The sequence below is a fragment of the Thalia democratica genome, chromosome 4 (assembly GCF_965202585.1).
Source record: "Thalia democratica chromosome 4, ktThaDemo2.hap1.1, whole genome shotgun sequence".
NCBI lineage: Eukaryota > Metazoa > Chordata > Thaliacea > Salpida > Salpidae > Thalia > Thalia democratica.
This window is the reverse complement of record NC_139168.1, coordinates 34,053,674-34,197,852: the sequence shown is the minus strand read 5'-3', so window position 1 is coordinate 34,197,852 and position 144,179 is coordinate 34,053,674. Positions and strand designations below refer to the sequence as shown.

The 144,179-nt window shown below is 26.2% G+C and overlaps 8 protein-coding genes across 10 annotated transcripts in view; 2 read left to right on the top strand and 6 right to left on the bottom strand.

Annotated features, from left to right (window-relative positions):
- LOC145834497 (nucleolar protein 14-like) overlaps nucleotides 1-9,712 on the bottom strand; it is a 16,547-nt gene extending 6,835 nt beyond the window's left edge. The window contains exons 1-8 of the mRNA XM_082941939.1: nucleotides 9,452-9,712; nucleotides 6,485-6,645; nucleotides 5,855-5,961; nucleotides 4,157-4,251; nucleotides 2,565-2,661; nucleotides 1,675-1,771; nucleotides 1,183-1,323; nucleotides 317-437 (exon numbers count right to left, since the gene is read on the bottom strand). Of these exons, the coding sequence (XP_082798065.1) occupies nucleotides 317-437; nucleotides 1,183-1,323; nucleotides 1,675-1,771; nucleotides 2,565-2,661; nucleotides 4,157-4,251; nucleotides 5,855-5,961; nucleotides 6,485-6,645; nucleotides 9,452-9,661 (1,029 nt within the window). The 5' untranslated portion in view covers nucleotides 9,662-9,712. The remainder of the gene's footprint in view (nucleotides 1-316; nucleotides 438-1,182; nucleotides 1,324-1,674; nucleotides 1,772-2,564; nucleotides 2,662-4,156; nucleotides 4,252-5,854; nucleotides 5,962-6,484; nucleotides 6,646-9,451) is intronic.
- Nucleotides 9,713-29,727: 20,015 nt separating this feature from the next.
- Nucleotides 29,728-43,367, top strand: LOC145834314 (pumilio homolog 3-like). Of its 2 annotated transcripts, none has more exons than XM_082941713.1 (13): nucleotides 29,728-29,789; nucleotides 30,777-30,915; nucleotides 32,427-32,574; nucleotides 35,144-35,313; nucleotides 36,674-36,854; nucleotides 37,792-37,980; nucleotides 38,187-38,294; nucleotides 38,607-38,732; nucleotides 38,849-38,991; nucleotides 39,483-39,723; nucleotides 41,769-41,871; nucleotides 42,049-42,151; nucleotides 43,074-43,367. In XM_082941713.1, the coding sequence occupies exons 1-13, from the start codon at nucleotides 29,741-29,743 to the stop codon at nucleotides 43,204-43,206; spliced, it is 1,833 nt and encodes a 610-aa protein (XP_082797839.1). In that variant the 5' UTR covers nucleotides 29,728-29,740; the 3' UTR covers nucleotides 43,207-43,367. The 2 variants fall into 2 exon arrangements, with proteins under 2 accessions (XP_082797839.1, XP_082797838.1); XM_082941712.1 differs by having other exon boundaries at nucleotides 29,734-29,789; nucleotides 30,774-30,915.
- A 9,371-nt stretch (nucleotides 43,368-52,738) lies between these two features.
- LOC145834159 (beta-hexosaminidase B-like) lies at nucleotides 52,739-66,241 on the bottom strand. Of its 2 annotated transcripts, none has more exons than XM_082941522.1 (19): nucleotides 66,061-66,241; nucleotides 65,542-65,583; nucleotides 64,085-64,215; nucleotides 63,250-63,400; nucleotides 62,664-62,838; nucleotides 62,311-62,462; nucleotides 61,935-62,055; nucleotides 61,707-61,827; nucleotides 61,460-61,546; nucleotides 61,206-61,315; nucleotides 58,803-59,006; nucleotides 58,188-58,328; nucleotides 57,554-57,709; nucleotides 56,904-57,008; nucleotides 56,304-56,400; nucleotides 55,622-55,763; nucleotides 55,304-55,443; nucleotides 54,129-54,325; nucleotides 52,739-53,769 (listed from the first exon to the last, which is right to left on the bottom strand). In XM_082941522.1, the coding sequence occupies exons 1-19, from the start codon at nucleotides 66,179-66,181 to the stop codon at nucleotides 53,496-53,498; spliced, it is 2,667 nt and encodes an 888-aa protein (XP_082797648.1). In that variant the 5' UTR covers nucleotides 66,182-66,241; the 3' UTR covers nucleotides 52,739-53,495. The 2 variants fall into 2 exon arrangements, with proteins under 2 accessions (XP_082797648.1, XP_082797649.1); XM_082941523.1 differs by having other exon boundaries at nucleotides 54,129-54,280.
- Nucleotides 66,242-72,546: 6,305 nt separating this feature from the next.
- LOC145834420 (uncharacterized) lies at nucleotides 72,547-74,170 on the bottom strand. The gene is made up of 3 exons (XM_082941845.1): nucleotides 74,117-74,170; nucleotides 73,043-73,341; nucleotides 72,547-72,745 (listed from the first exon to the last, which is right to left on the bottom strand). The coding sequence occupies exons 2-3, from the start codon at nucleotides 73,312-73,314 to the stop codon at nucleotides 72,634-72,636; spliced, it is 384 nt and encodes a 127-aa protein (XP_082797971.1). The 5' UTR covers nucleotides 73,315-73,341; nucleotides 74,117-74,170; the 3' UTR covers nucleotides 72,547-72,633.
- Nucleotides 74,171-74,889: 719 nt separating this feature from the next.
- On the bottom strand, nucleotides 74,890-77,205 carry LOC145833297 (homeobox protein Hox-D8-like). The gene is made up of 2 exons (XM_082940482.1): nucleotides 76,707-77,205; nucleotides 74,890-75,053 (listed from the first exon to the last, which is right to left on the bottom strand). Exons 1-2 carry the CDS (start codon nucleotides 77,203-77,205, stop codon nucleotides 74,890-74,892), a joined length of 663 nt encoding a protein of 220 aa, XP_082796608.1.
- An 8,649-nt stretch (nucleotides 77,206-85,854) lies between these two features.
- LOC145834280 (WD repeat-containing protein 17-like) lies at nucleotides 85,855-114,852 on the top strand. The gene is made up of 27 exons (XM_082941671.1): nucleotides 85,855-85,946; nucleotides 87,311-87,457; nucleotides 89,699-89,882; nucleotides 90,071-90,298; nucleotides 92,231-92,350; nucleotides 95,723-95,845; nucleotides 96,820-96,960; nucleotides 97,132-97,268; nucleotides 98,292-98,463; nucleotides 100,047-100,144; nucleotides 100,312-100,397; nucleotides 100,562-100,648; nucleotides 104,462-104,626; nucleotides 104,899-105,101; nucleotides 105,497-105,649; nucleotides 109,861-109,982; nucleotides 110,063-110,191; nucleotides 110,487-110,695; nucleotides 110,852-110,963; nucleotides 111,194-111,366; nucleotides 111,608-111,731; nucleotides 111,944-112,044; nucleotides 112,390-112,520; nucleotides 113,369-113,545; nucleotides 113,795-113,999; nucleotides 114,267-114,495; nucleotides 114,563-114,852. Exons 2-27 carry the CDS (start codon nucleotides 87,326-87,328, stop codon nucleotides 114,680-114,682), a joined length of 3,861 nt encoding a protein of 1,286 aa, XP_082797797.1. The 5' UTR covers nucleotides 85,855-85,946; nucleotides 87,311-87,325; the 3' UTR covers nucleotides 114,683-114,852.
- Nucleotides 114,853-115,231: 379 nt separating this feature from the next.
- LOC145833295 (organic cation/carnitine transporter 2-like) lies at nucleotides 115,232-120,834 on the bottom strand. Its single transcript, XM_082940479.1, has 12 exons — nucleotides 120,695-120,834; nucleotides 120,035-120,122; nucleotides 119,543-119,704; nucleotides 119,277-119,380; nucleotides 118,901-119,055; nucleotides 118,458-118,647; nucleotides 117,761-117,884; nucleotides 117,253-117,409; nucleotides 116,800-117,094; nucleotides 116,351-116,450; nucleotides 115,571-115,743; nucleotides 115,232-115,304 (listed from the first exon to the last, which is right to left on the bottom strand). The coding sequence occupies exons 1-12, from the start codon at nucleotides 120,832-120,834 to the stop codon at nucleotides 115,232-115,234; spliced, it is 1,761 nt and encodes a 586-aa protein (XP_082796605.1).
- A 19,807-nt stretch (nucleotides 120,835-140,641) lies between these two features.
- On the bottom strand, nucleotides 140,642-142,213 carry LOC145834518 (9,11-endoperoxide prostaglandin H2 reductase-like). The gene is made up of 2 exons (XM_082941964.1): nucleotides 141,785-142,213; nucleotides 140,642-141,654 (listed from the first exon to the last, which is right to left on the bottom strand). Exons 1-2 carry the CDS (start codon nucleotides 141,793-141,795, stop codon nucleotides 140,817-140,819), a joined length of 849 nt encoding a protein of 282 aa, XP_082798090.1. The 5' UTR covers nucleotides 141,796-142,213; the 3' UTR covers nucleotides 140,642-140,816.
- Nucleotides 142,214-144,179: the final 1,966 nt, after the last annotated feature.

Sequence of the window (144,179 nt, the reverse complement as noted above, 5' to 3'; positions counted from 1 at the left end):
TTTGTTACTTAAAATTGTTTTTAAAATCAGTGTTATCTTTTAAAACTGTTGTATCACTTACTGTTTTTCAAAAAACAGATTGTTTAAGGCATATTTTATTGTTCTCTAATAATATACTTGTTTAAAATATTATTATTTAAAATGGATTCATTAAATCAACAGTTATTTAATATGGCAGTACGAAACACAAGAAACGCTTTAATTTTTTTTATAATTCAACACTTTATACTCAAACATGTAACACTTTTTAGCCATGAGGCAAGCAGTGCGTCACGGCCGATTCGTCACAAACTACGAAGAAAAAATCGAGACAAACTTCGAAATCGTCTCCGTCGACTTCGGCGTCGTATTCCGATTTGTACTTGCTCTCGTCTCCCGGCTGCATCGGGAAGCTCAACACCTGGCCCTCGTCTTCCAAGTTGATGCTCGAACTCATCCTGCGATCATTCGAACTTTTAAAACAACCCGAACATTTTAATTGTTACATAGAGTTTTAAAAAGAAACCGATGAACATTTAATTTTTTTTTAATAATTTACACAGCAATAGTAAAAGCATTTATGAAGGGAAACATATCATTAATATTCATGGCATTTAAAAAGTTTTTCAAGATAACATGTTCAAGAACTTTTGTTTTTTTGTTTTAAATTTACTAACACAACCAAGTGTTAACAGTAATACTAGTCAAAAATGGAAACATACTATAAGTTGTGCGACCATTTAAAATGTTTAAAAAACAAAATACTTTTATAATATTTTCAATGCATTTGTAACACATACTTCTTTGAAAAATTTTGTCTTGGTACTAATTTTTAGTACAAAATAATCTTAAATTTTTAAACATCTATAACAAACTAATATTATTTTTTAGTAACGATTGTCTAAACGAAAAAACTAATGAACTTTTCAAATTTCCTTAATGAGTGATTAACGTATAAATTTTTTTATAAATATAAAATAGCATAAAAACTGTTGATCTGAGAAAAAATATTAATAACAACATTCAAGCTAGTAAACAAATTTAGCTTAAACTTAAGCACAAAATACAAATTTTAAAGGTTTAAACATCAATTTAAACACACATCTTTCGACAAAACATAGTTTATATATAAACAATTTTTTTTTTACTTAACTTAAACTAAAATTTTACTTTTGTTTTTCAAACGACAAAAAGACAACAAACTTGTAAGACAGAGAGTCGACGTTGAAATTTTTTTCTTCAACTTTTTTTTCCGGTCCCTTCATTCTCCTTATTCTTTCTTCTTCTTGCTTTTTCAGCTTTTTGGCGTCTTCCACAGCTTGCTGCTGCTTTGAAAGCTGAGTTCTATAACAAATTTACTTGATATCTATTTTTTCATTACTCGTCTGATTTAACAACAAGTTGCATTAACAACATTTACGTTTGTTTCAAACAAACTGCTGGTGCATTGTAAAAGTATTACGAGAAACCAGTTTGTTATTTTTGTTTTTGAATTTAAGTTGAGTGACGCATTGAGAATTTGAAACAAATTGGCCAAAAAAAAAACTGCAGTTCTTAATTTAGATCTTACGAAGGACGTTAATGCCTTATGTACAATACTTTTAGTTAACAAAAAAAAATTTACACAATAAAAGTTTTAGAGGTGTAATATAAAAAATAAAAATCTCAATAACTATTAATTACTAATTAACTTACCTGCCGGTAACTCTAACCGGTTCTTTAAAATTTTTTAAAAGCACGGTAAATCGTTCTTGGTACATGCTTTTGTAAATATCTTCTTCTTTCTTTTTTTCTGTTGAATGTAAACTTAGTAAATTTTCTTATTGTTGATGAATAAATTTTGTCTATAACTATTTATATTACATTTCTTTATGTACCGACAATTACACATATGTTAAAAATATTTAAGTCTTTTTAATAAATTAATAAAATAATATTTTTTTTCTTTCTTTTTAATTGTTATAACTTTTTTATTGCTTTATAAATTTATTAATATTTTTTTTTTTTTAAGTTTTTAAGTTCGTAACTATATTTTATTTTAACAAACTTTACTAAAAATAAACTAAGAACCAAACTTTGTGTTGATCATTGCTTGAATCTAGGTCTAATTATAATTGTTTAGCTGAATAACACTTGTCTTTGTACAAATCATTCAATTTTTTTTTCTTTTTAATTTTTAACAAATTGTTTTAAAACACCATGGCAAAAGTAGACTTTTTTTTGTTTTTAGTGTAAACAAACAAATTTAATTGATTTTGTACTGAGACTTTTGGGAATAATTGTATCGTTTACTGTTTTTCGATATAAGCCGCCGATCTCATGATTTTATTAAAAATGAGGCTGTAACTAAAACATTAGAGCTACTAAAAAATGAGAACAAGTTTTACCAAGGAAATTTCAGCTATAAAAAGTATCAACTCTGGTGATAAAACTAGTAACTAATGTAAGCCAAATAAGAAATTATTTTAGTGATGTTAGATAAATAATAACAACAAATCAGTATTAAAAAAATACTAATAAAAAAACAAATTTTAAACAATGCGACGCCAAGGAACTTTCTTAGCTTTAAAACAAATAAAACTTACCATTTTCATTCATTCTCGGTATGAAAATATTTTTTCTTTCATTTTGAAGTTTTGTGTAGAGATCTTCATTTTTTTCTTTGTTCAAAAATTTCTGACGCTGAAATTTGTTTAAACTTACAGACAAAACTATGATCATTTTATCTTATTTATAAAAATATATCATGTAAAATGTTTACCAGTTAAATATTGAAAAAATTTAAGGTTATTTTACAACATTAAAAAAAGTAGAAATATCAAATAAGGTTAAAATAACAATAGTTTGTAAACTTGTTTTATTACAATTAATCTAAAAATATAAGACGTTGAATATTTTTTAATGATTGTATCTAAATCAAACTCTTTTAACATTAATTTCTTATTTTAATGAATAAACTCTTTAAATTATTTGTATAGTAAAGAACTTTAGGGTATGTACAAAGTATTTTTTCATATGAATTATGCTAAACTATGTCAAAGTATTCCTTTTTAAAAACCTATACAAAATTAAAAGCCTAAAAACAGGGTATCTAAAACAAATATTGTTGTCCTAAAAACTTATACATACTTAAAATAATTATAATTCCGATTACATACAACAATGTAGCTTTACAAATTGAACTCGTTGCTTATCATTAGATTAAACCAAGAAGACAAACATGATTTTAGTATGTATACATTTTTGGAATAACCTGCATGTTTTTAAATATTCTTTTTTTAGTTTTTTTTTTTGTTTTATTTTAAAACAGGAATACTAGGTACTATAATATAAACTATAAATAAAAAAATATTAAACAAGTCGAAATATATATTTTTTTAATATAAATATTCTAAAAATTGATTTAATATTTAATTTTATAATTAGAAAAAGTGAACACCAACATAGTTAAAAAGTAAAATTTTTGTTGATCTTTTTTTCAGAGTTGCCAAATAGTTTTGAGATTTTTTTCAGGTTTTCTGAATTTCTTCCAGGTTTTAAAAAGTACACTTTTTTGGGTTTATTTTTAGTTTAAACTAAGTTTAAGGTTAAAACTGTGCTAAGTAGTATAACAATATTAAAAGATACTGTAAAGCGACTTTAAATAAGTTTTTTAGTATATTTTTTATGATGGCATAAAAAATTGGTCAATATATTAATTTTTTGTGTCGAATTAATATTTTTCTACTTAACATTTAAAAATTGTTTAAAAATCCAGGTTTTATAGGGTTTTTTAGTGATTTTGTTCAAAATTCTAGTTTTTTCAAAATTTCTCAAAATCCAGCTTTTTCCAGGTTTTGGCAACCCTGGTATTTATTTATTTGTTATTTTTGACAAACAATAGAGATAAGTTATTAGCTTTACTAAAAAACAAAAGTCTTTTAGTAAATATAAATTATTTTTCTATTTAAATGCTTTAGTTTTAGATCAAAAAATATTAACAACTTATATAAAACATAAGACTAATTCTTCACAACCAAAAAACTTTTTTAAAACACTTTTTTCATATAAAGCTTTTCATGGAAAACATGCTGTTCACGTACATGCCAACAACAAACTGTCAAACGTTTTCAACATTTCATTTTCCGCCGAGAAACAATAAAACTTTACAACAAAACACTCAACAAACAAAACAAACTTCTTCTTCCTTCCTGTTGGCAATGACTTCGGCCAGCTTGCTCTCGTGGTTCACCTTCATCCAACCGTCGTCCCCGCCGCCGAAATTTTCCATGGCTGCAAAAAACGAGGTTGCAGTTTATTGAAGTGTGGCAAATAAGGCGTAAGTAAAAAATGCGGTAACAGTTGTTAGCTTACAAGTACTTGCTTACTAGATATGCACCGAAGTTTAAATTTCTTGTGTAAGCATGGTGGGCGAAAAAACGAATTTAAAATGCTTGTGGCCTGGTTGTTGTTGCATAAGAAAAACAAATATATGCTTCGTAAGTACTGTTTATTGAATAAGAAATATTTTTGTGTTACATAAACACGACATGTTTATTGAAGTAAAGCTTATTTTATCTATTCAGGACACCTGAGATTTGCAAGTTATATAGGAAAATTTATGTAACTCAAATCGGTACATGGACTTTTATTTTCTTAAGACTAATATCATAAAATAAAATTCAAAAATATTTTTTTTTTTAAACATACTGAAATATAATAATCTAATCTAAAGGTTGGTTGAATTTTTTGCACACTTAACTTGTTGACTTTTAGTTTAGTTTTAGGCAAACAGTGATGTATTTATTATTATTATCATTATTATTAATGCAAGTTTATTGTCCATATGATGGACCTACTTTAGGCATCAAAACCTAGGCCACTTAAACAGAAAGACTCATAACAAAAAAATTAAAAATAAAAATAACACAAAAAGTTCATTTAAAACAAAGATAAAAAAATGCTTTAATAAATTAAGGTAAAAAATTCAGGCGTTAGCAAAATTAAACTTTTTTTGTTCTTAAGGCGACTTTAATATTTGGTATTGATATTCAAGTAGCCTTAAGAACAACAAAAATTGCAAAGAATTTATCATTGAAAGATAAAATTAATAAATTATTAGGTACTTTAAATATTTGTTTTTTTTTAAAAAGTAGTTCGATAGCAGTTGAGGCAATTATGATTAAAAGTTCTTAACCAAAACTAAGCTATCAACTCGGTCCTGATAAAAGATCTAGAATTACACTTAAAGTTTTAAAATAGCCAATTTTTATCTTTATTATCTTGTTTAGTTTTTATTCTTAATTTGATTATTTTTCTATTGGTTGTTTCTTAAATTACTCGTATTTTGCTTGATCACTTAGTTTAGTGAGTACTTATTTTGTTTTGAAAAGTAAATTATATAATTTTGAAAGCATTGCTTAAAAAGTTTGTTATGGAAAAAGCGATTTAATTGCAAGTAAGTTATTAGTATTCATCACTCACTTATTACGTGATTATCTTTCAAAGGAAAGAATATTTAAAGGTCAGTCTGATTTGCATATCTGCTGAATAAGAAAAAAAATTTAAAGTTTTTTTTTAATACCCTTATCTTCAACCCACCTTACCCAAACATATTAAAAGTAAATCAAAAATAAAGTATTAACAATTAAAATTAAAAAATAACATGAAAAAAATATATTTTTTGCAGACTCTGCAAATATTTATTACAGACTGACTTTTAAGTAAACTAACCCCTTTATGTCATTTAAAATGACATAAAAACAGTAAAATTCAAACTATACTTAATTTGTAACCATTTTATACTTTTACAAGCCACTAAAAACAGCACTACTTTAGTTCTGGTCCATTTTAGATTAACTCTTAAAATAATCAAATGTCAGCTTATAAAACTAACGGTTTGTGTCATCATCATCTTCACCAAACCCTCCATCGTAATCAACATGAACATCGCTTAACAGTTTTCCATTGTGCGTCAGCTGAATGTTGTCAGACTCTGATAAGCTGAATGAATTTTTATTTTGTTACAACCCTTACATGTGCTAATCAAGTTTTTCATCATAAACTTTAGTTTTTGATACAACTTAACTTCATGTAAAAAGGTTATTTTGCGTTTTTTATTTAAACAAAAGATAAAATTTTCTGCAAAAGTATTTTTTTCCTGATACTTACAAATAACCAACTAGACAATCAGAATAAAGTAATTATTCTGATTTATAAGCATCAAGTTTTTAGTTATCCAAATAAATTTTTATTATGATGTTATATAGTTTGTTTAAATACTATAACTCATTGTTTAAACCTCCACATATTTTAAAGTTTTTGTTTTTATTAAAGTAACCTATATTTAATTTCTAATACAAAGGTAATTTAAATTATAATATTATCAATTATGTAGCTGTTGTGTTTTAATTTTATTCAAATTCTATTACAAATAATACTGTTACTCTATAAAACTTAGGCTAATTCCTAAGCATTAAACTATAAAACTTTAAGCAAAATAAAAACCACAAAAAACTAAACCAACTTGAAAATGCTCTTTTTATCTTTGTACTTGTAGTGTTGCTTGAGCCTTTCGAGATCTTTTTCTTCAGGCGTCATGTTAATGTTGCCAGCACCGATCCTTCTGTCTTGCAAAAGAGTCAAGTTGTTTGAAGACTTCATCTCCGCCAACAGTGTGTCTTGACGCTGTTGAAGTTTATTTGATACAAAAAATAAAATACATAGCAAGAACAATCTAAAGTGATTAAATTCTAATGTTTGTTTTCTTTTAAAAAACTTAAAGTTTATTATACTAAAAATTTAAATTTTAAATAGTATGATTACTACTATCTAAAAGAAATCTTCAAGGTAAAAGTGCAGCTTTTTGAATGAAAAATCATACTTGTTTTTATTTTTACTTAATTTTTTTTTTCTAAATTTTTATACGTACAATGAAATTGTATTTAAATATATGAATTATGAAGATAAAACTTAGGTTTAGAAGAAAATCATGTATTTAAAAACAGAAATATTTAGATAAGTAATTTTTAAAATACAACAAGCAGAATAAAAAATTACGACAAAAAGATTCTAAACTATGAATAACAACTTTTGTAAAATTAAAAACAATTAGCAAAAAAGAATACCAATATAGATAATACAGTTACATTGAGTATTTTTTGTTTATACTTATTTTTAAAGCCAAAAGGGTGTGACATTATTTTTAAGAAAAATAACATCGACCTTTAATTTAAAGCTAAAGATATATACTACAAGATACTTTTTATAAAACGTAAAAATCTTAATTTGATTTTAAGATATAGTAAGTTTTGTGAAAATCTCCCATACAATTTGTATTACAAACGTATGGAGAAAAATCTTCTCATTGTTGGTTCAATGATAGCTTTGAAAAAATTACTTAAGTCCTACAAAAATTATATAAAAAAAGTTTTTTTGTTGATTATCTAGGATATAAAACTTTTAAATTATGACTTAAGAACAACAAGATTATTAATCCGTTTGCAATAAATACTTTAATATCCCTATATAAAAAACTCTTTAAACAAAAAACAGCTTCTAATGACCTAAAAGTTATACTCAAACTCAACAATGTTTTGTATTAACCTAAAGAAGTTTTATGCTATTGCTTTTTTGTTCTAGAAATATAAGTATCAGAAAAAATATCTTTCTTCTTTGTTTAATAGTCTTAAATTTAATTGACCTAAAATTTTACATAAATATAGAAAAATATATTACAAAACTGTATGAGAGTCAGAATGTATAAATTTTATAAAAATGTCAGAAAAATTTAGAAAATATTTTTTTATAAAATAGTTTTATTAATGTATGAGTATTTTAAACAATTGAACTACCTTAAATCTTAAAAGAATACATAAAATATATAAGGTATATAGTAGTTAAGAGTGATTTTATTTTTTAATTAATTCAAATAATTTAATCTTCCATAATAAACTTATTGAGCTTTATTCAAAACTTAAAACATCTACTTCAAAATATTACTTTAGAATTAAAATAATAAAACTTTTTTGGTAAAGGTATCTAAATTCTTTTAACAAAATCAACTAAAGTGGATCTTTGAAAAAACTAGTAAAACTTATGTTGTTAAGTTATTACTTAAATTCATTAAGGCATAGGGGAGTAAACATTTTGTTACAAAAACTTTCATTAGGTCTTTTTCAAAAGCTTGAGTGTCAAATATTATATACATTTTATAGAATAAGAAAACATATTTTAATTTTTGAGATACAAAAAGTTTTGTAAAAAAAACTATACAAACATATGTAATAAATATTTTCAAGAGCCATTTTTTTTTAATTTAAAAATATTCACTAAAAATCTGTCTTCTCTTTTATTTTCAAAGTAAATTATCTAAAAAAATTTTTATTTTATTTTATAAACAATTTGTACAAAGCCGGTTTTTAAAAATATATTTTTAATATATATTTAAGAGCATAAAGGGGTTACACATTTTTTACAATTTGATCTTATTTTATGCAGTTTTTACTAAGCTACAATATGCTTTTTAAAGATTTTAAAAATTCAAAATATTTTTTGAGATATAGCCAGTCAAAGTTGGAGGCAACAATAGGTTCCTTGTGGGAGGCACAAACTAAAATGGCAAATAACTAGAAATCACTAAAAATTTATCTCCTCCTACCTTTTTTGAGTTAACTACCTCAAATTTTCAAGAAGTGATCCTTGATATATTTAGAAAGTTCTGTCAAAAGAATTTTTTTTTAATTAAAAAATAAAAATTTTATAACAAAAAAACAAGGAAAAAAACTTTTTTTATTTTTTATATAAATTTTTTATTTTGTAGTTTTTTTTTTAATTTTTTTAAGCAAAATTTTCCAAATATATCAAGAAACACTTTCTGAAATTTTGAGGTGGTTATCTCAAAAATAGTAGGAGAAAATAGATTTTTAGTAAAATAGTCTTTTTTTGCCATTAATCAAAAAAATTAGAAATCTGTTCCTTACAAGTTGTTTAATATTTATCAAAGATTAATCTAAGAAAGTTTTAAAACAGTTGTAAAAAACTGAAGGAGGAGATAGATTTTTATGGAAAAGTCTAGTTTTGCCTTTTAAGCTGGTGCCTCTCATAAAGAACCTATTGAACCCTTCAACTTTAATTTTCATATTTTATATAATTATATATTATATTATACAATTTATATATATTATATCTCAAAAATTACTTTAGATTTTTAAAAACAGTAAAAACAAATGGTTTTAAGTATTTTTGATTATGTAAAAAATATTCCAAACTTTAAAAAAAGATGATCACTTAAGGCCCTATGCCCTTAAAGAAATTGTTTAAGGAAAAAACAAATTTGTCTAATTTAAATACTTAAACACTTAAATATGTGTAGTAAAAACATTTTTACTAAAATTATTAAAAACCATTTTGCTAAAATATAACCTTTAAAATTAACAATTAATAATAATCAAGGTAGTATATCAAAATTTTAACAGAAATAATTTAAACAAACTTTTTTTCTAGCAGCAGATCTTGCAACACCTGGAAGTCCTTTATGATTTTTTAGTTTTTTGTTGAGTACATTGTGCTTCATTCTATTCATCTTTATTTCAAAAGGATTTTCTCTGACTCCAGCTAATGAACTCATCTTTTTCTTCCTGATTGAACTTAAGCGGGAGGCATCAGAATTTATTTTACCTCTATTTATCTTGCTTTTTCCCATTTTATATGTGTGAAATATTAATATTACTTATATCAAGTCAAAAATAGTCTGGTCTCTAAAAACAAAATTTATTTATGTTAAATTTACACTTATTTCTAGTGTAAGGTATGGATGTTGGACCCTTTAATATATTAGTACTACTAATCATAATTAAATCCTACCTTATTTAATTACTATATCATAAATACTATATTCTATTCAAGACTACTTTATATAAATCATACAAGACAGTTCGAATAATGTACCTATTATAAAAAAGAACCACAAAACAATATTAAAAAACTATACTTCAGAAATATAAGTCACTTTTATAAACCAAATGTAAACAAACAAAACTTCAGAACAATTTAAGTTTAAGTGAAAAATATTTCAAAAACTATAACTAATGTGACAACTATAAAATATTAAAAGAAATCTAAAACAACTAAATATTGTTTAAATAATTTTACTTGAACCATAAAAGTACACTAATTAATTTTTATGCAGTTTTTACTCAATAATAAAAATCTAATTCTCAGTATCTAGGTCTTATAAACATCCATCCAATAATAATGATAACATTGTCTGAAATACTTGCGTTCTGGTTGACTGATTTTGTGACACTTAACGCTCAAACAATAGTAAAGTTTTGATATTATAAGGGTGGCAATGGTTTACTTAAAAAAAAAGGAATTTAAAATAATTTACTTTTGCAAATTTTTAAACAGCAAGATTTTTTTCTTGATGTTAAAACAATATAAAAGAATATAATTTTTTAGAATTAAAATAAAGAAAATTAAACAAAGTATATAAATAAAAAGGTCTTAGAAGGAACTATTCTAAAATGCTTAAAACAAATTATTTCATACTAGGTAAAAAAGGGAATATAAGATATCAATAAAAACTTGAATAATAATTATCATTATTCAAAAGCAAATTCATATTAAACTATTCAAAAAGTATTTATTGTGGCTCACTAGCTGTAGTTTTCTGACTCCTAACTTAAACTTAAGAATAACCCAATGCTTAAGTAAAAGTTGTAGAAATTATTTAATAAATCAGAATAGAATTGAAAACAAAATTTTAAGAACTAAAAAAAAACTATTAAAATTAAATCAAAGCTCTTATTGTCTATGGTCCATATTATGGAAACAGTCATTTTTGATTAAATTAAATTAAAAGAAGTAGTAAAACTTAAATTTGGTTTTTAACAAACTATTAAAATATATTAGATATATATTAAACTAATGAAAGTTTTATCAATAGCAACTGTTAAAATAATATTATAAAGCTACATGAATTTAAAATTGTTTTTATTCTTTTTACAAACAATTTTTTCTAATAAAAACTAATCATTGAAATTTCAGTCAATTTATGCTAAAAAACATCAAAACTTCAACAAAATAAAATAATTGTGTTTAGAAATAAAAACACTTTGTTTTCAAGTTTAATGAAGTTTACTATCTATTTTAGTGGTCTTCAAAGTGTGAACAAAACTTTTAGTGTGCACAAATTCTGTTTTAGTGTGATGAAAATAATTCTAACATTTGAACCTTAAACTAAATATTCTGGAGTTCTTGATAAAATGCAAAAAAAAAAGTCTAAGGCATTTTTAATTGTAGTTTTTTAACTTGTACTAGATATTGAGGAAAAATTTCAGGGAACTTAAACTTAAGGGGTGCACATATTTTTTATTTTGCAATTACGTTGCAGATTTTGTTTAGGTTGACAACCACTGATGTATTTGTTAGAAGGAGCTGTTACACACTGCAAGCTGATGTAATTAATTAATATATAATTTTCCAATTAAAGTTTTCAGTCATTTTTAGTTTTATGGCTTAAGAAGTATATTTTTACCACTTATAAGCTGTTTTACCACAAACTTTGAAGGCTTCATTGCTAAGGATTAAAAAGAAAGGAAGAAATATTTTAAAAAAAAAGTAATAAAAATGTGAACGCTCACAACTATGGTCAATGGATTAGTGTGGAGAAAGTTATTTCGATCATCAATCTTCACACCATATACTTTGAAAACAATTATGATAAGCTTTAATCAAAACAGTAATAAAATGTAACTTTAAGATTAATAAAGATTAACTTTGTTTTTAATTTAACTTAAACTAATAAAAAATAATTCTAAAAGAAAAAAATTATTGTTGATTTTTATGATCATGTATATTTAGTGTTCACAATTTTCTTGATGCCCTTTCTACAAGAGCAACCCTGAAAATGCAATAAAAAAGTCAACAATAAAACAAAAAGGGTAAAGTGGTGAAACTTCTATAAACAACTTTTTTTAGATATATATAAACAAACATGATATTACCAAAAAACGTAGAGCATAAAATATTTTAACAAAGTCTATAGATCTAAGTGTTTATAAATATTAAAAAAATAAACTACTTAATATTTTTTACACTTTTTAAACATGTAAATTACTTAGTTACAATAACTAGTTCTCATACTAATTACTACCATTTACATGTAAGGAAAAAAAAAAACAAAAAAAAATAATTGAATAAAAAGAAATCACTTTTATAAATGTACAACTAAATGTTTTAAAAGAGAAAAAAAAAGCCAAACTCAAGTACTTTAGTAAATAAATAAAAAAAATGGTTATAAATCTCACTTGAAAGTAAAAAATTAATTAATAAATTTAAACTATTTATGTCCAAAAACTGTAATTACTTAAAATTAAATATAAGAATTATTTAAGGAAAAATTAATACCAATCATACTAAGTTACAACTCACATTGAAAACTAATAAATAAATATACAAATTAAATCAATAAAAAAACTGTACATGATCAAAAACTATAACCATGACCAAACCATTTCCACTCAAACCCAGTCAACATCACAAACATTGATTAGTCTTTAAAAAAAGATAATTAACATTATAGGCTAAAAAATCATTTTATTTCTTATAATGATAAAAATAAACTGAAACTGACATATATCTGATTGATTTTAAAGTAAAATAATTTTAGTTCAGATTTAAATGTTGTTAGACAGTTTTTTAATTTTAGCTTTTTGGAATTTTCCCCCATATTTTACATCCAAGATAGGATTTAGAATCACAAAGTCTATTTACTCTAGGAAAATAGTAATTTGTCTCTGAAAATTTAGTAGAATGATTGTGAATTTTGTTTATACTTGTATAGTAAGGTTTAAAATTAACTGGCAATATACCTCTTATAACTTTAAAATAAGTTTTAGTTTGGAAAAAATATGAAAAAGTATGATTAATTTAATGATTAAACTAAGTAAATTTAACTTTGAATGTACTTTACAAAATTTTGAAAATAAATAGTTTTTTTTTAGTTTTTCTATTGATCTTATTTTTAGAGCTGATATTTAGTTATTTACAACAGATTATAAGGTAAATTTCAGTATATTATTTTAAGAAACATTTTTTATTTTGAAAGTTTTAAGTTCACTTTGTTATATCTTAGTCTGAACAAAAAATGGTTCATGACCACAACATTTCTGTAGTGATATTTTTTTTTCAACCAAATTTTTTTTTTTTGATGAGGAAGCTTTTTAGATATAAAAGCTGAAATTAAAACACCATGAAATTTGACAACTTCATTTCTTGTTGCTTTTGAAAATCTTATAAAATCTAATTAAATATTTCTGGTTTTAAACTAAAATGATATCTTTTAAGAAAAAAATATCACAAGAGTAAAAGTTGATTATTTGAAGTTAAAGTAGTATCAAACTATCTTTAAAAGTATATTCAACATTTTTTTCATGACAAGTTTTTTTTAATGTGTGGGCATGATAGCATAGGAAAATAATATAATACAAAACTAGAAACTTGCAGGTTGTAAAATCAAAACCAGCACCCAATATAATTATTTTTAAGTTAAAATCAACTCTGTCTAGTTATAACATGGTTCACAAAAAAGTTAAAATAACCTTTTGTATTGAATGTGTAAAACTTGAGGGTATGAAATACAAAAACCAATTGATGTTAAGATGAAAACATTCATGCTAAACTCAAGTATAAATCATTAGTATAGCCTGATTTTTTGAATTTAAAATCAACCAAATTTGATTTTAGCAAAAATCTTAAGATCTAGAATCAACTAACATTACTTCAATTGTAGATGGAATTAAATTTGGTTTGAAGTTTTAAGATTAATAAAACTTTGGTACTTAAACAATTAATTTTGATATAAATACTTTTTTTATTTTCCAGTTACATGAGCATTGTGGTAGTATTTTAAAAATAAGGATAGCATACATACCAATATTAAATGTAATAATATTTTGGTAATTACTTAGCATCATGTTGTACCAATATCAAACTGAAATTATATTTTATTCTTGGTCTATTATAACTATAATTTTAGGCTAAAAATTACATTTTATAAATACATAATTAATAAAACAAACTTATTTATCATAAACTTATAAAAGTTAATTATTTAATCGCTTTTATTTTACAGTATTGTACTCAGTAAAAAATATTGTATCGATATAATACACTTATATTGTATAATTTAGTGATTAAATATTCGAAATTATTAGTTAATATATATATAAATATATTTAACTTAAATTATGTATTTATAAAACTTGTTTAAAACAAATTATATTTTAGACTAAACATCTTAAGCTTTAAACATATATTTTTAGCTTAAAATTATGGTTATAATAGACCAAAAACAAAATATTATTTCAGTTTAATATTGGTGCTATATCATGCTAGGTAATTACCAATATATTTTTCTGTTGCTTGAAACTGAAAAAAAAAGTATTTGATGAACTTTATTGAAGACAATTTTTTTTTAACATTGAAAGCCATTTAAAGGGACTTCTTGCCAAATAAGCAAACATTTTCTTTAAAGCCTAACCAAAACATGTGTTTAATAAAAGCGTACTTTTCCTCTAAACAGAGAATCAACATTCAAAACAGACAATATTTAGTTGCTAACTTGAACATATAAATAATAGAACAAGTTCAATAGACAATGGTACTTTTCAAAGCTAAAAATATAAAAATGTGTTTTTCTATTCTAAAAAATAAAATAGAAAATTAAAAGTAAGTTTTTGAAAAAATTATTATATAGCCATACCACAGGTGCCAAAAAATTTTTGAGTATGCTATGTCAAGTAAAAACAAATAGACGTTTGTTCAGTAATCAGAATTTTTTATTACTTGCTCCTTAGAACTTACTATTTAGTTAGAAACTTTTATACAAGCTTAGTTCGTGTTGGTAACTCGACCTAAAAACAAGGAGAAACTGGAGCTTAAAACTGTTTTAATTTGAAAATATTATTGTGATTGAAAAACTATTTCTAAAATAATAAAATTCAGATTAGATGAGAAATAACAGTTGCTTAGTGTTTACATAAGAAATTAGTTATTATCCAATTTCATTTATATTAAAACTTGTTAAAAAAGCACTACTGACCGTATATTTTTAGTAATTTTATTAAGGTAACAAAGGTATACTTTAAGCTTCATTTTATTTTAAGAAAGTACAAAAAAACAATTACACTTTATAAAACCTGTTAGAAAAATAGAAAACCAGAAAAAATTTTAAAAAACCTATTTCTTTTTCTAAATACCTGTGGTAGCCTAGCTACTTTTCCCTGCTAGTAAGTATATTGCATTTGCAATGCAACTATTATACTTATCAATGAGCAGAGCAGAGTTATCATTGTTAATCCATTTGATTATTAAAAACGGAAAGTATACTTAAAGAATCAGTCTGAGCTAAAAAAAAAGCTGAGTCAACAAAAAAAATTAAAGCTTTTTTTTGAAACCCTTATTCCTAACTCTTCTTATCTAAGGATATTAAAAGTTTATCAGAAAATAAATAATCAAAATTAAAAATAACATGAAAAGTACTTCTTTTTTGCTGACTCAGCTTTTTTTCAGCTCAGACCTCAGACAGACCTGTAAGAAAACAGGCCATTAAAAACTCATCAAGTTTGAGTCCATTTCTTAAGACAAACATTTTTTATTAACTTGTCAGTATTCAGAAATCTTTTTAGCACACCTGCTATTTAATATTGTCACTAAGTTTGTTTAAAATTATATTGTTTAGTATTATGGTAAAAAACTATATTAAGCTTCTTCCTATTCATCAAAAAATTAGTTCTCTACTCTATTTAAACAAGTTATATACATTGTATTCAAAATATTTAACTTTCAATAAAATGTTATACTGGGTCTGGTAGGCTCATTACTATAGAAACTCTTTTTAAAAATATATCAAATATATGACAAATGTTTTCAATATACTTAATTTCTAAAAACTAATGATACTTAGTTATATTAGCACAGTTTTATTTAATAGCTCAAGTTTGTACTATAAATTAAAAAAAAAATCGTTGTTTTGTTCAACCAATCTAGTTTTGTTCGGATATTTAACTAAAAACATCTTAAACAAATTATACTTTAAATTTCTATATAAAAAAACGGTTGATCTGTTTAGTTTGTTGGGTAAAACTATTTTAACTCGTTCTGGTATTTTGTCTGACTCCTGATTTAAAGCTTAGTCGTTGTAATGAAGTTGTATTAAGTCTTGCTTTTTTAATACTTTTTTGATTTAACTCGACCAGACCAGATACTTGATGACCAAAGTTTAAAAATCTGCAATATGTACAATCGCTAGGTTTTACACATAATTAAGTTCTGAGAATTATGCCCGTTACCAGAGTTTCCATAAAAAATAAGCACTTGTTTTTGTTTTTAACTTAAAGCTCAGTGCTTAGTAACCCCTAGTTATACGCTTTTAGTTATAATTTCAAAAATGTTGTCAAGCAGAATTGACATAATTTAATGTTTTTGTAAATCTAGTGTTTATAGTTACCTTGACTTTTTACACTCAGATTGTGATAGACCTATTGTTAATAAATAAAGCGAAAAATTTACTTTTAAAACAGCTAGATTTAAAATAGTTTAATGAATCAAAAAAAAGTACTTCATTGAAAACAAACTTAGTTGTTTTAGTATGCTCACCAAAAATTTGAAACTATGCTAAAGTTTAATGATTTTTATGAAGTCTCAAGTATTAAAAAAAAATTTCGTATTTAAATTACTATTAACGCATTTAAGCACATTTAAGACTAATTTTAAGTGTAGCGTTAGTGTGCAATTTTAGTAATGATTTACTTTTAACAGATTTTGATTGGCTTTGGAAGAATTTTTTAATTCTACTCTAACACTATAATTTATGAAGATTACTTAAGAAATAAAGCCTTCTATTAAGAAAAAAAATTATGAATTTACTAAACAGTGTTTCTTCTATTTTTACACAAGTCTTATAAATTTCAGCATTTTAAATGTATAAACAGTTATTAATATAAGCAAGGAATAAAACTTAGATGTGTTTTTGTTGATTATTTGTTTACTTAAATTCGATCATATAAAACTAAAAAGTAATAGTATCGATAATTTATAACTAATTTGTATAAAAATTGATCAATTTTAACTCGATCATTTTAAACTTTTATCGTTGTATATATAGTAATACACGAAGCAAAAGCATCGAATTCTCTCGAAAAATGTATCTACTTATTTTAAGTAAACAAACTTTTTGGCTACTTAATGACGGCAGTTCTAAAATATTGCATTTGAAAATAAGTTATTCAGTATACTATGGGTCAACTAGTTTGTTTATTTATTAAATACTGTATGTGTTAATAAACACAAAAGAATAGTTTAAAAAATATTTTTTCACACCTTTGGTTTTTAACTTTTTGATCATTTTTAAAATAGTAAATTAGCCTTCTGAAAACTGAAGTCAAAGCTTTAAATAAACAAAAAGTATATATACAGGTAAATACTTAAATTGCCATTTAAATACTTACTTTGTTATTTTTATAAATATTTTTTTATCAGTATAAAAACCTTATGATGTTATTTTTTAGTTTTTATCTTTTTCAATTTATTTTAATATCAACAAATATACACATGATTTTCAAAACAATGGCTTTTTATTAAATAGTTATTAACTATGCTCGTTATAAAAAATATATTTTCTTAGTTTACATTAATTAAGTAAATATTTTATTTAAAAAAAATATTCTTTATAGTTTCGTCATAAATTAAAGTTTAAAGACAACAAAATAAATATATTGTACAGTAGTGTTATAAAACTACGAGAAAATATTATTAAACTTAAATATAAATAACAATTCAAAAGTTGTTTAAAAAATCAAATCAAAGTTATTATTTCATAAAAGTATATAATTACATTTCTTAACTTAAAAAGTGTTTGTTTTATAAATTTTCTGACAATTATATTATTTTAACAAGTATTAACGTATTTTATTAGTTTAAATTAGTATAACGTTTCTTTTTAAAGTTTCATACTTTTTTACTATGGTGTAATATATGTTAGGTGTTATATGCTTTGATACATGGGAACAGGTCAGAGAAGCACGGGTGACACTTTAGCACAGAGTGACACTTTAGCACGGCGTCACTTTAGCACGGAGTGACACTTTAGCACGAAGTGTCATTATAGCACAGAATTGATTTTCCTTTTTTTTCTTTGCTTAAATCACATTAGGTACTGTATTGTTTAAAAATCTAAAAACGAACTATACAACTTGTAAACTAAACTTAACAAGCTTTAAATAAGTTACATGTTTAAGCTTTATTTAAAACTAAGACACAAGTAAATTTAAAAGCTTTATTAACTTGTTTTACTATTTAATTTTAGATGAAAATATTTTCATACTTTTACTTTAAAGTTTTTGACATAAAAATATCTTAATAAAGCTAGCAATAATACAAGCTCTAAGATTATTTAAACTTTTTTTAAATGCTTTAACTAATTTTAAAAGACTAAACTTTAAGCTTAAGTTTTAAATAAAAAGTGAGAAATTTAAAGATTAAAATTTTTCTTATTTCATTTAAGCCCTCAGTAAAAACTTTATTTATAATTTTTTAAACGATATTTTCAAAAGTGTTGGAACTAATTTTAACAATTGTTTGTTTGTTAAGTTAATTATTTGGATAATTAAACATTATTTAAATAAACATTTTAAAAAAATTAAAATTACTACGTGCAAAAATGTCACCCCGTGCTAAAGTGACGCCGTGCTAAAGCGACACTCCGTGCTAAAGAGTCACTCTGTGCTAAAGTGACGCCGTGCTAAAGTGACGCCGTGCTAAAGTGTCACTCTGTGCTAAAGTGACGCCGTGCTAAAGTGTCACTCCGTGCTAAAGTGTCACACCGTGCTAAAGTGACGCTGTGCTTTTCTGACAGCTACCCTTGATACATATATCAGTGATGTGCAATAAGACTAAATATCAGATATCTTTACTTAAACATAAAATAAGTAGTCTTTATAATTAATTAGAATCATTTAGCTATGTTCTTTAATTTATTTATATGTGATGATTTTCGATTTCTGTTTAAATTATTTTGAATACAACGACAAAAAGTTTAAAACGATCGAGTTTAATGTGAAAGAGTTTAAAGTTATCAAGTTAGAAAAGAAAAAAATTCAATCGATCAAGTTTGAATTGATCGTGAGCTAAAAATAATCAACTCCCGGGAAATGTGAGTCTCGCGGGCCGAATCTGGTCGATTAACAACAATTTTTTGCTTTAAAAATATTTGTCATGGCAAACAAAAATAGACTTTTTATTAATAAACAATAAACAATGAACTTTACCGCAAGATCAACAACAGCATCCGAGACAAGACGCTTTTTTTATTAACAAATACTTTAAAATTTAATCTTAATTAATGTATAATATTGTTTATTGAACGATAAAAAAAAAGCGTTAAAAAAGTTTGGTCTAAGGACCTGGTGTACAAAGGAACCTTTCGGTCATCGAGTCGTACACCACATGCTTATAAAGTTTCTTACGAGCTATTACACAGAGTTCTTTTAATATCCTTTAAATATTTAAATCTTTAGTAATGAACAATCAATTAAACGAAAATAAAAATGAAAGAAAATAAAACTAAACGAAGATTAACTGAATTTTGTGTTTAATAATGTACTATGAATCTTGTTTAGTAACATATGAACTAAAAAACATATATACAACTTTTAATTAACATTTTAAAAGTAGATAAACAACACTAGTTACAAACGTGCTAACACTTGAATTATAGAAAAAAAAATCTTTAAAAAAAGTAAAATGTAATACACTGAAATTTTTTATAATTATTTTTTTTTTATAAGTATTTTTGTTAAAAAGGTAATTTTTATTTTATTTAATAATTTAACTTGATCAGTAAAAACAATTTTAAATTTAAATAGTTAAATAAACTATTATAATTTTTTATTAAGAATTTTAAAGAAGTGATTTTTATAATAACTGAACTTAACTTTTATAAAATATGAAGATAAATACTGTAAATTTATGCTTAAAATAAGAAAAAAGATAAAAAACTATAACAATTTCAACAATAATGATATTAACAACAACAAATTTCTTTTTATTTTAAAATATTCTTTTTATTTTCTTTTTTTTTTTTTTGAATACTTGTCCAAGTCTAAAACTGTAATAATAGAAAGCAAGCAAAATTTTCAAACATAAAAAGAAGAATTTTTTTCTTTAATATCCTCAAAAAAACCAAAAACATTTTTTTTAACTTAAGTTTACTTGGAACAGTTATCTTAGCTTACTATCTAAATACTTAGTTTTCTGCTAAAGTAAAAATATCTATAACTATTTTTTTCATTTGTATATTAAAAAAGAAAAAAAAAATTGTAAGCATCACAAAAATAAGTTTTTAAGTATCCTGAGCTTAATTCAAAACATTAATCTTTAAGAATAATCTTTAATATGGTCAGATGGAAAATGCTAAAACCTAGACTAAATCAATGTTAATGTAACAAAACAAATCAACTTCTGAACAAAAAAAAGTTTAAGAAAATAAATAAACTTTAATAGGAAATGACAAGTACTATTAACTCCTCAAACAAAGTAAACAGACGAGTAGGAATGATCACTAATGACTTTGAGAATCACTACTTAAAAAATAACTTTTAAGTTCATTCTGGAACTTTCCAAAATTACTTATACTTTTTAGATATAATGGTAGCATTATCCATAACTTATTTCCTTGGTAGGATAGCGATTTTGCTGTTGAATCTAGGTAGGAAAAAAATTGTTTCTGAAGACCTCGTATGATAAATATTGACATTTTTCACACTTTTATAGCAATTTTTAAAGTTAAAAAACACTTTTTGTAAACAAGAATAACATTGATAAATCGTTGTGTTTATTTGCTCAATTTAGTTTTGAACAAACAAACAAATTGGTATAAGTAAATATGTGTGTTTATAGCAGCTTATGTTTTTGCTTAACTTTTATTTTTACGAAATGTCTTTGAATTTTATGAAGCTCATTTTTTAAAAAATTATCTATTTAAGTCTGTTCGCTAAATTTATTCAGTTTTACTATTTTTTATTAGTACTATATGATAACATAAAGGTTTGATCATACAACCTCGGTCATTAGACCACAAGTTCTCATAGATTTACAAACTTAAAACACTTAAATACTTGTATTTGAAGTTAACACTTGTATTTACTTGTATTTGAAGTTATCTTGTCTGTATTATATAATAAAAAATATTAAAAAGTTTTGTGTTTGATTTTAAACAATTAAGTTTTTTCAAGTTTTTAATTATGTTACAACGACTTTATAACATAACTAACTATTTATTCCAAAAGAAAAAACTAACAAAAATTTCAGTCAGTTGCAACCATAAAACTTGCAGTTGTCAATCTACATACTACTATAACTAACTATTTTTTACGTCTACAGATCGAGAAAAATTCATAACCATCACCCAAGGGCAGGGGTATTTTACTCGACCCTACTTAAACGAAAATTCTTCTGGTAAAAGACACTTACGAAGGCAAGTACAACATACCAAAAGGAAAAGTGGACAAAGGAGAAAACACATTCGAAGCAGCGAAAAGGCAAATCATGGAGAACACAGGTTTTGACCCCGAAGATAATATAGAGCAAGAAAACCCAGTTGAAATTTATCCTCACAAGACAGACCTTCACACTTTGTATTTTGTCAACAAAGTTCCGATTAATGACATAAGTTTGTTCACATATTCGCGAGATACTGAAATTGATGACATTGAGTTTCTTATTATTGACGAAATCAAAACAAATGGTTATTATGGTGGTACTGGCAAAAAAGTAACTTGTACGGTTAAAAAATCTATGAGTCAAATTAGACAGTTTTGTACTTTGAAAAGAATAGAAAATATTGGAATATAAAAAAAGCAGTTCTAACTGCAAGACTTTAATTCATCATAGTCTTCTGATTTCTATAAAAACAGTTAATTTTTAAGTAATCAAATTTAAAATACTTGTATTTGTAAGTTAGTGCTTAATAAGGCTGAATTTCTTTGTATTGTCCTATATTAACGATTTAAAGATGTTGTATTTCTCTTTAAATTATTTACCTTTTGTAACTTGAAGCGTACGTTTTTTTTCAACAAACTTATAATAACATGATTTACTTTATAATTTAAAACTAAAAACTAAGTGATAAGTACAAGCTTTTTGTTATATACTGGCTAAGAACTATTAGTAAAAAAGGAGTTTTGAATAATTTAACAAAATTCTGTATAAATAGTTTTGATGTGCAAATTAATATTTTTTTTTCTTAATTTATTTAATGTTTACCACGGTAATTTTTTATATAGAATTTCTGTTTAATTATTAGTAAAGTCATCATTAAAATAGTTTTATAGTTTTAAGTCCACAATAAAATACTTTATATATCAACTTACCTTTAACCTAAAAGGGTTTACTGCAATTTTAAATTTTTGATTTATTTAGGTTTATCATGCATCAGTATCTGTTATTTTTTAGCTTTGTAGCTTATACTTTATAACTTTGTGCGTTTCTAATTTGATTTATTAACCTGTTTCGTTTATTAATTAGTGTAATTGAACTCAAAACTTTTAATTCTTTATTTTTTAACACTTATAAATCAATAATATTATTTTGATAGAGGTAAATTTTTAGGATTCTGTAAATAAAATATAGAATTTAACTAGTAAATTTTAAATAGGTACATATAAGTTAAAAACAATTGAGCGTACATTACATACTAACAACAAATATCAAATTAAAAAGCATATATTTTTGCTTAATAGCGAGAAAAATTGAAATTGATTATACTTAGTTATATATTAAATGTTTTGTAACTTGTTAATTACAAGTTTTTAAATCAGGATTGATATGTTTTTAAGTATATTTAATAGTGTACATAATTATGATAAATTTGAATGTAAAAGTAAATTAAAAATTATCTTTAATATTATTTTGTAAAAAAAATTAATAAAAGTGTAGGGATTTCTATATCTTATATAAAGTAATTCATTTTTATTAATAAATCTAATTAAAATTAAAAAAACAAAGAAACTATCTTTAAGAATTACTAACTTAAGTTTTATTTCTAAGAATATTTTAATATTAAATGTAATAAAAAACTTTTTTTTAGTTACTTGTATCGATAAAATGTAGCATTTAATGGTTTCTTTGCAGATATGCAATATTTAAAAGATCTTTAATGAGCATTATGATAACGTGATCAAGAATAGAAACTTTTTTGATAACTAATATTAAATAAAAACTAAGGATAGGTGCTAGATTTTACTCATTACAATAAAGAGTTAAATGAAATTCTAGTATTAAAAGCTAAAATGATGAGTTATTTTACCGTCTTAAATAAACAAACTCAAAGCTATATTTAACTCAATAAAACAAAAGCAATCCGTATTTTACATCAATACACATATAAAAAAAAATAAAGAGTAGTTGTTTGATTTAAATCAAGGTCCATTTAAAACTTGAAAGCGACTAAACCATTTTACATATTTGTTTTTAAAACAAGCAAATATAGTTTTTAACTTAAATAAATTAAAGAGATAATGTTTATGGTAGTTTTTATTTTAGAAATAATGTATGCTAACAACAAAATATACCACATGGCTCATCAATTACAAAAACTCGTGTTTGAACAGAGCTATTTGCAACTATTTTAAGTTACTCCACTTTTTATAAAAAAAAATTAATTGTCTGTGTGTTGCTAAGTTGATAGACTGTTTTCAGAATGTAATTCATATTAGACTAGAGTTTAATTCTAAACATCTAGATATTAATTGTTTTACCTAAAAAAAAAAAATACTTATTTTATCTTTTTGTTAATTAGTAAAAAATAAATCCTTTTTGTTTTATTGTATTCTACAAATTACTACAAAGTAATTATATGTAGTATGTAAATTACTACAAATAGACCTTATTAGCATTAAGCTTTATTATTTGTTTAAATTGTTGAGACTTTTTTAAATTTAGTTTAAAATTTTTGAATTTGCTGAAATATTTTTGGTATAACTATTGTTATGAATACTGAGCTTAAAAAAAATCTGTGATTTTAATAAAAGTATGATTAAACTCTTGTAAATTAACGACCTTTTCAATTTTCAAGCTCGTTTATAAAACAATCTTAGCTAATAAAAACAAAGAATAAATTAAAGTCAAAAAAATTTGTTGTTTACTAACTTTAAATAGTAAATAAAATATATACTCTTTATTGTTTTCTGTAACAAATGTTTTTAAGCTGAAATTTAAGCTCTGATTTCCTTTTAATTAGGCTAATGTTTTGAATGCAAAATACTTTTTAGTTTAGAATTGTATTGAAGCTAACATTATTTTCAAAGTCTATTTATTTATATTTAGATATAACTTAAGTAAAATTTTAGATAAGTATAAATACAATTGAAGGTGTTTGACTTGAAACTTTAAAAAATGTATTGAATGTTATTTTAAACTTTAGGTTACTATAAAAAATATACTCTACACCTTAATGTTTTTTTTTATAACAGTTTCAAGCTCTCATATTTTATTTATAGTTTACATAATAGTTTTAAACTAACATTGTCTCATAAAAGTACTGTCAGGTCCAAACTAAAAAAAGTATCATAAATAAACATCAAATTTTCTTTAATAAATTATTACTTAGTTGTAAAAAAATATTAGTTGTGGGTGCAAAATCTTAAAGGTGTTAGCCAAATAATAAGTCACCATGGGTTGTAGGTAATCAGCAAGGAAAGGTCTGCTAGCTTTTTAGTGTTCTTTTCAGACTAACAATAAATTGTTTTAAAACAATACATCATTTGAAAATTAATTGTTAATTTTTGATGAACTTGCTTGATAAAACAGATATATTTTGCATAAAGTGACAAAGGGTAAGTATCAAAATTTTTTACTAAAAGTAAAATTATTATTCTACATATATTAAAATGTCTTAAAATTTTTAATTCCAAGTTTATTAAAAATAAAATAAATGTCACAGTGTAATTAAATTACAAAAATAAAATGTCTAAATTATATTGTGATCAATAACCACACACTTTAACTAGTTAGGCTAATTTGAATTTTAAAAGAATATTAGAATTTTTTAAACTAATTCAGTTGAGTTACTGTTTTGGAAACTCAAACTTGATTTTAAGATTTCCTAAAAACTCTGGCTAATTTTTGGAATCAATTATTTTGAGTCAATTTTGTTATCCCTAACATAGAGCATGAAAAGACCTGGAATTTGACAGTTTAAAATGATAAAACCTGTAAAAACCTTCAATTTGATAGAAAAAAAGAATTTTGATCAAAAATCACTAAAAAACCAGTAACTTTAAACAATTTTTACATTTAAAGTAAAAAAAATTTCAATTTGGTTCATAAATGCACAGAATTTTTTCACAATTTCATCTTATTTTATAGAGCATTAACTAAGCTACAAGATGCATTTTACAGATTTTGAAAATTCAAAATAATTTTTGAGATATAGCAGGTCAAAGTTATTGGCAACAATAGGTTCCTTATAGGAAGCTCAAACTAAAACTGCCAAAAAAGACTATTTCACTAAAAATCTATCTTCTCCTATTTTTTTTAAGATAAATACCTTTAACTTCTAGGAAATGTTCCTTGCAATTTAAAAAAATTCTGTTGCAAACTGTTTAAAAATTATTAAAAGAATTAATTTAAAAAAAAATAAATTATTAAAAAAATAAATTATTATAAAAAAAAAAAAAGTTTTTTTTTGTTATAAATTTTTTACTTTTTAATATTTTTAAATTTTGTTCCGAGAGAGTATTCTAAATATTCCAAGGAGTATTTCATAAAAGTTTGAGGTATCTATCTCAAAAAGGTACAATATATATATATATAGTGATTTCATTTTATTTGCTGTTATAGTTTGAGCCTCCCAAAAGGATCCTATTGTTGGCTCTGACTTTGACCGGCTACATCTCAAAAATTAGTTTGAATTTTTTAAATGGTAAAAAGCATTTTGTAGTTTAGCTAAAACTATAAAATAAAATTGTAAAAAAGGTGGTTAACTCCCCTATGCCCATAAATTCTATCACAAAGATAATAAGAATTTGGTTTTATTATTTATTTTTCCATATAAAAACTCATTTAAAGTAGCTTAATAGTATCTTGCCCTAAGACAGTATCTAAACCCTGGAAGAAATTTACAAATGGCCTTTGGTAACCTTGCTTAACATTTTATTATTACTTTATATTCTTTTAATTTCTTTTTTGTTAATGTTACTTTTGAAATAGTAAAACATTACCCATTGTTGCTAGCTCTACTTAGTTATAACAAAGATATTTTCTTAGCATATTGATTAAGTATGAAAGCATACATTTACTGTCCTGCTCTTAGTAGTGAATAAAAGTATCAGCATATATTGAAATCAATGGTTTCAGCATCTTTTTAAAATGTGCTTAGCAAATTACTGAAAAATAATTGTCTTATTAAACAATTGTAGAATTAAAAAAAAATAACGAGTTGCTTTTAAACCTTGAATTCTTGATAAAACCTAGATTTTGAAAAATTAGGCTAAAAAATCTGGAATTAAAAGCAATTTTTACATGTTAAGTAGTGGAATTTTGATTTGACGCAAAAAATTTATTGTATAGATAATTTATTTTTTCTTTATCAAAATTTTTTATTATCAAAAAACACATTTAAATTAATTTACCTTGTATTTTCTATGTTGTAATATTATTTAAGACTTTTTTTTATCTTAAAATTAATTTAAACTATAAATTGACTTAAAAACATGTACTTTTGAAAACGTGGAAGAAATTCAGAAAACCTGGAAGAAATTTCCTAAAAAACAATTGGCAACCCACCAATAATAGATCATTGAATCAAAATTTTTTTTAACACAAAAGTACATTAAATGTTAAGTTGTATATGTATTTGCATGACATAATAAGTATGAGAAGTAGCTTTTTTATGCATGTATTAAAACATTTTCTACTTCTAAAACTAACCTGTCTACACTAAAATATGTTATATGCATGCTACTGTGTACACTAGCTTATACATATTTGTGATATTATATCACGGTTGTAACACATTCAGGCTACTTATAATTCAGGCTAGTTTATTTGAAAAAAACTTATGCTAACTCCGGCTACTTAAAGATATTTGAAAAATTTAGGTTAACTTAAGCTATTTTTAATATTTGTTATATTCCTCAGATAGTTTTTATGAATTTAAATTATTTTTAAAAATTGATATTTTTAGTAAGTTAATTTTTTACTATTTTATTATTTTTAGGTGTTACTTATTTATTTTTTTTAATATCCCTGAAAAAAAAGGTTAATTTTTTACTTTGAGTAGTGTCAACCCTTAAAATTTCCACCTTTTTTATATTTTTTTTTGTAGTTGTAATTACAGTTAAAGTTAATTAAACTTTTTAAACTACTTAAAAAATTTATTAATGAATCCCGATAAAAAAAAATTCTTCAAATAAAAGAAGTTTTATAGTTTAAATGGGCTGCGATATTTTCAATGTCAATTTTATTAGAAATTAATAATTTTTTTAGCTTTACTTTTTTTTGATTAGAGACCTTAAAGTTTTAGAAAACACCTTCTAAATACATTGTATAAGTTTTCTAGTGTAGAAGTTTAAAATAATCTTTAAAATCAGAGTTTAAAAGTGATTTTCCAAAAAAAGAATTAGAATTAAAAAAAAAATTCTAGACCAGAAAAATTGATTGCAAATTGTAAATAATTAAATATACGTATAAATTTTCAGTGAAATAAAACTATCTTTTAAAATTGCATCCATCATGAACCTATTAAAATACTAACTTTGATGTCTTTTTATAACTGGAAAATCACTTTCAGTTTTAAAAAGTGTTAAACAGTGTTTAATACCTAAAATTAAAATACAAAATAAAATCAACTTGTCAAAATAAGGTGGGTCCTTTAGGGCAGGGTTTCCCAAAGTGGGCCAAGTGGACCCTTGAATGCAATTACAGAAATTTAGGGCCAAAGAGGGGGCATGAGCATCATAAGGGCCACAGGGGGCCATAAGGTAATAAATTTAAAACTTACACTAGATATTCTGGAGATGATGAGTAAGAGCAAAAAAAGGTCTTAAGCATTTTTAATAGTAGTTTTTCAGAAATCTTCTTGGAGGGGGCCATAGCTTTTTTAATTTCTTTAAAGGGCGCCTTTTGAAAAAAAGTTTAGGATACCCTGCTTTAAGGCCTTATTACCAAATTAAAAACTTATTCCTTTAAAAAGCTTTCTTACAAATAAATTTTATTTCAATAAAAAAAAAACTATACTGGTATTTTCTTAACATTTAAACTTTATTTTGTAATTCCTGTGGAAATTTATAAATGGGTAACATCATCAAAAATTTACAAATACATTCACTTTTTATATAAATATTTTTTAAACTAATGTTATATATGAATATTATAAAGTCGAAAAAAAAAAACATAGCCTTAGCCTATAATTAAAAAGTATTAGAAAAAATCAATTTACGTATTATATACATTTATTGAACTATGCTACTTGAAGTAAATACTAATTTATTAACAACGTGTATGTGCACTATGCTAATAAGTTAAACTAATTTTAGTAATAATATTGCTTTGAGTCTTTTTTAATTTAGCCTATAAGTATCACTCAATAATTGGTTAAAGATTTTATCGAAGTCCTTAGAATTTTTTCAGAATAAAGTTGTTTTTTTAAACAATTTAATATATTCATGATGTCAAAGTTAGCTTTTAAAGTTTAGAAATTTTAGTAAAAAACCATTTTAGTTCATTTGTTTACCTGTCAATATTTAAATAAAACTTAAGAAAAGTGTTAAGAAATTTTTTTTTAATTAAAAAAATTTTACTACTAAAAAAGTATAGTTATCAAAACTGTTTAAGTTGGCAATGTAAATGTAAAAAAATTGCAGAAAAAAAACAGTGTAATTAAATCTATATAAAGTAGATTACTAAGTTCTCCTGCAACAAAAAAAGTATATTTGTAAATCTGTATTAGAAGAAAGCTTAAATTACTTATTAAAAAATTATTTAATTTATTGTATAAATTTAATTTACTCTAAGTTTTTCTTTTTTAGTTTATTGTATTAATTGAAATAGTTTTGAAATATGTTTTTACCAAATTTTTAACAATATAAAACCTTGTTTTTCATAAAACCATTAATTACTTATACCTTCTGAGTTTCTGAAAATTAATCTTCATTATCATATCTTCTACAACTATTTTTTTATTTTTTCTAGAAAAATAAACTGTTTTACTTGTTAGCAATTATTGATAGTTATTTCTTGATTTGATCAAAAAACTAATTATTGTTTTTAACAGATGTAAATTTAATTTTATTTATTTTAAATTCATTTAATTTTATTATTAAGAAACTAAATAGCTATTCTTAACATATAAATATTTTTAAGGATCAATTTAACATCCTCAATATTCCTTACAACTAATCAAATAATTACAAAATAGTTTTAACTTTTTAAATAAAAATAAGTTTCAGTGGTTGTTGCTCAACTAAACTATTTAAAACTATCTTCTTCTTTAATAGAATTTTCTGCATTTGTTTAGTGTATCTAAAAAATAATGTTACTTTATTGAATGATTAGTGTGTATATTTTTGATTAGTTACAAATAATATATATTTTTATATACTTAATAAATAAATATTCTTTAAGTATTTTATGTTTGAAGTTTAAACTAAAATTAAGTTTATCTGTAAATTAAAAATTTAAAAATTTAATTGATTTTTATACAGGTAAGATTTATTTAAATATGGGTATAAAAAGAAAACAATCTTTAGATGGAGGATCTGAAGTAAAAGGTTTTTATTTTTTATTTTTTTAAAGTTTTAGAACAATTATATAGTTAGAATAACAATTAAGAGGGTGGCCACAAAGTCTGGAAAATCTGGAATTGAAATTTTAGGCTAAAGAAAACATGGAATTTAAGAAATAATAATAAAAAAACTAGAAAAACCATGAATTTTGAACAAAAATCACTAAAAAACCTGTAGCAACCAAGAATTTTAAACAATTTTTATATGTAGTGGTAAAATTTTGATTTAAGACTTAACATTTTTTTGTCATCATCAAAATTATTTTATTAAAAAACTCATCCAAGTAGCTTTACAGTACATTTTCAATGTTGTTATACTATATACACTGTTGAAAACCTTCAACTTAATTTTCAACTAAAAATACACCCAAAAACATGTACTTTCAAAAACCTGAAAGAAGTTCAAAAAACCTGGAAGAAATTTTTCCAAAACAATTGGCCACCCTTAATTAAGTATATTAAGGAGAAACTAGAAAATAAATAAATGATTTACTAAAAGAAAAGCTTTGAAATTAGCATTCATTTTATATAAAAAATATTTGTAGACTTACTATTAGAATAATAAAATCATGAAAGCTAAAGAGCTATGACTAGTTAGTTAGTATGTTTTTTGGGAAAACTCAAGTTATTTCAAATTTTTTTAGGAATTAAAGTAAGACCATTTATGTGTAAAAAAAAATAAATGCTTTAATAGTTTTATTTTTCTTGATTGAGTTATAATAAATCTTAATGTAAATTAGATTATTTGCTTACATGGGCATTATTTTGATAGTAGAGGAATTGATTCAAATTTATTATTGTTTAAGTTCTAGTGAAAAATTTATGTATAATAATAAATAAAAAACTTTAAAAAGCTTCTACATGTACTATTTATTCTTTTGTTCAAATGTCACATATTTAGCTCTTTTATTTTTAGTTTGACTTTAATTGTGTAGAATAAAGTTTATTATTTTATAACTTACACAAACAGCAGCAAAAGCAAGTAAAACTGAATCACCTGCTGGGAAAAAGAAGTTTGTTAACAAACTAAATGATAAGAAGAAAGGAAAAAATTCTTCCAAGCCACTTGAGAAAGATACAGCTAAGTCTAGGCGTGAAAGAAAGCAAGCAAGGTAAAAGCAATGATTTATATTTTATTTAGTTTTAAGCACACTTGACATTCTTAAAATTTAAATTTGTTTGTATATTTTTTGTAGCTTCTTTTATTGTTACATACAAAAGTTATTATAATACACTTTTTTTAACACAGAAAATTTTATAATACTTTTTTTAATAGATATATGTTTTGTATAATTTAGAGTATTGTAAATTATAAAATACATGTAAAGTAGCATCAAAGTATTTTTTCAATACTTTCATACTTTTTAAAACAACTTTATACCTTAAACTTTATTCTAAAACTAAAAAAAACTTCCTGAAAAAAAACTTAACCCTGAAAGATTTTATTTATTTAATGCACTGATGAGCTCTATTACTTTCTATTTTAAACTTAACTTTAAACTGATGTATAATGAACCTCAATTTTATTTAAATGCAACATTTTTACTCTTAACAAACAAAACAAACTTTTGTTTCTTTTAGACATATACATTTGATAAAATTCAAATATTTCTTTTACTTAAGCTTTTTGCAAATTTTATCCTAAAATAAGAAACCAAAATATTGATAACCTTTTTAAATGCTTCAAAATGAATGATATGCGAAAAGTTTTGTTAATGCTTTATTTTTTGATGTAATATTTAAAAAAAATTTGTTTTTTTTTGAATCTAGATTAATACTAAAATACAAATATTAGTTTTTAGTTTATAACAATCAGGTTTCAGTATTTTTAGTAGTAACTCAAACACTTGTTGATTTATTTCCATGTTTCAAACTAATTTCTAAATGCAGCAAAAAAAGTTAGTAAAAAAGTTACAACTACAAAATAATTTATAATCAGTATCTTTTTTAAAAAATACATCAAAAGTTAAACTTTAGTATGTGCATCTTCTTGAGTCAATAAAATACTGTTTTTTTTATCATAACATTTATAATATTTAGGTAATTGAGATTTTTAAAAGTTTTTATAAAAAATGTTTGATGTTTATAAGCTGCTAATAGTTTATGAAATACACTTAGTTTTTTACTTTTTATTTATTTTAGATTTATCTTATGTCTAATAACAATACATACTTCTAAACCTTGAAAGTTATCACTTTATTATGTTCGAATTAAATAGACTAGTTTAAGATTTATTTGTATGATATTGCCTCAATAAAATTTTAAATAATTAGTAATTTATAACTTGTAAGTTTTAAAGTGCGACTCATTATTCTAAAATAATTTGCAAACAACTTGATTAAACTTGTGTTCGAATAAAATTTAAAGATTGAATTTTTTGTCCTTTACAGTAAACAATTTATTGCGTAGTTTATGATTAAAAAAAATATCTTTAATTTATGTTACTTAATAGTTTTCATAGAAAAAGTAGTTTTTATTATGAAAATTCATAATATTATTTAAATGGAGGAAAAATCTGAAATATAACGATTTCAAACTCTGTTATCATAGATCAGTATAGTATGTGATTACAGCAAAGACAATAACTTAAAAAAGCTTGATTAGTTTTTTTACACTTTTATAGACAAATGAAAAAGCCCAAATATGAATTGACACAAGCTTGCAAAAAGATTTGGGAAAAATTAAGAATTCACAAAAATGAAAACTCTAAGGAAAAGAATCATGGGCTAATTGATCAGCTATTGAAATTAATTAAAGAGAAAGATATGAATGTAAGTTTAGTTTTTTAGTTCTGAATGTTATAAGACAAGCTTTAGATTAGTACTATTGCTTAATCAATTAAAAAATCCATAGTTGATTAGAAAATATCCTGTTTTCATTAAAAATATATTGAACAAATTTTACTCATAGATAAATTATTTAATTGCTGCTAACTATAGTTAAATCTCTCTCATGTATATTAAATATATTTAATTTTGAAATATATTTGAATATATTACTTAAAATAACAATACAAAAATATGTTACTAATATTCAACACGTGTACACAAAAATTAAATTAGTACTATCAGCAGTATTAAAGTGCTCAAATTGTTAATTGTGTTGTATTTAATTGATTTTTTCTTTCGATTTCTATTCTTTAAACTTATAATAATTTAGTTTGATTTAAAGAACTATAAAAGGGTTTAACAAAAGTACAACACACAAAAACTTGTTTGTTTTTACTAATTTCTTAAAATATGATACAATTTTATAAACATGGAAGTAAATAGTTGTCTCTACTTTAAACTGGGTGAAAGTATTTAATCAAATCTATTTATAATTAAAAGTATTTTTACTACATATTTCTAATTTCTAAACCATGAGGAACTTAACCCTAATAAGTTATAGTTTAATTCAAGTTGATATGGTATTTTACTTTGAGTCATAGAGGAAAAAATAAATATTTTTGTATTCAACATATTAGTTTATAGTATTCTGCTACTAAAATCATATATAATTACTTATTTTTTGACTTTGTCAAAAATTTCGTTTAATTGCACACTGCTTTTTGTATTGATACTAAAAGCATTAGTTTACTGAATAAAGGTCTAACAAGGGGAAGTCAATAGAATAGCTAGATATTTTTTTTAAAGATTTAACATCAAATGGTTTACTATGTGTTACTTATTTAGTTAAAGTTGTCAAGGAATATATCATATGGATAAGTTATTTTTGTCATCATCAAAACTTTTTTTAATTTAAAAACACATTTAAAGTAGCTTAACAGTATCTTTTTAATGTTATTATACTACTTAAAATAATTTTTAACCTTAAACTTAACTTAATGCTAAATTATAACTTAATGCTTTATATTTACGATCTTCAGAATGTTCTATCAGCTTTGAACTAAGCAACAATTTCTAAAGAAAATATGATTCTTGGTGGTATAAATCACTTAATTATATTGCGGCATTTTGAACAATTTACTATGATAAATTTTAGCTGTTCTTGGTAAACAAGATAGAAACTCACAACAATGACACTGTTCTACTGTCTTATTTCTAAAAGGCTGGTCAGAGCAAAGAAGGTGTAATTTGGAAATCTGCAAAAAGTTTTAGCTTATTGAAACTGATACTTATCAGATTATTTGTAGAAGAATTGATGCCTAATACTTTTGTTCAAAAATATCAATACTGCTTAAGTGAATATACTGACCCAAGTTTAAACAGCACTTTAAGGAAACTCCATTTAACATTACAATTAACTTTTTCATTTTGGTATTACAACTGCTAATGATATTTTACAATTTGAGTAATTATTTATATATTTAAAAGTAATTTATTGTATTTCAATATTATTGTAGTTAAAATTGTGTAAGTGTAGCTCACTATTAATTTAAAACATTTGCAAAAGAACAAGGAAGACAAATAAAATGATTGAGTATTGTATTTTTTGTACAATTTCCACCATAAATTTCTGACCACTTTTCTCTCCAAATTGCTTTAGGCAACAAGCTCTAGATTTAGGGGAAAGACAAGCCCACATTTTTTTTAAAAGCTTAAAACACAATTTGTAATCTTTTAGGAGATACTCAATTCTAAAGTAAAAGATAAAAAATTAGCTTGTGCACTACTAATATATGATTTCACTATCCAGTACAACTTAATACTATTGCAGGGTGGTCACTAAACCTTAAATCCTGGAAAAACCTGGAATTTGACAATTTTGACTAAAAAACCTAGAAAAACCAGGAATTTGAAAAAAAATTGAAAAAACCTGGAGAAGCCTGAAATAATAAACAATTTTTACTTGTCACGTAGTAAAACTTTGATTTGACACTTAAAATCTATCATATAGATTAAATTTTTTTGTCATCATCATAATTTTTTTTATTAGATAACACATTTAAAGCAGCTTAAGAGTTTCTTTAAAATTTTTTCACCCTACTTGACACAGTTTTTAACCTTTAACTTAACTTTAAACTAAATATAGACTAAAAAACTTGTATTTTCAAAAACCTGAAAGAAATTTATAAAAAATTGAAGGCCACCCTGTACTTTTGTACTTATGAAGTTTTAACCAATTTATAGCACCTTTTTTGCCTCTAATTTATTTTAAATAATAAATCAGTTAAAAGAAGCCTTAAGCATAGTTTACTTAACTTTAGTACCACAAATAACTGATATTGTTTTCAAGTTCAAACAATTGTCTTTTTTATAAAAACATACTTGATAGTTAAATTAAAACTTTTAAGTATGGAAATAATTAATTTGTTTTACTATACTGTTTTAAAATTTTCTTAATTTATTTATCACGTTTTTCAAGCCTGCAGTTTTATTAATATTAGAAATGTAACAGCTCTTGAAAGTAGCATATGCTCATGACACCAGCCGAATCCTGCAGTGTTGCCTCAAAGACGGCAGTAAAGCTCAGAGGGAGAGCATTTACGAAGAGCTAAAAGAAGAAATTGTTTCTTTGAGTAAGAACAAGTATGCCAAAAACATCGTTATGAACCTTATCAGATACGGGTTAGTTGATTAGTACAAATACCAAGTTTCAGTGTAACTGTATTGTGAAACATACTTAACTTTAAATAGATTATGATAATTTAAAAGGTTGCTGAACCCTCTGTATCACTCAGTCTATTTTTAAAGTTTATAAAACTCCAAATCATAGTTACTAGATTTGAAATCTGATTTTTATAATTTAAGTATAACGTGTATTTAGAGTGTGATGTGTTTAAAATTGCTTAAGAAGATAACTTAGCAATTAAAATTTTTATTATCAGTTTAATTTTATTAGCTTATCGCCAGCATTATTTGAACTAATATAAGCGATCATTTTAATTTTTAACAGTTTGTTAGTTTTTATGTATTGTTTTTAACGTCAAAAGTCAAAATATCTTTATTATTGGTTTCTCTTTATAAAAGACCTTATCAGTTTTTTGCTATTGTACATTTTAGCAACATAGCAATGCTTTTCGGTTAGCTATTAGGTAAATCGTAAACTTAAAAAACCTAAACGTTTATAAATAAAATAACTAAACTGATATAGATGTTTATCAGGTAAGCAATTTTAAGCTGGAAAATTGTTAAAACTGTTTCTTAAGTTGTTTTCTATGTTCAAATATGTTTTATAGTTTTATCAACTTTATCTTAATATTTGCAAAGTTCATGGTATTTTTTGTATATAGTCAGTTTTATTAAGAAAATTGAACTGATAATACATGTCTTAAAATAGATAGTGGTTTTGTGAATGTGTAATTAAGTTTTGTTAAATTTTTATATTTTCTGATATTATTAGCTTAAAAATTGAAAGGTATTACCAAATTTTTCTCAAGAGTAAATCACTTAAGTTACAGAAGTGTAAAATAAAACTAACATTACTTAAAATTGCCCTCCTTTTTGCACAATTGCTGGTTATTGCCCTTTTGCTTAGTTAATCACCCACGTGGGATGATTTTTTCTATGGGAAATAATGGCCAAGAATATTTATCAAAGAGTTGCAACTTTCTAGGTTAAGTAATTTGTATTAAAAAAAGACTTGTTATTGCTGTTAAATGATAGTGTAATATGCATTATATTTTAAAACCTATTTAACTAACCATCGTTGATCATTTACTTCTTAAAAGTTAATTTTAATTTTGATAACGTGTAACAAGTTTCTAACAAAATTCTGAAAATAAGATTAACTTTAAAAAACAAGGTGTACTTACTTCCTAAGACTTAAATTACCCATTCAGGCCCTATTTGTTTTTTTTTGGCGACTTAAATGGTTATTTTTGATGTATTTAGACAGAAAAAATGCGGCACACCAAAACAAACAATCAATTACCCACATTTCTGTTTATTCTACCAACTTCACAATTTTTTTTAATTTCTCACGCAGCACGAAAGAGCGCAGAGGGGAGATAGTGAAGCGGTTCAAGGGCCAGGTGTACAACATGATGCGCAAGAACAACGAGCTGGGTTCGAGCGTCATCGAGTTCCTGTACAACGACTACTGCAACAAGGAGCAGAGACACCAGCTGCTCAGGGAGATGCTCGGAAAAGTCTACATGATGCATCCGGTTAGTTTTGATGTAGATTTGATTATCAAAAAAAATGTGGAAAGTTGTATGTTGTTATAGATGGAACTAAGTTTTATTTTTATGTATTTTAGATTAGATATCTTCAAAAATATATTGTATATCTAGATAAGTAACTGTCTAAAGTTTTTGTATGCTACCAACTATCTATAGGTTTTTTATGGTACCTCCGGCTCGTTTTGATTTGGTTTGAGTGTGTTAAAAAATTGTTCTGGAAATTATATTTAGTCTTACTTAGGAATTTATTTCTTCTTTATTTGATAATATGTGTTCAAGAACATATTGTATATCTCGAAAAATAACTTCTTCAAGGATTTGTATGTTACTGACTTGATTTTCAATTAAACACTGAAATTATTAAACTGGTAAATTACTAAATTATCTGATCTAGATTAGTATTTGAACTATTTTATGAAATACTTTGCTTCTAACACGCTTGTCTATGTTGTTAAATATTTTACGGAAACATCTCTAACTTGTTTTGGTTTTTCTGTACAACTTGTAACTTATAGATAAAAAATTTTGAAATTTTATTTTACATTATATTTTGAAATATACTTTAAATCAGTTAGTAAATATAAATTGAATTTCCTTTTATAGTTTTTTATTATATAATGAAAAATTTTACTTCACATAAATTTATTGATCAACAAAGTCTAGAGAATTAAAAATTAAAATACTTTTCAAATAAAATTTCAGCTTTAAAAACAAATAGATAGTTGTATTATGGTTATTTATAGTAATTTCTCACTATTATAAACTGTTTTTGTTCACTTTTATAAATTTAAAAAAATTAATTTATCTTAAAAGTTGAAAATGAAGCCATAGTTTTGTTAATTTATATAGTATAAATATTATTATAATAAACTTAATATTTTAACACAGTAAGTTTTTATTAAAAAAAATCTATATACAACAGAAATCAGACAATTGTAGTTTTGAGGAAGTTTTAAGCTCTTTAGAAAAAGAAGAAGATAAAAAATCTATGCTATCTTCATTTCAGCAAGCCATCATGCCTTTTATTGGCAAAAAAGTAGTGAAAATGTCCATTATACACAAAGTATTCTACGAGTTCTTTAAAAACTGCAGTTTTCCCGAGATTAGAAGGGTAAGTTGCAATTTTATAACTGTTTGAGTTTATTTCAGACTCAAAATAATTAGAGTAATATTTAGTCTTGGTATATAAGCTTATAAAGACGTGGTATGCCTACTGAGCAGCACACAATTTTCAATGATTGCCTTAGCTAATCGAAGACATTGAATAGTTAAAAAAAAATTGTTTAAAGTTTTTAATTTTCACTTTACAAACAACAGGAAGTGATAGAGCCGGTGCGAGACTCGTTGATCCACATGATCCACACTCACGACGGAGCCCACGCCACCATGAACTGCCTGTGGCACGGAACGAAAAAGGACAGAAAGGTAAGAAGTACGCTCGTTTACAAGAAAATATAGTTTTTCTACTGCTTATTGCTTCAAAAGTTCACGACGGGGTTTCCAAAACTTGTTTTCATAATCTTCATTTATTGGGCATTGACCCTTTACTAGTTAAATACCCGTTTTTTTTTTCGTCGTATTAACAATTGCCCCTATTAGCCAAAATTGGCTCCAAGAGGGCGATGTTGCCAAATTCGGAAAGCCCTGGTTTTCGATGCAATATGACGTTCAAATGTATTTTGTTTTATTCATTTGGCATTTTATAGAACAAAAACAAAATTTAAACTTATTTCTCAGGTTATACTGAAAACAATGAAGGATCTTGCGTGCAAGATCGCCCAAGAAGAGCAAGGTTACCTCACGATCTTGGCCGCTTTCGACTGCGTTGATGACACTGTCTTCCTGAAAAAAGCTCTCATTAACGTTAGTGCCTAACTTTTATCAAAAAATATACAGTTTCGTAAAAAGTGTTACATTATATTTAAACTTAAAATTTCTGTAAAAGTGCTTAAATTTAAAAAGTATTAATAAATTAACAGCCGCTGTTGAAGTCGATACCAGAGCTGATGAGCTCTCCGCGCGGGTTAAAGGTCATTCACTACCTGATGTCGCCGCGCGACACATCCTACTTTCTGACGCAAGTCATCGACGACCTGAAGCAAGGAGACGACAACGAAATCAGGTTGGCTTGTGTTTTAATTTGTGAAAATGTTTTCAGATATTTGTTTTTATAAGATTATATGTGTTGATTATACAAAAATTTTCCAGTTCACTGGGTAAAGAGCTTGTTTAAATAATTATACAAGTGCGAGTTAACTAATTCTAATTATCACCAGAATTACTATTTTATTTTATACGAAATTTTTCCCATTAAAACCTGGATGTAAACGTATAGTCAATTCGCACTTGTATTATTATTTAGATTTTTGTTTTCAAAACATTTTAAAAATAGAAATCTTTTAACATATCTTAAATGAAAGAAAAGGGTTTAGAAGTTTTTAAAAGGTCTGAATGGAGTATTTTTTATAATACCTGTGGCTAACATTAATAACGTCAATGTTTATAAAATGTTGCTTTTTCGTTTCTAAATTTCAAACAATATTGCCATAAACGAGCTGAAAAATTCCTGTAATTTTAACATCGCTCATAAAAAAACAACAAAACCCAACACAGCAAGAAGGACATGGCGACGAGGCACTCGGAGATCCAGCAGTCGGCAGCCCAACCGCTCGTCGCGTGGATGAAGGAGAACTGCAGGGAGCTGGTGTTCGACAGGACGCGGTTCGGGGCGCTGGAGGTGGCCGTGCTGAGGTTCCAGCGGAAGAACAGGGAGCTGGTCGGGGAGCTGGCAAACGAGCTGGCGTCGGTGGCGGTGCAGGAGTTCGTCGCCGGCGAGAAGGACAAGAAGGGCAACGTGAGTTTTGAAAATCAATCATATACAATAATTTTTTTTGTGTATGTTTTTGTAGAACCGATATCGCAAGCGGTTTGTTGTTTTGTTGGACTGTGGTTTGAATGGTGCTTTATAAAGGGTTGCCAAAAAACCTGGAATATGGCAATTAAGGCAGAAAAAACCTGGAATTTGTGAACTATTGATAAAAATATAATAGTTATGTCTTCAGTTAAAGGCAAACCTTGAATTTCAAACAGTTTTCACATTTTAAATAACGAAAATTAGACTAGAGATGAAAAAACAATCAAAAGCCAATTTATTTTTCTGTATCTTAGATTTTTTTGTAACTTAGGCTAGAAACGAAAAATCAATCATATACAATAATTTTTTGTATGATAAAGATTTTTTTCGTTATAGAACACATTAAAAGAAGCATTACGGCAGTATTAATCTTTTAATACTTTTATGCCATTTAGGACCTAAAATTTAATTTAAAACAATAAATAGACTAAAAATCTTGTACTTTCAAAAAATAAAAGAAATTTATAAAACCAAAAATAGATAAATCAAAAAAATTAAAATTTTACAAACAATTTTTAATTTGACAACTACGTTATAAACAAAGCTGAGCAACAATAGTTCGCCATTATATAGATATAAATAAAATAAGCTTATGCATCAGCCAAAGCAAGTTATCTGTGCTAATTTTATATATATATTACATATAGATATATCGATAAAATTTTTTTTATAAATGGTTTTTTTTACATAAGTAATCAGTTTTGATATGTAATATGCCAATAAGGTTATGCAAGTTTTCGTTGACGTAAATTTGTTATTAAGAATTTAATATCTACCGTTATTGCAAAATTGTAAAAGTTTCTTAACGTATTGGTGTAAAGTTTACACAAATCAAATTATTTTGTTGTTTTTCTCAAGGTTAACATGTATAATTTATTAATTTTAAACTTATTTCAACAGTAATTTTCGAGAAGGTGTTTAGCGCTTTTAAAATACACTATAAGTTTACACATTGTAATTAAAGATATTTTATTTATGAAGTCTTAAAATTTAGCTCTCCCCGAGATATTTTTAATTAATTAAATAATGAATTTATACTTGTATTTATAATGTAGTTCTAAAGTTTAAATATATATTTTATTAAATTTTAAGTAACTAGTTTAATACAATGTTATGCTAGTTAATTATTTGTTGTTACTAAGATAGAAGCAAAATTAACGTTATTTTTATTGTGAATCTTTTATGAAAACTCTTTTTACTCAAAAGTGTGAGTAATAATTAATCTTTGTGAAAGTTTTTGTAAATCATCTAAAATCTAAATATTACTGATATTTTTATTTTTCGATAGCAATTTCTATAAAATGAAAAGCTTAGCAAGTAAGAGTCAAAACTAATAACTTGAATTAAATTAATATTAAAAGTATGGTAACTTACTCAAGAATCAGAAACTGAAGATTTTTTACTTCCAAAATGTTAAAACAATATTTGACTCTTTAAACAGAAAGCCCTTTAAACAGAAATTTTCTGCTATTATTTTAGTTTAAAAAAATGTGCAAAACAACTTGTAAATATTTTTTCTATATAAGTTATTATGAGTTTATGAATCAAATGATTTGGGTTTAATTTTGAGTTGCGATAGTGCTAAATAAATAATAATCTTCCTAAAATAGTTTGTTTAAGCAGTTTTTTTTTTCTTTTTCCTTATTCAACAAAAAAAAAGACCGCCTGCAAAAACTTGGCTATAAAACTTACTGTTACTTATAAAATTCTACCAATCATTGCTCTATCGTTTTTGATATTTTTTTTAAACGCACTCAAGTTTTGAAACCAGTATTATTGTCGTAAAGAGTTTAAAAAACAGATATAGACCTTCTAAGTTGATAAGAAGTAGCATTTAGTACTACATCATACACAATAAAAGTTAAAAGCATTTGGAATATTAAGTTAAATATAAATATTTATTTGAACAATGGACATATAGTGTTATAGAACAGTTTTTTAAATGCCCGAAAATATAAAACAAAAATTCAAATTATTTCAAACAGCTTCACATTGCTGAGCATCCATCCGGGCATCTTTTGATGAGGAAAATCATAAAAGGAGAGTCCAAGTTGAACAAAACAGGTGACAATTCAGAAGACAATGAAGGTTGATTTAATTATTTGAAATGAAACTTTATTTTTCTTCGTAATGTTCTTTTCAAACTTTTGATTAGTTTTTCATTTTTTTGCATTTTACAAAAGAAAAAAAAACTACTATAAAGACTAGTTGAGTTTTTTACAGCTTTTTATTTTCAACCAAATTAAAATAATGTTGTGCATGCAGAAGCGGAGGACTCGGTTTTTTCTCAAATTCTTATGGACAAAGTCGGTGGTGAAAAGCTAGCCAGTTGGGCCTCCTGCAATCGCGGATCGCTTGTGCTTCTCGAGTAAGATTGATAATAAAATTAAAAACATTACGTCTAAATATTTATAAAGACATTTTGATGAGCAACTTGTAAACTTTTTTATTTTTTTTTACAGTATTAAAGTTTTACTTTCAAAACTGATTTAAATCTTATGTGTAAAACTGTAATAGGGATCCTTGATTTCTAATCAAATTAAAAAAATGTTTATAATAATGAGTATTTAATTAAAGTTATACAGTAACGAGTATATTGGTGTATACAATAAAATTGAACTCCCAGTATTTAACCAAAAGCAATTTTATACTTAAATAGTTATCAAAATTTTTAATCGAATAAAACAAACTAACTCTTATACAATAGTAATACTTTATTTTATTTGTAAATATAAATACGTTCACTTATACTAATGTTTTTTTTAAGTATGAATTAAAATTATACAACATTTATATTACTGTTAGAGATATAATTTATGTTTTTAGTTCAATGAAACCAAAAAAAAGCCGTAATGTCATAGACAGGGTTGCCACTTTACCAAGAAACTTGGAATTTGACAATTTAGGCAAAAAAAAAACCTGAAATACGAGAAATTTTGAAAAAATCTGGAGAATCCTGGAATTTTTACAATTTTCACATGTTCAGTAGTAAAATTTCGATTTGACTCAAAAATCTATCATATAAAAAAATTATTGTCATCATCAATTTTTATATTTATTAAATAATATATTCAAAGTAGCTTTACAGTATCTTTTTGATGTTTTTATACTATTAAAAACATTTTTTTACCTAAACTTAACTTTAAATAGACCCGATAATGTGTAGTTTTAAAAACCTCGATGAAATTTTGAAAACCTGGAAAAAATTTTGAAAAAACGAGCGGCAACCCTGCATAGAATATCACATTATTAAATCAGATGTTTCTTATCCTAATAAAACATTTTTTTAGCTTGCTCAACAGCGAAGACTTGAAAGTTGCTTCAAAGTGCAAAATGTTGCTTCAGCCTCACGCCACCACTATTAGCAGCTTCGAACAAGTCAAAAGCGCCAAGCTGGTTGCTGAAAAATTGACAGAAAAATAATATGTTTAAGATGCAATTGTGCTGTTTGCTAGTTGATAATTTAGTTATTGTTGAAAGCTTAACATTTTAGTTTTTAGTATGTTCTAGTTAGTGTATCTTATCTAGGAAATATTATATAAAGTATTTTTTTATAACTATTTTATTGTCGCATTGGTATAAGAATAAACTTGCATATAGAAAAATTAAATATTCATAAATTGATAAAAAATATTTATCATTTACTTACTTCGTTGAAAATAATTATTCTGATAGATATTATAATAGTTTGAAGTTGATTATTTTTAAATTTGTTAATATTATAAATCAGTAAATTTACACATAGTTTTAACGAATAAACATCGGTCTATCAATTGACACAATTTATTAAAATTAAATAAAAAATAGTTTAAGTGAGCTTATTGCATCTAAATCTTGAAGTCAAACAATAAAAAATTTAAAACAAGTTTTAACGGAGCTATGAAATTCAAGAAATACTCTTCTATGACTATCACACTATCTATTATCTGATATTTTATCAAGATGTATCTATTAGAAGTACACTTCTAAGAGTATTTCTTGAGCTTCATAGCCCCATTGAAGTGTGTAAACCCAAAAACACACAGAAACATGTTTTTGTTTAAGAAAGAAAGAATACTGTTTAAATTTGTCGTTGTTATATATTCCAGTGAACTTGTTTCGTGGGAGCTTTATTAGTCAACGTTTAAATTTATATTTTAAATGGTTGAAATCTATTTATCTAAAATTAAAAGTTTACAAATATATATATTTTTTAATTAATAACATGGCGTAACCAAAATTTTCAGGTTTTTTTTTCGGTTCTCTCAAGGCTTCTTACAGAAAAGATTTTAGCTTTAAGAAAAATTTATTTACAACTACTTTACTAATATGTATAAATTCTCAAACGACGTCAGCAGGGTTAAATTTAATACCACTAAATATAAAATTTCATGGGGCAGATAACTTCGATTGAAAAGCTAACATTTTACACCATGTTAAACTAAATAATAATATTATTTAAATTTCATTAGTGGCGGCTAAACTGTTTTATAAGCTTATGAAACAAGCACTTTATTAGTAAATAGAACGTATAAACCGTTTTCAGTTGATTTTAAAGTTCTCATATTCTTGAACAAAATTAACAGATAACATATCAAGTTAAAACCATCAGCGTGAGGTTTAAATGCAACTATCTCAAGCCAGGTATAAAGTTTAATTGATAAAAAGAAAATTATACTTATTCTGAAGACTTTACCCACCATTTTTTGAATTTCAAAATCATCTTAAACTTAACACATATTTCACATAGAGTCTAAAATTTGTGTAAGTAATGTTTTTTGAAGCTTAATCGTATATGCTTGAAAAGTACAATTTCTTTTAAAACGTCTACATACCTTTGAAGTTATCTCTGAAAAATTGAGTAAATAGATTCTAGGCGATTTTTTCTTGAACTTCATTAGCATATTGATCACAGCCTAACCAATAGACTCAACAGGTAAGGCGTATCTAAAGCGTACCAGTCTGAATGGAGAAATGTATTTTAAACAAAGTTTTGTCCTTAAAAAATATATTTTATAGAAAGAACGCGATCAAAATAAAAACTACTACGTAGCTAATCTTAATAGATTAACTTTTGTGATTTCAAAAAAAAATACACAAAAAAAAAATTCTTCGTTGTACAGACGTGCAAACGAAACGCTATTTTGAAAAATAATGTTTTTAGTTTCTAAATTTTTTTTGCCTATTAAATATAAAATTTCTTGAGAACATACATGTTGTTTTTAGTTTAACTATTAAGTACTAATCGTTGCATAATGTTTAAATAAAAAGAAAACTAAAAAATCAATTTTGCACAACTTAAATTTTTGCAAAATGTATCATACATTGTTATTCAATTTAAACAAAAACCGTCTTTAAAAGTTTTCTCGATTTTAGATATGAATTTTGTGTTTAGATTAAATAAAATATAGTGTCTAACTAAATATCACGTCTTATTCTTTCTAAAAGATAAATTGCTTCCATCTGTTTATTAAAGCTTACAAACCTTAATACCAGTTTAATCAAAATCATCTTTTAGGGTTCGATAAAATCACACTTTTGTTTGAAAACAATAAAAAAATACGACCTTAGTCTAGGTAAATTTCACGTACTTATTCTTTAAAAAAGAAGAAAATGCTTCCACCACATTTAATAGAGCTTACAACAAATATTCTATTAAAAAAAAAAACAATTTAGAGATTAACCGTGTTTTGTAGATTACTTTCATATTTACCTTATAATTAAAAAAAAACAATAAAAATTTTGCAGACGACTTTAAAACCTAACTAAATTTTAAGTGTTTACTTCAAAAAAATAAACACGTTTCAAATAAATTTAATCAGGCTAAAAATTCTTAAATATTTGTACAAAAAACACTTAAAATTTTTCATTTTGCTTTGTAGAAATCACATTATTAATTTACGATAAGGTTAAGTTTTTATCACATCAGTAATTCATATGATTCATTAAGAAAATAATTTTAACTAAGAATCTCATTAACCTCTTCAATTAACTGAGTAAATATAGTTTTATATAAAAACCAGAAATTACTAAAATAGTTTTAATTTGTATTAAATAAGCACAAAAATATATTTTTTACGATCTAGGTCGAGCTAAAGTTCTACGTTTTTTGTTTATTTTGTGTTATTTCATGTGAAAGTCATTAATTTTTTTTTCAACTACCTTAAAAAAGGTATTTTAAATTAAATGTAAACACTGTAAGCGTTTGTAGAGTTTTCAAAGTTAAGAATTGGCGATCTTAATGTTTAATTCAGTGCAATCTTGTTCTAAAATGCCTGGGTTCTTGAAATTTAAATACTTTTTTGTCTTTTATCTAAAATGTTTAAATTATATAAATATTTAATTTAATAATAATAACTTTATAATAATTTAATTTGTAAAATTAAACTTTTTTTTAATCTAAAAAAGATTGTTTAATCTAAATAAAAAGTTTGATGCATTTTTTGGTGTACGGTTCGATAACCGAAAGGCTCTTCGTAAAACAGGTACCTAAACCAATTTATTGAGCTCTTTTCTTTTATCGTTCAAAAAAGAGTACAAAATATATATACAATACAAGGAAAATTTTTAAGTTCCGTTTAAAACGTTTATACTTTTATAAACAATAAACAGATAAAACTTAGTTGAGTTTTTAGGTCGTAAAAATATTTTTTTAAATCAAAATGTGGTATCTGCAGTACATAACAGGTTGTTTAAGATGTTTTTTGTTTAAATTAAATAAAAATTGTAAGCTGTATTAGTTTTGTTGGAAGTATTTTTACATTTATAAAAAATAAACTCGTAAAAGTTTTGATGGGATTTCAGAACGTAAAAACTTTTTTAATTTTTTATTCTAAAAAAGCAAAGTGAGTGGTTCTAGATAATTTTATTTTAGGTAAATTAGAATTGTACTCGTGATTTACTAAATAGAAACTGAGCAAAAGATTTTTAAATGTACGAATATCGGATTTTGAATATTTGCAAAACTTGACCTTCTTTTTGTATGCTTACGACTTAAAAGTTTTAATATAATTGGTTATCTTTCAAAGTATAAACAGGTAACGTAAGTTCTAAAAAAGATGCTTATAAACTTGATACTTTTTTTTTTATAAATTAATATCAAAATTACGTTATAGTAAATAAAAAAAAAAAAGTAAAAGTTTAGATTTTTTTTTTGCTTCTTTTTCAGTATATTTTACATAGCTCATATAGTTATAGTTTATTGAACGACAAAAACAACGCTTCAATTATTTGGTTTTTTGACCTGGTGCACAAGGAAGAACCTTGTTTTTATAGTGGTATTAATAAAGTTAAATAATAGTTAATGTTGTTAAGTTAAGAACTTATTATATTAAAAAATTTTTCGTTAGTAAAACGACTTGGGTTAAAAAAATCTAAAAAGTTTATTAAGTGCGTTTTTGTATGCTATTTAAGCTTAAAAACTGAATTTTGCTATAAAAATAAGAAGTTTTCAGATTAATTGGGATTTTTTAAAACTTTTCCTAACAACAGTAGCTCCAAGTAAACTTACTTTCTTTATAACTTACGTCTTATAAAAATTTTGTGTAAACTACTGCATTTTTTTTTAACTGAATTGATCTTCTAAATATAAAAATGAAAATTAGTTTATAGAACTAAACGTGTAACTTTGTTTTTATTTTTATGTTTTATCTGTCAAACAAAGGCGAGGCATAGTATATTTCTTAGAGGGTTCGGAAAGTCTATCTCCTCCTTCATTTTTAAAGTAATTTATTTCAGATTTAAAGGTAATATTTCTTTTGACATAACAAAAGATTTTCAAAAAGGAAAGTTTTGAAAACTACATTTATTAAATTTATGACAACAATGTTTTATTATTTTAGATTTTAGTAAAAACTATTTTAAAATAAAAAAACCAACAACCTGTTTCCTACAAGTTGTTTAAAATTTACTAATAATTACACTTAAAATCTGAAAAAGAACATTTAGTAAACTACTCAATTTTTGCCTTTAAATCTAATAAGTTACATAGAGTTTAAAAAAATGTTTTTGTTAAATAGTAGCTTAAATCTTAAAATAAAATTAATTCTTGATAAAAGTGAGTTACCCCCACACCTATGGCCTTAACAGGTTGAAACTTTAATTCTTTAAATAATAATTGTTTTAAGCATAAGTAATAGCAAAGACCACTTATGGCCTAGAAACTTATATTATAGAAGGAAACAAAACTTAATTGCTATTTTTCTAAATAATTTTATTTTTAGTAAGTAGATGTAGCTTAAATGTTCTCAAATTAATATAACTTTGAGTTTGATATATTACTTGCAATATTATAGCAACTAGAACATCTAGAAAATTTAAAAACTGCTAAAGAGAAAGTTAATTATAAACATTTTTTTCTCCTGGACAGTTCGTTATAAGGTATCCTTAGTGAACTACTCGATAACCGAAAGGTTCCTTTGTACACTAGATCCTTGGACCAAATATTTTGAGCGCTTTTTTTGTTGTTCAACAAACAATACTTTTAAATATAATTATTTAAGCTAAGACAATTTTTTATAAAAATAGATATAACAATTAAATATTTACATAGTTGTTGATTTTTTTTTAAATTATAGTTCAAACTTATATGAAATTTTGGTCCTTTAGCAACTAATAAAACGTTATAACTTTACTCAAACTGTTTTTAACAAACAAAAAGTAACGGTTAGAAAAAATAGTCTTAGAGAATAGTTCAAAAATATATAATATAATAGTTTGCTTTGAACTCTACTGTTTGGTATAATAACACACTTTGATTTGTTCATTTTTTAGATTAATTAAAGCTATTTATACTAAGACTTTTAAGTTTACTCGGATTTTAACTAGTCTTAATGTATCGTTAGGCCAAGACTTTATTAAAAGTATGCACTGTATCATATTTAGCACTTTTTTTAATCTTGAACCATTTTCGTAAGATAAGTTTAGCTTGATGGTTTGTTTACTGTTTTTTTTTTTTAAATTATAAAATATATCAATAGTAATAGTTTTAGCACCAAAGAGCAGTAACCTCTCTCAGCTTCTTTTTTTATTAATTCTTATATAATCTTATGGAATGTTTATGCGTTGAAAAGTTATTTAGAAAATCAAGTACCACTTTCAATGTGCCTCAGAAGGAAATTTTTTGAGTATTAAACATACACAGTTGAAAAAAAAATATATATAGGAAAATTGAAAGCTTAAATGAAATAACATATATATTTTCTATTAATTTTTATTCGTTCTACTTTTGTTTTTCTAAGAGGAAAGTGTTGCTCCGCACGCGTCTATTTAAAGTTTATAAGTTTTTAAAAATACCTTTAATTTTATATCTAAATAACCTTTTTTAAGTAAGAAAGATGTCTACAGTTACAACAAATCGTTTGGTAGCAAAAATTTGTTTTCAATATAATAACTTAAATACTTTTATAATATAGTAATATTTTTTAAATAATAATTTTAGTAATAATTTTTAGGTTGAGCATTGTACGACTTTATAAACCGAAAGGTCCGTATTCTTTCGTATTCCACTTCCTTAGCGCTTTTATTTTATCATCTAGTAAACAACGCTCAAATATTTCGGTCTACGCGACGCCTCTGTTATTTATAAAAGGTAATTATTGAAATTAGAAAATTTATGTCAATAATAAATTGCCTTTAGTAATTGCAAATAGTTTTCTAAACTTACTTGCTCGTTTGTGGTTTAATTTTTTTAAATGTTTTTAAATGTATTATAAATCTTAATAACTAAAATCGTATATTTGATTTTTTATATTTAAAACTTTTGCAGCGAATTATCAATAGGCATAACAAGGAAAGTACACCATGGAAAAACTTTGATTTATTCAATATTTTTATGTTAACCTGTCACTCGAGTACGCAGTACCAGTTAAGTACGTATTTATTAATCTAAAGCTCAATGATATAAATGTATTTTTCGTTTTATTTAGAAATTAGGAAACAAAACCTGAAAGTAATTAAAAAAAAATACCTTAAGTTTTCTTGTATTAGATTTAGAAAAAAACTAAATGAGTAATAAAAAAGCTATAAAACCACAAACTATATGTCAAATCTAGTATTTAATACAAACATATTATTATTTGACGTAACAAAATAAAAAATCCAATTGACATTTACATACCCTGTGAATGAATTCTAAATTTAAAAAGCGTACAAAAAAGCTAAATTAAAGTTTAGATACTTTAGAAAAATAATAAGCAATGCAACTGAAAACTATTTAGAATTTCTGCTCTTAAAAATATGTTAGCTAGTGTAGCTTGACGTTTGGCCTAGCAGACACTTTTTGTTGTTCGCAGGCGTAATTCTGAAGCAACATTTTGCACTTTGTAGCAACTTTCAAGAATTCGGTGTTGAGTAAACTGATAAAGAGAGTTTAGTTTGGTATTAAGCAGTGTTGTCTGATTTTATATTAAAAATATAATTTTAATTTATAACGTTACGGATTTATTTAATGATTTAATTAATATATATAACAGAAAATAAATTTTTGGAGTAAATATTTAAAAACAATACCATAAGTGCATGTATTTATACCACAAAATAAAAAAAAGTAATACAAGCTTCAATTGCTTTTTAGATTTACTTAGTTTTATTCGAAAAAAAACTTACTTTTGATAATTATTAAAGTGTAACATTACTTTTGGATAAACACTCGGAGTCCAACTTTTTGCTTTGTAACTACCAAAATATTTGTTTGTGTCAACCCTTTAGTTTAATACTTAAAAATATTTATTCAAAGAATTTAAATAAAAATCAAGGATACCTATTACAGATTTAAATGTAAGACTTAAGCTATTAGTTTTTTGACCAACGATAGTTGGAATAAAAAAAAATTAAAAAATTAAAATCAGAACCATAAGTTATTTTGTTTAAATGAATTTATTGGTCAAATAGAAAAATTAATTAAGCAGTGTTGCAAATAAAATTTAAAAACAAAGCATTAGCTAACATCAACGCAACAATTGCAAATTTGCAAGTAATGGCAGCACTAACATCACATGTCATATTTTAAACTAAACACTGATTCATTGAGCAAACAAGCTGATGTATGTTTGCACGTCTAACGCGTATATAAGCCTTGAAAATAATTCCAGCTGACATTGAAGTAAATCATGAGAGCAGCACTAATTGTCTTAGCCGTTTTAACCGTCTTTGCCCTGTCTACCGTAGACGCCCGTCGTGGCGGTAGGCACCACGCTGGAAAATTAAAGGCCATGAAAGAATGTGGTGCACAATGCCCTAGCTGCCCGAGCAAAAAACCTGAAGGAGCCAGGAGCTGCAAGGCTTCGTGCAAAAGTTAGTAGTGAAAAAAGCTTCAATATATAAAATTTGTACAAGTATAGTGTTGTGTAATATTTAAATAGTGTTTTTGAAAGTAATATGGTACTGAATTTTTTAAATTTAATTTAGTTTTACTAGAAACATAACAAAACAATGTATCTTCATATTTAAAACTCTGAACTTCAAATTAACTAAAAACAAAAGCTATTAGTAAAAATTTTAAAGCTTTTAACTAACTTACTTACTCCTAAAAAATAAATTTCAATTAAATTTAAATTCGTACTTTAACTTATTAGTATTTTTAGAAAAAAAAAGTGAAAAGTTATAAAGGATAAATAATTTGAAATTTCATCATATAAATACATACACGTAAAACCAAAAAGAGATTAAAGTAGTAGTATGATCCGCTTACAGACTTAAAACTTTGCTGATTTTGGTAAATTTTTAGTAAAACTTAGTTTGCATAATTTTTTTGAAGTAAGTACATACAATATTTAAATCAAAATATTATTATAAGGCAGGGGTCGGCAGCTTTTGGCTACTGGCGTGCAAATTTTTTCAGAAAAAAATGCTCGCTTGCCTCAGTATGTAGAAAAAAGTCTTCGAGGACCGCATACATTTTATGATAACTTTGTTAATCAATAGAAAAATATTAATTTCAACCAAAAATATGATAAAATAAGCAACAATATAGCACTAAGAAAGAATATTTATTAAAATAGGAGCTTAGTTTTTATTAAAATTTTTTTTTAAACCATGATTTTATTTATATATAATTTTTACAGAAAAATGTTTTTTATCATTTATTAATCTTTTAGTTGTATTTATTATTCTATATGGTATTATACTTTTATAGTTTTAAAATAATTCGATATGAGCTAAAAAGGTACTCGCGGGCCTCAGTTTGCTTACTTCTATTTTAAGGTATAGTTATTAAACTATTAAACGAAGGACAGCTTATGTTTGAAAAGTTCGTTATCAAAATGAAGAAAAAAAAATTAGTTGAATATCATCTTAAAAAATTGAAGGCCAAATACTTTTGGTGAAGTTTTTTCTAAAGTAAAGAACTTTACTGAACTTTTATTGATAGAACATATTTTTGTAGCAAACTTTAACAAGCAAAAAATAAGTCTAATAAGTTTTTTTATTTTGAAAATAACTAATGAACTTTTGTAAGCTGGTTTATCGCTAAAACAAATAATTTTAACACCAGGACAGAGATTCTCAGACGGCTGCAGAACCTGTCTCGTTGATCTAGGACTGCCGGGAGAATGTTTCGATTGTATAAAAGACTGTATTGGTGAAAAAATAAAAAATTTCAAGAAGCAAAACTAAAATCGATGTAGAGTTTTTATGCCTAATGCTGAAAAAGTTTAATCTAATAAAAAATACTTGAAATGTTCGTGTTTATTTAAATTGTTACAAGTTGTTATATAAATTATAAAACTAGTTTTTTTTTAATATTTTTGTGAAGTTTATTATTTCTAGTTTTAATTTTTTTAATGTTCTAAAAACAGAATAGATAAAATTAGTTAAAATATACTTTAATAGCAAACATAGTAAATTAATTGACTAAATTCAATTATTTAAAAACGTCATTTAGTACTTGGTAGTTTTATTTCGGATTGTTAGCTATTTTGTTTTAACAAAACAGTTGTATTTGAAAAATTCTATAAAAAGTTAAATTTACAAAGTTTATTTGAATTATTCATTAAAAATTCAATAGTAAAATATACATACAACATGACAAAAAACTAGTTTAAAGTATAAATATCAATAAAAAAGCACGATCTAATTGCTTTTGGTGCTAAATTGTTCTTGAGGAACAAATTAAAATGTTTTAAGATTTACTAATTTTGAAACACCTAAAATCTAAGGTTAATGGTCATAATTTGAGATTCTGTTACTAGCTTTACAAGAACACTTGTGCTTTTGATCATGATTAAATAAAAGTTGATACAATATACAACTTTAGAAGTTTTAAGACTAAACTAATACAAAACACTGTTAAATTTTCAAACATATAACAGGATTAGGTCATTGGAACAGGGAATAGGTCATATATATACTAAACTAAAAATTAACATACATAACTCTAGAATACTATCAAAAGGACATAAAAGCAATAAAAGCAGCACTGATCAAATTATTTGTTTAAGGAACAAATTTAAAATCTTTTAGTGAATTTTATTTTTATAACTAAAAAAAAATATTATGCCAAAAAATAAAATTTCATGTTTATAAGTTGTTGAATTGCAACTAACTTGTTTAAAGGGAGCACTCAAAAATAAGTCAACAAAAGTAAACCAGAAGACATTTGTAAACCTAAAACGGTTTGTAAATCTTATTTACAAAATTAAGCAAAGTTGAAAATGTTAAAAGACGCAGCACAGCGTATAAAACTTATTGCACACATAGGTTGATTAAACACAAAGTAGTTTCACAATTCTGAGCTGCTACGTCATTCCTTCTCCTTCTTCTTCGTAATTGAATTCTTCCGCTTTGAACGTCACCTCCCGGCTCCTCCTTCCTCCCGAAGAGCCCTCCACCGTCACCAGCCTGATCTTTTCCCCGAACTCGTAGTCCCGACCTCTCGTCGGCGGGTCCTTGGCGTCGAACAGGTTCCAACCAATCAGGTTGCAGTTCGCGGCTCTCAGGTCGCCGCAATTCTTCCACATGACGGCCAGGCCCGGGTAGAGGGTCTGCACGTACAACCTTTTTTCTATTTCCCTAGAAAAAAAACAGTTAGTTTTAACAGTTTAAGTTAAAAATAGGTTTAGCTGACAGAAGTTGTTGTTTTGAGTTTCGTTTGGCTAATTTGCATTTCCATTACTATTTAAAGATTCACACCTTTGTTTTTTTTAAATGTCATTTGAAAACATTAAACTTACTAAAAGAGATCCAGACTCGTTTGTTAAAGCCAGTTTATTACTACTTATTGTTAAATTGTTAGATCTAGTCAAAACAAAACTAGGTTTAATACTGCATATCTGTCCTAATAGTATACGTTATGTTAGTGATAAAAAAAAATATAAAAAATAACTGAAGCTACTTACAAAATATGAAATATTTAAGAACTAAAATAAAACCTTGCCCCTGGTGGAGGTATTCTGTATTGTACTTTTCGTTTTTTGAGCCTTTTAAGTTCTTTGTGAGCTACTACGTTGACGAAGCTTTCCCAGTCTACCACATGCGCCTTCTTGCTTTTTGCTGACTGCATTTCCTCCATCTCCCACGAAGCCTTGTCAAAAAAAGCTTGAATGAGTTTGTGTGTCAAAAGACGGTACTGTCGATAAAATAGTTAAACAAAGTACTTTGTTAGCATCGTTGCTGTTGTTAAGATAAAAAAAGTGAAAATTTTGACCGATTCAACATATAAATAAAATCACAGATGTTCTTGTGCTAAAACTTTATTCCGACTAACGGCGTTTCACTGCTCTCAAATAAATTTAAGAACAGATCTACGGAGTCTATAAAATGTTAACACACATTAGAAAAAAAGCAGAAAAAAGCATGTATAATTATGTATAGTGTTTATCTAGGTAGTAACTATAAATGGACTTTATGGTTTAAAAACAAAGTCACTATACATAATTATACATGCTTTTTTCTGCTTTTTTTCTAATGTGTGTTAACATTTTATAGACTCCGTAGATCTGTTCTTAAATTTATTTGAGAGCAGTGAAACGCCGTTAGTCGGAATAAAGTTTTAGCACAAGAACATCTGTGATATACATTCCGATAAGCTTAGCTTATCAGGATCTCCAGGATTTAACGCCTTATAACGTTACATCTTATAAATAAAATCATTAAGTTTCATTTCGGTTTCAATGAAACAAAACTACCAAAATAATAAAATCTAAATTCAATCATTTTATACTAACTTAATGTTATAATTTTAGTTTATACAGAAAGTTCTCAATAAATAAGTATACTTGTTTTTATTAAACATCTTAAGGTTTTTAAAAACTTATTTTTTAATTAAAAAAAAAAGAGTTTACAGTTTCCATAGCACTCTCAGCTGGTTTTAATTCGTTTTAAGTATTTTCAATTTAATGCTCTTTAAAAGTGCTTTGAAAATTATGAGAATAAGAAAAGTCAATTCAAGTTAAGTTAACAAGAAAATTTTCGTTGGTGTATAAATAAAAAAATACATCTTTTTATAAAAACAAAAGCGGAACAACTTGACAGCTAATATTTCACGCGCTACTGAACTACTAGAACAAATTTAAAAGCTTATGAAACTGATATAATCTAATCAAACTTTTCTCCAGCTTCTCTCCGCAAACGAGAGCAATCTTGGGAAGAGCTGATGGTGCATGATCTTGCTGCTTGTTACGAGCTCGCCCCACAAGCACGCTTGCATTCCAACTATGTTGCTGCTCAGCTCATTTCTGCCGGAACCTTAAATTTTCCAAGAGCTTTTATTAAAATAATCTTACAAAAGCAGAATAATATGTTTGCAAAGTTTTGTTTTTTGTTTTATCTATAAACTTTAAACTTAAATTAAGATTATCTATTGTTTAAAAAAAATCTGTGTAAAACAAAAACATCACTCTTATATTTTGAAACAAAAACTAACTGGACCAATAATACTGGTGAGGTATAAAGTCGAATATTTTTTGCTCATTCACGTACTTAGCTGCCCAATCAAATCCTATTTCTTCGGAATCTGGCTCGTGTCTCATATCGAGGTAGAAATATTTTCCTAACGCTAGAATTACCTAAAACACAGACAATCTAAAATCTAATCGTACATTTTATAAATACTTATTCTTTATAAACTAGACCAGGGTTTCCCAAGATAGTCAGATGTAATAGCTTAGTAGGGGGGCAAGTACAAAATTATGGGCAGTGGTAGAACGTCTACTTTTAGTTTACCGTTTCAAAAATTTTAGCTTGTTATACATTATTTGACCCTGAGGTAAACTTAAACAGAAAAACTCTTTTTTAAAATAAGAAATGTATTCAAAAAAGTAACTTCTTAGGACAGGATTTCCCAATAAATAGAAAGGCGGCAAATAATTAAATGGGCGAAATCTAACAAAAGGAGGGAGATAGTTTTGGAATTTATTCTAGGGGCAATAATAAAAAAAGTTTTGGAAATCTTGAATTATACTATAAATGTTTTATATTTCTTTTTTAAACTTTATTTTAATTTTAAAAGCAAAAACTTTAACCGGACACTATATAATGTGTTTTTTTACTTATATTAAACAGTTTGAACAAAAGAAGAAAATCATTGTAGATATCAAACTACATACCTTCAAACCTCGGTCAGCCATGTTAGTTATAAGCTCAACATCGTTTGTTTTCCACATACCGACGTATATATCTTTGTCATTGTCAGCCGGCTTAAATCTGCTTGTAAAAATGACTAAGTATTATAAAAACTATGTTCCTTTTGTACTGAGTCTGCACGAAGTCAGAAACTTTTATTGCAGGATTTAAACTAGCTTTGACTACTTAAGTTTCCTTATTGCAAAGCTGATTTTGTATTTGTACTTAAATTTTTTTTTTTTAACGAATAAAGCTTTATCTCTTATTACAAAATGCAATTCAAATGAATATTTTCTAGTAAAATATACTTTCTATTTTTTGTTAAGCATACTTGTTTAAAAAATAAATTACAGTTTTATATTTAAGAATTCTGTACCGACGTCTTAGGTGATAATACTCAAGTAATAAAAAAAAATTATCTAATAAATAAAACATTTTTTTTTAGTTTTAAACTCGGTAGACTTTTATATAGTCTGTAAATTAATGAAAATTGAAAAACAAATTCCTATGAAAAATGTATAATAAAAAACAGTTCATTACACATTTATATCAAAAGCAGCCAAAAAATTATAAACAAAACTGACAGTTCAGCGGCCTCTTCCCACATAATAACAGATATATTATGACGTAACTGTGTCTCTTCCACAACGGTTTGAGTAAAGTACTTGTTAATAATTGTGCTGTTGAATCTGAAACGCAATTATTTAAATTTCGTACTTATAAAAATGAAACAATACGAAGAAAGTTTTAACAAAAGAGTAGAAAAACTTCAAAGCACTTTAAAAAAAAATCACTTTTGATTTCTTTTGTTAACGTTATTTATCAGTTTGTAAATCACTTTTGCGTGTTTTAGAAAACCTAGTTCTTTTTTTAATCTTTTTCTAGGTTTAATCTACAGTCGACAGTAACTACAATACAATAAACCAAACTAAACTCTATTAAGGAAAACTTAAATAGAAACATTCTTTACACATATATACATCACTGCACTTTTGAAAATGTTGTAACGCAGCTTTTTATATATTGTACAAAAAAAAAAAAAAAAAAAAACTAAATTTAATTATTTTGTGTTTTTGAATTTAAAAACAGTTGTTATACAGCTCTATTTATTATTATATATTAAAAAAAATAATGAGCTTTTAAATTTGAGCCATATTATTTCTATTAAACACTTCTGCATTTACGGTTTAAAGTTTTACAAAAAAAAGCAATTTAAAAAATAAACAAAACAAACTCGTCAACTCCAATCACATTTTTAGCCAGCTTCCGGCAACTGGCCATGTCTTCGTACAAAACATCCGGGACCTCATCTCCCCCAATATGCAGCTTTTTGATTGGCTGAATTTTTTTGTGAACCTCCACTATAGAGTTAATGACATGGTCTATAAATCTGTATTGTTGTGAAGAACAATTTTATTAGTTCCACGTAAATTTATTTAGTTTTTAAATCAATAAACACAGTTAGGGCAACATTTAAATTCAAAGCTTCAAAAATAGCTATTCTCATTTTATAGTATAAACTATATGTACTTTAAATTGTACATCTTTGACTCTTTCTGCTGTTTTAGTAATATCTTTTGACTAGTTATTTAGGTAAATTTAAAAAAAGAACAAAGTTTATGTTTAAAGGTGTTTAAAACAAACATGTATATTCACAACTATTAAATCACATAAAGTATAAAAATCTTTTTTAAATATAACGAAGCGTCATAAATACAGCACGGTAGCACTGAAAAAGGAGGTGAATCAAATTGTGCCACACATTTAGCCTCTATCATCATAATACTAAGTTTCTGAACAGCATGTTACCCACCACTGAAGCAAAATTCATGCTATTAAACCAGTTTGAAACAAGCTTGTGTACTAACTTGTATGTAGATTGTATGCACGGGTTGAGCACATTGTCACGGTAAAACTGTGCTGAGGACATAGTTGTCTCCATATCGTTTCCTCGAAGATCAAATTCTCGCGACTTGTTTAAATCACCTTTCATCTCGAAGTGCTTCTTTCTGAGAATATTTTCCTTGTACATGATGCGTTAAGAAAAAAAAAACTAATGCCAACTTTGCAAACTATTACAAGAAGCTTGATTGATAGCATCCCTTAATATTTTATGATAAGATACTCGTAGGTCAATGATAAAAAATTATGTCCTAAACAGTTATTACTTTATTGTTAAATTTTATCGTTTTTTTGGTTTCTAGATTAATAGTAAGCTGCTTTTTTATTAAAGGTGGCTTATTTTTTATCAAATAAAAAAATCGTTTAAACATTTTTAAACTTAAATTTACAGAAACTTTAAAGATTTATTATTTTACTTGTTTTTTTACTGATTTTAAAAAGCACAGTTAACAATTTTAATAACACCATTGTGCACATTTTTTATTAGTTACTTTTTAAAACATATAAAACTTCTTTGTAATTAAAACAAGCAAACCAATCTGAAACAGTTCGCTTCTGTCACGTCATACAAACAATTTCACCTGTAATCCATGGCGTGCATTGCGGCGCTGCTGTGGGCGGGAAAGTCGAACTCCGGTATCACTTCAACCCGGCTCCTCTCGGCCGCCCTCAGTATGTCCTGGTAGTCCCGCACCGTGTAGAAGCCGCTGCCCGTCGAGTCAGTGGTCGGTCCGGAGCCGAGCTGCGGGTCCAGGCACTCACGCTCTTTTATTGAGTTGTGGCATCTAAGAAGTTAGCAAATTTTTGATCGTTACGGATTTGGTTTTGAACAACTAATAAAAGCTTATTGCAAAGAAAAAATTATATAAAATTTTCATGTATTAAGTTTTTGTTTCTACTTACTTAAGTATTTTTTAAGACGGTAAAGAAATCAAAGCTCAAATATATGATCAAAGGTTAGTGTGTAGAGAAAGAGCTTTCGATCATCGAGTTTTACACCACTTATTTACTTTAAATATTAAGCTTTTTGTGACTTCAGTAGTTTATAATAAACTTACAATAAAAAATAAACACAGTAGCAAAGCAAATTTATTCACTAAATCACAAACAGTAAACAAAAATATATATCTATTAACAAAAACTTTTTTATTCTACTACTTGATTAAATTTTTACTTTACAAATAAATTCATTCTGTTTTTACTCCAAAATTTATATGTTTACACAGATTTACTTAATACGTATAAGCTTTTTTTTTTTGAAATTTTAATTTTGATGTTTGCAGACTACGTAGTGCTGTTCATATTTTATATGCAGCAAATGAATAATCCTTAATTAAGTATTTTTTGTGTATAAATACAGTTGTTTTCAGAATCAATATTATTTATAAACATTTTTGTTATAGTATGCAATATCTCATTAGTTATCAATACATAAGGTTTATAAGATTTTCTATTAGAGATGACTCAATGCATTTCTTTTTGCGTATTTAACTAGTTTAACTTGTCTTTCACAATTTTTTTTCTAAATAAATAAAATAATAGACTCTTACCTTAATTGTGTAGTGTATCCTGGTATACAAAAAACAGTTTTAAGTTTTTAGAAGTAAAAAAAAACTTTTTAGAAGCCAACTAAAATTTTTAAATTTTTAAAAACTATAGCTTAGTATTTTCTACATATTTTAAGTTATTACTTATTTGTCATAAAAAATATTTAAAGAAAGCATCATTTAATTTATTTTCTAATCATGAAATGCTTATGTTTTTACTTTTTACGTTGACTTTGAAAAGCGTTAATGTTTGGTATACAAAGTTTCTCTTTAAATTTTAAGTCTTAAAACGTTTGGTAAATTTGATCTCTTTTTCGAACAAAATTTACCAAAAATATCTCTTTCAAAAAAGACTGTAAAAACTTAAATTTGTTTAGTTTATTAAAACAAATAAATCTTTTTTAAGTATAATAGGACGTTTTTATACCTTTTGTAGAAAACTTAGTTTATATAACTGTATAAACGAATACACTAACAGTTTTTATTTTAGTAGAACTAGCCTAAACACTTTTATTTAACACTTAGATTAAAAAAAATAAAAAAAAAGTTATGCATTGCCACTTTATTAGACATAAGTTTAAAAATAGATTGTTTAAAAATAATGTTTCGTTTTTAAACATACTCATAACTTGATATTAAACAACAACTTTTGGTTTAGTTGAATTTGATAAACAAACAATGAAGTTATTAAGCCTTTGCAAGCACAACTGTTAATTAAACATAACAAACATTATTACAAAAATTGTAGTTTAATATCATCACGTAGGATAAAACATTATAAGTAGTTATTAAATTAAAAAACTACACGTTTTGGAAGAGCTAACATTTCACTATCATTTACAAAATACAACATAAAAACTAAGTAAGCAGTGCTACAAATCTGATATTGCTATTTGATATTATTTTTTTTAGTTTACAAATGTAACCACAGTATAATTTTTTGACACATAATTTACTGGTTTCATAGCGTTGTTAACTATGATTTTTACATTATTCTTAAATTTTTTTGCAAATTTAATTTTTTAAAACTTATATATTTTCGTTTAAAAAAATCGTAAAGTTTTAAGAGTTAAAAACAAAAATAGTTCATATGGTAAGTAAATTTCAGTACTTTGGTAAACAATTTTAATTAAAAGACTCTGAACTATCAAAGCTTTTAGTTTTTAATAGAGGTAAAAATAAAAATACTTTTGCATTCTCGTTTAGGTATAAATAATAATATAAATACTTTACGATTGAAACATCTTAAAAAAGTAATGATGTTTTTTCAATCGTAGTTTAATTAATATTTATAAATTTAATGTATGACTAAATACTTTTAGTTCTATGTAAACTGAATAAAAATAACAAGCCTAGTTTTCATTATTACATCAAATAATAAATAATTGTTTGATAACTTGCACTACATCTTTCTTGGTAAAATTATTGAATATAAACCTGAACGCACCGACAGAAGTGAGCTCGGAAATTCCCGGAATCGCAACTCTCCAGCCCTCGTCGTCCGTGAGATGGATGTGCAGCTTGTTGAGTTTGTAAGTCCCCATAACCTGGTAGCGATTGCTTCTTATTTAATGTGTATAATTATTTGTTCAAATGAATTGTTTAGTTTGTATTTATTTTATTTTGACTAGCTATCATTGTTTGTTTAAATATTTTTACGAAGTGAAAATCAAATTTTTAGCACGACTGACCTCCAAAATAGATATAACTTGATCTTTCGGAATAAAATTTCTGGCAGGATCAATCATCAGACCCCGATACGAAAACCGTGGACTATCCTGTTTGAACTTAAGTTTTACACACAAGCTTCTGTACAAAATTGAGAAGTTTAACATTAACAAACTGCACTTAATTTAATACTTAATATCCGTACAATAAGAGATCCTTAAACTATCAATACGATTAAACAAGTTTACAACGTAAAAAATACTTTTAAACCTTGACAACACCAGAAGGAATTTCGTACTGAAGTCTTCCGTCTTCTGCTGATTCAGCCAAAGATTTTAAGCTTTGCAGTCCGTAAAAAGCACCAACTTCAGTTTCGGCGGAAATGACAATTCTATATGAGCACTAATATTAAGTCAATGTTGTTTTATCTTTATATAAGCAACAGAAAAAAAAGCTTATTGCTTTTTGTTTAAAAAGAGCAAGTTAAGATTTTTTTACTTATTATGAGATACTTCAAGTTGATATCGTTCTTCTCCGTTCTTTAGAAAAGTCGTCTCTTTAAAACTTATGTATTCCTTTTCTGGACAGCCATCATTTAACACTTCTAGGTTAAAAATATCTAAAAATAAAATTATAAACTTTTGTTATAATTTTGAAAAAGTAAACCCAAAGGTAAAAAATTGTTATATTTTAAACACTAATTTTTACACTAGTTTCTAGAAACTGTTTTTTTATTGCTATTGATTCATAAAAAAACATCAATGTGCAATTGACAAAAGAAACTATTCAAGTTATTTACAAAAATTATTCGTTAAGTGATGTAAGAGAACTGAATTAAATTAAAGTAAACAAAAGTGTTCAAGTTAAAAATTACATGCAGCAGTTGCTTTGGTTTTTTCAAATTTTTCAAAATGTGAACAAATCACCCAGTCAGAAAAGTCAACCACTTTTTCAGCATCCAACTTGTAATACCTTGGCTCGGGTAAAACTCTCAGCGGCGCTTTACCGCTGTCAGAGACGTGGGTCCTTTTAAAATTTGATAAATTTAATTTGTTTCCATATATATTTTTTTATATATTATATTTCAAAAAACTAAAAAATTCCATAAACTGAATTACAATTTCTTAACAAAAATTAAAGTTGTTTGAAGGTTTTGTACAAAAGTTCAAAACAAAGTTGAGGTGGTTAAAAAGCTTATACATTTAAAAAAGAAAAAAAAAATCTTACAAGTCGAAACGCTGCTGTGGTGTGAAGTAGTCTCCGCTAAACTTTATTTCAGAATTGAGCTTCCTCGAAGACCTTCCACCTTCGAAAGCAACGTACCATCCGTTGAAAATTTGCGCGTAAGAAGAAAACTTAAACGAGTTCACAGCAAACTCAATAAACTTGTTTGCACCCAGACCTAGAAAAGTTATTCAACTACGGAAAGTGTAATTGCATTTTAATAATCATGAGTTTTTTGTATTTAGAATTTTGAGTTATTTCTAATGATTTAGTCTACTTTCACAAAATAACAGCAAGGGGGAGCAACAATTAACATCATTTTATTTCTAAATTACTGTTATATTAAAGAATTATGTTTATTCTAAAATTAAAGAAACTGATGTAAAAAAATATTTATTATAATTTTTTAAACAGGAAAAGACATTTATTGAAGGTTCAAAAAGCGTATAGCTTCTATATGAAAACTAGTTGACGCACTTGACAACTTTGCGTTTTTCAAAAACAAGTTTTGGTTAAAACTTGTTAAATTACAAAAAAATGAGGTTTTAATTATTCAAAATACTTCTAAAACTCTTCAATTTCCATCAACCTTTTAAACAGCCGTTCAAATGGCAGCAACTGAGCTCAGTTCTGTACAAACCGCCATCAATCTGGTAGATGTTGCTCACACAATCCTGACTCGTTTTCATTTGCCAATTGTTCAGTAAATACAAGTTGTTAAAGTAGACGTACCATCCACTCTGTAGCAACAGAACCTTTAGCAAATTGATAATTCGCTCTTAACTGATTAAATGTTTTAATAACAAATTAAATAAGACTTTTTACGAATAAGTTTAATTTACTATGATACAAACTAAGAATACTTCAAATAAAGACTAGAAATTTCATTAACACCTAAAAAGTTTACAAATAAAAAACACCTAATCACTTTACTTAAATACCTTTTTTTGCTATATAACCAGTTATACTTTCTAATGAATATTAATTAACTATTCTGAAAACCAGTTGGTGATTTTCACGGTCAAAAACCTAAAAAGTTGGTTCAAAAACTGCTTATCAAGTGTCTATTTTCAACATAGACAGCTTTTACTTTTTATTTTACAAAATAACTGTTTTAATTGAGTAAAGTTTGTTTAAAGGTTTTATGTAAATACACTTATGCAAGTGATAGGTACAACTGAAAAAAAAACACGGATATACCTTAAAATGACTTAAATTTAACCTAAAAAAAGCAAAATTTAGTTTTTTATAAGACTGAAAGACCTTAATTTAAATATAATACGTATGCTAAAATATTTTTGATTTGTAAGTTAAGAATAAGCTCAAAACTTGACTAACTTGGTATATTTTTTATATTTAAGAAGTACAATTTAATACAATACCTTAATTTTAGAATTTTATTAAATTAAAAAAAAGAATCTAACGAAACGAATGTTTTTGAAGCCAGTGTTTATGAATTTTATTGAGTATTTTCCTCTGCTATTTGGACAAACAACTTCAACTTTGAGAAACTCGGAATGATATTCAAGCTCCTCATCTTGGCTTTCAAAGTTGTCTGCTTAATTAATTCAGATTGTTTAATAACGACAACAAGTTTGGTTTAAACTACAACGGTTAGTCTAGTTTTGTAAAATTTGGTTAATGTCTAATAACAGGAAAAAATTATAAAACACCAAAAACATATAACTATAAGATATTAAAAAAAATTCAAAGTTTTTCAAATAGGTAGTTTAACAAACTTCAGAAGTTAATCAATTAGATAGATTTTATTAGGTTCACTTTTTAGACCATTTTACTTATTATTAGATCACATTTTAGTTAATCGATTTAGAAGGTTCCCTTGTACACCAGGTCCTTTGACCAAACTTTTAAAACGCTTTTTTTATCGTTCAAGAAACAACGTATTACAAAAGTAATAACATCGAAAAGTTTTTATAAATTTGTCAACATTTCTGATGAATGTTTTATTTGACAACAATTATAAAAGTATTCGAAGACTAAAGCTAAAAAAAAACGTTTAAATAAAAAAAGTGTTTAAAGATGTATTTGTGTATTTAAACTTTTTTTATTAAGTATAACTTTAGTGTTGAGACTGTTCTTGTCTATCTTCATATATTTGATAAATTCTATGGGAAATTGAATTTAAAATTTTTATGACACATTTCTTCATTGAAAAACAAGTATTTACATATCTATTTCTAAATGAAGACTTTAAGAACAAGTCGTTGAGTCAATGTTTTAAAAAATAGAATTTAAAAAACAAATACTCAATATAAATTTTCACTAAAAACTTAAAATTCAAAATCTTAGCGATTAATATGAATACGTGAAAAATATGTTTGATTAATGACATATCTAGCTTAAGTTTTAAAATAAGCAAAGCAAAAATATTTACCGCAGCTGTAGCATAAACTTTTTATTCAACAATAAGTAGTAGACTTAAGTTTAGTTTAGACTTTACAAAAACAGTTTGAATAAGTTGAATAAAAAAGTTTTCTTAGTACAGTGCTTATTCACTTATCCGGACTAGTTGGGCAGGATTTTTCTTAAAACATGTCCGGATAACTAAAATTCCGGATATGTCCAAAAAAATTAATTTTTCTTACTGCTGCTTATAATGCAATGCATAATAAAAGTGTTATGGTAAAAATAAATACATAGTAATTGTGAGTAATACATAATAAAATAGTAAAAGCTAAATTTTAGGTTAAAATATTTATTTTTTCTAAGGTATTAAACACCAGACTTACTAACCCTCTAAAACGATATACGTTTTTTGAGGGTCAAGCAAGTAAAATTCTTCTTTTTTAATTCCAACTGTTAATTCCTAACTATTAATTAAAAAAACATCGTCATAATGTTTTACATAAAAATAACTTACGAAATTCAACTTCCTTGAAAACATCCACACCATTTTTTTCACCTAAAAAAATAGATAAAAATGTTGTTATTCGTTTGAGCTCTGTTTATTTATGGATAAGAAAATATTTAAATTAGTTCCTTCCTGATCAATATTGATTTACAAGAAATTTATAATTTTATAAAAATAATGAAAGGCTTTATTAATAAAGCTTCGACTTACGTACTTAATTAAACTTTAACATTTAAATATTTTGCGGTTTCTATACTTACACGTATTTAGAACTTAGTAAATGCAATGGTAACTTGAAAAATTAGTTAGATTTCAACATGATAGCTGTCAATAATATTTTTTTAGTATTTGATTAGTAAGTTTTTAAGAACTTATGAAAATTTAGAAAAACAAAACTAATATAAACTCTTAAAAAAGTTGTCTGCAAAATTTGTTAATTTTTTTGTTTGTTAAGTTAAGTTTACATTTTGATTTTAGGTTTAAACAAATAATTTTTTAATCAAATCAGGTAGTTACAACAGAACTTACTATTAAAATACTTTATTTCTTTCTTACTTTGAGACAGCCAAAACAAAGCAAAAATCATTACACAGCCTAGAGCCACAACGTAGTAGAAAACATTTCTTTTGAATGTGCTCCTTCGAAACATTAAAAACTTTGTCTTACTTCAACTTTTCTAAAAAATAAAAAACAAAATTAACTAATTTGTTTAATGAGTATATCACAGTTGTGAAAGAATGTGGCATTTGATTAAGCACAATTGCAAATTCGAATGCATTCAAGCATGCCGTTGCCTGAGGTTAAAAAACGTTTTTTTTTTTTTGATGGCTAATAAAACATTGGTAAAGCGAAGTAACAATAAGTTGGAGAAACTTAATATCACGCTTTTATTATCTTAATTACTGGTGACAAACATGATTGTTTTTGTTTTTATTTTTTCTCAACAGAACTAATTTTAGTTGTAGTTATGTAAGTGAAAAACAAAAAAATTTAACAAGCTAAACAGCCAAAAGCTAATGAAGAAAACTTGTCGACTTTATTCTGTAAATGTTTTCATAAAAACATATTTATACTTTCCTTTCGTCTAATCAACTTATGTTTAAAATGTTAATGCATTGGTAATTTAGTTTGTATTATCTAAAAAGAAATCATAATTTTAAGTAAAACACAATTGTAGCAAAACTAAAAACTTAAAAAATCAAAAAAATAATTTTATAAGAAAAATAAATTTTAATCTATTTTCAAAAACAAAATGAATTTTGTGTAAACCTATCTCTCTAAATGATTTTTTTTCCAAACAATCAAAAAAGATAAAACAGACATAATGAAAAACAAACAAACTTTGATTAAGTTTATAGTCAATTTAAAGGATACATATCACACCTACAGATTAAAGAATAGACGTATTTTTTATAGTTTTTTTACATTTTATAGCAGAAAAACCACGGAAATAAACAAATTAAAAACTACCTTACAGCATGAAAACTTAAGTATTTGTATCAGAAAAAATGTTTGTGTTTAATATCAAAAATTTTTTAAATTCTCTACGCGACCAAAACTGTCCGGATAAGTGAATAAGCTGTGTAATAGTATTTTTTAAAAGTAAATAATTTCTTTTTATGTGTATGTTTTTAACTATAACATAAACATTATTTATTAAACGACAAAGTAAGCGATCAAAATAAGTGGTCTCAGGAACTGGTATACAAAAAAACCTTTCGGTAATCGAGTCATAGACCACCGGTACAGTTTTATGTCTTGTCAAGGACAAATTAACATTCATAATAAATTTATAATAAACTTAAAAAGATTTTAGTTGACACTTATTTTAGATAACTTTATAGTTTAAGAAAACTGTTAATATTAGTTCAAAATTTACAAAACCAGATAAGCATTTAACTTTTTTACTTACCTTAACTTTTATACTTTAAAACTAACGAGCCTAAAAATTATTTTTTTAAAGTACAATAGCTATTAAGTATTTGAACAGGTTATTCGAAGATGAAGATGTTTGTTATAATGGCCACCACCATATGCATACACCGAACAAAAAATGAGTTCAATTGGTTCAAACAATTTATCAGTGGAAATGTAATTGTTTACGTTAAGTTTTTTTTGATTAAATAGCTGAAACTTTTATCAGATTGTGGCTGAACTTAAAACTAAAATCTTTATAGTTATTTAAGACATTTTGTATTTTTAATGCCCTACAAAAATACGTTGACTAAAAAGTCATGTGCAACAGTTTCTAACTTTTTGTGTGTTACTTAACAAAGAATTAACACAAACAAACGTATGTAATAATCAGTTTTTCTAAGCAAATAGTTTATTCGACTGACGGGGTTTGGTATTTCTAAAATATGAATAGCCCTATGCTTCTGTAAAGATTAATGTAATTTTGTTCTTTTGTTCTTAAGTTGATTTGTTTGGTCACAATAACATTAGCTTAGTCTAGATTTTAGCATTTTATATCTAATTATTTCTAAGATTGTAGTTTAAGATTACTATTTAATAATTCATTTAATATCCAAATTTTTGTTTATTTTTTTATTTCTTTGTTGGAAAGTAGATTTGTTTGGTTACATTAACATTGGTTTAGTCGAGATTTTAGCATATTCTGTCCAGTTATTTTTAAGGATATTCTTTAAGATTAATTTTTTAAATTAAGTTCAGAATACCTACAAACTTTTTTCTTTTTTCTGCTTACAAACTTTTTTTTATATATATTTTATTATTATAATTTTTTTTTATTGCATGAAAATGTAAAAAGAATAGTTATAGATGTTTATATTTTAGCAGAAAATAAAGTATTTAAAAAGCAAGCTGAGATAACTGTTTCAAGCAAATTTATGTTAAAAAAAATCTCTTTTAGAGCAAAGCAAAATTCTTATTTTTTATTTTTACAAATGTTGTTTTGTTTCTATTATTTCAGTTAAAACTTAGACAAGTTTTTCAAAGAGAAAAAAGTTTTTATTTTTATTTTTTTTGATTGATTTAATGAAAAGAAATTTGTTGTTGTTAATATCATTGTTGTTAAAATTATTATTGTTTTTTTTTTTTTTTTTTTTACGTAATACGTATCTTCATATTTTCATTTATAAAAGTTAAGTTCAGTTTTTGTAAAAATCACTTCTTTAAAGTTCTAAAAAAATTTACAATAGTTTATTTAACTATTCAATTGTGAAATATTTTTATTTTTCAACTTAAATTATCAAAAAAAAACTTTTTAGCACAATCATAAATATTATATAGTTTTATAACAGTCGGATTTAATATTAAGTATTTTACCTATTAATAACTATTATCTGTAGAAAATATCTTATGAAAACATGTATACACATACTTTATTCTATGCTTCTATTCTCTCATTACAGTAATTATTTTTTTACAGAACCCAGTTGAAGTGTGTTGATTCGTTGACACACAGAAACATATGTTGGTAGAATAAAGGAAGATTACTGTATAATTTGTTTTTATTTATATTCCAGTGAAGTTACTTCACTAGGATCTTTTGTTAGCAAACAATTAAAACTATATTTTGAACAGTTATACTTATTCTATACTTTTTATTTAGTTTAATTTAAGCAATTTTTTTTTTGGATACAGCTTTATTTTACTTTGTTTGAATATTGCAGCTTTACTTTATTTTTATTTTTTTCAATGTTATAGCTTTATTTTACTGTTATTTATTTTTTGATAAGTTAAAATAAGTTGGTAGTAGAGTCGAAATTTTTAAAAACACATAAAAAAAGGAAAAAACTCAATATATATATATATATATATAAAATAAGGTTAATGTTCAAACTTAAACACCTTCTACTATGAATGTTCTACGAAATATGTTCTACGAAACATATGTACCAGAATTTGTAAAATCGCCATTTCAATAAATTATATATATATATTTTTTATTCTTTTTTGAATCATATAAAATGGTAATTTATTTGCAAAGTTCTGGATGAATTTTAAAATTAAAACTTCAGATAAAAGCTTTTTTTTAAATTTATTTGAAACACTTGTCATCTAGTTCTATACCAAACACATCTTTATTAACTTTACTCTCTGATGTTTAGAAAGTTGGATAAAACATGTAAACTAAATGGTTATAAAGTTATTTTTATATCTACAACTATTACAGTTATCTGTGTACTGTACATACTTCGTAAAGGTTTAAAAAGTTATGTAATTTGTACCAATTCATTTATAATACTTTTTATAATAATACTGGTTCGTGTAAAACTTAAGTAGATATCAAAACTTGAAAAGTATTTCTATGTATTAGTTTATTTTTAGTCTATTAGTTTTATTTGATACTAATTAACATAAACTACAACTTTGACACATCATATTTTCATGAAAAATTATTTTTTTATCACTCATAACATATGTTATAATAAATTATTAAATTTTATTAAGAAGCGTGTTTTCTATGAGTGTTTTAACTAACGAATTGTTTCATTTCTTACAAAAATATAAAAATTTTAAAATATTTTTGTAAGAAATGAAACGATTCGATTAAGAAAATTTTGTTTGTCTTAACTAAAAATATTCTAAGTTCTAGTTCATAGATAACTAACATTGTTATGTGCAGTTTAATATTTTAATTTGCTTGAAAAAGTCGCAATTTCTTGCCACCGAAACCGGTCGTGAATAAAATATTTAATTTGAAAAACTCTATTTATATTTTTGTAAAAAAATACTTTAAGCTACAACTATTTTTACGACAAAACTCTGCCTAATTCTAAAAAGGCTATAATTAAGTTATAAAAATAAAAACAAATTATACAGTAATCTTCCTTTATTCTACCAACATATGTTTCTGTGTGTCAACGAATCAACACACTTCAACTGGGTTCTGTAAAAAAAATTAATTTTGTTTTTTTATCTGTTCTGTACATCATAACCTTATCGAATGGCAGAATATTAAGCATAACTAACATCATATTGAATTAGAAGTTTTCCAAAAAATGTTTGTTTTTATTTTGAGATCTACTAAAGTATACCTCAGATTTACTTTTTAAATATTAGCATCAAACTGAACCGTAAAACTATTAAAAACGATCAATGCGACAGTTTTCGATCTGGATTCTTTATTATTTAAATATTGAAACAAAATTCCACCACATGGACATAGAAAATTTTATATCCTACCTTCTGCGTAAAGTTTACATAATAATAAAAATTTTAAAATAGACACACATCATATCTTGTAGTTTTTGCACTTTATTTTTTATCTTATCTTGTTTTAATGTATTCTATATATGTTAAAATATTCAAAACTGTTATAACAGCAGCTTTTTAATCAATGCTCGGTCAATAGTCAAGTTTGCACGTAAAATTTTCCCCTAAAGTTAAGCTTTAAGAGTAAACTAAAAGTTCAAAGACTACTGACATACAAAGAAAATTTTAATTTATTGAATATGAAATTTCGTTTTGAGAAGAAATAACAAGTAAAGCTCATAGTAAAACTCTACTTTTTTTTCCATTAGTTTAAAACTTTTGTAATAAAAATATGCCTTAAACTAAATCATTTTCCTAGATAGTTAAAGTGACGTAACATTTGAGATGTATTTTTCAACATAGAGTTTACATGAACCATGTTTGTGAAAGGATTATATTGTTTCTGAACTTGAAAAAAGTGTTCGTGTTTTTATATCTTTTTTGTTGTGCGTTTTAAGTTGTGTGTTAAATCAAGAATGAAGCCAGAGAATCAACCAACAAACTCTGTACTCCTTCCAGTAGCTGCTGCTGGAATCGGGGGAGCCACGTACTTTATTTCGAGCGCCATGTTCTCAAGTGGTAGGGGAAGGAAGCCAATGGAAGTTAATAAAATACTAAGGAACCGGGTAGGAGCGCAAGCAGTTGCTATTGGAGCTATTGCAGCCGCTGCTACTTTGGCTGCCGGAGCTGCAGTAAAAAGATAAAGAAGTATTATTTTTTTTTATCAGTCTTAATATGTTTATTAACTTAATAAAGTATGATACATGTGTCAGTTTTTGTTTTTTACTATTGATTTATATTTAAAAAAGTTTTTATCTAAGTTTTTGAAACATGAAAACGCTTTTGAAAAACACTCCTGGTATGAATAGAAATTATAAAAAGTATTTCAACTTTTTTTTCACTTGACATCAAGTTTTAAGCTACATAGCGACTTTAAAAATAGTTATAAATGATTTTATTACTTTACATAGATCAATCTTATTAAAATTTAAACCTAAGTTAAAAACATAATATTAAACTATGTTATCATATTAGAAATTTTTTAAATTTTGACCAAATCTAAAGTTTAAAAATGGTACAGTTACTATTTTTCAAACTTCAATTTTCTAAAATTATTTTTTAGTTTACTAGTTTAAAAAAAATACAAAAATTTGATTTTTATTGAAATACCTAAAAGGACTTAGTTTGTAAATATTAATCTAAACTTGTTAAAAATATATAACTAAAGTTTTTACAAACTTAAAATATATTATTATAAAGATATTAATGAAAACATATTTACAGCATAATTATGTCTTGAAAATTATAGTTTATTTTTATTTTGGAAATTAAAAGTCAATACAGAATTTTTTTAAGTTAAGCCGATAGAAGAAAAGGCGAAGCATGTTGTTTAAATTCTTTATAAAATATACTGAACATTATCAAACTATTATTGTCACAAAAACTTTTTTTTTAATTTAAGTACCAATAAAGGTTTTTTAAAATACTCTAAAAACGTCTTTAACTATACTGTAGTAGGCAACCAGAATAAAAAGTGTGTACATTCAGTTCAAACATTCTAAATTGTGTAAGTAAAGTAAAACATTTAGATAAATTGATAAAAACGCAAAATAAAAAACTCTATTTGGAACTACTAACATAAATTATTTTTTTCACAAAACCTGTACTAAAAATATTAAATTTTGTTTGCAACCAATAAAGCTTTGAGTTGTTGCTCTTAAAACTAAAAACTAGAACAATAAAATTCAAAAAATTATACTTTAAAAAAAATCAAACTTATTGATTGGTTGTAAAATAGTTACTAAAAACTTATTATTTTAACCTTAGTTTCATAAAAGTTTTTATTTGTATATAAGTTTTAACGTTCGAATTATGATCAGATCACGTATCGAAGTTGTACCAATCCATAGCAGGCGAAGCTTCGTTTTCGTAAAATGAAGGTCTGGACAAGTCTTCAGCTTGAAATTCGTTGTTTTTGCAGGACAAACTGTTGCTGTTAGAGTGTGTTAAAAATAAATACGAAAACACCACAGCAGCAATAAGATAGTTAACCCAATGAAAAAAATTACTGCTTTGTTAAAGACGTAGTGTATAGTGCTTAGAAACAGCTGCTTTTTGACTTAACTTTAAGTTAATTGTTTAAGATTTCAATTAACATTCTAACAATAAGTTACTTAAATTGTACTAAGATTGAAATTATACAAGTACTTGCTTGTGTAAAGCTCCGAGAGTACAACTCTTTATAACTTGACCATACAAACAACTATTTTTATGAATCAAAATAAGTCACCTGCTTTCGTCTAAGTTTTCAATTTTGTTGAAGCTCGGTGCCATCTCCGACGAAAAAACGCCGTCGAAAATTTCCGCTTCTCTCGAAAGCTTGCTTTCGCCACCTAGCGGAGATTTTTCTTCCGAATTAAAACTCAGCAACGCCGAAGTGACTGAGTCCGGCGACGATCTCGACTGGCCTTCCTGTGCCGTTGATGCGCTATCTGCGCTCGGCGGCGTTTTGCTGTTGCGCTTTTTCAAGTTGAGGTGCTCCTTTTGCTTCTTTGCCTTCATCCTTCTGTTTTGAAACCAGATTTTGACCTGAACGAAATTACTGATTGTGAAAACTTTAAAGCTAGTTGTTCTAAAAGTAAGTATTAAGCTGCCGCATTTTATTAAATTAATTTACGATGAATATGTTGCTTGATGTTGGTGTTAATAATGTTCTTTTTCGAAAACTGGTTGTAAAATCTTCAATATTGATTTTTAACCCCCTTATTTTATAAGATAAAATATAACAAAACTTTTACACAAACAGTGAGTTTTACTTAAATTAAATCGCCAGATTCAAAATAAAAAAATTATAAATAAAAAAGATGATATTTCAACTTTCAAGGTATCATTATTTAATCTTTTTAACAAAACATATTTCATAAATTAGAAAATAAAACTTAAATATTTTCTTAAGAATACTATAAACTAGGCTTATTATTTTTATTTTTTCAAAAATTATAACATAATCAAATTAACAAAGATCTTGCAATGAAATAAAACTTGAAAAATTCTAGGCCAAATAAGTTGTTCAACAGTTTTTGTAAACTAAAATTTCTCCACATAATCTAACAAACTATTTATGAAGTTTTGTAAAAACATCAAAACAAAAAGGTTTTATTGTAAGTAAACTTAAGTGATCTTTTTTTTATTAAAATACTGATATAAAATTGTAGATTTTGAGTTATAAATCAAATTTCTTGGACTGAACACAATTAAATGTCTTACTTGGCTTAAACTTATACAACCTTTTTAGACAAGAAAATAGATATGCTTATTTGAAATTGAAAATAAATTTTTGATGAAAATTTTAAACTGAGTTTACCTACAGTAAAAGTAATTGCCAAGCAGCTGTTTTTTACTAAAATAGACCAGTAATTATTATTACACGTCTGAGTTAAAACAGTATAACTGTTATTAAAACTATGTATACGTTAAGAGCTATTGAGTTTTTTTAATGACCTGTTGTTTCAAATGCAAAATCCATAAAACAACAGCTTTTGTGAAGGCCAACAAACTTTTTGTTGTACTCATTACGTAACGTTGTGTAACGTGAAACGTTTCCGTGACAACTGAACAATAAGTTAGGAAAAACCTACAAAATTCCAGTAAGTTCTTGCTACCTTGGCTAAAAGTTTGTCATGCATTGAACTAACACGACCAAAACCGGCTGTGATGCTATTTTTGTTTGTTGTTTGCTAAACTGCTAACTTGGTGATCTGTACCGTGTTGCGTTTCACTTATTTGAGCGAGACATGCATTAATATACTACTTGTTATATTGTACTTCTTTTTCTTGTTTAGTTTTAAATTGTTAGCGGTACGCTTTAGTTATTCTTAAAGCCTTTTAGCCGATATACTGCACTATTAATATTCTTTTTATACCTTTTAGGTAACAAATTAAAAACGCCTTTCTTACAAATTTACAATCTTTTAGAGTTAGGTGTCCTACAGTGGGCGACAATATCCCTTTTGGGCGATTCAGTTTAATAAGGGGCAATAAAAAGTAAAAAGGTGAAGTAGCAAACGGGTCGACTGTTTTTTTTTTAATTTTGCCAGGTAGGCGATTATGAAAATAAATTTTAGAGCGCAAACATTGCTACACATCCAACAAACGAACCTGACGCTCCCCCAAGCCCAAGTACTTTGAAAACTCGATTCGCCTCCGCTTGGTCAAGTAAGGGTTGAAGCAAAATTCCTTTTCCAGCTCCACTATCTGCCACCTAGTGTAGTTGGTTCGCGCTCGTTTAGTTTCAACTCCTTCTGTAGTGGTAAAAATAGTTGCAAATATTACACACTTACTAAAAGAACTAGTTAAAATTAGGTGGTGTAATAAAATTAAGCCGAAAAGAATTAAATTCATTTTGTACAATCAAAAAAATACTTTCTTATAAAAGATAATTGTTTAGTTTGAAGTTGTTTAACAATAAAAGCAGTATGCAGTAAAGTTTTAAAATTGTTTTGTGTAAAATGTTTACTTTACTTTATCAAGATCTTTTAACGTTGGTATTAATACAAAATGATTTCTTAAACTGACTTAAATGTATACTTTTCAAAATATTTTATTATTAGTATTAACACAGAACAATTTCTATAAACTTTAAACGTACAATAACAAAAAAAACTCTAAACTAAATTAGGTTTAGTATTAGTAGTAAGTATTAGTTTTTTTGAATAAAAAAAACAATACAATTATTTTGTGATATTTAAAGCAATAAACCTCTTTCAAACTTTGCTTCAATACTTATTTAACTTTGTTATACAGAAAAAGCTATAAAAAAAGTTAAAAAATTTACTTCAAAGTGTTATCAACTTTTTCAAAAGCTTTAGGTTGCCATTTACATAATTACCAAATGGTATAGCATTGGCTAGTTTTCAATGCACTCCGTTTAATCAAATTTCTTATTTTACACTACTTCCTGTAAACTTTGAAGCAAAGGTTTTGAACTTTTTTACGAAATTATATTTGTCTTAAGCAGTATGGATTTATATTTGTTCAAGAAATAAAATTATGATCAAAGTATTGGAAAAATTCAAATGTTAACCGATTTTAGGAATATAATTTTTATTAAGAACCTAACGTTGCTAGTTTTTAAATTTACAGAACAAAATACCAATACTTGTCTGTTTTTTTTTAATAAGTTTAAGTTTGATTTACGTTTGTACATCCTAAAAATTTTAAATGTTCTTCAAATTGTAATTTTTAATTTTCAATCTATAAATAACTTAATTTTAAATAAACGTTTTTAATTTTAAAATCATTAGAGGTAAAAGTTAAAATTTATTTCCTCATTTTCGTAGTTGATGAAAACACCTATAACTTACTAGATTTATAATAAAATAATTTACACCAAATATTTGCTCTTATTTACAGCAAACTTAAACTTTAAATTAAAATTACTTAAAGTTATTAACAATAATCAATTTTAATTATTTAACATAAGAAACAAAAAAAAAGTATTTGTAAATAATTTTAAAAACTATGATTGTTAATTATATTTGAATAAAATTTTGCTTTGTATTAAGTTACAGTTATTTTTACTTAACTTAGTTTTATCATTATTAAAAAAAGTTTAACTATACGAATTTCATTTTAGTTTAGTCGAGTTTTGATAACTGTCGACTTTGTGTTTCTTATTTTCTGACTTGTAAATATTTATCTTAAGGTTAAAAATAAGCAATGTGACAGTCGAAAAAAGAAATGCAGTTTCGGTTTTACTGAAAAATTCTTTTATGTGAGTACTCAAAAATAGTACTTTTTTACTTATAACTAGTAAAACCTTTGAATCAATCAACTCAGCTTAACCGTTTTTAAATGTAACTTTTAATACTTCTATATAGTCAATTGAAAAAATGCAACAGAGTTCTATATAAAAATATTCACGAATTTACCTAGTTTACCAAAAAAAAATCAACCTTTTTGATGCTTGACCATCCAGTAGTACGGAGCCGAAGAAGCCGGACACTTGGACGGTCCGATCCCCTTGTCGTGCTTGTACAACCCGTCCACCAAGTGGTCGTTCTTGTGATGAACGGTTGCTTGCGGCTGGTGGGCGGGTTGGTAGGGCTGCTGCAGGTCGGCCGGCCTAAACACAAGGTTCTGGTGGCCGCCGTACGCCGCCGGGTTGCAGCAAATCGAGGGTTGCTGGGCGAAGCCGTTCGAAAAGTCGAAACGGCTCGCTTTTTCCGACGAGTCTTTATTCACTTTCGCCTGAGTTGAAAGCGCGTTGAAACCGTTGGCGTGGCGAAGGTTGGGAAAGCTGTTGAGCTGACGGTGGCCTTGCTGGTGTGACACGCCGGCAAAGTCGGGGTAAAACAGCTGGTCTCCCCCGGCAGGCTTGTAACAGCGGTCCGTTAGCTGGTTTGGAAAATGATAGGTGTTGCTGTCGGCTTGAACTGAAGGAGACGGGTACATTTTTATTGTTTTATCGTTAAATTGACCTGTAACTGAGAATAAAAAATAAGTTTAGTAAGCTTTATCTAAACTTACGTTTTAGCTTGTATTAAACACGATCAAAGTTATTAAGAAATTTTAGTACAATCACAGTAGTTTAAGAAGAAATTCTTCAGAATGATTTGAAGAGAAAGTTCAATTTAATCTGCTGTTTTAACGAGCTCGTATTATCAAAATATTTATAAAAAATAAAACTGCACAAATGTAATACTACTTATTTTTAAAATACTCAATTTCTTTTAGTTATTTTAATATTTATAGAGCATATATTCGTAACTTATAAACTGTATGTGTAAAAAGCGACATAGTTGATTTTTAAATTACTTATAAAGTATTTAATGTTTCATAAACAAAACACAATGTATTTAAAAACACAAATTTGAATGAGTACTAGAGTGTTAGCAAAAACAAAACAACAGCTAAAATTTAATTTTTTAAACACACAATCTATCTACTTAAAAAGATTAAAAAGTATTTTGTAGAAAAAAAACAGCTTAGTTTCAAAGGATATGCTCTTTATTTATTTTATACGTATTCTGTTAAAGTTGTTAGTTTAGTTGAAAAGGTAGTGTCAAAAAACAACATTTTTTTAAACTCATATACGAAATATTGTGTATGTACATCAAAAAACTTAATATAAAAATAATGTACAAAACTTACAACTTGCAAAATCTTTTTATAATCAAATCTTTTATCTTAAAATCTCAACATTCTATTAAAAGATAAACTTATACCACAAGCTAATGTATTTACACTTTTTTTAGGTTGTCTATTTATTAATTAAAATTAATGATCTACCAAAAAAAAGCTAACAAAAAATTTTAAAAACGTTTCTTGAACAACTGCTATAAAGGTTTTTAAATTTAAAGATCGTTGAAAATATTTCTATTTCTATTTACCAACACATTATGAATAGATTAGAGTGCTAAAATTACAAACGTAATCACTGTAAAGTATAGACAGAATTATTAATGTTTAATAATAACTTTTAATGTTTCTTATATATTCAAAATTTATGTTTTGAATTAAAAAATATAGTTTAATTGTCTCTTTAAAAAAACATGTAAAATTTTAGTCTAATATTATTTAAAATTAAAACTAGATATTTATTAAACTCTTGATAATGTTTCAATTTTTTTAATGATTCATATGAAGTACTCAACTTTTTTGTTAAGTAAAAAATAACTATTAAAGAGTAAACAGAGTTACTTAAATATATAAACAAAAGTTAAATACGTTAAATAAAGGACCACAAGTTAATAGTGAAACTTAAAAACTATTTAAAACGTGTTGGTAACTTTATATTTTATCGAGCTTTAATTTTTTCCTTTTTCTTTTTTTCATTGCAATATCACGTTGTAAAAAGCTACAAAAGAAATACATAAAGTGGCCAAAATGTTTAACAAGGGTTGAGAAAGCAAAATCGTCGCTGTTCGCCAATCAATCACTTAAAAGAACAAACGAGCCATGATTTCTCCTACTTGAGAAAATTGCATTGAACCTGACTAAAACCAAACAAACTAAAAATAAAAATCAAACATCAATACCTTTTTTAGTTTATTTGTTTTACAACAATCGAAAACAACTGCAACTAACTTAGAAAAAGGAAAACTAGCGTTCTTCAATTTTACTTTGTTTAAATAAAATAATCTTTAGTCAAACTAAAAAATAAAAATTTATTTATCTATATAACAGACTCTTAAAATTTTAAAAATTTGTAAATTCTTAGAAAACTTTAAATTTAAAAACAGCTTTATCTTTTTTTATAGGGTTTTGTTTCTACTACCATTAGAAGGAATTACCCTATTTAGTTTTTCTAGTGACCATTAAATTTTAAGACTTGATTTTTTACTTTAATTTTTATGTTTAACTCTTAAAGAGTACTAAGTATTAGTTTAATAATCTTCTCATAAACAAATCGATTTAACTATCATGTTTTACAAGGTTAATTAATTTTGAGTTAGCTTTAGTGACATTGGTTATAAAATCTAAGTGTAAATAAAAATTTTAAAATATTTAGAAACTTGTACTATTAAAACTCAGTATGACTATGTGTAAAACGTACAAAAAAATACTTTGTTTTGTCAGTTTTTAGCTACTTTTATACTAAAGTTTATGTTTTTGATTTAAGTGTCTAGTATAATCTAAATTCAAAATCCAAACTAGCAAATTTGTATGACTTAAAGTTTAAAAGATTCGTCAGAACAGAAAAATTCAAAAATCTAATAAAAGAACAAATAGTATTTTAAATACCAGAAAAAAACTAACAAAGCTAAGCACTATGTAATCTTTAGTAAAACGGTTAAGTAGAAAAATATATTAGAATACTTTTATAAGGAAATTTATTGACTTAAACTATAAGAAAACGAATTTACCTTTTCGAGTTTTTATTTTAGCATAAAACTAATTTAGCTGCAATTATTTTCAGTTAATAAGTTAATGAAGGTGATCAGTACTGACTGCATTTTAAAAGCAATATTAATAAAAAGGTAACAAAAGTATAACATATTAGCCAAACAAAATTACGTATACATTAAAGTACTTATCAACAACAAAACTAAACTTTTACTTTAAATAAAACTGTATAGTTACAAAAAAAAAAAATTAAAAGTAGTTTATTTATACTTTAAAAATTGTAAACAAAATAGGATAAACAACTTTTGCTTTTTAGTCACTAAAAATAAAAGTTAAAACAACTTCATCTCAACAGAATCATGTTTTTTTTTGCGAAAAGTAAGAGTATTTTAATTCCAATCTTGTGCCTTGTTAAGTCTCTTTGATAAGCCAAGTTGGCTGTGATCGTGTAGCTAATGACGGCTACTTCAACTACAACCTGCTACTAGCTGTCTGTGCGTCTGTCACTGCAACAAAATACTTGTTTGTTTGCTGCAAAAATGCAACAAAGTAAAACTAAGTTTTAGCGACTTATTAGCTTTTCAGCATGAAAAATAGTCTATAAAAAACAAGTTTAATCAATATTTAGCTTAGACAAGAAAACTCTTTGTAGTATACCTAAAAACTGTTGTATCTGTTTATGAAAAGTTTAAGTTTTTTACGCATATTTGTTGTTTTGTATTGCTTTCGTTTTCTTTAAAACCAGATGTCTTTTTAGTGTATTCCTTTTATTTAAGGTTAAAACCAAGAAATTGGTTATAAATAGTAATCTGTATCTGCTTGAAGTTTACGTAAAGTTTGTTTACGTTAGTTACTGTAAATAATTGCATGAAAAACGAGTTTAAAGCCGCATGTATTTTAAGCAATTCAAACTAAGTTTTTGTAAACGTACAAAAAATAAAACACTTTAAAGTAGACTAACTTTCTGATAAATTTTTAGGTGACATTTTCAAAGCTCAAATTGAAAAGTTTAGTTTAGTTTATGTTTTTCAATATTGCTATTGAAAAAACTGGCTAAGGTGTAAAAATACTTTAAAAGCTTTAAAAGACGTAGTATATATAAAAATATTAGTTAATTGACAAAAAACTTAAAGGCTGGTCATATGAGCAAAGAAAATTATATTTTTAAACTATATACTTCATTTTTTTAACTGTTAGTTTTCAAAAACTTTAATTTAAAAAAAAGTATTTTTATAGAAAGTTAAGCTATAAAATAAACATAAAACAATAACAACAGTTATAAATTTATACCTAAAAAATGTTAACTTTTAGTTATCCATGTGCTTTAACTGTGTAAATCGTCAAAACCAATGCTTATGTTTCATCTGGCAGCAAAACCAGAGTCGCACACAAAAATGCAAATGACAAAAGAAGCGATCACGTAGCATGCGCGAACCTGCTCACGTATTTCTCGGGTATTTTCGCCATGCCGAACAAAACGCGCGATTCCAAACGATTTTCTCCCGTGGTGACGTCACAAACACACAGCAAAGCGGCGACCTATCACGAGCTGTTGCCATCGTCTCAACGACGGTTTCGTTGCTCGTCGACCCGAAATGGCGTTTCCGCTTTGAAATGGCCCGAACTCGCAGCTTTTAATGGGCAGTCACGCGAGGAAAAATGCCAAGAACTTTCGCTTCGGCAATTTATGCAAATTTAATGTGCTTATGCTGCATTGCTTATTTTTTTAAAGAAACTATAAAACACAACATTTTAACACATTGAAAAAAAATCAACACACTTATTCTTTTAAATTCAATAAAGTTCCTGTTAACTCAACTCTATTATTTTAAGACTAATAACTCAATTTAAAGTTTTAAGATTAAAAAAACAAAAAAGGCTAAATTAACGTAACTGTTAAACAAGTCAGCGGAACAAACCGCTTTGAAAAAAGAAAAAACCATTCGAAGGGTTTAACTTTGGAAAGATGAAACATGTCGGATGTAGTTCGCGTGTCGCAAAGTCAACCGAGTGACAGATGTAAACCGCGTCTCGGTCACGTGACACTAAAAGCCGAGTTATAGAACACGAGTGTAACATTACAAACAGGCTTGAGTAAAAGTTCTGTACATTTCGTTACTTGGAATTGTTCAGTTTTGTGCCTTGCGCAGTCAGTTCGAATTACTTTGTATCCTGCAAAGTAGTGTTTTTTTTTACAAACAAACTTTTTACGCTCGTAATTCATCAGGCATTGTAGCTGTCGTAGCAATCAGAACAAATGCAAGTAATCCGACTCTACAAGTGATTGTGCAGTGTTCGGTGTTAGCTGTTTTTTATAGTGTTTGTAGTTGCAATAAAAATGAGCAACAAATAACATTATTATACAGATTTAGGTTTACTTTATATGAAGATAGTTAAGTTTTGGAACAAAAAAAATCAAACATATTTTTTGTTTAACACTTCTTTTAATTCTTACGACTACTATCATTAAACTTGTTTGCCTTCCTACTAACAAAGTTGTAAGTTTGTTAAATCACGTTTTACGATTATTATATAAAAAATTTTCTATGCTAATAAGTTAGTTTAGAAGTTTTTTAAATACTTCTACTAAAATCATATTTGAATTTTCTTTTTAACCTTGTAAAGTCTACTTTTACTGCTAATTACTATGATGTCTAAAACTACAAAGCTTCACTGTGAAATGTTTTTATGACTTACTAATTTTTAAGCACTAAAGCTGTTTAGTAGAAAGAAATAATAATAATAGTTTGGCTGAGACTATTATTTTTTTAAGTTTTAGTTTGTTAATAGCATATACAGTTTTAATTAAAAATGTTAAACACGAACTTATAAAAAAGTATCTATTTTAAATTTGAAAGCTCTTACTTTTATTCTAAAAATACAAGCCTAATGAACAAAGCAACCAAGTGGTATTTCTTAAAATCAAACCAATATTTTTTAAGCATTATTAAACTTTTAAAACAATTATTAAAACTTTTGATTATCCTTTTAAAGTTTTTCTTCATTTGAATATATAACAAACTTTTTATCAATAAATACTTTTTATGTTTTGTTTTGAAACATTTGCTTCTTTTTTATTTTTTGTAACTTAACTTTTAAAGTTACGCATTATTTTGTAAGGGTACAACAATTTTCGTAAAACTAAAGTTAAAACTATTTAAGTTAGTTTAGGAGTTAAGTTAGTCACTGTTAATATATTTTTATGATTTACTTTGTATTTCAAAAGTCGTTTAAGTACGTAAGATGTAGATAAGTCAGTTTATGTGTCTTGTTCAAGTAGAACAGATAAAAATCAGCTTAATGTATGTCACTAATTTTTAAGTATAATATAAAACGTAGAACTTTTTTTGTAATTTAACTTTTACAATGCTCTCAATGTGTATTGCACAGCCATGAGTAATAAGCACTGTTGAAATGTTACCTTATAACAAGTTGTTTAAACTTCTTTTGGTAAAAAAAAATTCAAAGTTCAAAACTTGATAAAATGTTTTATAAAACTAATGAAGTGAAAATCAAAGAAAGTTGCAGTTTTACACATACATATCAACTAAATGTTTAGAAAATGTAAAGTTTTCACATTTACAAAAGCATATTAATATTGTAATTTAAATCCATATCAATTTATCTAACAAATGAATAAATTTTGATCCTCATTTTAATTCTTAAAAATAAATAAGTTCATAATTTTACAGTGAAACATAATAAAAACCTTAAATACAAATATTAATTTCTCAAAGATAAAAGTGTTATTTATCTAAAAAACCATCTTTAGATAAAAAAATAACTTTTGATTAAGACGTTGTATGTTATAAAAGCAATTTGAACAAACTAGTTTCTGTTAACTTTTACTATCAAAAAAGGAGAACTCCATAGTTGGACATTTTTGAAATCTATTTGTTGTAAGTTTTATAATCTTTACTTTTATTAAGTCATAGTTTTCAATCTTAAAAATCTAAATGTAAAAAACTGTCAAATTTAAAAATATCGGAAAACAATTAAATTTCAAAGACTCTCTTTTGTAATCTCCTCACTTGCAAATCTGTTAAGACTTGCAAATGGCAATTATGAATAAAAGTATTTGAGTTTTTTAAAAAACTATATAAGTTTTTGAACATATTTACCTAAAAACTAATATATTTTTCAAAAAAAATTATAAGAATTTTTCTTAATTTTTTGTCGAAAAATCTACTTTTACGGTTTTATTTGAAGTAAAAATTATTACGGTTTTAATAAATATTTATTTATGTCTATCAGTTTAAAACAAATAAAGTGTACTTTTTAATCATTTAAAAAAAGTAGTTTTAATATACTCACCAAAATATCTAACAGTATCTAAAAACTTTACAGTTTAAAGTTACTTCAGATAGAGTGTTTTTTAATATTGTATGACAAATAGAGCTATTTTGAATTAACGAAACTCGCTTTTTAGTACTGTTAAAACTTAACAAAAAGTACCAACTGTTCTTTTATGTTTTAAAATTTAATAGTTTGTATTTACCCAAATTGATGATTAAAAAAATTAATAAATACTTTTTAAGTCTAAAACAGTTCAACTTTAACATGTTTTATCAATTAAAAAAAATAAAAATTAATAAACTAACTTTTGTTGTCTGTTACTAATATTATCATACGTGAATTATTTAATGAAAATTAATTTTAGCAATATGTTATTGCTATAAAGTATATAATTCAAGTTTTTAGTTAAAACTTTAAAACTTATAAACGTTACCACACCAAACGGAAATTGTTCTACGAAAAACTTGTTAAATTTTACTGAACATAGCGAAACCTTTAATTAAGATGTGATGGGTTTTGCTGAGTTGTCTAATTTAAGTTATTAGCATTAGAACAGTATGTTAGTCTAATGATTTAACTATGTTTTGTTATTCAAACCAGTCGTCTTCAAAGAAATTGAAATCTGAACTGGAAGAATAAAACTTTGTGCAACCAAAATTAAAACTCCCCACAGATGAACAAAAACCTTTTTGTTTGCTCTTCACCATGAACTCCAATGTAACTAGTTTAAGTTTCAAAATTTAGCTTTGTGCACCCCTTAATACGTTTCGTTTACGTCGTGAAAACCACTGATTTTAACTGCACAAAAATTTTATTGCAACTATTTACAACTATTTTAAAGTTTCAAGTTTGAAAGTATATATAGTAATAAAAAAAAGTTATCATAATGTTTGAACAGTTTGGTGATTTAAAATTACCAAAAGTAATTTAACTACAAAAGATATATTTTACTTTTTGATAAATTTGTAAATGTAGAAAATTTTAAGTTTACTTGTGATGTTTTAACTTAGATTACATACCTATATTTGTTTTTTTCCCTCCTCTTTTTAAAGTAAAGTAACTAAAATAACTTTAATTTTATGTATAACTTTATAGTATTTGAATGTTTTACAAAGTAAGAGATAGCAGTTGTTAATTGTTTGCAACCAAAGACTGTCTGTGATGGGTGCACAACTATTACAATGGTACATATGAGATGACTAATTGATTACATTTATGTGCATAATAAAATTAATATACTTTTGAAATATCAATGTAATTTTTAATATTTACTAATAATGTAGGTCATCAATCAATTTACGGCTGTATACTATCGGGCTGAACTTTTAAACCACAAGCTTTTTGAGGAGACTAACTCCAAGTTTTTATTTTTATTGAAATTTTCAGTCAGTCGAAGTTTAAAAATCCTATATAATCTGAACTTTGAGTATTTCTCACGGGAAATGAAACTACCACGCTTTAGATAGCTTAACTAAAATTTAAGCAAATTTTATACTTACTTTCAATTCGTATCTGAAACTATTCAATATTTTGAAATATAAACCAAAAAAATATATGAATTTTTATTTAACAAATATTTACTAATATTTTATATACTTTTAAAAGTAAAATTTGTTTAGTTTTTTTAAAATATAAACCAAAAAAATAACTAAATTTTTATTTAACAAATGTTTACTAAAATTTTATATATTTTTAAAAGTGAAATTTCTGTAAAACGTATATTTTTTAAGTTAAGTTTTTTAATTATAGCAAGTTAAAGTGAAATTCTTTTAAAATGAAATTTATAAAAATCAAATCGTAAAAAAAGTATTTATTTTTTTGTAATTTATTAAAATATTGAACTTTTTGGTACTTAATTTCTACAATGTAAAACATACTTCAAAAGTATTCACGTTGTGGTATTTCCCATTGCTAAGATAACACATACAAACAACATTTAAATTTAATAATAATTAGTTTTATTGTTATTATTCAAAATACATTTTTCTTGTTCTTTGCTTTGAAAGTAAAATATTTTGATGTTGGATTCTTTTTAGTAGAATAAAATAAAGGTTTGTTGTTATTCATTTAAGTTTTTATTAAAGTCTTTATCAAGTTATAAAATTTAGTTTACACATTTTGAAAAATTCTTTTAGGAAGACAGTTTAAATGCACTTCTGGATAATTGATTAATTAAGTTAATTAAAATCAAAAACATTTAAGCATTCAAAAAGTTTGGTCAAAGGACCTAGTGTAGGAAAAAACCTTTCAGTTATAATTTCATACACCACAGAAACAGTTTAGTGTCTTGTCTAGGACCAGAACTTATTTTTGCCAAAGTTACTTAACATACAGCTATAAAAATCTGTAAAAGTACTATTGAAGACCTTTTTTTAAAGCAATTCCAAATTTTATCTCAATTAATTTAGTAATAATGAAGTAAAAAAACATTTTCAGCTTAAACCAAATTTTGGAATGTTCCTTTACTGTACATATAGTTATGAAAATTTGTACAAGTTCTATTAAAGGACTTTTTTTAAATAACTCACGCTAGCCTTTTTGCTTTAAAAACTCGTAAACCTACAAAATTTACAATATTTATTAAGCAACTAAATATTAACTCTAATTATAAAAGTGATTTAGCAATACTTTCTGATGAGCTGCGAAACTAAATATTATTAACCTTTGTAAACTTTCCAAGTAAATGATTTATGTATAAATTTTCTAAAAAAATGCTTAAAACTTTATTGATTAATTGCAACTTACTAATTTGTTTTCTTAAAATAAAAATAAAATCAGTAAAAAAAAAAATATTTATGCATGAGTTAACATTTTAAACAAACTTTTATAAAAGTAATTGTTTATAATTTTTTTTCTTTTAAAATGACCTAAGAAATTTTTTAGTATCTGATATATAAAACTTTTAATAATTAGCTTTATTTTATGTTGAGTTTATTTTACAGTTAAGCAGCAGACTATAAAAACAAGTTAAGTTGTGTTTTGTAAAAATAGGTATGTACCAGGATTATCATTTAGCTTAGAAAACTGGAAAAACCTGGAATTTAAAAATTTAAGATAAAAAAAGCATGAAATTTTTTTTCCAATAAAGCTTTCTTAAAAAAAAATTAAATGCATAATAAAAATGCTAGAAGACACTGAGTATTAAAGTAAATTTAGATTAAGTTTCTCTTTAAAACTAAAGTTGGTGATACAGAACTTTTTTTACATTACACCAATAAAGGTATTTTGATATAACACATAACAAAACCAAAACAATTCTTTTTGCGCTTTTAAGTTTACAATTATTTGATGGACTTAGGAAATATTGGCGTTAAACGAGTTACTGGTTTAAGTATATAAAAATATATAAAGATAAAAAAGTTTTTAGCAGACATATATAGTCAACTATTTAGTTTATTCAATGTTTTTATTTTAGAAGGTAATCTGAAAAATGGACGAGCAGCTATGTGTACAGCAGATGAGTTTGCTACCAGCTGGCTGTCAGCCATGGAATAACAATATGATTGCTGCTAGAAATCAAAGATTTGCTTATTGTGCTTCACTTGCTGTCTACTTCTATGAAGTTTGTTTTTTTAGATGGTTTGATTTGTGGAAGTTTTGATGCTTTATTTATTTATACGCTTTTAAACTGTTTAACAATAAAACATTGTAAGTCTTTTTTTTTTGTGCACAATCTGCACAGTTATTTGTAAAAAAAAACCATGCATACAACATATAATTTATGACCTCTACTAAATAATATTTTAGTTATTCATCAATAATATCCAAATACATATTCATCAATAATATCCAAATACAGTAAGCTAGTTGCTGTGCAAACTTGAAAAATACTGGTTTAAGCTACAAGACATAAACTAGTTGAGAAATTTTACTAACTTATTTACTCTTTTATACAAGTAGTATATAACAGTTCTTTCTGACAGATAGTTATTAAATTTAAAATCATTTTGCTTTTATATGTAATACAAGGTTTTTATATTCCAACAAATTTTTTTAAAATTTAGTGGGAACCATGTATAGTATCTATATAAAAAAATGTACAAATCACAAAATTAAAAAAGCATATTAGTATGAAATAAAAAATTGTTTTTAAATCATACACGTCAGTTAGCAAACTGCAAAGATATAGAACTGAAAAATTAAAAATATTGATTTTAAACCAGAGAAAAATATAAACAAAACAATGTTCAAGAGCACAAAAGAAAATATTTTATATTTGTTTATTCTACCGCAAGTTAAAAAAAAAATATTGAAGAACTGACTAACTAACTAAATTATACATTATCAAAAGTTTTTATTTTTTACTAATAGGTACCTTAACTGTTAACTCATTTTCTAAAACTCTGTATAAATTATTTGTAACAGACTTTATACTTTTTTAGGACAGTTTTTATACTAAAAAACTGACTTTTTTGAGTATCAACTGTTGTACACTTTAGTAGTTCAAAATACTATATATCATTTTTGAATAATCATTTAAGTAGACAAAAGTGTTTATTTAATGATTATTTTATTTAAACTTTTTTTTTAGAGTTAATTTGAGTTTAAAAGTTCAATTCTTTCAAGTTATACAGCCTGAAAATATTTGTTTAAATATCTGAACAACAAAAGAAATAATTTAAATATGGTTTGCTAACTAGAACATTCATATAATTTTAATTTAGACTTTTTAGTTCTAATTAAGTTGAATTGTTTTTAAAATAAAGGTAGTTCATATTTTTTTTAGTTTATAAGTATAAGGTGTAAATAGTATGAAATAAGTACAATAATAACAAAGCTTTTATACCAAAGTAAAGACCCAAACTCATGACTAACAAACTTTGTTTAATACTGTAATATATTTTCTTGTTTTTATAATTTTATACGCATCATAATTTATAGCATTTACTGTATAATGATTAATTAAATTTTCATTCATAATTGATTTTTTGATTTTTATATAATAATTATTTTATTTTGTTTTGTTTGTTAACAGTGTAGTACTTCACTTCAGGAGCTTGAGTAACGTAAAAAAACAAGTGTTCACTGAGTTTGTATTTGGTATTTTATTAAAGTAAAAAAAAAATTGGTAGTTCTGGTTAATATATATATATATATATATAAAGTAATTAAGTAATTTTTTTTTATTTTTCTGTTATTGGATGAAATTTTGTTTTATTCAAAAACCATTTATACTTAAAATTAGTACAAATTATATTTTAGTAAATTTGTTTAACACTTAAGTTACACTCACTTCCTTATAAAAAGTCAAATAAAAAGTAAAACTGTTTATAAAACTTGTTAAATTTTCAAATAGTTATGCCCTTTACATAGAGTTATAAAAAGCAAGCACTTCAAACTAAATTTAAAAAAAGAAAGTAATCTATCAAAATTGTCAATAAAACTATTTTTATTGGTTACAGACAAGTAGCAGCAAATGGAAAAAATTGATCTATTGACGATTTGTAAGATTACTTTCGTTTGTAAATTTAGTTGGAATTGCTTGCTCTTTATAAACTTGCATAATAGAGTCATAATTAATCGAAACTTTTAACACGTTTTCTAAACAGTTTTACTTTTGATAAGGAATTGTTTATAACTCGGAAAGCTTTATTAAAATTTATTATATAAATTATATAAGTTATATAAATTTGTATTATTTATAACCTTGTTATATAAATTTATTAAAATTAAACATTTATTATTACGAATTTATATAGTTTTTGAATTTTATGTTTACTTTTTAGTAGCTCAAGTTTTTTTATAAGCTTATTAATTAACTCTTTACAATTAAACATACTTTTTAGAACACGTTATTTAACAGTTTGATGAAAAAACACACGATTTTCGTCTAATTTCAATCAGCTCTACCCATGAAAAAACAATAAAGAATATAGTATGGGGAAAGGTTCATCACACAACTATTGCCACTGCCTCAGCTGATCAAGAAATACACGTTCTTGATATTGATACTAACACTGTTCTTTTTTCAAAAAAGTGTCAAAAACGTGAGACTTGTTTTCGATTTAATAAGACATTATATCTTTATTTTTAAACAAATAGATTTTTTGTTTTAGTTTTTCTGTAAAGTTCCAAACTGTCTCTTAATTATATTAAAAAAAAAACAATAAAATCATAAGTTTTTGACTAAATTATTAATGTGCCTTTATCATCTGTTATTTTATTCAACTCACAGAAATAACCTGCATAGACTGGTTGCCTGGTATTGAGAACACCGGCATACTGGCTTACTGCCACAGTGATGGCCCAATCATTTTGTGGCACACCAAGACAAACAAAGAGGTTCACTTCAGTGGAACGTCCACATTTGACATGACAATATCCTTGTTCAAGTGGCACCACACCGATGCCAGCAGTTTTGTTGTGGGACATCTCGATGGCAGCTTGTCTTTCTATTCGTCAGGTTAGTAATTTTTTGTACATGTTGTTGTATTCTATGACTTATTTTTTACTATCAGAGTGAGTGGTTTTTGGTTTAGCTAGACCAGTATTAATTGTTGCGTATTGCAGTGTCATTTTAATTTTTAAATAATATCTTTTGAAGCTTTAAACAAAGTATATTTTGATTTTTTTATGCATCTATAAACCTAACACTTATAATGTATATATTAGGGTTAGGTTTGTAGCTACATGAAAAACTAAAAGAGTCTCATTTTAATACTTAAAACAAAATCCGTTTTGAATTTATTTTATGTAGCTACAAACCTTACCCTAATACAGGGGTCAACAGGCAATTGGTTCTCGCTGGCCAAATTTCAAGTTTCAAAATTTTCTGCGGGCCGCAGTTTTAGTTTTAGTCAGTTTTAATTTATAATAGGTTTTGGTCACATTTAGCTACTTATAGGGGTCTGGCCTATTTAAAACAAGTTTTTATTTTAGATTCTAAAACTAATATTTTATATGATACTTATCTCCTAATATTGTTTCTATGATTATTTATATTTTTTTAAATAAAATAGCAATTTTGTTCTTTTTATTACTACCTAACTATTAACAATGAAATAAGCAATCTATCAGACGTTTTATGTTGAAAAAACTTTACATAATACACAACAATAAAAGATCAACTACAAATACATTGATGCAATAAAACAATTAAGAAAATTTGATATCCATTTCCTCTTCTAGTTCGGTTACTCAAAGTGTTGTTTTTTTCTCTTTCTTTTGCATTTTGTAGATAGCCATTTCACATAGTCATTTACAAGCAACTCTCACTGACATCTGTAAAATACTAAGCTCAAAAAAGAGATGTGGATCACTTTGTACACTTTTTATATAATCAACTTCTACTTATTTAGTTATAATTTTCTTTAAAGTTGTTGAAAGTAGTCTTTTTATGTTTAATACATTGCACAGCACATATTTAAAGTTTCAGTTATTTTGTTAAGTTAATTAAAATATAAACAAAACATATATTATTATTTTCATTTTAAACAGCGCAAGTTTTTCTTTTAAAACCGTTAAATACTTTAATAATATATTTAAAGTTTTCTTAGTTACAAATTTTTGAAACAAAAAAGTTACAATCAGTTACATCAAACCAGTCAGTGTTTATAAAAGTTGAAAAAATGTAAAAACATCAAAATTGAAAAACTTTGCCGTTCAAACAAAATAATTTACAAAAAAAAAGTTTTAGTAAAAGATTTTTGATTTCTTTTAAATGTTCCTTTGCAAATTTCAATATAGTGATAAAACAATTATAAAAAAAATATTTTTATGATCACATATCAAACCAAAGACCTAAATTATAAAGAGTTGATACTGTAATGTTTGTACAGTGTATGTACACATAAAAATCGTTTTACTAAATAAAAATACTTATTGCAATGTCAACTTACTGAATATAAAAAACACTCCAATCCAAGTGCGTAAGCTTTTGTATGCACTCCAAGATATTGTTGTTTGAAAGGTAAAGCAAAATCTAAACTTTAAAGAAAAACTGTCTTTTTTCACATATTTAAACTTAAATAGTGAAGGTAATCAATAGTTTTTAAATGATATCCAGGAACTTTAAAACAAAACTGATAAAAAATACTGTTTTTATTTTTTCGAAAAAGTCAATTAAAATATCGTTTTGTTTAGCAGGTCAAATTTACATGCTCGAGGGCCTCTTTTACATGCTAGCGGGCCGCAGCTTTTTCTTTCACGGGCCGAATTCCATTTAAATAAAAAACATGCTTCGCGGGCCGCAGGTAATATATACATGATTAGGGTTAGGTTTATAGATGCATACAAAAATCAAAACAGATTTTTTTTGAAGTTTCAAAATGAGATTCTTTTAGTTCATATGAACTCAACCGTTTTATGCACTATTGAACAATTATTGATGTTTTAGGAAAAGCAAAAAAACATGCAATGAAAAGTGGTTTAGGAAAAGAAACTAGAGATGAAGTTAAATGTATTCAGTGGGACCCTTTGTCTATTGATTACTTTCTTGTTTCAAGACAAGTAACTGGTAAGCCTTTTGTAAACTTATAAGAAAAACTTAGTAGAAAAATATAAGTGTTTAGCATTTCTTTAGCTTACAGCTTGTAAGCTTTTATTTAAATAAGGTTTTTGATAATTAAGCTTAACATAGATTTAGTTATACATATGCATTACTTAAGTAAAAAAGGCAACTAAAACAAGGAGTCCAATAAAAATGTTTAAATATATTACTTTGGTAAATTTTAATGTTTTAAAAGCATACTATTTAAAACATTTTATTTAAAATAATAGTGAATTTAATGATGAAATACATTACTAAGTGTTTTAATTTTGGTGATATCTAGTTTAATCATTTTTTAATTCAATAGTTGACTGATAATGATTTTTTTTAGTATATTGTTTTTTTGTAAACAACAAAGGAGATCATAATGCATAAGTCTTAGCTGTAGTTAAAGTTTAACTTGAAATACAAAAAGTTATATTTAAGAGTGTATTCGTTCTATAAAACATAAATGTTTTTTGAATTCTGGAATTTAATGTTCTTAGTTACACCCAACATTGTTTAATATTTAATGAATAAAATTTTGCTCTTAACTGTTTTTCTGAAATTTAATAAATATTTTATTAGATAGAAATGTACAACTAGAAAACTATTTTCCATACTCAATAAAAATATTTTTTTTAACATACAAGTTAATTTTTTTTTGACAATCTTAAATACTTACACGTTCTCAGAGCTTATTAGCTATTTTTTTAAATATATGTTTTTACTAAAATTTAATTTAAAAAAGTATTTTAATTGAGTATACTTAAGTCTTTGTACAGAAATCATATTTTTCGTACTTTTTTCATTTTCAATTATATTTTTTCAAGTCCAAAGACCAGATCCAGTAAAGCTCGTTGGGAAATCAAGACAACTGTTTTTATATGCAAAAGCTTTATTTGACTTATCTTGTTTCATTTTCATGAAATATAAACAACTCTAAGGAGTCTGTAAAGGATAAAGATATCAGAAAATAGCAAGCTAAGAAAAAATGATCACAATATGTACAAATAGTTAACAAAAAAGTTTATGTAAAACAGTATTTCTATTTTACCAACTTTTTTGTGACTTTTAAAACATTTTTCATTCAAAGAAATATGTTAAAGTAATTTAACTAAACTTACTTAGTTAAAGCTATAGGATAGGGGTCCAACATTTGTTTTACAAAACTAACATTGTTAAAAGCTATAAGTTTTTATTTGAAGATTTGTTACACTTAGAAAATTTTAACACTTCTGATATATAAAATCAGTTTTGTAAAAAGTATCATGTACAAACGTAAAAAAAAAAAAATTCATAACCAATTTTATCAGAATTAAAAAAAATACTGAAAACTTTATCTTTTGTTATATTTTCTGAAAATATTCACTGAAGTATCTAAACAATTTGTAAGAAGTGAATTGTCAAGAAAAAATTAACTTAAAACTAAAAATCAATTTGAAAAGAAAAAAAGTTTAATTATAAATTAGATGCTATATATAAAATGTTGTTATATACTTCAAAAAATCAACAAAGCTTTTATTTTAAACTCATCATTATTTCTTGAAGTACTTTCAAATCCGTCGTCAGCAAGCAAGAAGAATAATAGCTGGAAGAACAAAAATTTTTATGTAAGTCGAAAAATATTAAGACAACAAAATCAAAAATGATAATTGACATACCAGAAGAACGATTTGAGAAACTTAAATACTATGATACTGTAAATTAATAAAAACAAATTGTACAGTAATCTTCCTTTATTGTACCAACATATGTTTATGTGTGTTAACGAATCGACACACTTCAACTAAGTTCTGTAAAAAAATAATTACTGTAATGAAAGAATAGAAGCATAGAATAAAGTAGGTGTATACATGTTTTCATTAAAATAAAATAATTTCTACAGATAATAGTTAATAGTAGATAAAATGCTTAATATTAAATCCGACTGTTATAAAACTAAAAACTTATTTGTTGATACTGTAAATTATAAATAAATAGATATGTTTCTTACAAGGTTTGTATAGATTTTGAAACATTAGGCTGAGAAAATTTTTGAACGATTACTCAAAAACTGTAAGAGAAAATAGATTTTTATTTAAGTAGTCTTTATTTAATTCTTGGTTGTCTCTTTGTATAGAAACTTAATTAACTCTCTAACTTTGATTGTTACTTTGAAATTAAAAACTGGTAGAAAAACTTGTTACTTAGTTACTTATGTAAAAAATAACACTAAGTTAATAAATGAATAAGAAAAGTGTTTTTACCCCCTTATTACTGACTTTAAAAAACTATACAGGTAGTATTTAATAATTCATTGCATATTTCTAATTTGGTAGAACAAAAAAGAGTATCGCCAAACTGATAAAGTTATTAAAACAAAATGTTCCTTCAAGTAAAAAATAAGACTTGACCAAAAAAAGTCAAAAACCTTTATTAATGTACTGATATGCCTAGAATATATTATAAAGTTACCACTTAACTAATCTAAGGTAGTAATAAAACCCATCTTGGGGTTATTACTTAATCTTAAGTTTTAAGAATTTAGATGTAATACTGTAGTTAGTAAATGTAAAACTAACAGTAGGTGAACACGTTTTTAAAGATTTAAATTATTCAATGTTTAAAACTTTGTACATTAGTAATTTTACAAACTTAAATATCAGGGCAAGTTTTTGTTTACTATTATTAAGCATCAATAAGTTAGTTGACTTATAAAACTAGATGCATTTTTGTCAAAGCTGCAGCTCAAAGCAGTTGTACCATTTTTACAAACAAAAAATTTGTATATATATAACGGTATAAAAAAAAAAGTTAAAAACTGATTATTGAAGTGATGGTAGCCACAATATGAGAATTTAACTTATAATTAAGCTTTAAAAAGCTATTTAAAACAAAAGGTGTACTCATAAATTTTAATCAAAAACATAACTTGTGTTGAAGATAAGGTTTACAAAGTTTCATTGAAATTAGAGGAAAATCATCAAACAAACTTGTAATAATACAGACCATGTTCATTACCTGGGTCGTCAATTCATTCTTAATTGCTGACAATTTAATTTGATAAATCGTTTTAATTGATTTTTTAAGTTTTGTGACTGGGTGTTTACCAAATCAACTTTACGCAGTTGGAAACTTGATACTAATTGTCTTACGGTTAACACTAGCTTAATAGTTCATTGTATCTACTACGTTTTCAAAGCATATATAGTAGTTTCAGGCTTAAATTAATAAACTATATAAAACAAGCTTCTACAACCCTGCCTGTAAATACTAATTAGTCGATAAAGGGCCAGAGGTTGGGTATCTACTGATTAGGTCAAATAAAAATGACTAAATTGGAAATTGATAAAAATAACAGTGCAAATATTTATCTAGGTATACAGCTTATTGACAGCAAATCTCGTACGGTAGTAATGTCATTTATCTTTCCCACCAAAATGATCAAGACAAACACACTATCGTGGGTCGATTCCGCACCAGGAATGTTTCTTACCGGAGGTTGTTGCTTATGTGTAATGTAGTCTTATGTTTTTTCGCAGTTACTTTATTAAAATTTTAAAGTTTAACATAGTAAACTTATCTATAAAATTTTTTTATTGAGTTTTCCTCGAAGTAGATTAAAATAAAAAATTTTCATGGTAATTCTATCCAAGTAATTTTTATTTTTTTCCTGTTTTTATTAGAATAAGTTTAAAATAAAGTTTGTAAGTTTGAGTAAAGCTTTAATGTCTACATTTATGTTTGTTCTAACTTCAAAAATTTGATTATGGTTGAAGATCTCTAATAGACAGGGTTGCCACTTTACCTGGAAACCTGGAAAAACCTGGAATTTGACAATTTAGGAAAAAAAACCTGGAATTTGAGAAATTTTGAAAAAAAAACTTGGAAAACCTCGGAATTTTCAACAAATTTAATATGTTAAATAGTAAAATTTCGATTTGACTCAAAGAATATATGATATAGTTATAAAAAAAAAATTCATCATCAAAATTTTTTTTTATTAAAAAACACATTAAAGAAGTTTTAGACTATCTTTTCAATATTTTTATACCATTTAACAAAGTTTCTTACCTTAAACTTAACTTTAAACTAAAAATAGACCCAAAAACATGTTCTTTTAAAAACCTGGAAGAAGTTTGAAAAACCTGGAAAAAATTCTGAAAAAACGAGTGGCAACCCTAAATAGAGTAAAACATTGTTTTATAATGGAAATCTTGAAAAAAATATTTGTTGTATTTTTTGTTTAACTTCTACAACAGCTAAATCTTTTAATTTAATAAGTTAGAGTTCGTAATTTTAATTATTAATATTACTTTGATCAGTTTTTTATCCGAATATTTAAACTTCATAAATATAATTATAATAACATAATTTTAATTAGATATTTTTTTGTACAAATTGAAACCCTTTATCCTCAAAGACTTTGTTAAGTTCTTCTAAATTAAAACTTTTAACAACAAACAACAAATTAGACGCAGATGCAGGAGTTTTGAGGCTGTGGAGCGCAGGTGTTTCTCACCCGATAAAATCCATCAACGTAAAACACGCCGGCTTCAGCGGATTGTACGCGCTCAGGAGCAAACGAAACAGCAAGCAAGAACTCATGATCAGCGGTAAGATTTATCTTGAACTGTTTTCTGTATTAACTCGTTTTTTTTTTTGCGAGTCTTTTTGCTCTTAAATTTTTTGTTTATTTTTTTGAATATTTTAGTAGTATTTTTTTTGTTTAGATCGTTGCTGTAATCTTTTTTCTTTTGTGTTTTTAAAGTACGTATCTCGACCAGATCACAAGTTGGATCGATCTGCTAGCAAAAGTAGCTCGAACGCCATGCCCAAGTCTTTTGTTTTCTGTACTTTCAAGGACGGAGGTATTGGTCTGTACGACTTACACCTGAATAAGTGGCAAATGCTGAAAGAACAAGTTTAAGTCTTTTTAGTTAAACTTAAAACAAAAATAATTCTTACATTCTTGTTTTTGTTTGGTCTATGTATTGATTTTTATATGTGCATCAAGTAACAACTAAATTAGTTATAAACAGAATTACTCTATCCTTAAGTTTTTAATAACTGCCAAAACTTTTCAAGTTATGTTTTTTCGGTACGTTTAAAACTAGTTTTCAATATAAACAGCATCTTTAGTTGATGGTCGTGTTCTTATGATCGAATTGGTCAAACCTTATATTAAGTATGAGCTTGTCTCACGGCATACGAAAGTCCAGGCTTAGGCTCTGTAGACTTATGCCGATGTTTTCGTTGATCGTATTCAATACGAGCGTACCAGCTGTCTTGCCTAGTGGACAATGTATCAAAATATCCACGGCAAAAGACAATGCTGACGTAACTGATCAATGCCAGCAAACGGTTGCTTCATGTGAAAGCATAATAAACTGTTTGTATTTGATGACTGCAGGTTTTTCGGTTGTGGCTGACTGATGAGTCCTAATAAGGACGAAACCGGTTTTAGTCTACCGAAGGTTTGTGGTCTGATGATCTAGTTGGTATGATCAAACTATATATTAATCTTTATTTGATAAAATGTTTTAATAGCAGAACAATTTAAATTAATATTTAGTGAACTATTCTTTAATAATTCAAAGCTTATTAAAAGCCTATGTTGTACGTAGAAACGGAAATAGAAAACTTATTGATCCTAAAATAGTTGCTAAATGTTTACTCCAATAATGTTTATATTTTGATATAAACACAATTTTGAAGCCTTTTTGACTTATAACTTTAAAATTTTGTTTGAACCTAAAATTGTAAACAAAGTATAACTTTTTGTAACGCTTTATATATAAAAAAATACAATACATTTCTTTAATTATATTTTAATTACAGCTAAATCCTAAAAAATGATTTGAATACTTTTTTCTTTAGCAAATTATGAGCAATCGAAAATTTTACTAAACCTTCACAGTTTTACTAACACGTAATAAAATGTCAGGGGCACATCGAAACCATATTCGACTGCAAGTTCTGCCCGAGGGACCCGTACAAGCTGGCCACCGCCTCGTTCGACGGCACGCTGAAGGTATGGGACACGAGCGACCTGTCCTGCGTCGAGTCCAGTCCCGGAAACGAGGGCATCATATACACCCTGTGCTGGTCGCCCAGTGGTTGGTTGACAGTTTCAGCTTTGAAATATTTCAAGTTGATCTTTTAAATAACTTTTTTACAAACGTTGTTAAAAGGTTTTTTTTTAGCTGCAAGGCAAAGTTTCCACAATTTGAATTGTTTTGAAGTATAAATGTTTCCTGTTCTTAAGTTGGCATGCATCTAGTATTACTGAACTAAACCAAAAGAAGTATATAATTAAGTACAACTATATTAAATAAAGTTTCATTTATAACGGCTCCTCTTTAAAAAAAATCGTTTGACCCAAACAAAAGCTCGGGTAAAAAAGGTAACTATGCTGCAAGGTCATTCTGAAAAGTAACTTTTTAGGCTTATTAAGTCTTATAATTCTAGCCTGTAACCTTTTTACTTTGAACTAAATTTAGATTTGTAATGAATACATTTTTTCTTGCCAATAAAAATTGGAACATAGATACACGATTTACACGATAAACATTTATGTATGTTTCAACTTCTTATTGACTTTTTTAGTTTGTCAAATTCTGCTGACTGCAGTAGTTTTTCGGTAAAGATCGCACTGCCGCTCTAGTTTGTTTATTTGAGCCAAAAATTTTGTGTTGAATTTTTTTTTGTAACTTATAAGGTTTTTTTTATACCTTAAACAGTAAAAAAAAAATTGAGTTAAATTTTCTGTAAGTAGATAAAATCACTACAAAAATTTTGAACACATGTGGTATATTTTTAAAACCCTTGACTAAATACAACAACTTCAAAATTGAAATAAGCCCAGTTTCATGACAATTGAAATAACGATGACTCGAATTCTTATATCAAAACTTTAAAAGGTCATATCTTATAAACAAATTGAAATTCAAAAAATAAAAAATGTACCTAAAGGTTATGATTATAATATAGCAAAATAAAAGAGTATTACACAATAAAATTTGTAACTACTAAAACTAGCCATATTTTACTATATTTCAAAACTTTTAGACATACTAATATATGTTTTAGATTAAAAGAAAAAAAGTCTTGAAGTTCTAATCAATAAGAATTTGGGTGTATAAAAAATTTGGAAAAAAAATTTAACAGACAAATCACAATAACTAAGAATTATTAGAATTTGAATGATGGAATTTGAGTTGTCGTATACAAAAATACTCCATGAATGAATAAAAACATGTCCACGTATTAACAATTTAAACATAAATATAAAAACTATATAAAAGGCCATATTAAAACTAAGTTCCAATAAAAAAGTTAAGTAAAACTGATATTAACTTAGAACTATTTTATCTCGAAATTATATCTGTTAGAGTAGCTTGTTGTCTGAAGATTATCAGACCCGAAGAGATTAGTAAAAATTAAGAGTAATAATAGTAGGGCTAATTAACCAAAAAAATAATTTAGATAAACTCCAAATCAAACTGACGCCCAAAAAAAAAAATAGCCAGCACAGATTCTGGTTTAGTTTATGCAAGACCAGGATTTGGTCTGAGTATTGGCAGGGTTGTCAAAAGTCCAAACACTTTACTGTTGAAAAAAACATTTCAAAGTTTAAGTGTGCGCACTTTTGAATTTTTATCACGAAAACACACAGTAAATCATACTCTACACAATTCAGAGAGCAAAGACGCGAACTTTATAGCGGCCGGCACGAGAAGGCAGGGAGTGTTTGTGTGGGATGTGAAGACGTTGAAGGTCGTGCGCAGGTACAAGGAGGTAATTACATCAGTTTTATTGTCTACATATCGGTTTGGTGTACTTTTATAAGTTTTCTTATCTAACGCTGAACATCTGCGTTATTTGTGTAAAAAAGAAGGGTATTTTTTGATAAAAAGTAAGTTCTACCTTAAAAGTTATATTTTTTGATATTTAACTTCTAACAGCACGGATTGAACTCAGTTTACTGTGTTGACTGGGTTTATTTTGAAGACAAAAATAGAATAGCATCATGCAGCGATGATTGCAAATGGTTTGTATTCGTTTTATTTCTTAATTTTTCAAATACTTTTGAGCAAACCAAAGTTATAAAAGTAAACGTTTTTTAAAAACTATTTTTAAATTTTAAGACTGATTTTTAAAGCTGTTAAATTGCGTTTTATCAGAACTTAATTTGTTATTGATTGTTCTTGACAGTTACGTTCAAGATTTTGAAGGAAAGATGCTTAAAAAATACCCCCATCCAAATATGTGTTTCGGATGCGAATGGAACAGAAATGACAAGTAGTTTTTTTTTAACTTTTTGGATTTTTTTAACGTTTTTAGTATACTATATGACTAAAACATTCATGTCTTAAATGTTTTTATTTTTCAGTTGTTTGTTTAGGGATAAATTGTAAAGTAAAATATTTGTTAGGTATGTAAAGTTTGAACTGCTAAAAAGTAAACGTTATAAATACTACCATTATTTTTTTTTTCAAATAATTTTTACTGTCTAGAAAATAAATATTAGTACTATATATTGCAAAAAAAACTTTTTATTGACCATAAAAAATTCTATAATCAGGGTTGCCACAAAACGTGGAATCCTGGAAAAACCTGGAATTTGACAAACTAGGCTAAAAAACTTGGAAAAACCTGGAATCTAATAAATTTCAAAAAAATAAATAAAAATCCTGGAGTTAAAAAAAATCACTAAAAAAACTGGAATTAAAATTTTCTTTTACATGTTAAGTAGAGAAGTTTTGGTTTGAAACGAATAATCTATCATATACAGTAACCTCTCGCTTATTTACGCACATTGTGTCCACAGAAAAAGTGCGTAAAGATATGAGAGATCGTAAAGATACGAGATGTACCAAATATACTTACTATAAAGGCTGTTTTTTGATATTGCTTCTAGTTAAAAGCAAACTGGGGACTTTCCCACTTTTAACAATTTTTTAACTTTACTTATAAATATGAAAACAAAAGATAAAACTATACATATTTGAAAAAAAAAGGATTTAAATTTATATAAAATAATAAAACTAATAAAAAATTTTTACTAACTTTAACAATAAGTAGATTTTATTTTTACTTTCTTTTTGCATGTGACTTATTTGTAACATAACATTTGTATACTATTCTACCTAGCAAATTCAATTTGTAATTAAGCATTTGTTTATAGATAAGAAATGGTGTGGTGTCTATTTTGAAATTTTTCTATTGCCTTTTATAAAAATATGTATTTGGTGCTGTAATGGATTTCTTCTATTGAAAAAAAATATATAAAAAATAAGAAAAATGTTTAATAAAAATTGTTTATGTTACTACAATTTTTTTAATTTGACCTTTGCCCACATAAGGATAAAATTGTCTTGCATTGTATTAAAGATATATTGTGTTACAGAAGAAGAACTTAAACTATAAAACAAGTCAAATGAAAATTAGTGATATTTTTACTAAAAAAAACAATTGAGATTTGTGTTAAGTCTAACTCTATATTTATTAAGTATCACTGCTACTTTTTGCTAGGAAGTTTCATTAGATTTCTTTTTTAGTTGTTTTTTAATATATAGGGCAAGAGTGCTGTAACATTTCTTTGTGTTTTAAACTTTCTTTATTTCTTTCTACTTTCATTATTTAAGACAGTCATATTTCTTTTAGAATTTTAATTTGATCGCTTATTGTTAACAAAATTTATTATATACTGAGGTATAACTAAATGTTTATCAATTAGTCAAGGAAAAAGTCTAAAGTAATAGAGAGGTGACTCAGCATTTAAAAACTTATTTAAATAAAAACATATAATAAATCTAATTTGTGCAATATTAAACAAAATTTAAATTTCTTCTTTTTGAATTTTTTATAATTCTAAAATGCGTAACTAAACGAGAGTGCGTAACTAAACGAGTGCGCAAAGATGCGAGAGGTTACTGTAGATAATTTTTTTTGATATTATCAACAATTTTTTTTGTTTAAAAAAAGATTTAAAGTAGCTTTACAGTATTTTTCCGATTTTGCTATACTATTTAACAAAGTTTTTTTCCTTAAACTTAATTTTGAACTAAAAATAGACCCAAAAACAAGTACCTTTAAAAATCTGAAAGAAATTTTGAAAACTTGGAGAAAATTTGCTAGAAACCAGTGGCAAGTCTGTATAAAACACAGTGATATCGTTTATCTTCTACAGCATTTATTCTTAACCCGGGGTAAATTCCCTTATTTAAGGGGGTAATTTTTCTTTATTACAAGTTATGTAAATTAAAGGCATAGAGGGTGAAACACTTTTTTCACAATTTTGATTTATTTTATAGAGTTTTAACTAAGCTACAAGTTGCTTTTTACAGATTTTTGAATTTCAAAATAATTTTTGAGATATAGCAGGTCAAAATCGGAGGAAACAATTGGCTCCTTATGGGACGTGCAAACTAAAGCGACAAAAAATGACTATTTCACTAAAAACCTATTTTTTCCTACGTTATTTAAGATAAATACCTTAAACAGGAAATGTTTCTTGCAATATTTGAAAAATTCTGTCGTAAGCATTTTTTTTCAAATCAAAAAGTAAAAATTTTATGACTACAAATCGTAAAAAAAAACTTTTTTTTGTTTATTAGTTTTATAAAATTTTTATTTGTTAATTTTTTTGAAATTGCTCACAACTAAAATTTCTAAATATTGCAAGGAACATTTATTAAAAGATTGAGTTATTTATCTCAAAAAATGTAGGAGGAAATAGATTTTTAGTGATTAGTCTTTTTTCGTCGCTTAGTTTGCGCCTCCCATAACGACCCTATTGTTGCTTCCGACTTTGACCTGCTATCTCTCAAAAATTATTTTGAATTTAAAAAGTCTGTAAAAAGAAACTTGTAGCGTAGTTAAAACTCCATAAAATAAGATGAAATTGTGAAAAAAGTGATTTACCCCTCCCCCTAAGCTCTTAATATTTATAAATTGTGTTATTAATTTATAAGATAGTACAGTATACTACCGCTTAAGTACGCACTTTTTTTGGTACGCATCACGCCTTAAGTACGCACTTATCCAGAAAGACAAAGTAAAGGATGTTATACTAGAACTTCTAAAAATTTCCTGTTTTTTTGCCTAAATTTTCAATCATCAAGTTTTTCCAGATTATTTAATGTTTCCAGGTAGAATGGCCAACCTGCTAAGTTAGCCTGAGATTTTCACAACTTTTAAACTAGGGTGAGTAATCCTGAGTAGTCTAAGTGGCCTGAGATTGTGACAGTCTTGTTATTAAATGTTAAAAAACTAAATACTTATGTAGTGGTTGCAGAAAATTAAAAAAAAACAATGATATTTGAGCTGTAATGCTATAAAATAAATAAATCTAGATGACAAAGTTAAAAAAAGCTACAAATACAAAATAGTTAAGTCATAATTTAATTTAAATGTACATACATTGTTGTTTTGAAAATGTTTAGTAAACACAATGTAGTTTGGTACTTTCCCTCTAACAAAACAAAATGTAGCTTAATATTTATTTTTAATCATTGACTGACATTGACTTTCTATATTAAATATATGTATTAATTATGTAGAAGCTTTTTATAGATAAAATCATTTTAAAATCTTTTCAAAAATTTTGCAAATTAGAATTATGTATTAAATGTTATTTAAAATAAAAAGACTTGTTTATTTGGCTTAATTATTTAGTGGCTAGTTGTAAAAAAGAAAACAAACAACTAAATTTCATTTTATACTATGTCATCAAAAAGTACGCACTATCGTGCTAAGTACGCAATTTTTGGTCGGGTTCAATTTGCGTACTTAAGCGGTAGTGTACTGTATTTGACTGTAATTTTTTTGAAGTAAATAAACTCTTTGAATTTTACAATTTTTCATATCTCATAATCTTTAAGTTCAAAAAATATAGTTTTTTTTCTCAAAAATAAAGACTATTTTGTATGTTGGGGGTATGTTTGGTGTTAGCCTTCCAAAAAGGTGTAAAACATGAATAGAATAGAACCGCTGTTCTATAGTAAACTCATATTTCGGACAAATTTTCTATTAATATCAACCTGACTTTGTTTATTAATTTTAATTGAACGATCTCTAAAGTTTAGCTCTAATCTTGAAACAATTTTTCAGAAACTTGCTGGCCACGGGATGTGCCGACGGAATTGTGAGAGTTTTCAACTTATCGCTAGATAGCGACAGTGCGCAACACGTGCTGAGCGGTCATTCGCAAAGAGTTTTTCACGTTAGGTGGCACCCCTGCATCAAGAACATCCTCTGCAGCGGCTCCGATGACACGTTGGTTGCTCATTTTTTAGTTTCATTGTGTTGTTCTTGTTTTTTAACCTACAAGTACTCTAAGCTTCAGGATTTGACGATGTAAGAAGTAATAGATTATAGGCTTTAAGGCAAATATTTATTAAAATTAAGAGTTCAATGAGTTCTTTTTTTTGCATCACAAACTTTTTTAGAATTTTTCTGTCCAGCATTTTAGGAAAGTTTAAATTTTCTTAGCACTTAAGTCTTGTATTAAAGACACGTGTTTTTATACGAAACTCAAACGGCCACAGAACAGTAAAAGTTTGGGATGTAGAGCAGCAAGTTTGCACGACGACGCTGGAAGGCCACTCGGCCAACGTGCGCGGCCTCTGCTGGAACCCCGAGATCTCGTACCTCTTGATTTCGGGCTGCTGGGACGGCCAGCTCAAGCTGTGGGATGTTCGGGACGGTACCTGCTACAAGACTGTCCAGGGGCACCAAGCCGACGTTTACGGTTTGAAAGTTGACATGAAAACTGATAAATTTTTCGAAAATTCTAAATAAAGTAGTGACAAGCTATTTATATTTAAAAGTATTTATTTTGATTTTTAAAAGCCACAACCGAGAAAATATAGAATATAACCGTTTTTTTTTTTGAAATTAGATAAAACTAAACAAAAGAACACTTAACATCCTTCAATAAATCAATTTAGTTTAGCTTGACAAATTATATAAAAATAAAACTACAACATAGTTTTGTAGTTTTTATCTAACTTTTTTTAATTTTTAAATTATAAACAAATAACAACTAAACTAAAACATAACGTTTTTATTTTGTATACTAGTTATAATAAAACTGTTTCAAATGATCTTTCAAATCTGCTGTAAATTGGATGACATTTTTAACAGGTTTAGATTGCCACCCGATGACTCCTTTTACCGTTGCCAGCTCATCACGTGACTCAACTGTGAGAGTTTGGTCGTTTTCCAAACTGGTGCAAGTAATAACCACGAGGCTGCTTTTTTCCAAAACCCCCATTGATGACATTGTTGGCGATGCTGGTTTATTTTTTATTAGAGAATAAGGCTTTTTATAAAACCAAGAAAAAAATGTTGTTAGCGTTTTTGTTATTTGTAAAAGTTTAATTATTATACATACATTTAAACTTTTGTTTTTCAACCATAAAATCATATAAGATAACTGAAGAATAACTCCTTGTCAATTTAGCTTAATAATTTATTAACAATGTAAAATCTGAAACGAAAACAAGTATAAATATAAACACTAAAAATAAGCTATAGCCTGATTATTCTACATCCCCTCCAGCTCATTTAAGATAATAACAAGTTTAAGGCAATGACATAGCTCGTCAAGAGGGGATTTAAACAAGTAACCCAAAATAGTTTACTAAGATGAAACTAAATTTTATGCATTAACAAAGCTCAATTGACTAAAATAAAATAAAAAAAATTTTTAAACAAGGGATTTATTTGAAGAAAAACAAAACTGCAATAAAACGCACTAAATAAATACAAAACAATTCAAACTCATGCAAATCCACGCTGAATCCTTCCTGGCTCAGCAATCATCAATAACAGTAGCAAATGAACACTCAGCACCAACTTTTGTATAAACAGGAACAAACAGACTTCACTTACGGTGATTTCTACTTTGGAGTACTCCACTCTCAAGCTTCCCTGACGCATTGAAGTCTTTCAACCTACGCAAAGCAAGTGGCACCTTATTTTTTTGGGAACTATAGGAGCAGAAATGTACTCTTCCTCAACCTCTTCATGATCCGCTTCAACCTGGTTTCACCAGTATTGGCACCGTTGGAATCTTCTGTAATCTTTACAGAAGAATCAGGACGTTGATGAACAACATTGCACTCATGTGAGCTTGGTAGATTACCGCTTCAACCATGGGAAGTTTTTGCTTCAATGCTTGTTGAGGCTGGGCTGTACATCCTTAAAAACTTTCTGTTCCTCCGAGTAAGTCTCCGTGAACCATCATATCTGACTACATACTGATCATGTGGAAGCACCTCCATTACCACTCCGCTTCTGTCCCATTTACGTGGATGAGTGCACCTCTGGTTCTGTAGTAGACACCTACTGCCAACATAGAGAGGTCGCAAATCCCTGGCTCTCTAGTTAGTACTTCGGAATTCTTAACAAATCTTGTACGGAGCGCCTCTTCTTAAAGCTTCCATGCTTTTCTCCACATGGGTCGCACATTAGGATTGGAGAATTTGTCAAGCTTGTTCAAAAATGAGAAACTATCTCGCAGCTGACGTCCATATATGATCTTGGCTGGAGACACTTGACAATCGCTATCAGGAGTATTTCTCAGATGGAGCATCGCACTTAAAAACTTGTCATTGTCCAGACATTGTCCAGCTTCAACATTTGATCATAGCAACCTTTTTGCCTGTTTGACGGCTACTTCTGTTCTACCGTTTGATCTTGGATAGTAAGCTGAAGATATTCGATGTGTAACATCCCAGGTTTTAAGGAATTCCTTTGTTGCACTGGACGTAAATTCCGGTCCACCATCACTTGATATTTCCTCGGGTACTCCAAACCTGGAAAACAAATCTCGGAGGCACTTAATCAACCCACGCGAACCTGCCTGAGAGGTTCCGCTGGGTGTGGAAAATATTTCTGACCAACCCGACAACCTGTCACCAACTACCAAAAAATTGTTTCCGGCAAACTGGAAGAAATTCGCGAATTTTTTTTCAAAAGGGTTTGTAGGCAATGATGGTTGAGAAGGTGAATTGCGGTTGCAGCTTTGACAATTGGCCCGAATTGATTCAATGTCTTGTGTAATACCAGGCCAGAAGACAATCTGTTGGGCACGATTATGCATTGATGTGACTCCTTGGTGCGCCGAATGTAACTTGTTGAGGACCCGATATCGTAAACTGACGGGGATTACTACTCTGTCCTTGTAAAGTATAACTCCATCACTTAAGTACAATGCATCATCGTATCTAAAATACGCTGACAAAGATTCATCATGTTTCAAGCTTCGACCTTCTTCAATACACCTGGATACTCTTGAAAGTATTTTGTCATTTAGTGTCTCTTCTACAATTTCCTCCCAAGTGATTGCCATTGAATGGCATACTTCATTACTCAATGAAGCAATTAGAAGTGATTCGTCAGTCAAATCACTATCATGTGAATTCACTTCATTAATCAAGCTTGGATAACGTAAAACAGGATTCGTGCGCGTCAGGCTAAATCAGGCTAAGTCAGACTAAATCAGTTTTTTTGAAAAAAGTTGAAAAACGTCAGGCTAAATCAGTTTTTTTATTTAAAAATTTGAGGCTCTCAGTTTTTCTCAGTTCAAATGCTTGAAAATTAAAAAAAAGAAATTGAGAAACCCTTTTAGACCAAATTGATATGTGAATTTATTTCCAAATAAAAAATTAGTTATCAAAGAAAAAAACAGTCAGTATTTGTAAAAATAAATGCTTAAAACCTTTTGTTGAATCATTTAAAAAAAATTAAAAATCTTCATTGTTTTGTTTTGAGTAGATTATATATGTCATAATTATGAAAAATCATAAAAGAAATACAGTTTAAACATTGCAGTTTAGTTCAACAACTTAGCTGTTTGTTTGAATTTGTTTACACCAGCTATGTTTTTCAGAGCTTAGTTGGTTGAACTGTTTTAATTTCTAATTTAAAGGCTTTATACCAAATACTTTTTAGATTAAATCTCTTAGCAGTTTATTCATATGTTTTACTGTTTGCTTAAATTTATTAGAGATATTTACAACACTAAAACTTGGCTTTAAGATATAAGTAATAAGTTTTGGGGGAGTATTCAATTTTAGATACAATTAGTTTTTCTTCACAAAACAAAATGTTAAAGATTTTTTATTTTATTTAAGTGTAAGCTATTAAAATCTGATACGACATCAACAATCACTGTATTTACTTAAAGTTTAGGATTTATAATTATGTATTAATTTTAAGTATTAGTCAAAATACTATAATAAACATATTTTACTTATTTTTTTAATCGTGTAAGCGTTTAATTTTAAATTCTAATAAAACACGACACGTCGTTTTATCAGGGTTGCCACTTTACCTGGAATCCTGAAAAACATGTAATTTAGGAGATTTCGAAAAATTCTGGAATTTTGAACAAAAATCATATGTTCACTAGTAAAATTTCGATTTGACACAAAAATTATATCATATAAATAAATAAATTTTTTCATCATCAATTTTTCTTGTTATTAAAAAACATATTTAAAGAAGCTTTACAGTATCTTTTCAATGTTTTTTTAATATTTAACACAGTTTCTTACCTTAAACTTAACTTTAAACTAAAAATAGACCCAAGAATGTGTACTTTAAAAAACATAGAAGAAATTTGGAAAACCTGGAAAAAATTTTGAAAAAACGAGTGGCAACCCTGTTTTATTATAAATCTACTGGTTATAATGTTTTTACTTAGTGCTTAATTAAATTGAACAATTACGTTTAGTAATATATATTAAATTTTTACACTAGTAATAGATTAGATATAACACTTATTTTAAAACTTATCACTGAATTTGTTATGTTAAGGGCATAAGGGAGGTCAATCACCTTTTTCACAATTTAGTCTTATTTTATTGAGTTGTAACTAAGCTATGAGTTGCTTTCTGCAGATTTTAAAAGCTTGAAATATTTTTTAAGATAAAGCTGGTTGAAGTCAGAGACTACAATAGTACTAATCAAGTACCCCCAATACCTAAAACGACTTCTAAAGAGGATTTTCCTTACTTCGAAAAAATGTCAGGCTAAATTGGTCTCAGTCAGGCTAAATGAAAAAAAATTCGCGCACGAACCCTGGTGAAAGCAAGCCATGTCTCTTGGCTGATCCCCCGGTCAACCTTTGGTCGAATCAATTGAGGTGCATTTGGCATTACTCCATTATTGGATAACCCAGAATCTTGCTGATGCTCCACTTTGTTGAGGTTGAGAAGGCTACTCACTACATCACCGGATAGATCATGCGTCTGGAACTCGCATCCACGGATTGGGCACTTTACTACAACCATTATACTTTTCTCAAATTCTTAATAAGATTTTACATGAAGAATAACTCCTTGTCAATTTAGTTTAATAGTTTATTAACAGTGTAAAATCTGAAACGAAAACAAGTATAAATATATACACTAAAAATGAGCTATAGTCTAATTATTCTACAATAACAAAGGTTCAAATTTCAGTCATAACGCCTTATGTTTTGAAATTATAATTTTCAGCTTCTGCAATGGAGTATGGTAGCACTTTAAAGTTAAATGGAAAGTTCGCTGCTAAAATAAAAAACGATCTCAAGTCTCCCGACCATTGTGACGTGGTAAAGTCTTTCGCGTCTCTCATTTACGTAAATACTTTTCGTAATTCAATTAATTTCTTCCACCGCTAAATTGACTAGTTAGAATTAAATTGTAATGCTTTCCACAGTCAAACAGGCACGTCGACACTCTGTTCGACATCGTGTCTCACTTGAGGGGAATGCAGCTCAACGAGCTCTCGGCCAATTACAAGCGAGGAAAAGTCGTGCACATGGACCACTTGCTCAAGTACAAAATTGTCAGTGTAAAAAATATATTGTTTTCATGTTCAAATTTTAAGTTAAAGATAATAATATGTTTATCTCTAAATGAACAACTTGTAAATCTGCTTTTTGGGTTGTTATAATTTTTTTTTCAAATGCTTATTTTTACATAGACAAAGTCTTTAAATAATTTATTTTTTGAGTTTAGTTTATGTGTAATATGTTGTATATAAAAAAAAACACAAGGTCACAAGTAATTAAGTCAAAAAGTGTTTACAAACTGCAAAACGTTTCAAAAGAACAACTTTGAAAAAAGTAAACAATTTTCAGGCGAAAGTGAAAGCTTGCGACTTGAAGCTTTCGAGGGCGCAGGGCAAGCTGGTCAAGGACAAACTGACGCGGGAGATGGCCGGAGAGCAGTGCCTTTTGGGGGACATCAGGGGCCACTGCATGTCCCTGGTCCAGCTCGGCGAGTGGCTGCCCGCTTTAGCGCTCGCCCCCGCCGTGTCGCTTCAGTTCTGGTCGGAGCTGACTAAAATGTGCGTTTTTTGCTTTTAGTTTTAGCTTAACTTTTTTTCATGGATAAGGTTAAACTAAGGTTTCCCAAAATGAGCGATGTCTAATAAAGGGGAGCGATTATTTTTCAATGAAATTTTATTTTTTGCCAATAAAAACTTTGAAAAGATATACTTCAGGTACACGGACAAGCTTTCAAGGGAGAAAGACCACGCGGTTCTGCCCTACCTCATTGCGAGCAATCAACCGGAACAAGCAGTTCACCATCTGCTGTCCAGAAATAATCCACAAGTAAAATATTTTATTGATTAAAATTAATAAATAGGCTAGATAACTTAAGATTGCAAAATATATATTTCAAGATCTGTAACTATTCAAAGTGTAAATTAAATATTAATATTGCATTTCTTGAACTTCATAGCTCCGTTGAAGAAACATGTGTTAGTGTAATAAAGAAAGAGTACTGTTAAAATGTGTTATTATTATTTGAAGTTCTGTTATTTTTATTTGTTTTTTTAAAGGCCGCTTTGGTTGTTGCCCAGAGCAGTTTTGAAGGAAGTTTGCCCCAACCAAAAGTAGATATTGCTGAAAGTAAGCCAGAAATTGTTGTAGAAGATGAAAATAAAGCAGAATTTCACCAGGAAGATGAAAGTACAGCTGAAAAGGCCTCGGAAGAAAACCAAAAATCCAAAAAGTTCTTTTTTTCTGTTAATGTTAAAAACTATTTAATAATATTTTAGTGACGTTTAACATTTAAAAATTTGTTCTTGTATTTTTATGGCTTTAGTAGTAAGCTCTGTAATAAAAAAACATACATTTACAGTATTTTTTTAAATTTAATGCATAAAAAAATATCAAATAAAAAGGATAACTTTCATAACTACTATTTTGAATAGTAAAACGCATTATAAGTTTTATTTTTAATTCTGTTGCAGGTTGGTTAACGAATGTGTTATAAAAGAAGCGAAGTTGTTAGTTAAGAGTGGCGAAGTTTTTCAAGCCGCTTGTTTATACTTGGCAAATAACAATATACTTGAAGCTTTGATTGTTCTCTTTAACGTTAGTCATAATAAACTGGTATTTTTTAACACTTTTAAATGCAATTTTAAAACATATATTACAAATTGTTTTTATGTCAACGACTTTAAGTAATTTACAGAAATTTAAAAAAATATATTTCTGAAAAAAAAAATTATACTACTAAAACTGGTTAGAAAAAAAAAGCAATTTCAAGAAAGATGATATTTAGATAAAACTATTATTAATGACAGGCGAACGAATTAGTTCTTGTGTTACTGCTCGCTACGTCACTCAAATTTGAACACAAACTGGTGAAGAGAGCTGCTTATATGTACGCTCTGCATCTAGCAAAGTCAGTTAATTTTAGACTTGTTTAAATAATCATTTCACTGTGTAATCGGGTATTTTTTGGGTTGTGATGTTAGGCTAACTTCGATTGTCTTAAACTTAAGACCTGCCAATTGTTTTTATAGAACAACTTTGTAACACTTTGTTTACGCATTGATACTTGTCCAAAAAAAGGTACAAAGCATTTTGCTGTTTAATTCAAACCTACTTTCAAAATAAAATAGTATAGACTTTTATCGGTATATTGTAACTTAATTGGTAACTATTTGATATAGCATTAACTAAATCTTGTTTTTTAATTGTGTTATAAGCTAGCTATAAAAAAAAGTGATGATTTTTTTGTAACCAGAAAGAGTGAAGTAAAACCAGCAGTGAATGTGATGGAGATATACGAACAGCATTCTGATAAATATTGGGCTTTCACACATCAAGTTTGCTCTGAAGTCAATCACTCAGTCAATCAAGTCAGACAGATGTTAAGTATGTTGTTTAGTCTGCTTTATACTTAAATACAGTAATTTATGGTCGTAGTAAATAAAAGTTGTTGCAAAAGATAAAACTAAATTAATATTTAATACTAGTTGTGCCTTTTGTTTCACAAAACTTGGTTTTTGCTAACTGTTTGATACTAAAACAGGGTTCCCACCTCCCTATAAATCCCTATAAGTTTAAAATATTCTGAATTTTTTTATAAATCCCTAGAAAAAATTGAAAAATGTGTGAAAACCCCTAGAAGTCCCTATAAATTACGTTTATTTGCTTGGTTATTGAAATTTGAAAGCTAAAACAGCAACACCGCGTAGTTAAAAAACACGTAAAAAGTTTAATAGTTTAAAATAGTTTAATAATATTTAGTTTAATAGTTGTTATTATTAAAAATTAATAATTAAAATCTTAATGAAAAAGTGTGACTTTTTGGCGCCACCTAGCTGATATTTTTTTCTTTTATATATTAAACACAATTTATCTAAAGTTTGCTTATTTAACTAAAATTAGAGCTCAAAAACCCTCAAACTATTGTAAATTTTTAATAAGACTGTGCTTATAAACGGTTAATGACATATTTTACTTTATTTACCTTTAAATATGTTCGTAACGTTAAAAATCGTTGTTTTTTTTTTATAGTTTCCCTATAAATTTGCTATATTTTATAGATTTCCCTATAATTTTTTTTTTGAAAACTTAATGGGAACCCTGTAAAAGGTTATATTAAAATCATTTTCATTTCAATTCCTTTTTCACCATTTTTATTTTTACTTCATGAAAAGTTTATTTTTTTTCTTATTCTTACTTAAAGGTTTTTAAAAACAAAAGCTTCAACACAACAGGTCAGCAACCATCGAAAGTGTTCAGATCTCCGGCGGCTGCAAAGCAAGCGGAAGAGATAGCAACCAAAATAAAGAACAACAAAGCGACCAACGAAGATCTGTTCGAGCACGTCCAACTCAGCTACCTCAGCAACAACCCTGAGAACGGTCTTGCGTTGGGCGTGCAAATTTTAAAAAGTAAAAAGAAAAAATTGTTGACTTTTGATACTGTTAGCTTGCTAAGTATATTTTTGTACTATTAATATTAATCTTAAAGGTAGTCTTATTTTTTAGATAAACTTCTACTTAATTTAATCCATGTAGTAAGCATAAAAATCACTCGTGCTTGAGTAAAAAAAACGTCCCTTTTTACTCAACTTGCCTGCGTTTTACTTTCAACACAAAGCTCTCACTACTTTCGATTCACCGACAGTTACTTCCTCACAGGCAAGCTGTCCGACCCGTCGTGGAGCGTGGACGACTTCGTGGGCAAGAACAAGATCCTGTTGAACCCCCCGTCGGTGCTGCTCAACGACGAGAACAACAAGGAGCAGACGAACAAGATCCTCGCCACTTCCTACCTGATCGGCGCCCTCAAGGCCGCCGTGTGGGGCTATGACGTCATAGTGAAGCCGCTCCTCGAGTGCTCCAAGTGAGGAGTTTCGGATTTTGTACTTTTGTGTTTGGTTGTTAAGTTTACACTTTTCAATTTTTACATTCACCTCTCACTGCTGTTGTAAATATCTGGCTGGTTAAAAGATTTATTTAAAAAAAAACTTTTATTAAAAAATATTAATATTTTTTTTTAAATTTTAGTAGACTCTCAAAACTTATTGACTCGATTTGTTGCTTTTAACTTTTGATAAAATCTAACGATCTGCTTTATAACTGCTTAACCCATCACCGTTATTGTCAACAGCCAGTTGGCCCCGTCGCAGACGGAAGACTTTCCCGTTTCGAAGGAACACGTTTCCGAGCAAGTGAAGCTGATGGACAGGAGCGTTGAAGAGTTCAGAGCGGCAGCCAAGATGAAGGCGAGAGATGCCGACTCTTTGCAGTTCATGAAGGAGCCGATCTGTTTGGTGGGCGAGATGACTCCTTCCAATTTTCAGAACGTCAAGTCTTCCGTCACTGGTCTCAAAGTAACCGTTAGTTGTTTGTTTGTTTTTTTATAGAAAATTACTTAATACTTTTTTATTGAGTTATTTTCGCCAGGGATCGTACATATACCTGGAGGACGAAGTGACGGTCATGTCCACTGTGGAGGCCATGATGTGGATAAGATGCTGCCCGTACTCGCCGACGTGCACCGGACACCTGATGGCCAGCGTTTGATCGCGTTCGATTCCATGATGCTGTTTTAAAAGCCGTTGCAAATTTTATGACTGTCTATTTTCTTGACTTTTTTTTTAGTTTATTTATTTTTCACACTGTGGTTGTTTGCTTTTTGTAAACTGAATCTGATTTACTTGGTCGATTTTAAACTGCTTGTAAGAATTTTTACTGTGGTCTATGTTTTAAAACTGTGTTTTTTTTTTTTGCTGTTTTGTTCCAATACATTTAACTATTTTTAATTTTGTTGTTTTAAAAATACGTTTTAAAGCAATTCATTAAAAGAAATAACTTCTTTTTTGATTAAAATGATCTAAACTTTAGAAATAAAATAAATAAACAAAATTCACTACATCGTTTGTCTGTAAACTTTAGGAATAAATTTATAAACGATAAAGTGGAAAAACTTAAAGAAAACATTTTTATTTTGATAAATGAGCAACAAAGGTCGCAATCTCTTGCCACCGAAACCGGTCGCGAATAAAATATAAAAAAATTTGCATAAATCTATTTATAAATGAGCAACAGAAATAAAGAAAAATATGTACTATTTTAGAATTTGTGTGATAATTTTTCATCACTTTCAAAAGCCTTGTTTGATTCTTGATATGTTTCAATTGATGATCTGTTAAAAAATTTGTATATAAGAAATTTAAGCAATGCCAATTATCTAAGCTAGATTTTGTTTAGAAGTTTTAAACTTTTTCCAATATTTAGTAAAACATTTTAAAAAAAACTTTGACACATAAAATTATACCCAACAATAACTTTTAAAGTTTTGATAATCACAAAAAGTTCTAGAGGCATATTTAAGAATATTGTAATTATAAACCAAAACTGCGCGTATTGAATATATATATATACATAATTATATTAAAAAAGCAGTCTCACATTTCGTAAGCTTCTACGCAGTTGTCACTGCGTTTGCTGCAGGGCAGTTTCGTCAAATTGTCCCTGTAAAACTGCTCAGCCTCGTCAAGAGTCTGTACGAACTCAACTCCATTAGTTTCAGGGTACAGCAAAACCGTGAACCCGGCCAGTATTGAGAGAGAGCCGAACAAGGTCTGTTTAATTTTTTATTCAGTTGTTTTTAATTAAGAACTCTGAAATGTTTCGTTTTTTATCAATACACTGTGTTTTGATTTGTTAGCTTGTGTTGTAGTCCTTTAGTTTTTTTAGTAAAAGTCTAATAATGTAAGCTGATCAAAATAAACTTTGTAACAGAGATATAATTTTATTTTCATACTTATAAAGTTAAAACTTCTTAAAAAAAGGCTACTGTTGGTGATAGAATTTAATTTCTATTCAGTAGCTAATGTGTTTTACTGTTACAGGGTCATCTAAAGTTTAGAATCTAAGAAAAACTTAATAAAAATAATTTCTGATATGAAGTTTACATGTCCAACTAAAAGTTGTATTATACAAAGTTTTATTAAAACAAATACTAATTTTTTAATGTTAAAGCATGTGTGATAGTAAACTAAAATCGGCTTTAGTTTGTATTTTATAATAATTTATTTCAATAACAAACGAGATCAGCTAAAATTGTATTTGAAATCAGCATAGTATATCAACAGTTCATTCAAAACATAGAGGCCGTGACTCTTCTTATTACACAAACCACTGACTAATTCTGCCTGAGCTCTACAATCTTGATTACCATAAACTTACTTGAGTGAACCACGGAACGGTTTTGTTGTACTGAATGGCAAATGGAGAGATCATGCTTCCGACCCTTGCCATCATTGATCCCATTCCTATTGCTGTCGCTCTAAAATGATTTTGTTTACTTTGTCATAAAAGCTATGTTGGCTAATTTCTGCAGTCATTAATGCTTCTAGAAAATTATTTTGCAGTAGAAGCTGAGCCTAAACAGCATTAGTTTTATTAAAGCTACTCTAAAATTAAAGAACTTCTAAATAAAAAAATGTTGTACTCAAAATACCCAAAAATACTTTTTCAGAAACTTAAAAATAATATTACAAAGTAAAAATTCAAGCTTTAATTAAAAAACGTGTAATCAATTTTGAGCCGAGTTATGCTTGAGCAAAGTACATGGTTAGCTATAAACAAACATACAACAAAGTTGAAACATCTGTCAAAACTATAAGCTAACAAACCTGGCGCTTGAGGGGAAGCATTCCGAGGTCACCGCGTATATGAGCGCAAAAACCGCAGTCGCAAACAACTTTCCCGCGATCGCCAGAACTGTACTGGCCATGGCCGCGGCGGCGGGGATCTCGTTTCCGTCCCTCGTCAGCTCAGTGGAAAGCATGGAGGCGAGACAGAAGGCTCCGGCGGCCATGAAGAAGACGCAGAGGGTGGGCCTCCGTCCGAACCTTCCGGCGAAATAGACTAAAAAGTAGCCTGGAATTTCGACGATGGCGTTTAGGAAGTTGTTCATGTAGAAATCTCCTGTGTGTTTTTAAGATATTAAAAATAAATTGAATAAAATTGAGTTATTTGTATCTTATAATTTAATAAAAGGTTTATAATATTTAAATCTTAAAATACTATAAAGTTTTCTATTGTTAAAATACCATTAAATTTGTAAAAAATAAAATTTAATTCACCTGACAAGTTGCCACCGTTGAGAGAAAGTCCGTAAAATATCATGCAGGCAGTGAACCACACATACATGGTATTGATGCACATTAGCCGCATGAGGGGGCGTCGGAACAGATCGAAATAGTTTATATTTTCTTTTGTTGAATCCTTACTTTCTAACCTCTAAAGTGTTTAAACTTACTAATTAATTCGTTTTTTATTAAAGCTTTGTTAATACATTTGTGTGGAAAAAATACTAAATTTTAATAATTTTACAACTTAAGATTTATGTTTTAGGTTTACTATAAACATTTTAAGTCTTTCAAAGTAGTTTTAATTGTTATCATATAGTGCACTTTAAAATTTATATTAAACAATATGTACTTATAGAAAACTTTAGTTAATACGATACATATCATATTTGTAATAAACACACAACTTTTGCTTAACAGCCGTTTATTAAAACAACCAATCTAAAAATTTTGATATATAAATTTAAAGTATCTACTTTAATAAACAAAAGGAATTTCTTACTTTTTTTTCCAAATTACTGACAACTTCACTCCACAAGTCTTCGTTCAATTTTGTATTGTTGCTTTTTGCAAATCTTTGCACGACTTTCTTCGCGTCATCGTAGCGGTGTTTTGTTAAAAGCCATCTAAAACATAAACAGTTCGTTTATTTGTAAAGGTTCCGGTTCAATTTTTTATTATTTTACTAAATGACGTATCCTTAAAAAACAAATATTTTTAGAATTTATAAAACCGTTAAAAATTTCATTTCAAATTTATACTTGTGAGTGAGTATTTTTAGTTTGGTTGATGAAGATTAATACTTTTAAAAATTTATAATTAAAAACAGTAAAACTCTAGTATATAATTAAACTTGTCGTAAATTTGTTCAAGTATAGATTAAAAAAGGAAAATCAGGGTGGAGGTGGCCTATTCAATATAAAGTACAACATATATTTTTAACAACTTTATTCTATTGTTCAAAGGTGCATTTCTGTAAACAAGTCAAACTTAAACATTAAAAATGTTATAAACATTTAAATCCGTTGTTTACATAACGCTTAATACGCTTTGAAACTCAAAACTACAATACCGCATTGTTGATACTTGAATAAATATTTATTAAAGATCAATTATGCGGCTAAAATGCTAGCGTGGAAGCATTTACCAAAGTAAACACGTTAAAAAAAGTTTAAACTTTATTTAAATCAGAATCTTACTCAGGGCTTTCTGTGAGGAACAGCAGTATTATGAAGCAGGGTACGGACGGAAGCGAAATGACGATGCTGATCGTCCTCCACTCCCTCAGAGCTTTGCAAATCCATGGAAATATTGAGTGGGCGATGGCCGTGTTGATGTTTATGTACATCACTGCTTCCGTGCGCCACTTTGAATCGGCTATTTCGCTCACTGTGCAAAAATTTAGGCAACTGTATTTGAATTAAACCACAAATTTTCAAGCCCTAAATTTTTATTTAAAATATGTATAACCTTTAGCAAAAAACCTTTTCATTAATTATTACTCATTTATAAATGTCACCTTTTAAATATTTTTTTCAGAACTTGTACACAAAAATATTGGTGTTGAAAAAAATAGTTTTGGTTCAACGAAATCTGGTGCTGCTAACCATGTCTAAAGCACGCGGTACTTGGTACTACTCACCATATGTAAAGTAAGCGATGTATGAGCCGAGACTCCCGGCGGCCACGAAAATTCTCAACACGACGTAGCTTGCGTAGCTGGGCATGAATGACGTCACTAGACAAGACAAGAATTGAAACCCGCAAGCAATAAGCAGCGCCGTTTTTCTCCCATACCTTAGGCAGAATTGATTAGGTTAATCAAATAATGTAAAGGTGTTTTAGTGTTCTACTGTCTACTGTCTACAAAGTGGTCAAATAACATATATTTATTACTATGTGAAAAAGTCTGTAACTATTTGATATACTTTTTTATTTATAAACAGTTTACTAATCGCAAGATTTTAATGTTATATAAACACAGAACAAAAGCTTTTATTAAGCAAAAGCCAAATTACCAGTCTGAAATTGGTCCGAGTGCAAATGAACCGAAGAAAAATCCGACGAAAAAGAGTGTCGTTGACAGTGAGTTTAAAGACTCGTCATCACAAACTAAATTCCACTACAAATAGAATAAAATTCAGTTTATTTTGTACATTTTAATAACCTTAAAGTATTAAACTAACTATTTTTTAAATCACTTGATACATAAAATTTTTGCTATTCTCAGCATAGAAAAATTACAAGCACAATTGTAAAACATATGTTAAGAAATTCGGCAAACCTCGGATACGGGTGTTTCAGCGATAATGTCGGTGTCGTATCTGTAACCTTGGTCACATTTAATACTGTTGGTGACTTCCGTTTGCTGCGTAATACAATTTATGTCGTTTATGACGTTGCAATAGGTCAAATTGTATGCTATTCTTTCGCACTGACTATACTCCTGCAAAAATTAAATGGTTGCATTCTGGTTAAATAAATAAAAGTTTTGAAAACCATAAGAAGTATAATTCTTCATATACTTATTGCAGATTATTGGTTAAATATGTTTTTTTGACATAATTTTTTTAACATAAATTTTATGAAAAATTTAATAATTATTTTCTTTCTTTTAAACAAATGCAAAAGTTTGTTTTAGAGCGATAGATTTATACTTTTACATCAGATTTAAATTTATGTATATGTAAGTTTTTATAAGTTACTTATCAATAACTAGAATTAGGGAACAAATGTTTCTAAATATATATTATTAAGTAGATATATCTCAACGAACCTCATCATTTGCATTATACGGAATTGTATAGTTTTTAATTTCGGATTCAGATAAATTAAATGAAACATCTACTGGAGGTACTGAACATCTATATTTAGATTAAAGATATTATTAATTTTTTTTTCAATACATAGTAGAAAAGTTTAGATCAGTATTTATTACATTAATGATTTATTTAGAACGAGATTGTATAAATACAAAAACTTAAAGTTTTAAAAAACTAACTATAAATAATTAAAAAACGAAAGCTTAATTTGCATACTTAAAAAGTTTAGTTAAGCTTGTATACAAACATTTAAAAATATATCTTAGTTTAGTAAAGTTTTATTTGTCCTGGAAGAGACGTTAAAAGGTGTCCGTGGTATGCGATTCGATAACCGAAAGGTTTTTTCGTGCACCAGGTACTAGGACCAAATATTTTGAGCGTATTTTTTGTCGTTCAATAAACTATATGTAACTATAAAACTATATTATTTTTTTTAAACACAAAAGTAGGTTTATCTTTATAAAATAAGTTAAGTGTTTAGTACATCTTAAAATTTTCAGAAATTGTATAAAAGTTTTTAAAAAAACTACAATAACCATATTTACTATCAATTATTTTTGTTTACTTGAATTTGTCATAAAATATGATAAAATAACAATAAAATCATAAAATACCTGTGTTTAGGCTCTGCAGAAAAGTAAGTTGATGATAAGGACAGTTCTCCTAAAGCAAGAAGGCCGCCTAGAAATATTGTCACAACTTGATACTTGCTTATTCCGCCGATATCTTCTAAAACATCTCCTAGATCTTTCATTTTGTTTCAATTTTTATTTAAATTACCCTAAATTTATTAACAATCGTAGTTTAGAGTAAGAAAAGTTATCCGCTTTGCGTTAAAACGTTGTAACGAAATAATTAATTTTAAAACAAATTATTGAAATAGTTGATACTTTTATTTTTAACCTTTTAATCAAACAGAACGTTTTCAGATAAACAAGCTAGATTGTGCTGTTGAAAAAGATTGCGGTTATTGTATATAAACTTAAACAAAAATATGTTTTTCAATTTAAACCAAGTTTTTTTACCACTTTTAACTAACTTTCTTTAGAAACTTAATTTAGAAAATATAACTATAGTTTATTTATTAAGATTGTTTAACTACTAAAAGTCCTATACTTTGGTTTTACGCTAACCATAAACTCATTTAGTTTAATTAAACTAAATTAAATTTTCTAATTAACAGAAACGATATTAAAGCAACACAAATGTGCAAATTTAAAAACGCAAAAAAAATGTTGTAAACTTCTCAAGGTATTTTGTACAAAACAATAGTATATTAGCTTTGTGATTTTGATCAGTTTTACAAAAACTAAACAAAGAAAACTTTTTTAGCGGTTTAATTTAAATTTGTAATTTAAAATACCGTATTTAATGCTAGTAAAAATATAATAGTTTAGTTTAAGCAAATAGAAGCATTGTTTTTGAGACAAAAGAAATGTTGACTTAAAAATTCCAACTTAGTTTTTAAGTAGGTGAGTGTAAAATATCGTTTGAAATAACCTAATTTTATAGCTTTAAAACAAAGTTAACAATTCACGCTAAAGTTAATAAAGGCATTTAAAAAAAGGCTTGAAAAATTAGATTTTGAATTTAAAAAAATTAGATTGAGCAATATTTTTCAAGTAATACAAATAACTGTATAACAACTATTGTAAATTTTGTTATATTCAAAGATTTTTTTCTACAGCAAAATTACTCGAAATTTAGTAATTAAAACTATTTATGTATGAACACAACTAAAAAGTTATACTAAAACATCATACTTATTTTTCTTACTAGACAAAACACTTCAACCAAAAAGGTACTTTGTATAAATTTTAACACTTTTATACCAATTAAATCCATAGTTATATGTTTTATAGATTTTCTGTAGTGATTTTTTTCCGCCCTTGTTTTTGTCAATTTTAGCTAAATTTTTATAAACTTTTTTTTTTTATGATTTGTTCAATTTAAAATCTCTATTTTTTTAAACAAATCAAAATGTGGCAGAATTGTTGAGAATTATTTTTTACCATGAATAATTCTAAAATTACTAATGGTTATAATATAAACAATTATGAAATTCTGAATAAACTTGTTTAACAAATCATATAACATTTAAATAAACCTCACATGGTTAAATACAATATTTAAAGGTTTTTCAAAACAATAAAGAACACATTTCTCATTTAAAAATTAATGATACAAACTATAAACTTTTATAACTCGCTTAGTTTTAACTTTATTTCAATAAATCTTCAATTACTAAGTATGTTTTAAACTATTAGGCTATGTCATTTAGTATTTTTCTTTCATGTTAAATAATATTCAAATAAACTAACTAGAGCTTAAAAAAGATACTAAATAAGGTTTAAATAATAAAAATATTTGTGTGTATAAGCCTTATCATCACAAAAAATGTGTAAAATAATATAATACATAACTTTGCGTAATAATAAAAAAGGTCTAAAATGTTTTATATTTCTAACAACACTATCTAATTTTATTAGTCTTAATAAAAAGACCTATTTTTCGAAAACTTATTAATTAACCTTTATTATGTGAAAATACACATAGTAAAACAAATTAAGTTTGTTGTTTTTATACAATGTAAAATATTCAAACTAAAAACACAAATTAAATACAAAGAATTACTTTTTTTTTGTACAAAAATATTTAAAAGTTTAATTAGACTTATATTATAATAAATGAAGAGACTTTTATTCGTTTAATTTTACTTCGAATTTTTTGTATAGGTTAATATCTTTTTACCTTTGTAATTTTAGTTTTTTTAATCGGTTTAATTTTTTGCGTTTTAATTTTTTTTTTCATTATCAAATTTATTACAATGTTAAAAAAATCAAGAATGAAATGTATCAATAAAAACCATTATATTTCCTTACATATTAGTATATATAAAAATCTTAACTAACAACTAATTCTTTCATAATCCTTTTTAATTGTAATAAGTTTGTTGAACGAAAACGAAAATGCTCAAAAACATTTAGTCTAAGGACCTAGGTTTATGAAAAGACATCTCGGTCGTCGAATCATACACAACTGCAAAGTCAATAAAATGACTTTTTTTTTAATAATAGTAAAACAAAATTACATGATATCTTTCAGATCTGTTGTTAAAAAATTATGACAGCGATCATAAAGTTATTTTCATAAGTATTTAGATAAAAAGTTATTTTGTGAGTTTGAAAATGAGTTTAGTAGGCATCTTTTTTGAAAACTCGTAAACTAATTTTGAATATTACTCTTATACTTAAAAAATAATTTTGAAGTAATATGGATTAAAAAATTAAATAAGCTTTTAAGAAGTCTTATTTTTAATATTTCGATGGATTGTTTTTTAGAGGAAAAGTATTGTTCACTGAACACAAAAAAAAACTATTCTTTTAAGCAGTAATTGGCCAAGAATAGCCGTAGTTTTAATAATTTATACAATTTTAAGAGCTAGTTTTATTTCGAAAACTAAATTTTAAATTTACAAAGCAAAATTTTTCTTTTTGAATTTTAAAGAAAACTTTACGTTTATAGAACTTTGAAAAATGATAAAAATTTTATAATAGTGCAGTTAAAGCGGTGTAACAATAGATTAAATTAAAAAATAAATTTTCAAAACTTTAGGCTGAAAAGAAATTATAAATATTTTTCAAAAACAAAGTTTGGTATTTTATACGAAATTCACTCCTATAAAAGACTTTGATTTTGAAAATTAAAATAAGAAACTAAAAGTCTTTATTGGTGGATTATCTGATAATGATGCAAAATTTACCTTTAAAACAGGGTTAAGCGTTTTTTGTAACTTTAAAAACTTTTATAGTTGGCTTTTATTTTAAAATACTTTTTTTTTTGCTTTAGAACCAAGAGTTTTATTTATTAAAATATCTGAGGTTAATGAAAACTTTTCTAAACCTTAAGTCCTTAACTGTTTTGAAATTTAGTTTTTGACTTTTAAAATAGAAGTTACAAATTTAAGAACTAAATCGCAAACGTACATACGTTGAAAAAATATCTCATTTTTTTACAGTTTTTGAACAGATTTATCTCATTTTTTTTTAACTCTAACCCAATTAAGCAAAAATTTTAGGTTTAAACTCATTCTTACCCAAACAAACAAATAAAAAAAAAAACTTTATTAATAAAATCTAGTGGTGTACGAATCGATAACCGAAAAGTTTTTCCGTACACCAGGACCAGGTCCTTAGAGTCTAAGGCTTAGACCAAACATTTTGAGCGCATTTATATCGTTTAATAAATAATATGTAAAGATAGAGAGAAGCCAAATATTTGCCAATCATAAGCGCCTAGACTAGAGTTTGCAGCTGATAGCCATAAAGTTTAAAGAAAAAATACCCTAAACAGGCACATCAAGAAAAGCTAATGGCAAAGAATAGCAATTTGCTATTTATCCAAATTATTTGGGAGTTTTTCAAGTTACAGAGAGGAAACCATCAAAAGAAAGCTATATAATTTAAAAAATTGTACAAACAGTAATGGACCACTTGTAAAGGCTCACAAACAATCATATTTTTTTCTTGTAGGTATAAAAATAACAAAGCTTTGATTAAATATAGTTTTTTAACTTGCACCTTATTGGGGTATGTTTAATTTTTTATTGGATCAGTATGCACATTTTAAAGTTTTCTGGTAGTCATGTTGCTTCCTTTCTTTTCACTCCCCTACACTTATTTTTGTTTTTTTTCTGTGTTGTATGAAAAAATCTAGATTTGTTTTTCTTTATTAAATAAACCTGTATGTACTTTATTTTATAACAAAGTTGACTTGATAATAAATCAATAAATCATAACTTCTTAATATAACATTAATTTACTATTACAGTGTAACCACTACTCGGGGCAGTCAGGCTAACCTAATCTAATTTGAACTTTTTAAAGAAATTTTGAAAAATTTGGACTAGTTTTATTTTTTGCTTAGAAACTAAAGTTTTTTTTTTGTTAGAATTTAAATCAGTTTAAGTCAACTCAATTTCGACTTTGTTATTGTTGATTTAGAAACTTCTTATTCAATTTTGTTAAATTTAGCTATGTCATATACTCATTATTTATGATAACTTGTGCTAATTTGAAGTTTTTTTTTAATTCACTTTAACTCAGGGTAGTTTGAATTTTGTAAAAAACTGATACTTGATAGAAAAATGTTAGTAAAATGCAGGCTAGTTTGGATATTTTCCTCAAATCACAGGCTAAATGTTTGATTTTTTTCAAATCCATTTGTTTTTCTTAAACATTGTGTTTTTTTATTAAGTTTTATTTATTAAAGTTTTTTAAGGTATAAAGGCTGGATTAATAGTAATTTTTTTGGGCATGTTAAGGTTAATTATGAAACTTTTTTTGTAAACTTGAGTTAGATTAAGAGCAGATTAGGAGCATAGGAGGTTTCCAACATTTTTTTATCAAAAGTTAACATTGGTTCTTATTTAAAAGCTTAAGAATATATGCTAGTATGATACTTTTCATAAAACAAAAAAATTGAGATAAAACCAGTTTTGTAAAAAAATTCCAAAACCATCATATGAGAATAAAATTTTCAAGGCTGGTTTTCTAAGAATTTTGAAAAATTCACTAAAAATCTATTTCCTTTATTTTTTAAGCTATCAATCGCAATTATTTTAAGAAAGCGTTGATTGCATTATAAGAATTAATCCTATTGTAACGATTTAAAAGAGCTTAACAATTCTAAAATTTATGACTAAAAGAACGAAAAAAATCAATATTTTTCTAAGAAGACTAAATTTACTCAAAATTTTTAACATTCCTACAATAGAATTGTTTATTATTAGTTTAAGATTAACCTGAGGAACTTAGAACAAATTACTACAAACCTGAATTTAAAAAAAATATGTTTTGCATTTTTAACTCAAAAACTACAAAGCAACTGTTAGCTAAGTTGAAGATCTTTGAATTAAGATCAAAATGTAAAAAAAAATTCTTACCCTCATCCCTATGCCCTTAATATAACTCAGACTAGTTTTGATCACTCGGTGATTTTTTCCAACAAGTGGTAGTTATTATAATCTAAAAGTATGTGATATATTGTAAAACTCGGTTAGAAATTAAAATGGGATGAAGGTAGTCTTCCTCTTTTAGTTTTAAAGACCGGACAGGATTGAATTTTAGATAAACAAAAATAAAAAATGGTTAGAACCATCAAAAAAATCAGTCTCAGTCTTAAACAAACGCCTTGAAGAGAACTTTTGTTTATTAAAAAACAAACATTTTCAATTCTTATTGAAATAGAATGTATTTGAATTCTACTTGAATAAGAATTGAAAATGTTTGTTTTTTAATAAACAAAAGGTCTCTTCAAAGCGTTTGTATAAGACTGAGACTGATTTTTTTGGTGGTTCTAACCATTTTTTATTTTTGTAAAACTTGATTAGGATTTTTTTTTTGAGAGATGAATAGTTTGGTCTGATCTTGTATTAAAAAAAGTCAGTCTGGTCTTGTTAAAAAAGGTTCTGGATCCTAGGTGTATTTGGTGGATAACTGCTTACAATTAAATGTAATTTTATTTGTATTGATTTAGTTTGAAACATTAAATATTTTTGAAGAGGCAGGAACACATACATTTTGAAAATTTAATATACTTAAGCCATTTAAATAAAAAATTTATAAATAGATAGTTTCTAAAGTAGTTACTCAGTGTTACAGCTATTCGATCTAACTCAGGCAAACTTAAAACATTAGGAAATCTCACTATAGCTCAAACAGAAAAGTTATTAAGTCCATAATCTTGGGGGGTCAAAATTGTTTTTTACAGTATTTTTATTTTAGTTTTTAAATCCTTTTTACAGTTTAAAAATTTGAATTAATTTTTTAGATACTAGAGATACTACTTGCTAAAGTAAATAGGTTTTGTTTTTCAATTGTATTTTACTCTCTAAGTTGTCATTTAGTTTTTGCTGCTTAACACACAGGGTTGCCACTCGGTCAGGAAAAGTCAGGAAAAAATGGGGGCTTTTGAAAAAAAGTCAGGAAATTTGATAAAATTTTAAAACAGTCAGATTTTGTCAGTTTAAATTTACAAATTCTTTGTTTTCTAAAGCCTTCAAATGGTAAAAATTAATTAAAAGTCCTTTAAAGTCAGAAAAAATTCCAAGATTTTCCTAAAAATTAAAAAAATATTTAATTTTATTTCCAATGCCTTCAACTGGTATAAATTAGTAAAATATATTTGCAAAACTGCAAAAATTTCTATTAACATATGAACAAGTACCCTACTTGAACAAGCAGATTTTGTAAGCTTTTAGTATTGATGATCTGTAGCAAGGACACTTTCATAGTGAAACTGTGATATATACACAAAAGTTTATCTAGCATAATTTTAGAATCAAAGTGTTTTTTGTTTAAGTAAATAATTGAGTTCATTATAACTAAGCAGTTAGTTTAGTATTTTATGTAACAAGTTAATGTGTATACTTTAACTCTTTATAATTTTTCAAAGTTGTTTTAATTTTTAAAATAAGTTATAAGAGAGGTATATGCCAAGATTAAGTTTACTTATTGTTTTTATTTTTGTAGAGTAACTTAAGTTTTTAAAGTAAATAAGAGTATATTTATTTGTTACAAATTTTATGCTAAATGATAAGAGGAAATATTTTGTAAATGAAAGTAAAAACAAATGAGTGCCAAAAGAAAAGAAATAAAGCCCACAAGTTGTAGCTTGATTTAAAGAAAAGAATCTTTTCAACAAGTGTAGGGGCAGCAGATGAGAACAATTTAAATAAAATGAGGCAAATGATTTTAACTGCCAAGAAAATGAAGCGGAATGCAGTTCAGATGAAGGAAACCATATCTTCATTACATGAAGAGGTTTAAGTGCTAATAAAAAAGCAGAGAAAATAAATTTCAGTACATACATTAAAAAAACAATATTTGATTAAGTTCTTTATTGTTTTAATGTTTTAACTGTTAAAAAGTTTGTTTTCGTTTTAAGGTTTGAGTTGTGAAAGTTCCTTATTGATTTAAGGTTTTAATTGTAAAAGTTCCTAATTTGTTGTTTCTTTTATTTAGATACATTTATGCTAGGAAATTCTAAAAAATTGTGTTCTTTATTGTTTTAAGGTTTCAACTGTAAAAATTTGTTATTGTTTTAAGATTTTAGTTATGAAGTTCGTTATTAATTCAAGGTTTTAATTGTAAAAGTTCCTTATATGTTGTTTGTTTAACTAGATACATTTATGCTAGGAACTGCTAAAAAATTGTGTCTTTTTTCAGACAAGCTGTGGTTATAAGGTAATAATACAAGTATTTTGCTGATAGAGCTGTTTATTACAAACATCAATCATACAGAGATGGTTTAAGTGATGTACTGGAAGTTTGATGATAGAATTCAGCAAAAAACTGTTGTTTTTAACCTGTATTAGAATTAGATTGAAAGCTTTATATAGTTTTAAGTGTTAGATTATGTATTTCACAATAAGTTTAATTTAAGAGTTTGATTTAGAAAAGTCAGGAAATTTTTCTCAGCTTAATCAGTGGCAACCATGATACACAGCTTTACCCAATTTATTTTCATAACCACCCCATGGGTTGAAATAAAAAGAAAAAAAGGCTCACATTTAATAGATATCAAACCCTTAATTAGTTAATTACCGTTCAATTCTTATACTCTTTTTTTACTAAAAATAACATTGGCTCTTATATAAAAGCTTTAAGTTTTATATAATAAAAAAGTCTTATTTAACTTTTGAGATATTGTAAATTTTGTAAAAAGTTTCTGATACAAACATATTGACCACAAACTTTTTGAAAGCATTTTTCTCGAAAGTTTAAAAAGTCACTAAAAGTCTATTTTCACTTTCATTTTTTGAGCTAAAGACCTCAAACTTTCAGGAAACGCTCCTTATATAGTTTAAAATATTTTTATTGTTGGGATTTTAAAAATATTAAAAAATAAAAATTTAGATAAAAAAAAGATAAAGTAGGTGGTTTTTTCTGAATAAAATTTTCATTTTTTGAAAATAAAAAATCCTGCATGAATCTTTTTTTAATTTAATAATGGACTTTCTGTGAAATTTTGAAGAAGAATGGTTCAAAAATGAAGGTGAAGATAAATTTTTAATGAAATAGTTTTTTTCGGTTTGCGCCTTCCATTAGAAACCTATTGAGGTCACCAACTTCAATCTTTTATATCTCAAAAATTACTTTAAATTTTTTTAAGCAGTTAAAAATGTCTGATAGCTCAGATAAAACTCGATAAAATTGGATCAACTTTTTTTAAATGAAGATGGACCCCCTTTCCCCTTAACCTTTACTAAGTTATAAAGAACTAGTAGAAAACATGTTCTTTTAATTTTTACTATAATTTTAATTTTCCAAATAAAAAAAATTCTAGAAATTTTGCTTACAAGTTGCTTGTAATATTGTAAACAAAATCTATTAAAAATCTTAAGTAAATTGCTTTAAAACTTAAGAAATAAGTAAATTTTCAAAAACTTTGTAAAATTCTGAGAAAATTAGCCATAAATTGTATTCTGTACATTTGTGTCTGAAATATTTTAGAAAACTAGTAATTTTTCAAAAAAAAAATTTTTGTTCTATAAAAAGTATCTTATTATATTTATTTTAACTTTTCAAAAAGAAACCAATAATGTTAATTTTTATTAAAAAAAATTGGACCCACTGTGTTAATAATTTTTAAATCTTATTATACCTAAAATAGATCATCAATTTAACTATTATAAGCTTAAGTTTAGTTCCTGAAAAAGAGAAGCAACCTTTGGTCTACTTAGTAAAAAGCTTTAAACTTGTAATACACATGTGTTAAAACAGTCTACTACTAAAAAAGATAAATAAGTTAATTTTTACTGATACTCCTAAAAAATATGTTTGAAAACTTTTAATAATGCTCTTAGTGTAGGGTCCCTGCTACCATAGATAATCACAATTTAATATAAAATACTGAAATTGACATTTTATGACCCAGGCCAATTTTGAATTAAATGACAATTTTTAATAACTAAGTGTCTAATACTTAGGTTACGAGTTTAAAAGCAAAAACTTTTGAGCTTTTAATTTTATGAAATATGCGGAGATAGTACACAAGATTTGTGGTTCTAGAGTTTAGAAATATAATACCATATTTTATTATAAGGGCTCAAAAGTTATGGAAGTTAAAGTTTGAATACAACTTTAAATTTTAAATATTAACAAACAATCTTGACAAAGTTATTCTATAAATTTTGATTAAAGTTTATTATTTCACATTTAAAAATTGTTTGAAATTAGAGGTTTTTTAATGATTTTGTTTAAAATTTTGGCATTTTAGTTTCTTATGGTCAAATTCTAAAATTCCAGGTTAACTAGCCATCCTGTTCTTAAAAAAGCATATTTTACAAGTATTTTGTGCCTACTTAATAACTCATTTTATCTGGAACAAACTATTTTGTTAAAGGTAATAATTTACGGACAAAAAAATTATTAGATACATAGAATTTAACCATATTTTAAAATAATGAAGTAAATTTACTACTTTTAAATTAAGTACTGTATTTATATGAGTTTCATTTAACATTTTCTTACTATAAGATTTGTTCTAATTAAGTTTTCTTTGGAACAAAAGAAATGGTTCAAGAAGGTCTTTGTATGAAAAAAGAATCTAATTTGAAATATTCTAGTAGCACAACTAGAAACTCTACAACAAACAAAAAACTTTCACCATTTATGAAAAACTGCCTTGAAACTCTTAATGAACTATTTAAAGAAAAGCAGGCTGAACCATTTTTCGATAAAATAGATGAAAAGAAATGGGATTTGAAAGATTTTCATAAAACAATTAAAAAGAAGCCTATTGACCTAAATATTATACAGAAAAACTTTAAAAAACTTCATTACAAAGGCCCTGAACATTTCAAAAGGCATATAGAGTTTATGGTAAGTTGTATATGTGACCATTATCCAGAAAATAAATTATGCAAAAATGCTAAATTTGTAGAAAGTTTTGTTAATGAAAGAATGAGTTCCTTTCGTAAAAAACGCATGGAGCTATTCAATAAAAATATTTCAGTTGAAAATGCTCCACAAATTATGAAAACTGATATAGCAAGCAATGACAATGTAAAAGAATTCTCTGTTTTTAAGGAAGAGCAAAACATAAGTACTTTAATAAAAACAGAACCTATAGAAGTATACCAATGTGCACAGGTAAATAAAAATATGCTTAAATCTGAGTTGAAAAATCCAAGTATTATCAAAAAGTTGGATTCAGATATGCATGTAGAAAAAAATACCAACATTTGTAAAAAATCAATGAAATTTGGAAAAATACCATTAATAAGTAGTGGATTTATTAAAAAAAGCAAGCAACAAAAGCGTTTAGATAATTTAAGCAGTGGTAATTGGAATAAAACTAAAAAGAGGGATTTGCAACGAAGTTTACATTCACTTTCAACACCAAAACGATTAAAAGCATTACAGTATTTAGCTTCAATTGACAATAAGTACTGTGAAATAAACAACAATGACAAAAATCATGTAATTTTAAATTTGGACATAGTACCTGATAAACTTCTTTTAAAGTTTTATGATCATGTTAAATGTATAATAAGCAAAATGAATAAATCTAGTTAGTTTTAAATTTATGATGGTAGTTTTATGAAACTAGTACAATAGGTTAATACAATGTTTAGGCTGTTTTGTTAGTTTTTTAATGTGTTGCTAAGCAACATTACTTTTGTACAAGTTTTAATTTAGTAACTTTGTGCTAAGTCTTTTATACAATTGTTTTATCCGAAATTGAGAATATGTTTATATAAAAATTTAAATACACACCAATTACAAAACCTTCTTAAATATTACAAGTTGTTGTTTGAATAATGTAATTTGTATAAGTTTATGTTTCTTTTTTCAATGTTAACACATTTGAGAATATATTTAAATTAAAAGTCATTTTTCAAGTTTATACTCATTTAGATTTAGATATTAAACTTAATAATCTCATTTACCTCAAATTTCCTTTTTTCAAATCTTATCATTTATGTACTGAAACTGACTTAAATATTCTAAATTTTTGTCAAATTTTATAAATTTTCTTTTTTTCTTTTAAGTTCATTTTTTTATCTACACATTTTTACATAGATTAAGTTAAAGATAATTGAAATTTTCTTTTATTTAAAAATATAAAGTCCATATTTTTTCCAGTAAGCTTTTAGAAACTAAACATAAGTAAAATTAAAATAAAGCTTGAATGAAAAACACTTTCAGTTTAAATTATACTTCTTTCACTAAAGTAGTTCTTTTTTGTACTATAATTTTTTACTTAAAGCCGTTTTAATAAGGTTAAAAACAGTTTTTTATCGGAGGAAAAATTAAAAGAGTGTCAAGTGGTAAAAATAATAGTTATTGTTAGTACTTATATGAGTTAACTCAATGGAAGAGTTTAACAGAGAAATTGTTAAAGTATTATTCAATTATTTAATTTCAATGGTAATTTTCTTAGAGCTAATTTGTCATGTTGTATAAAATGTTTAGTTTCCATAACTTCATACAAAATCTCTATTTTTATAACAAAAAAAATAAAAAACATATTTTAGATCTGATGGACAATAAAAACTGTGAAGTAAACAACAATAAAAAATCTTGTAATGGTAGTTTAAATTATTAATTGTATATTTATTTTCTATAAGTTTTTAGATTAAAAATTGGATTTATACTGAATAAAGGTTCAACTAAAAAAAAACATAATGTTATTTTTAATTAATAAAGCTTTAACGTTATTTTATTTCTTAATTGTTTGTAAAACATAGCTTCTCAAATCATAAAATTTTTAAAATGTGTATTATCAGTGTAATATTATTGTTTTTAAAAATTAAGTTCTTGACATATGTATTTTATCTAAGTTGTGATGAGTTACACCAAATTAGAGATAGTTTTATAATTTTCTTGAATGCTAATTTAAGTTGTATATATTAAAACTAAATATAAGAATTAATATATATAATAAACTCAAATGAATTTTATCGAGTTTTTTTTTTCAATTAATATTATCTGCAGCTAATCTTCAATTTATTTTTGAAAATATCAAAGTAATAATTACTAATTTCTGAAAATAACGATGTATTCCAAAATGTGATTACTATTTAAAACAAAAAAAAATCTTTCAGCATATATTTTTAAAGTCGATCTGTAAAAAATAGCTGGTTTACAAAATCTACTTTTATTACATAAAATATAAACATTGCTAAATAAAAGTTCTAGATCTTTTTTGAAAGTAAGTAAACTTAAATTAGGATTACTAATTTGTTTTAACGAATCTAAATTTATTTATCATAAATTAAAGCACGTTGCTAAATACACTAAGTAAATGAAACAACAAACCTAGAATTTGTTAGTCATCTATTTAAACTGAAAATTTTTACGACTGTTTTTATTGAGTCGTAAAGTGTATTAAAAACACAAAGAAGATAAAAACAAGCATATTTGTGAATTTTAATTATGAAAGTGAAACGAGAATATTTAAGTTATTGACAATCGCTGATTACAACGTAAATAAATTTGTAGAAGCATAAATAAAACACTATTAATGGTATGTAAATTATATTAAATGAATAATTAATTTGATTATCAAAAATATTAAGGTCTTAATGAGTTTTCACGAAAGCTTTTACAAAATTGACTAAATCTTTAATGTTAAATCAATTTTTTAATTTGTGAAATTTACCTACACTAAACCATTTTAGTTTTTGTACAATAGCCAATTGTAGTTTTTGAACATGAAATAAAATACAAAAAACTTTTTTAGTTTTAAATAAGAATATTGTAAAATTTATATTTCTAAAAATTAAATTTATAATTATACTACCCTAATGTAAAAACACAGTTAGAGATTAATATAACTTCAAAACTACTTTATTAAAAACTAAAAATGAATAAAAAAATGAAATTTCTGGCACAAAATAATATCTAGTAGCTAATAACATACTTAAACTACTTTATCAATAATTTGTTTAAAATATTTACAAATTTGCTTTAAATATTCAATTTAGTATCTTGAAATGTTTATACTTTACAAAACGTTTAATATATACTGACCGAGTATACAACATATAAATAATATTATAGTCTTATTTACTCACGTTTCTTCTTAAAAATATTAATTCACAAATAAGTTTATAAAGTCATATAAGTTTTTGTTGTTTTTATTTGCTACATTACTACGTGGTAGATATTTAATGTAATAAAAACACTGATTTAACGTTTTAAACATACTATTTTAGGAGGCTTAACTAAAATAGTTTTGAAAATAAAAGGCAGGGGTCAGCAAACTACGGCCTGCGGGCTATAAAACTAAACACTGACTTACTTTTCATTAAAAAAAAAAAATTTTATGTTATTTTTTGCATCTTTAGTTTGATTTGATATGAAGTAAATAACTCACTCGATACCAATCGAGACATCGTTTTATAAAGCATCAAGCAAAACGTCTAAAGTTGAAGTAGGCACTTTTTTAATTCCTTAGTTGGCCAGATGTAAGAGTCTTTTTTACATAGACTTTTGCAGTCTGCTTTACTTTTGTAAACCTATAATGAAAATGAACTTATGTTAAGTTTAAAAGAGAAAATTATAACAACATAATCATGCAAATTACATCAATTTTTACACAAAACTAAATTTATTTCGTATTTAAAAACTTTTTTTTAATATTTTCTGAAATTCGTTTGACGAGTATAATTTTCTATAAGGTAATTCAAGTCACGAGGTTAATAAATTTGCTTAACGGGACGTATATCGCCAACCTAGAATCTAAACAGAATAAAGGTATCCTAATTAGCAAGTTTTATAACCTAAATTTAAAAATTTCATTAATTTGGGGGGACAAAAACTAATTAGGCGGCAACAACTAACTTACAATAGGTATTCTCGGGTTTGTGATAAAGTGTAAAAAAAGTTTAAAAGACAATGGAGGGGAAATTTAAATTTTATATAACACAATATTGGGTTCGTATAATTTTCATACTCAACTTATATATAAAATTTATGATCAGCAGTTTCTTCCATTTAGGTGACACTTCTGTTTGTTTCATATATTTAAAGATTTATTTCTATTACCTTTGTTACATTTCTTTTTTTTTTTATAATGATTCTAACTCAATGTGTTTCATTCAATTAAGGCTTAATTTTCTGCAGCTTTATTATTTTTTTTGTATAATTAAATTTTTCAGAATATTTTCATTAATTAAGAAAGTACTCCCATTACTTTATTTTACAAATGTACATTAGGGAGTACTTAAATATATTTTTTTATTTATATGCTTAAATTTAGATTTTGTATTTTCAACATAACTAGTCTAATAAATGTATTGTTTTTTTTTTACTATTGCTTATATTTCTAGTTTTATTTTATAGGTTGGCGTTACTTTAACTTTAAGAGCTATTTCAATATAGTTAAATGGGATTCAAGCATTTCCGTTTGGTAGAAATTGATATTTTTTATGAAGAAATGTAGAACGCCGTCACAGCTTTTAGTGTTGCTTTTGGTATTTTCTTTTCCATTAAAATTGTGTTTTACATAAAACTTTGATATATTGTAATGTATATATGTCATAGAAAATGCATTAAGTTTTATGCGTAGAGAATAAATTGATAACCGAAAAGTTTTTACGGACACCAGGTTTTTAGAAAAAACATTTTGAGAGTATTTTTGAGAGTATAATAACTTTTAAGCTAAATTTTATCTTTCTTTAAAGGTTTTAATTACATTTATAACATAAAAACCATATAATGGTAAAAAAAATACCAGATACATTTATTTCTTTGAGTAAAATTTTAGTTGTAGTTGATGATGCATCTAAACATGTCAAAAAAAACATTGTAAAAACAAACAAAAACTAGATTAAACTTAAATATTTTTTTATTGTTTTTTTTTTTTAACCGAATTTTTAAATATAGCAATGTAAGTTCTATTCAACAACAATTTAACTTTAAATAAATTGAAACGCTTTTTTTAAACAGATATTAATCAAAGAGTGCATGCAAACTTAAACTTAAATTTTATTTAATAGAAAACGTGTTTTATTTTACTTCGCTTATATAATTAGAATTTGTAGAAAATTTAAAAAATGTTTTGCTCTATATTTTAACCTAAAATAAAAAAAGTTAAATTTAAAATAGTGCTTTTTAAAAAATTTTTTGTGAGCTGCATACAAAGGTCGTCAAATTAGATCGTTGTTTTATCAATAAAATTTGTATATGATCAAAAAATAGAAAAATGTTTTAAATTCAGATTTATGTTCGAACCTTATGTTATCTTGATCTTGTCTCACAGCATCAGAAAGTCCAGCAGGCTTAGGCTCTGTAGACTTTAGCCGATGTTTTCTTAGACAAAATACCTTTATGGTTCTATATTTGATAGCTTTTTGTTTTTTTTTAATATTGTTTTGTAATAAACTGCGTTTTATAGATATATGTGATTATATGAAATCCAAGAGTCGATCTGAGATTAGGTCATTCTAAAGATATTTTTTTACAGCTACATTTTTGTTTATTGAACAACAAAAATAAAGTTGCTCAAAATATTTGGTTCTAAGACCTGGTAAACGAAAAAACCTTTAGATAATCGAGATTTATTTTATAAGAACAATTAAATAAATAAAGTATAAATAGTTTACAATGGATATTTCATTTCATATGTTTTGGGATTATACTTATAAATACTACACCTAAGGTTAGTCGCTGCTAAATATTCTAATTGAGTTCTGATGACATCGATCCAGTCTAGGTTGTAGCAAGTACTATAACATTTTAGTTATATTTAGACCGTTACTAAACTCCTATTTTATAAATTAATATTTCTTTATTTTTTCGATATAATTGCTTCAGAAACATTAAATTACAAAAATGCCAGATTTTAGTTTAAAGAACTTATATTAGTAAAAAATTTAAGTGTATTTTTTTGCTATTTGTTTTCTTAGTTTATCTTGTTATAGTTAAATCTACAAAGGAAAATGTAAATACTTACAGTTATATCGAGCTTCAAACAAATTAACAGGCCTTAGTTGATTGTGTTAGAAAAACTTATGCAAACGACTAAATACCATTTATTTTTCTCATTGTAAGGTTCTCTGTGCTAAACTTCTTTTTTTTTTTTAATGTATGTCTGTCTTCTCTTTATAAGTTTTATTTTTCTAATGAGTAGAGTTTTAAATATTTTCTATTGTTTTTACTTAAAATAAATAAAGTAAACAGTTGATGTGTAGCCAAATTGCCTAACCATAAGGTCTTTTTTTAATTACACAAGGTCTTTTGCCTAAAACTTTTCAGTGTTGACTTTTTTATTGTTTTTAATAAACTTTTTCAACTAAAAAGTATTTATTGTTTACGTGTAAACTATCAATACATAGCTAATAAATAATTAGTTTATTATAAAAGATCTCTGTATTAGACCACTGAAAAGAACTATACTATTTGTACATTTTTTATTGTACATTTACAAAACTTTCTTTGTTTTGAACATGATTTTTATTCTCATTGACATTAAACAGTTTAAAACTATATACAAAGTTATCTTTTCTTACAAAAAAAAATTTCGTAAAAGTTATAAACTCTGTCTTTATACTTACAAATCATTAAAAGTACTTGTTTCTAGTTAAACACTTAATTAGTTAAATTATTTCAACATTGAACGATTTACACTATTGATATATCTTATCCGGACGTACATCAGTTTAACAAGGTCACTTTCTCCTCCACGATATTTTCCGTCATTGTCTTCGTCTCCGTCGTTTTATTCTTTAGACACTTCTTCGAACTCCATATCTCCTTCAAAGTCGCAGAAACTTTTTGGGGGAAAACACTCAGCTCGAACACTTCTACAAAAATAAAAGCAAGAGTACGGATCAGGCCCGGGTTGTTAAAGTTTAGCAGTGCTTGAAACTGGACTTGGGGTCTATGGACTTCTTGCTCAAACGGAGGAGGAACATGGATCTCCCCTCCTAGGAAAAATAAAAGTTCGAGGAATCACTTTTGAGGTTGGTCTATTACGTTAAACTGTTGATGATTGCCGTGACGGCGCTATGAGACGCATAATAGTTTAGTGACACCGCCAAGTGATGGGCGGGTTTCAGAAATCAGAAGATGTTTGTGTCTGTTCACTTGTACTACCACTTAGAAGCGGGCTTCTACGTGTTTCTGCTCTTCTCAGTGTTCACAGATGTGAAGAGAAATGACGTTTTGGATATATTGGAGCACCACCTTGTAGCAATCCTCCACCTATCAAAAACCTAATTTTGCCTCATCGAGAGGAGCGGGACACTGATCATGGCAGTGCTAGATGTCAGTGACGTGTTCCTAGAGCTTACAAAAAGCCTCCCTTGGAAAAAAACAGAACAGCAGGACAACCCTTAACAGTGTATGCCGTCGTTTTCACGGCAACTGTGTACCCGTTTCGTTTATGGAGTTGATGGTCCGCAGCCTTAACTTTTACACTGTTGATGAACTTCTGTTGATTTTGCGGGTTCTGGGGCGCTCTCAAGATGATTAAGACGGTGGGGAAGGGGGAGGTTGCCAAGGACTACATGAAAGACGTAGATAAAGATACGGGTAATGAGACTGAAGAAGATAAAGCATTTAGTTTTTAATAGAGGTGCTGAATATTACAAGATCCTTTTTATTTTAAGCTTTCTTTATACATTTGTCTAACAAATAAAACAAGACTAACTGTGCTTAGTTTAACTACAGTTAAACCAAAGTATTATTATGTAAATTTTGTTTTATAATTTTTTAATAATTTACTTTTTATCTTCGTTGAACTAAGTTCTTTCTAACTACGTATTGATTCGAAAATAAATAAGTACAACTATTCAAACAACTTACATTTCATATCTAAGAATTTCGCAAACTTCTATAAAAAATATTCTCGTTGAGGAAAAAGCACATGTACTTTGTTTATAAACTTTTATTTCATATGATTTTATAAACAAATTATTATTTTTATAGCAATGTAACACTTATAAAAATTTATGAACTGTTGTTTATTCATTATATGCACTTTTAAACTACTCGCTATTTTTTTCTTATACTAATAAAAACATTTACACTTTGTGAAAGATGTTTACTAGTTATAAATAAATGTATAAACAGAAACTTTATAGAGTAAAATGTTCTGCTCTATATTTTTGCTTAAAACTTCCAGCAATTTAAAGTACAACAAAAAAAATATTTTTACAAAACAAAAAATACGACTACATGTAAATGTTTAATGAACGACAAAAAATAAGCACTTAAAATGTCTGATTTAAGGACCTAGTGTTCGAAAAAATCTTTCGGTTTCGAGTTATAAACCATTAACACAGTTTAATGTCTCGACCAGGACAACTATTAAGAAATATACAAATGAGTATTCTGTAGCTTTTAATTCCAAGAAGTCATGGTACAAAGACGTTCAGGAAGAACAGGAGTTCGAAGAGTGGGAATCCTAATATTGGCTACTAGGGGGCAATAACTATTAAGGAATGTAAAATCAAATTAGTTGTAAACTAGTAAAGAGGCGATTATTTATTTAATTTCTGCCAAGAGGGCAATTATGAAATTTATACTTTTCTTTTGTTTTTCCATTTATTTATTTTTTATTTATTGTATATTCATTTTCTACATATTTTTTTATTAGTTTATTTTTTTTACTATCACTGTTACCCCTAACCCTTCCCTCAGTCGGTAGCTTCTTTTTTCTTATTTTTGTCATTTTATTAACTATTATTTTTGTTTGTTTGTTTTTTCTGTTTTATTATTTTTTTTTTTAAATGACCCTCCGTGCAAACTGACCTCTCGTGCAAAAACGTCTCTTCGTGAAAAGTGTCCCTTCGTGCACATTTGTCCCGTTCCTGCATATTTTACACCTACTATTTAAGCATTGTCAAAAGTTTTTTAAATATCATCTAGCAACTTATTAATTTAGTAATTTTTTAAAGTTTTAAGTCTTGTTCAAATGAATAAAAAACGAATATGAGTTTTTTCATTTCAACTTGTTGAAAAGTTTAAGTTCTTTTACAACCATTTTAGGAAAGTCAAAACAATTAGCATTTAGTGTTTTAGCTACTTCAGCGAAAATGAATAAAATATTTGAACGCTATATCTTTTTAATTTAAAGCAGTGATTTTTGTGTAAAACACTTATCCCATATTTTTTAATAAAGTATTTCAAGTTCCCAATAAATGTTTGTTCTAAAAATAAGAGAAAATTTTCAAACTTTGGCACTACTAAAATTTGAATTATAAAACAGTATTATACAAATAATAATATAAATTTAGGCAAACTAGATAGAACACTTTTAATTACTTTAATTTAGAGAAGACACAATATTCTATAACCTAACTAACTTGTTTTAATAGCTGGTTTACCAAACATTTCATAACTAAACTTGGTTTTAAAGTTTTTATTCTTATTTTGTTTATTAACTACAAATGCTCATTTTAATGTCATAAAAAAATACATGCAAAATGTAATAAAAAAAGTTTTAATGGTTTAAATTGATACTCTCAATAAAAAACATATCATGAAAAAATAACTAAAATTTACACTAGTATATAAAAAATGTTTTAATTTAAATAGTACCAATTAATTTTCAAATGTATGCTGTTTTTAAGAAAAATATTTAACAGTTTGAATCTTTTTAATATTATCAAAATTTTCTGCTTTTGAAGATATTTCTTTAAAAAAGCTTAAAAGTATAAAAGTACGATTTACAAAAACAAAATATTTAATAAATTTCCTAAACGCAAAAAAAAACTAATCAGGCTACTAACTGTGGGCTCCATGCATACTTTTTATTTGCATAAATGTGATTCTGAATTGTTATTATGTCACTTGGAGTCAGTTCAAAACTATTGACATCAAAGTTTTCGATAATATGCTTTGGGTTTGTTGATTTTGGAAGAACACTACAGCCCTGCTGGAGGCCCCATTTCAACAGCACCTGGGCTGCAGTTTTATTCGGAAAATTTTTCATCAGACACTTCATTCGATCGTCACTAACAAGAGAACCTTGCCCCAAAGAAGAGTACGCCTGGTAGTGTATCTCGTTTACTTTGCAGTAGTCCATCACGCCCTGGTTCAAATAGTCTGGGTGCAACTCACACTGGTTAACTGCAGGAACCACGCTCGAGTATTCCTTCATTTGCATCAAGTGCTTCACTGTGAAATTTGAAACGCCCAAGTTTCTTATCTTTTTGGTATCGAGGTATATTTTTTCCAAAGACTTCCAAGCATTTTTCCTGAACTCTTCGTTCTGTGGGTCTGCTACCTTTTTTCCTCTTCTTCCAGGCCAGTGGATTAAGTACAAATCAATGTAGTCAGTTTTTAAGTTGCTCATAGATTGCTCAAAGGCCCTTGCAGCCAATTCACTATCAAGGTCTTTTGGAGCCAGTTTAGTTGTTATAAAAATATCTTCTCTTTTTAGGTTGTGCTTGACAAGAAGTTTTGGAAGACATTCCCCTATCAAGTGTTCATTTTTATAACAAGCTGCAGTATCAATGAGTCTGTAGCCAGTTTCTAGTGAAACATCTAAAACTCGCTCAAGAACATCTGGGCATTTTATTCCAAAAGTTCCAATGCCTATGTTTGGCATTAAGCTGTTAGTATTTAGCTTTATACTTTTTGTGTAATTTAGTTTCATCTAAAAAGAATTTATTTCAAGCTTTTAAAATTTTGACTATTTTTTAAATTAAAACTTGTTTTATAAAACTTATCACATCAACTTACTTTATTTTCATTTAAGTCAGTTGTCTTTGAGCTTTTCAAAAACTTTGCACAGTAAGTTGCTAGTAAAATATTTTTGCTGTTTACTAGAGACTACACAAAAAAAATTGTTACAAAAAAATATTATTTTCTAAAAAACTTGGGTGTTTCAATATATAAGTAAAATGTTAAGACCTATAAATTTATGTTATAAATAGCTTTTTCTGATATAAAATATATATACTATCAAGCGCTATTAAAATGTTACCTCATAAACTGTTTGTGGATATCAAAACAATTTTAATGCACACTACTAAACACCAGTGCATTAATTAAACAGTTAAACAAAATTGTAAAATTGTATCTATATATAAAATATATATACACCAACTAAAACATTTTACCTATTTTGAAATTTATTAAAAAAATAATTGCTAATAATAATAATTAAGAATAACAGTTTATAAATATTAAGATACAAAATGAAAATCCTGGATACACAGAATTTTTTAAAGAAAAAGAAAAACAAGCTAATTTATATAAACCATGTATAATACAACTTTTTTTCATAATTGCTGGACTGGCAATCAAAGTACTTTTTTATGTACACAATAGATTGTGAAATTCTTCGTATCAATTCTCATTTTCATACTTTCAACCAATTTTTTTTTTAATATTGTGAGTTGGAAAATAAGTTATATGTGTTACTTTTGTTAATAAAATTTGCAAACAACGTAAAATTATCTCAAATCACTGCTTAAATACTTGACTTTATAGATATACTTTACCTTTGCACGCTAGGACTAAGTAATATTTTTTATAGGAAAAAGAGGCTCAAAATTGTAAATTGCAAAACAGTGCACCATAGCTGTAAACAAGACTTCAAAATGAATGTTGCTATGACTAAGTTATTAAGATTCATTGATTTTAGTTGTTATAAAGCTTATACTTTTTCATACTTAGTTAGTCAAGATTAGACAAATGACAATCAAAATGTTATTAACAATAGTAACAACTAAAGTCAACAATAGTATTAACAACCTTTAGATTTCAAAAAACTAATTTTTTGGTAACTATGCAAGGCCCTATGAATGAAGTTTTTAGAATACTTAAACTTAAACTAACAAGTTAACACAAATTTAATTTTAAATTACACAACTGAATGCAAAATCAATTTTTAGATTAAAACTGTAAACTATAAAAATAAGGATGATGAGTTTCTAAACAAACAATAGTAGTAATGCTAAGATAAGAATTTCAGAAATTCAATACTACATAAGAAAAAATGCATAAGTTGTAATTATACAACTTATTTTTTTTACAAAACATTAAGGGCTTAGAAGCGTTAAAAACATAGTTTGACTATTATATAAAATCTTAAGTATAAACTATAAATCTCTTTTTATAAATTATGAAATTAGATCATTAATTAATTTAAATAAATTTAGTCATTTTTGTGCAAACTATGGATTGCAATTGCTTTATCTTGATATTTTTTTTAATCTGATTTTTTTTTTTGTGTGGTAGATTAGGGGTAGGGAGTACAGCACATTTTTTTGGTTATATTGTAATTTTCATTGAAGTCCATATGATTTGGATGTGTTTTTGCTTCATTTAGAAGAATCTGGAAAAAATAAAAATTCAAAAAAAAGTATGCTTGCAGCCCAAAAAACTAATTTCAACCCCAAAAATCACATAGTTTTTGATTTTTTGACTTAAACAGTAATAAAATCACTTATACATGTCCTAGACTTATAATTTATGTTTTAAATGAAAGCTTATACTTAATGATGTATATTTAAAAACATATTAACTGCTTTTGATGTATTATGACGTCATAATCACTCTAAATGAGGAAAATTTGTCTCTAAAATGTAGGGGTAGGGAGCAGTGGCGTTGAGTGGTCTTTTTTTAGGGGGTGTTGCAGATGTTATTGTCAAGTTTGAAGCATTTTGTTCCGAGTTGTTTTAAGTATTTAAATGAAAAACATAAGTAGTAATAAAAAAATACTCAAACTTTAAAGCAAAATGATTTAGATAAAAGTTTAAATACATCTTATATCAAATTAAAAAAAAATTATACTTAAAATTATATATATCATTACCCTTTACTGATTTAAGTTGCCCTGCTCGAGTTGCCTCTGTTCGATTTCATCTGCTCAAGTTGTCCTGCTCAAGTTGCCTATGTTCGATTTCACCTGCTCGAGTTGTCCCTGCTCAAGTTTCTTCTGCTTGTGTTGTTCCTGCTCGAGTTGTCCCTGCTTAAGTTGCTCCTGCTCGAGTTGCCCTCCACGAGTTTATTCTGCTCGTGTTCAACTTGTCTTATGTTCTTGTGTTGTAGTAAATTTTAACAACAATCATGATTTAATTCACATGGTGCTGAAAGTTCATGCAGTTCCAGAATTCAGACTTTCAACATG

Excerpts from the sequence above, each read along its gene's own strand:
- LOC145834159 (XM_082941522.1), bottom strand. The coding sequence starts at position 66,181 with ATGTTTCGAAGGAGCACATTCAAAAGAAATGTTTTCTACTACGTTGTG. Across the intron at positions 61,828-61,934 it reads CTTGAAGTATCTCATAATAA|AATTGTCATTTCCGCCGAAA; the intron begins GTAAAAAAATCT and ends GTGCTCATATAG. Across the intron at positions 59,007-61,205 it reads ACTTCTGTCGGTGCGTTCAG|ATGCCACAACTCAATAAAAG; the intron begins GTTTATATTCAA and ends CTAACTTCTTAG.
- LOC145834314 (XM_082941712.1), top strand. The coding sequence starts at position 29,741 with ATGGGTATAAAAAGAAAACAATCTTTAGATGGAGGATCTGAAGTAAAA. Across the intron at positions 29,790-30,773 it reads TGGAGGATCTGAAGTAAAAG|CAGCAAAAGCAAGTAAAACT; the intron begins GTTTTTATTTTT and ends TTACACAAACAG. Across the intron at positions 38,992-39,482 it reads GGAGACGACAACGAAATCAG|CAAGAAGGACATGGCGACGA; the intron begins GTTGGCTTGTGT and ends AACCCAACACAG.
- LOC145834420 (XM_082941845.1), bottom strand. The coding sequence starts at position 73,314 with ATGAAGGCAAAGAAGCAAAAGGAGCACCTCAACTTGAAAAAGCGCAAC. Across the intron at positions 72,746-73,042 it reads GAAAACTTAGACGAAAGCAG|CAACAGTTTGTCCTGCAAAA; the intron begins GTGACTTATTTT and ends ACACTCTAACAG.
- LOC145833297 (XM_082940482.1), bottom strand. The coding sequence starts at position 77,205 with ATGTACCCGTCTCCTTCAGTTCAAGCCGACAGCAACACCTATCATTTT. Across the intron at positions 75,054-76,706 it reads GATGGTCAAGCATCAAAAAG|AAGGAGTTGAAACTAAACGA; the intron begins GTTGATTTTTTT and ends TTACCACTACAG.
- LOC145834280 (XM_082941671.1), top strand. The coding sequence starts at position 87,326 with ATGGACGAGCAGCTATGTGTACAGCAGATGAGTTTGCTACCAGCTGGC. Across the intron at positions 100,649-104,461 it reads GAATGGAACAGAAATGACAA|AAACTTGCTGGCCACGGGAT; the intron begins GTAGTTTTTTTT and ends ACAATTTTTCAG. Across the intron at positions 112,521-113,368 it reads TCAAGTCAGACAGATGTTAA|GTCAGCAACCATCGAAAGTG; the intron begins GTATGTTGTTTA and ends TCAACACAACAG.
- LOC145833295 (XM_082940479.1), bottom strand. The coding sequence starts at position 120,834 with ATGAAAGATCTAGGAGATGTTTTAGAAGATATCGGCGGAATAAGCAAG. Across the intron at positions 119,056-119,276 it reads CTCGGACCAATTTCAGACTG|GTATGGGAGAAAAACGGCGC; the intron begins GTAATTTGGCTT and ends ATTCTGCCTAAG. Across the intron at positions 118,648-118,900 it reads CATCGCTTACTTTACATATG|TGAGCGAAATAGCCGATTCA; the intron begins GTGAGTAGTACC and ends ATTTTTGCACAG.